This window comes from Oncorhynchus keta, chromosome 6, assembly GCF_023373465.1.
Source record: "Oncorhynchus keta strain PuntledgeMale-10-30-2019 chromosome 6, Oket_V2, whole genome shotgun sequence".
NCBI lineage: Eukaryota > Metazoa > Chordata > Actinopteri > Salmoniformes > Salmonidae > Oncorhynchus > Oncorhynchus keta.
In genome coordinates this window covers 19,025,386-19,169,564 of record NC_068426.1, presented here as the reverse complement: position 1 = coordinate 19,169,564, position 144,179 = coordinate 19,025,386, and the positions used below count along the sequence as shown (strand labels likewise).

At 43.2% G+C, this 144,179-nt stretch overlaps 6 protein-coding genes and 1 pseudogene across 12 annotated transcripts in view; 3 read left to right on the top strand and 4 right to left on the bottom strand.

Moving 5' to 3' along the window:
- LOC118385168 (neuroligin-2-like) overlaps positions 1-20,063 on the top strand; it is a 97,310-nt gene extending 77,247 nt beyond the window's left edge. For both annotated transcript variants that reach the window (XM_035772069.2, XM_052521066.1), the window contains 5 exons: positions 1,295-1,480; positions 7,349-7,614; positions 7,811-7,964; positions 15,211-15,577; positions 15,734-20,063. In XM_035772069.2, the coding sequence (XP_035627962.2) occupies positions 1,295-1,480; positions 7,349-7,614; positions 7,811-7,964; positions 15,211-15,577; positions 15,734-16,667 (1,907 nt within the window). In that variant the 3' untranslated portion in view covers positions 16,668-20,063. The remainder of the gene's footprint in view (positions 1-1,294; positions 1,481-7,348; positions 7,615-7,810; positions 7,965-15,210; positions 15,578-15,733) is intronic.
- A 665-nt stretch (positions 20,064-20,728) lies between these two features.
- On the bottom strand, positions 20,729-28,941 carry LOC118385652 (erythropoietin-like). Of its 3 annotated transcripts, none has more exons than XM_035772870.2 (5): positions 28,821-28,941; positions 25,649-25,779; positions 25,364-25,450; positions 23,306-23,470; positions 20,729-21,294 (listed from the first exon to the last, which is right to left on the bottom strand). In XM_035772870.2, the coding sequence occupies exons 1-5, from the start codon at positions 28,855-28,857 to the stop codon at positions 21,139-21,141; spliced, it is 576 nt and encodes a 191-aa protein (XP_035628763.1). In that variant the 5' UTR covers positions 28,858-28,941; the 3' UTR covers positions 20,729-21,138. The 3 variants fall into 3 exon arrangements, with proteins under 3 accessions (XP_035628763.1, XP_035628764.1, XP_052377024.1); XM_035772871.2 differs by lacking the exon at positions 28,821-28,941 and adding an exon at positions 28,507-28,728; XM_052521064.1 differs by lacking the exons at positions 25,364-25,450; positions 25,649-25,779; positions 28,821-28,941 and adding an exon at positions 24,573-25,356.
- A 2,382-nt stretch (positions 28,942-31,323) lies between these two features.
- On the bottom strand, positions 31,324-32,948 carry LOC118385651 (endonuclease domain-containing 1 protein-like). The gene is made up of 2 exons (XM_035772869.1): positions 32,448-32,948; positions 31,324-32,110 (listed from the first exon to the last, which is right to left on the bottom strand). The coding sequence occupies exons 1-2, from the start codon at positions 32,757-32,759 to the stop codon at positions 31,526-31,528; spliced, it is 897 nt and encodes a 298-aa protein (XP_035628762.1). The 5' UTR covers positions 32,760-32,948; the 3' UTR covers positions 31,324-31,525.
- Positions 32,949-33,907: 959 nt separating this feature from the next.
- On the bottom strand, positions 33,908-36,554 carry LOC118385649 (endonuclease domain-containing 1 protein-like). The gene is made up of 3 exons (XM_035772868.2): positions 36,356-36,554; positions 35,263-35,585; positions 33,908-35,029 (listed from the first exon to the last, which is right to left on the bottom strand). The coding sequence occupies exons 2-3, from the start codon at positions 35,566-35,568 to the stop codon at positions 34,421-34,423; spliced, it is 915 nt and encodes a 304-aa protein (XP_035628761.1). The 5' UTR covers positions 35,569-35,585; positions 36,356-36,554; the 3' UTR covers positions 33,908-34,420.
- Positions 36,555-39,515: 2,961 nt separating this feature from the next.
- On the bottom strand, positions 39,516-40,605 carry LOC118384840 (endonuclease domain-containing 1 protein-like; annotated as a pseudogene).
- A 965-nt stretch (positions 40,606-41,570) lies between these two features.
- On the top strand, positions 41,571-73,691 carry LOC118385167 (GRB10-interacting GYF protein 1-like). 2 transcript variants are annotated; one of them, XM_035772067.2, is made up of 25 exons: positions 41,571-41,902; positions 42,899-43,317; positions 43,517-43,581; positions 44,063-44,110; positions 44,236-44,365; positions 44,483-44,581; positions 44,776-44,884; positions 45,001-45,115; positions 45,209-45,420; positions 45,542-45,726; positions 45,827-45,959; positions 46,047-46,211; positions 54,535-54,692; positions 54,850-55,090; positions 56,041-56,207; positions 57,297-57,394; positions 57,476-57,567; positions 58,492-58,565; positions 58,662-59,015; positions 59,784-59,959; positions 60,091-60,251; positions 66,515-66,678; positions 70,096-70,143; positions 70,293-70,401; positions 71,183-73,691. In XM_035772067.2, the coding sequence occupies exons 3-25, from the start codon at positions 43,547-43,549 to the stop codon at positions 71,248-71,250; spliced, it is 3,141 nt and encodes a 1,046-aa protein (XP_035627960.1). In that variant the 5' UTR covers positions 41,571-41,902; positions 42,899-43,317; positions 43,517-43,546; the 3' UTR covers positions 71,251-73,691. The 2 variants fall into 2 exon arrangements, with proteins under 2 accessions (XP_035627960.1, XP_035627959.1); XM_035772066.2 differs by having other exon boundaries at positions 56,041-56,240.
- Positions 73,692-80,944: 7,253 nt separating this feature from the next.
- LOC118385166 (ephrin-B2-like) lies at positions 80,945-142,130 on the top strand. Of its 3 annotated transcripts, XM_035772065.2 has the most exons (6): positions 80,945-81,606; positions 81,778-81,919; positions 113,144-113,439; positions 136,528-136,620; positions 137,252-137,308; positions 137,424-142,130. In XM_035772065.2, exons 1-6 carry the CDS (start codon positions 81,531-81,533, stop codon positions 137,852-137,854), a joined length of 1,095 nt encoding a protein of 364 aa, XP_035627958.1. In that variant the 5' UTR covers positions 80,945-81,530; the 3' UTR covers positions 137,855-142,130. The 3 variants fall into 3 exon arrangements, 1 of the variants encoding a protein (XP_035627958.1); XR_004825967.2 differs by lacking the exons at positions 80,945-81,606; positions 113,144-113,439; positions 136,528-136,620; positions 137,252-137,308; positions 137,424-142,130 and adding exons at positions 87,401-87,645; positions 88,139-88,245; positions 90,748-92,386 and having other exon boundaries at positions 81,795-81,919; XR_004825966.2 differs by lacking the exons at positions 80,945-81,606; positions 81,778-81,919; positions 113,144-113,439; ... (1 more) ...; positions 137,252-137,308; positions 137,424-142,130 and adding exons at positions 86,356-86,834; positions 87,401-87,645; positions 88,139-88,245; positions 90,748-92,386.
- Positions 142,131-144,179: the final 2,049 nt, after the last annotated feature.

Genomic DNA, 144,179 nt, shown 5'->3' with positions numbered 1-144,179 from the left:
TTTCTAATTGGTTAATACTGGGTACTATATTATTATTGTTACTTCGTCAAACAGTCGGGTGTGTGTTTCAAATCAAATCAAATCAATCTCGACTTGTTTCCAATTGAGTTCTCGAACAAGCGAAGAAAGGCTGTTTGGAGAAATGTCAAGACTGCTGCTGTCCATAGAAATGTATAAAGGGCGCTCCTCTGATCTTTGCCATTGAACGCTTCTGTGATCGCAAAGCCTACAGAGGGCTTTCCCTTCTAGTGACAAGTGTGCCCTCTATACGTCTTTATGGGTCCGTGTACGTGCAGTACAGAACCGGAAATGGCGGTTCGAGAGAAAGATTTTGAATTAACAGATTTTTGCCTTACAGAATATACAGCTAATTAAGCAGCCCATATATAGCGCAGCACTTGTAGACCAGCACAGCAAAGCAGCGCCACAGATGAAAGGAGGAACTAGTGATCAAACCTGAATTAGTAAGTAGCCTATCTTATTTAGAGAGCGCATGGCTCGCCTTGCTCCCTCAGTCAGTCAAACAAACGGTAAGATTTTGAGATTGTTTTCATGAAAGTAACACAAAGTAATGTAACTAGTAATATGATGTGTGCTTTCCACACAAAGTAATACTGTAAGGTAACGAGTAATAGGTAATATATGGCCAGATTTATGTACATTTGAAAACACCAGCAACACCCATTAGCTGTTCAACACAGATAATGGCGTTATAACACATTTTAGATGGTTTTTATTTATTCTGTTTGTGCGTGTGTGTGTGCGTGCGTCTATGAGTGTGTTTACAGTGCCTCTCCTCTTTCCTAACGAGCTCTCTTTGCTGCGTTCATTTAACGACATAGGTGTTAAAAATGAGTGCCATTGCCTTTATCAGATAATACAGTGCTTGACTAATTTGCCAAAGTTTCTGTTAAAGCACTTGAGGCTGCTAACGAGCTTCAGCCTCGTAAACACCCAGGCCACTGTCACTTGATGCTGCAGCCATCTTTGCTTGTGGAGGACATAAAAAAGATTCAAAACATAATAATATTTTCTTCTCTCCCTCTTCTCTCCCTCTTCTTCAACCAACCCTTATCCGCTTTCTCTCCATGCCTTTTCATGTATTCCTCTTTCTCATTCTGGTCTCTTTCCTCTCATCAATTTTTCCTCTCTGTCATCTTATCATCCTTGTGTACCCCTCTCACTCCTCAAATCACTCTTCCCTTCTCTGTCTTTCCATTGTGCTGCCTCTCCACTCAAATACCATCCGTCTACCTTCAATCCCTCCCTCCATGCACCCCTCTCTGTCCTGCAGGGTTTCTGAGTACCGGGGACCAGTCAGCCAAGGGGAACTATGGTCTGTTGGACCAGATCCAGGCTCTGCGCTGGCTCAATGAGAACATTGGCCACTTTGGAGGAGACCCAGAGAGGATCACCATCTTTGGCTCCGGGGCTGGAGCCTCCTGTGTCAATCTGCTCATTCTCTCCCATCACTCCGAGGGTAAGGAGTACCGGTCGTCATATTCATAACCCAGCTAGTGTAGCCGGTGTGAAATGGCTTGCTAGTTAGCGGTGCGCGCTAGTGGGATTTCAATCGATGATGTCACTCACTCAGAGACCTTGAAGTAATTGTTTCCCTTGCACTGCAAGGACCGCGACTTTTGTGGAGCGATAGGTAACGATGCTTCGTGGGATGTAGTTGTTGGGTCCCTGGTTGGAGCCCACATTGGGGCGAGGAGAGGGACGGAAGCAACACCGTAACACGAGCACAGGGCTCTCTAACCCTGTTCACGAAGAGCTACCCTCCTCTATGTTTTCACTCCAACCCTGTTCACGAAGAGCTACCCTCTACGTTTTCACTCCACTCCAACCCTGTTCACGAAGAGCTACCCTCCTCTACGTTTTCACTCCCCTCCAACCCTGTTCACGAAGAGCTACCCTCCTCTACATTTTCACTCTACTCCAACCCTGTTCACGAAGAGCTACCCTCCTCTATGTTTTCACTCCAACCCTGTTCACGAAGAGCTACCCTCTATGTTTTCACTCCAACCCTGTTCACGAAGAGCTACCCTCCTCTACGTTTTCACTCCACTCCAACCCTGTTCAGAACAGTAGCTCTCCAGGAACAGGGTTGTAGAACCCTGCAATAGCACATAATGTTCTGAGAACCATATGTTTCTTAGAGCCTGGTGAGCGTGTTGTTGTCCTATGGTCATTTTGCATACAACCTTCCCACAACCTTTTGGGAATGGTGCAGAATAGTTGCTTGGCTTTGGAACATTCTCAGCACAATTAAGGAACTTGACAAAAAAATATAATTTTCTTCTTTCATTAATTTTACAGAATGTTTCCTAAAAGTTCAAACATGGTTACATTTCATTAACATTTTGGTAATGTTCTAGGAAGGTTATCCAACTGGTTTGACATTGGGAATGTTCTCAAATAGTTCAGAGAACGTTAAGAAACCTTCTGTGGGAATTTCAGTACTTCAGCATAACGTTTCCTACAGGTTTCCTCGTGGTTCTATTTATGGTCATGTTCTCAAATTGTTCCAAGAACATTAAGAAAATGTTTTTTTTTTTAACATGAAACTTTATTAGCGTTCTTAGAACATTCCAAGAGTATTATTTAAAAAGCATGTTAAGATAACGTTCCAAAAAAAACAAGAGAACTTTAGTAATGTTAATCTTAGGTCGACCCGACACGCAGGCGTCCCATCTAGACATCTGGAAATGCAAATGTGCTACGCTAAATGCTAATAGCACTCGTTAAAACTCAAACGTTCATTAAAACACACATGCAGGGTACTGAATTAAAGCTATACTCGTTGTGAATCCAGCCAACAAGTCAGATTTTTAAAATGCTTTTCGGCGAAAGCATGAGAAGCTATTATCTGATAGCATGCAACACCCCTAAAGACCCGCAGGGGACGTAAACAAAATAATTAGCATAGTCGGCGCTACACAAAATGCAGAAATAAAATATAAAACATTCATTACCTTTGACGATCTTCTTTGTTGGCACTCCTAGATGTCCCATAAACATCACTATTGGGTCTTTTTTTCGATTAAATCGGTCCATATAGAGCCTAGATATCGATCTATGAAGACTGTGTGATCAAGGAAAAAAACAGTGTTTTATAACGCAACGTCATTTTTTTAAATAAAAAAAGTTGACGATAAACTTTCACAAAACACTTCAAAATACTTTTGTAATGCAACTTTAGGTATTAGTAAACGTTAATAATCGATCAAATTGATCACGGGGCGATGTATATTCTATAGCTCTACGTCTTGAAATAATGACCGGATAAATCTCAACCAAAATATCCGGTCAGAGACCGGAAGAAATGGGCTGTCTCTTCTTCGTTTGACCAAGAAACAAAGCCTAGGCAATTGACAAGACTGGTGACATCGTGTGGAAGCTGTAGGAATTGCAATCTCGGCTCCAGGTAATGTGGTTTCCATTCAACAATACATTCAAGTGGCGCATTGATATATTTTCCAATTTTCAGTGATCATATTTTCCTGCACTTTTCGATGAAACGCACGTTCTGTTATAGTCACAGACGTGATTTAACCAGTTTTAGAAACGTCTGAGTGTTTTCTATCCACACATACTAATCATATGCATATACTATATTCCTGGCATGAGTAGCAGGATGCGGAAATGTTGCGCGATTTTTAACAGAATGTTCGAAAAAGTAGGGGGTAGGATCAACAGGTTAAAAACATTTACATTCCATACTCAGCATCAACAAAACTCTCTATCCTCGATCTTGTTAAATGTTCTCAGGTGTGTTGGCCATTCCCACGAATTGGCCTCACCCGATCTTAATGAGTGTTTGTTTCCTTTGAAATGGGGTCTGTTTGAATAGACTAAAATTAACCACCTGAATGAAAAACATTACATGATAGCTCCATCCTGGCGGCACAGTGGATTAATTCCATGAATAGAGAACAGATTATTATAGGGAATGAATTTCCGTGTGTCCTGGAGTTCAAAAAAGTGAACCCAAAATAAGCTAGCAGTGCTATTCAAAGTCTTATTGAAAACATGCAGTGAAAGTTAAGGAACTTATTAAAAACACATCAAATAACCTATCATTTCTGTTCTCAGAGCATTAATAAAAACTTTTAGGAAAACATTCTCAGAGCCTCCCTGCAACCCAAAACTGACACATTTTCACTTCTATTCTCAGAACTTTTTTTTTTATTACGTTTTTCGGGTCAGGAAGCATATAGGTTCGTTCCCACAACCAATGTGAAACCAAAAACATACGTTCTCACAACTTCCAAGGAACCAAATGTGCTATCTGGGAACAGTCATCATCATCTTAGTGATTATCATCAACAACATAAGAATCATCATCGCCAACATCATCAAATATGATAGTCAGGGGCCTCTCGAGTGGCACAGAGGTGCTAGCTGCGTCACTACAGATCCTGGTTTGATCCCAGGCAACCAGGAGACCCATGAGGCGACGCACAATTGGCCCAGCGTCGTCCGGGTTAGGGGAGGGTTTGGCTGGCAGGGATGTCCTTGTCCGGTCACGCTCTAGCGAATCTTGTAGTGGGCTGGGCGTAATGCACGCTGACACGGTCGCCAGGTGTATGGTGTTTCCTCCGACACATTGATGTGGCTGGCTTCCGGGTTAAGTAAGCATTGTGTCAAGAAGCAGTGCGGCTTGGCGGGGTTGTGTATCGGAGAACGCACAGCTCTCGACCTTTGCCTCTCCCTGCACTCAAGCATCAATACATTACTCATCCCCCAACACTGTCAACCAAGAGTCAAGACTAAACCAATTCACCTTGGTGGTGTGCAGACTGGTTGTATATTATTCTTAATTTCGCACAAACCAAACTATATATTCACAGTGTTATGAATGAACTGTGGTTTAGTTGGTAGCATTTCATAGTGTGACTGATTTGACTAATTTCATTATACTGTACAAAATTAGAGGTGCGCTATTTGATAGATTCCCCCGCTCCCCCTACCTCTGGCTTCCAGTGGGGAGACCTGAGGTTAACCTACCCCCGCCCCCTCCCCATCTCGTACTTCTGAGTGGGAGACCTTCCCAGGCAGTAGCCTGCCTCGCTCACAAACTAGAATCAGGGCGCCCACCCCGACAAGGTTAATTGACCTACAATCCCACACGGTGACATGATATCATTGACAAGAAGTGCAAATGAGCAATAGAAAACCGATCGTGCAAATGTCACCATTCCAACTTTTTTTGTGCGGGCTCCCCGTGCCGCCCTGGGCGGCTGCCCATGTCGCCTATACCTATATCCGCCACTGCGTACGGGAGTTGCAGCTATGGGACAAGACTGTAACTACCAACTGATTTCACAAAATTGGGGAGAAAAAAAATGTAAATATTATTTTTTTTATGTCATTTTGGGCTCCCGAGTGGCACAGCGATCTAAGGCACTGAATCTCAGTGCAAGAGGCTTCACTACAGTCCCTGGTTTGAATCCAGGCTGTATCACAATCCGGCCATGGTTTGGAGTCCTATAGGGCGGCACATAATTGGCCCAGCGTTTGGCCGGGGTGAGTAAGAATTTGTTCTTTAACTGACTTGTCTAGTTAAATAAAGGTTTTTTCTTTAACAAGTCAATAAATAAACAGTCATCTACAATAACAGCAATATCATCATCTACAAAAACAGCAATATCATCATCTACGACAACAATCCCCAGTATTCCTGCCATCATAATCACCATATTACCATTTCAATCATCAACACGATAGCAGTATCCAACATGTTTGAACTACTATTCAGGTATGTGTTAAAAATGGAAACCCAGAGAGGTGTATTTAAAGGCCCAATGCAGCCATTTTTTATATCGATATCATATCATTTCTGGGTAACAATGCAGTACCTTACTATAATAGTTTTCCTTTTAAATTGACAAAAAAAAGCTTTTGCAGAAAAAAATATTTTGTCTGGGAGTGGTCTGAGTGGGGAGGTTAACTTAAAACTAGCTGTTATTGGCAGTATGGTTTGGATCTCTCTTTGTTATTGGTCTATTAACCAATTTACCAACTGATGTCACGAGGCAAGCCGAAACTCTCGCCCATGCGAACAGGCTGACTAGAAGGTCCTATGTAGATTGTATTTTCAAACAGAAACTATTGGGAAATAACACTGCTCAATTTTCTTTACACTTATATGGTGTTAGTTTCATCAGCTGTTGTACAATGTGATACAAAACATAGGAAAACTGAATTTTGACTGCACTGGGCCTTTAAAGACAAATGTTCCTCTTGCCTCAGTTGCATAGTGTCTAACTGAGTAACAAGGTAGTATGTCATTGAACCCGAGGATAATGTATGAATATCAATGAGGTAGGTAGAGTATTATGGGATAGAACTTTAGGCCAATATGGATAGGACTATCTGAGATTGAGCCACATATAGAACAGGTTCGTTGAATCAGATCAATATGCAAATGACAACATCATTAATTTGACTTCGGTATAGGAAATCTGATTGTAGATTCTACGGTGTAGAATATGAATCACCGTTTGTGTATATGAGAAAGTGACTGGTGTATGAGTGAGCACTTTGGACTGAGTTAATATGGATGTGTGTGTGTCTGTCTGTGAGAGAGAGCACTATAACGAGGCCTGTCAATATGGATGTGTCTGTCTGTGAGTAGGAGAGAGCAGAGCTGAGCACAGAACTTGAGCTGCAGCTGAGACGAGTCTTAATTGATTTCACAGGGAGAGGAGCGGGGGAGGTGGCACATGCAGAGGATGGGGGATGGAATGGGGCGAAGGGGGTCTTAATTATTAATGACAGAATCTGCAGATGAAAACAGGGGGACAACAAGGCACTTTACATAACAGTGCAGCAGTACTCTCCTCTCTCTACCCGCGCTTTCGCTCTCCCTCCCTCTCCCTCTCCCTCTCCCTCTCCCTCTCCCTCTCCCTCTCCCTCTCCCTCTCTCCATTCAACACAGCCACCAGTCAGTGGAAACACCAACACAGCTGTGTGCCGGCCTGTCGCCATTTTGTGTGCCGGCCTGCCTCCGTATGTGATGTGAGAGAACCAGTGGATTTGGCAAGCCTAATGTTTACAGTGATTTAGTGGGGCTGGGGTGAGAGGCAGGATATCTGGACCAGTGCTCCCTCCATATGTAATACTTCACGGTGCCACGGCTCCTCCTCTGATGCAAGCATCATTAAAGCACTCTCTCTGTAGTGCCTTGAAGGCCTCGTGAGAAGCTAGTGAGTGTGTCAGAGGGATGAAAAGACAGCGTAAATGGAGAGAGTGATACTTTCTCTAGATACAGACAGTACAGTGCCCTGTATCTATTATACACTCAGGGATCTGAGTCCTCTGACCCTATTGTGACCCCCAGGTCTGTTCCAGAGAGCCATAGCCCAGAGTGGCTCAGCCATCTCCAGCTGGTCGGTCAACTACCGACCCCTCATGTACACCCAGATCCTGGCTAAGAAGGTAGGCTGCAGCTACGGGGACACAGGCGACCTGGTAGAGTGTCTGAGGAGGAAAACCTTCAGGGAGCTGGTGGACCAGGACATCCAGCCGGCCAGATATCATATCGCCTTCGGCCCAGTGGTGGATGGAGACGTGGTGCCCGACGACCCTGAGATTCTCATGCAACAGGTCGGACTCAGCCTCTAGCTCCAAAACAACATGTCTATTCTGTCTTTCAATTATTCTTAACTGTATTTCTATCTGTCTTTCTCACAATATTTTATGTATTTGGCATTTTTATGCAACGTCTGCTATTACTGTTTCTATCGCAGTGTCTTTTTCTACCTCCATGTTCTGTGATGCTGTGTGTGTGTGCTGCCACCAGGGGGAGTTCCTGAACTATGACATCCTGCTGGGGGTGAACCAGGGAGAAGGGCTGAAATTTGTGGATGACAGTGAGGGGGATGATGGCATCTCTGCAGCCTCTTTTGACTACACCATCTCCAACTTTGTGGACAACCTGTATGGATACCCTGAGGGTGAGAGTTTGTTATAAATGTTCTCATACAGACAAACATATTTGTCGCCCCCACAGGAGCAGAAGTAATGCTCCACTTACCCATATGCGTTAATAATAGATAAATATTTTATTTTGCAATGCTTTAGTATTTCATTGGTGGGTATTCAAGGACTCTCTGTTCCTTAACCTCCCCATCGTTTGTTACTCTCTAATCTATCTCTTGCTCTCATTCTGTCTGCCCCCTCTCACTCTCTCTCTCTCTCTCTCCCTAATCTATCTCTTGCTCTGATTCTATGTCTCCCCCCACTCACTCTCCCCCTCTCTCTGTCTCTCTCCCTCTCTCCGCCACCTCTCCCACCTCTCCCACCTCTCTCTCTCTCTCTCTCTCTCTATTCTATCTCTTCAATTTCAATTACATTTAAGGGGCTTTATTGGCATGGGAAACATATTGTTTACATTGCCAAAGCAAATTAAATAGATAATAAACAATACAAAATAAACAGTAACATTACACTCACAAAAGTTCCAAAATAATATATTATGTTGTAATGACATGCAAATAGTTGAAGTACAAAATGGAAAATAAATAAACATAAATATAGGTTGTATTTACAAAGGTGTTTGTTCTTCACTGGTTGCCCTTTTCTTGTGGCAACAGGTCACAAATCTTGCTGCTGTGATGGCACACTGTGGTATTTCACCCAATAGATATGGGAGTTTATGAAAATTGGATTTGTTTTCGATTCTTTGTGGGTCTGTGTAATCTGAGGGAAATATGTGTCTCTAGTATGGTCATACATTTGGCAGGAGGTTAGGAAGTGCTGTTCAGTTTCCACGTCATTTTGTGCACAGTGTGCACGGCAGCCTTTCTCAGTAGCAACACCATGCTCACTGAGTCTGTACATAGTCAAAGATTTCCTTCATTTTGGGTCAGTCACAGTGGTCAGGTATTCTTCCACTGTGTACTCTCTGTTTAGGGCCAAATAGCATTTTCGTTTGCTCAGTTTCTTTGTAAATTCTTTCCAATGTTTCAAGTAATTATCTTTTTTGTTTTCTCATGATTTAGTTGGATCTAATTGTGTTGCTGTCCTGGGGCTCTGTGGGGTCTGTTTGTGTTTGTGAACAGAGCCCCAGGACCAGCTTGCTTAGGGGTCTCTTCTCCAGGTCCATTTCTCTGTAGGTGACGGCTTTGTTTTGGAAGGTTTGGAAGTCGTAGTAGAATTTAACGGCTCCTTTCTCAATTTTGATAATTACTGAATATCGGCCTAATTATGCTCTGCATGCATTATTTGGTATTTTACGTTTTACTGGGGATATTTTTGCAGAATTTTACATGCAGTGTCTCAATTTGATGTTTTTCCCATTTTGTGAATTCTTGGTTGATGAGCAGAACCCAGCCTCACAACCATAATGGGCAATGGGTTCTATAACTGATTCAAGTATTTTTTTGCCAGATCCTAATTGGTATGTCGAATTTTATGTTCCTTTTGATGGCATAGGAGGCCCTTCTTGCCTTGTCTCTCAGATTGTTCACAGCTTTGTGGAAGTTACAGTGGGGCAAAAAAGTATTTAGTCAGCCACCAATTGTGACAGACAAAATGAGAAAAAAGAAAATCACATTGTAGGATTTTTAATGAATTTATTTGCAAATTATGGTGGAAAATAAGTATTTGGTCACCTACAAACAAGCAAGATTTCTGTCTCTCACAGACCTGTAACTTCATCTTTAAGAGGCTCCTCTGTCCTCCACTCGTTACCTGTATTAATGGCACCTGTTTGAACTTGTTATCAGTATAAAAGACACCTGTCCACAACCTCAAACAGTCACACTCCAAACTCCACTATGGCCAAGACCAAAGAGCTGTCAAAGGACACCAGAAACAAAATTCTAGACCTGCACCAGGCTGGGAAGACTGAATCTGCAATAGGTAAGCAGCTTGGTTTGAAGAAATCAACTGTGGGAGCAATTATTATGAAATGGAAGATATACAAGATCACTGATAATCTCCCTCGATCTGGGGCTCCACGCAAGATCTCACCCCGTGGGGTCAAAATGATCACAAGAACGGTGAGCAAAAATTCCAGAACCACACAGGGGGACCTAGTGAATGACCTGCAGAGAGCTGGGACCAAAGTAACAAAGCCTACTATCAGTAACACACTACGCCGCCAGGGACTCAAATCCTGCAGTGCCAGACGTGTCCCCCTGCTTAAGCCAGTACATGTCCAGGCCCGTCTGAAGTTTGCTAGAGAGCATTTGGATGATCCAGAAGAAGATTGGGAGAATGTCATATGGTCAGATGAAACCAAAATATAACTTTTTGGTAAAAACTCAACTCGTCATGTTTGGAGGACAAAGAATGCTGAGTTGCATCCAAAGAACACCAAACCTACTGTGAAGCATGGGGGTGGAAACATCATGCTTTGGGGCTGTTTTTCTGAAAAGGGACCAGGACGACTGATCCGTGTAAAGGAAAGAATGAATGGGGCCATGTATCGTGAGATTTTGAGTGAAAACCTCCTTCCATCAGCAAGGGCATTGAAGATGGAACGTGGCTGGGTCTTTCAGCATGACAATGATCCCAAACACACCGCCCGGGCAACGAAGGAGTGGCTTCGTAAGAAGCATTTCAAGGTCCTGGAATGGCCTAGCCAGTCTCCAGATCTCAACCCCATAGAAAATCTTTGGAGGGAGTTGGAAGTCCGTGTTGCCCAGCAACATCCCCAAAACATCACTGCTCTAGAGGAGATCTGCATGGAGGAATGGGCCAAAATACCAGAAACAGTGTGTGAAACCCTTTTGAAGAATTTGACATTGCCAACAAAGGGTATATAACAAAGTATTGAGAAACTTTTGTTATTGACCAAATTCTTATTTTTCACCATAATTTGCAAATAAATTCATTAAAAATCCTACAATGTGATTTTCTGGATATTTTCTTTTCATTTTGTCTGTCATAGTTGAAGTGTACCTTTGATGAAAATTACAGGCCTCTCTCATCTTTTTAAGTGGGAGAACTTGCACAATTGGTGGCTGACTAAATACTTTTTTGCCCCACTGTACCTGTGGCGCTGATGTTGAGGCTGAGGTATGTATTGTTTTTTTGTGTGCTCTAGGGCAATAGTGTCTAGGTGGAATTTGGATTTGTGGTCCTGGCAAATGGACCTTTTTGGAACACCATTATTTTTGTCTGACCGAATCTGTGCAGAAGATCTAGGTGCTGCTGTGGTTCCTCCTTGGTTGGGGACCGAAGCACCAGATCGTCAGCAAACAGTAGACATTTGATTTCAGATTCTAGTAGGGTGAGGCCGGGTGCTGCAGATTGTTCAAGTTCCCTCGCCAATTCATTTATATATATGTTAAAGAGGGTGGGGCTTAAGCTACATCCCTGTTTCACCCCCGGCCCTGTGGAAAGAAATGTGTATGTCCCCCCAATTTTAACTGCACGTTTGTTATTTGTGTACATGGATTTTATGTCATATGTTTTTCCCCCAACACCACATTCCATCAATTTGTATAGCAGACCCTCATGCCAAATTGAGTGGAAACCTTTTTTTAAATCAGCAAAGCATAAGACTTTGCCTTTGTTTAGAGTTTTTTGTTTGTCAATTAGGGTGTGCAGGGTAAATACGTGGTCTGTCGTACATTCATTTGGTGAAAAGCCAATTTGACATTTGTTGGGGTCAAATTTTTCTCCACTTTTGTGGATTGGGGTGATCAGTCCTTGGTTCCAAATATTGGGGAAGATGCCAGAGCTGAGGATAATGTTAAAGAGTTTAAGTACAGTCAATTTAAAATTGTGGTCTGTGTATTTTATCATTGCATACCATCAACCCCACAGGCCTTTTTGGGTTGGAGGGTTTGTATTTTGTCCTGTAGTGATTTATCCATACATATCCTTTTTGGATAGATTCATGTTGTTTGCTTAGTTTTCCAATTTTCCCATTGAGCTGATTTCTGACGTGCTGTTCCTTATTTTTCCGTAGTGTATTTCTGTATTGTTTTAGTGATTTGCCATAGTTCCCTAAAACACTTCTGCGAGCAGGCCTTTCTAATTCACCTGGCCCGCGTATCCTGGAAGGATATTGACCTCATCCCGTCAGTAGAGGATGCCTGGTTGTTCTTTTAAAGTGCTTTCCTCACCATCTTAAATAAGTATGCCCCTTTCAAAAAATGTAGAACCAAGAACAGATATAGCCCATGGTTCACTCCAGACTTGACTGCCCTTGACCAGTGTAAAAACACCCTGTGGCGTACTGCATGAGCATCGAATAGTCCCCACGGTATGCAACTTTTCAGGGAAGTCAGGAACCAAAACAAACAGTCAGTTAGGAAAGCAAAGGCTAGCTTTTTCAAACAGAAATGTGCATCCGGCAGCACTAATTCCAAAAAGTTTTGGGACACTCTAAAGTCCTTGGAGAATAACAGTACCTCCTCCCAGCTGCCTACTGCACTGAGACAAGGAACCACTGTCACCACTGATAAATCCACGATAATCGAGAATTTCAAAAAGCATTTCTCAACGCTGGCCATGCTTTCCACCTGGCTACCCCAACTACGGCCAACAGCTCTGCACCCCCCACAGCAACCGGCCCAAGCCCGTGAAGGTACCACGTTCATCTGTACAAACAATATTAGGCAAGTATAAACACCATGGGACCACACAGCCGTCATACCGCTCAGGAAGGAGACGCGTTCTGCCTCCGAGAGATGAACATACTTTGGTGTGAAAAGTGCAAATCAATCCCAGAACAACAGCAAAGGACCTTGTGAAGATGCTGGAGGAAACAGGTAAAACAGTATCTATATCCACAGAAAATGAGTCGTATATCGCCATAACCTGAAAGGCCGCTCAGCAAGGAAGAAGCCACTGCTCCAAAACTGCCATAAAAAAGCCAGACTACGGTTTGCAACTGCACATGGGGACAAAGATCATACTTTTTGGAGAAATGTCCTCTGGTCTGATGAAACAAAAAATATAATTGTTTGGCCATAATGACCATGGTTATGTTTTGAGGAAAAGCGGGAGGCTTGCAAGCTGAAGAACACTATTCCAACCATGAAGCACGGGGTGGCAGCATCATGTTGTGGGGGTGCTTTGCTGCAGGAGGGACTGGTGCACTTCACAAAATAGATGGCATCATGAGGCAGGAACATTTTGTGGATATATTGGATACATCTCGAAATCAGTCAGGAAGTTAAAGCTTGGTCGCAAACGGGTCTTCCAAATGGACAATGACCCCAAGCATACTTCCAAAGTTGTGGCAAAATGGCTTAAGGACAACAAAGTCAAGGTATTGGAGTGGCCATCACAAAGCCCTGACCTCAATCCTGTAGAGAATGTGTGGGCAGAACTGAAAAAGCGTGTGCAATGGTCTGATATGGGGAGGCCAATATAGGGTGTGGCCAGGGTCTGCTTGGGGTGGTCTTAGTTGGTTGGTGTGTGGCTGGTGATGCTGTGGTGTGGGTGTAGGTACTCTTGGCATAGGTTCCCTCGGTGCAGGTCCTTCGAGAGGGGGTCTTGCAGGTCTGGGAGGGTGTCTCGCTGGTCTGGGCGGGGTGTCCGTTGCTCTGTTGCTCCTGTGTGAGGTGTTGGGGCTACGGTTGAGGATGACGTCCTTCAGGGGCGAGCCGACGTCCTTCAGGGTCCTGGAAAAAGTTGGGATTGCTGCCTTGTGGAGGTGGACCGGGTAGTAAAGGCTGTTAAAGTCCCGGGTGGAGTGGTGGGCCAGGTAGAAATTTAGGTTTTGAGGCACAGTCTTACGAAATGCTTGCATTCACCCGCTGTATGGTGGCAGGGTGAAAGTCTTTTTGTGGTAGCAGGGTGGAGATAAACACTTGTGCGCTGGGTGAGTGGAAGAAGCTTTTTCAATCACTCCCAGCCTTGCTGGCTTGTCTGGGGGAGTGTCCTGCTCTCTGTCACACCTCAGCCTTCTGACCTGGTCCTTCAATGCCATCTGTGCCTCTTCAAGTTCTCTCACATCAGTCCGTAGAGCAGCCAGCTCTCTCAGACAGCCGTCCATCACCACATTCTGCCCTCCGGGTCTTGTTGTGCTTGTCTGTTTTGTGGGGGTTTTCTGTCTGGATTGTGTGGACTAGCTCTCTGATCTCCAACATGTCTCTCTCTCCAGCTCTATGAATTCATCCCTATCAATGATGGAGCAGTGCAGTTGTGGAACCTGGGTGTGTTCAGTGCTGGGGGGGGGTGACTATCCTCGTCTGCAGGACAGTTTGAAGAGGTGTGATCAGACTCACTCAGGATGGGGAGTCGTCACAGGGAGAGCTTTTCCTGCTGTGCTCGCTCTTTATCCCGTAAAGTCCTGCATGAGGATGCCCTGCACCATTCCTGTCCCAGACTTGTACATGTTGACAGATGTTGTTTCAATTTCCTCAATGTCTAGTATTCTGAGTTTCCGCCCTGGGCCAATACACTCTCTGTTGGGGTAGTGTGCTCTTACAGCACTGTGCCATGCCAGGGGAGGGTCTGTGTGGGAAATGAAGTTGCTTACGTTCCCCTCTTTGTAGCAGTCAGCAAATAATGTTTCTGGATTGTCCTTGAGGAGGTTTTTTATACTTCTTCCTTGCAGTGTTATTTTTATTATACATGGGGTACTGTATTGTAATGACCTCTGGACAGGGATAAGCCATTGGGGCTTCAAAGGTCTCTACATTTGGGTGGGGGGAGCTGTGAAACTCTAATGCCATTGTTGGGTACAAGAGCTTTCACACATCTGACTTCACACCTCAGTGCTAATTGAAGGTGCTGCCAGGTCTGTTCTGTCCTTGCATTTTGGTAGCTTAGTATACTTATTTACTTAACTTTATATAACAAAATTACCTAGAGTGTCTTTTTGGCTTCAGAAGTAGCTTCAGACTGAATATTACTCACTCAGTTTTGTGTTGGATGGTATTTCTAGGTTCTGCTGTGTTTCTTCTGCAGGTTTTGGTTTGTCAGAAGTTTTCTCTTGATAGTCCCTGCTCTCATTCTCTGCCCCCCCCACCTGTCTCTCTACCCTTTCTCTCGCTCTAATCTCTCTCTTGCTCGTTCTGTCTCTCCTCCCTCTCTTTGCATCTCCCTCCTCTCTCTGTCTCTCTCTCATCTCTTTGTCTCCCCCTCTCTGTCTCTCCACACTCTCTGTCTCCCTAATCTCTCTCTTGCTCTCATTCTGTCTCTCCCCTTTCTCTCTCTCTCGCTCTCTCGCACTCTCTCTCTCTCATCTCTCTATTGCTCTCTCTGTGTCTCACCCCATCTGTCTGTCTCCAGGTAAGGACATCCTGAGGGAGACCATAAAGTTCATGTACACAGACTGGGCCGACAGGGACAACATAGACATGAGGAGGAAGACCCTGCTGGCACTGTTCACAGATCACCAGTGGGTGGCGCCAGCTGTGGCCACAGCCAAGCTGCACGCGGAGTTCCAGTCTCCTGTCTACTTTTACACCTTCCACCACCACTGCCAGACGGAGGCCCGGCCAGAGTGGGCGGACGCGGCCCACGGGGATGAGCTGCCCTACGTGTTTGGGGTCCCCATGGTGGGAGCCACAGACCTGTTCCCCTGTAACTTCTCCAAGAATGACGTCATGCTCAGTGCTGTGGTCATGACCTACTGGACCAACTTTGCCAAGACCGGGTCAGTACTGAACCTAGACAGGACCTAGACACAGCACTGAGATATTAAATTAGAAACATGCTCTATCAGATGCATACAGTACATGCTCAATTATTTTGATCATCTTTCTTTCCTTCCTTTTTTACTTCCTTCCTTCTCTCTCTTTTTTTCCATCAGGGATCCCAACCTGCCTGTCCCTCAGGACACTAAGTTCATCCACACCAAGCCCAACCGCTTTGAGGAGGTCATCTGGACCAAGTTCAGCTCCAAGGACAAGCAGTACCTCCACATTGGCCTGAAGCCCCGCGTCAGGGACAACTACCGGGCCAACAAGGTGGCCTTCTGGCTGGAGCTGGTGCCTCACCTGCACTCCCTGCATGAGGATATCAACCCCATCACCACCCGGCTGCCACCTGGAGGAGGAGGTCCCCGTGTCCACCGGCCTGGCCCCCCTGGGGCACGCTCCACCCGCCACCCCGTCATCTCCACCAACCCCTCTGAACCCGAGCCAGACCCCTCCGAGCCGCCCCGCCGCAACCCGTTCCCAGACGAGATTAGGGACTACTCCACGGAGCTGAGTGTGACTGTGGCTGTGGGCGCCTCGCTGCTCTTCCTCAACGTGCTGGCCTTCGCAGCGCTCTACTACAAACGGGACAAGCGCCATGAGCTGCTGCAGAGACGCCACCGCCGCTTGTCCCCCCAGCGTGGCATGGGCACCGCCATGGGCTTGGGCATGGGAGGGGTGGGTGCCCCGTCCCACAATGACCTGGCACTGAGCCAGGAGGAGGAGCTCATGTCCCTGCAGATGAAGCAGCAGAGAGTAGAGATGGAGCATGGTATCGGCACGCCGCTCCCTTCCCGCGGTCTCCATGGCGACCTGGAGCCGCTGCGGGCGCAGGTGGGCCCGCCGGACTACACGCTGGCACTGCGGCGGGCACCGGAGGACGTGCCGCTGATGACGGCAAACACCATCACCATGATGCCCAGCACTATCAGCGGCATGCAGCCCCTCCACCCCTTCAACACCTACCCCCCCGCCCCGGCACCCTCCACCACCCCCGGCCACAGCAACAACGCCCTGCCACACCAACACTCCACCACCCGCGTATAGGACCGGGCATAACCTCTGGATCAGCAGAGATACAAATGAACACCACACAGACTGGTCCTCTCCTTCTTCTCTCTCTTACTGGGGTTATCCTCTCTTCTTTTTCTGTGTTGCTTTTTTTCTCTTTCTCCTTGTCATTCTTTTCTCTGTCAATCTCCCCCATGAGGCTGTGTTATCGCCCCCTACTGTTGGGATGCATGGCTCAGTCTGACTCAGGCTGTGGGCTGCTGGGACAAAGACTATCATTACCCAACTAACACATCTCTTATCACACATCTTCCAACCTGTTCATATGTCTGTACAATCTGGGTATTTCACTCTCTTTCTCTCTCTCACTCTCTATCTTCCTCTCTCTCTCAAACAATATTACTGTTCTTCTTCTCTCTGCCTCCCACTCACTTCTCTCCATGTCTGTTCCTATAGCTCTTGATCACAACGTTCACACAATCCTCCCAGTCTCATTTTCATCCTATTTCTCTCTTGCGCAAATCAATTCTCCTCTTTGGAGTCTTTTATACAAACACATACATGTAAATTATGTATTATTGATAAATTGTAAGGATATGAATGAAAAAGGTGAGATCCTGATATCTCGTTTTTACCAGCATTCTTGGTGCCAAGTACTGTGATAACGCTCTTCTTTCAATGGGGTCCAATGGACCACCTGGAGAGGCCCATCCTAACTTGATCTTACACAAGGAATTATCATAATCAAAAAAGTGCCAGACGTGTCATCTTTCTTTTTGATCTTTTGCAATTTATTTTTGTTTTTACTGCATTCAGTGTTGCACCTTGGCTGGGCTTTACTCAAGGGGGAAAATATTAAATATATCCATGTAAAAATATGAGAATATTAAGATTTATAACTGTTTTTTTGTCTGGGATCTTCTGCATGATTTTTATTTTCTAAATGGAGGATGGACATCAGAGTGGAAATCTTGAATTTTTCCTTTTTATTTCCAGGTTTGGCCTTGGTTTTATTCTTGTTTTTTTTCTTTTCTTAAAGTACTTTTCTTTTTTTTTTACGTCAGCTGAACTTCGTGCACAAGAAAACTATCTTCTATTCTGTAGATACTTCAAAAAGGCTTTCAAGAGATGAATATTGACTATGATTATAACAAGGACAACAAATATGTCCTTTATTTTTTTTTTCATTTCTTATCACTGAGGCTGTTCCACAAGCTTCTGCCACCCTGAAAGACTGATGGAAGCCCCCTCTCTCCCTCGTTTCATTTCTCTCATTACTTTAGCTGTGGAGTGTTGCACGGTCGACTGAAGGGAAAACATTGTTGGACTTTACCACTCCATCAGCTTGCAGTGTTTGTCCATGATAGACTAATACTTGTTTTTGAATGGTGAAAATGTCATACTTCACGTGGATTGCCTCAATGAAAAAAACTGATAGAATTCTACACATTTTCCCGGGAATAAAGGGTTGTCTCTGAACAATTATCTTCGTTTTAAGCACTCTCATCCTCGCATCCTCTCCTCAGTGGACTTTTAGCTACGTGCTTCAGGTTTTTGGAGACTGGGTATGACTCTGTCTTTTCAAATCTACTTCTGTTGTTCTGAGGGGAGAGGGTGCAGGGGGTATGAGGGGGGGCTCAGACAGACTGACTGACATACTGTAGGTCAAAGGTGAAAAGCCTTGTACGCACGTTTTAGATCTTTCAACCCGCACAACTGAACACAGGGACACAATGAACTCTGGACATTCATGAAAATAAACTGTTACAGAACAGATGTTGAGACAAAATACGAAAAACCTTGACATCAAAACCAACAGCGACGATGGAGAGATGACTCTTCAGAAGAAGCCTGATATGTCTCCGATGCACTGAGGATGCGTTCTAAATCTTGAGTAGAAAAAAAAACATTTGATAAACATTACTCACATATATACACAGAAAAAGAAAAAAAACCTGGCAGGACTGAGATCCCCATGTTTTTCCTGTTCTGTTTCCTGTCTTGTTTTGGGATGATGATGATCACACTGGGGTTAGACTGGCATCTGTCACAGGGGGCGGGGACTCAGAAAAAAGAACAAAACAAACACCATGGAAAACAAACTGTACATTTTTTTAAGTGTAAGAGAACAAACTGGTATTTGTAAATATTATGTTTATGGTTTGGTTTATGAGTGAACGGTGAAATCTTTCCTTTGTGACGACAGGTGCAAAGTTCAGACGGCTGATCCGTTGTTGTTGTTTGATTCTCTTTCATTTCTTAGATTTTCAAGGTCAAAGTGCAACAAGTTATGGGAACATGTAGACAGTTATTAACATACATGAATGATCTGTGAACTACATCTAAAGTCCTAGCATGATCGAGTTCAACATAATTAGCAGTAGGTAAGGGGAGATGGCTCAGGTTTCTCTAGGGTAGAAAGGACATACTGGATGTGTGGGGGGTTTTGGATGGAGGTGGGCATTACTTGCACAATTGTTAATTGCCACATCAATCATGAAGACAGATTTTGTTTGGATTAATTTAAGATGAGCCTTCTGCATCCGTTAAGTGGCCAAAGATAAGAGCTGCATAAATAGCAGATTTAGATAGAATAGGGATACAGAGAAAAAGAAAATAGGAGAATGACCAAGAGCGAGAGACAGAAGGAAAGAAAATCGGAATGCACTGATGGAGAGTGGTAGAGATAAAGCCATGGTTTGAAACTGTGCTCAACCCAAACCTACAGAACTAGGAAACTTGAATCTTGATGGTGGTGCTGTTGGTACTTGTTAGTGACACTCACTGTCCTGAGATATGACATACAGTATTACCCATAGCTTAGAACAGGTACAGTATGTTGTCAACTCCTTTGTACTCTTTAGTCTTGTTTCAGACTCTGATGGTTGTGGTTGCTTTGCTATCCTTTACTATTATGTCGGCCATGCACACTCTCTGTTTAAGTCATTTTCTGGGAATATCAGCCCACCTGTTTGCTGTCCATTTGAGAGGCCCGTGTTTCCAAAAAGGAAAAGTGAAAAAATACAGTATTTTTCTAAAAAAAAAAATATATATATATATATATATATGACTGAAATTTGGAAACCAGGGATATGGCAGCCAACAGGCTCTGGAAGCACACTCTCACCAAGTTTACACAGTGACACTAAAGTCTGACTTTGGCTCAATGTTACAAAGAAACATTACAAGGATGCAAATCTCTACTTTTCCAAGGTTCACGCTGGGTTGCCCAAAAAGGTTTGCACCTGTTTGTCTCTGTTTTCATTTAGTCTGAAATCAGCACTTACTGGAGGATTAAGACACTGTAAGGAAGCATAACGAACGGGTTTAAAGAATGAAGTTAATATTTCTATTTCATATAGAGGCTATTACAGACTGTATGTTGTGCACCTGAAATGGAGAACATTAAAAATACATTCTTAAAACAAATTATCACATTTGCCTCCCTGTTATTGTCTATGAACACACAACATCTAATTATTTAAATTGATAATCTGTGAGTGGTTGCTGATCTGATTAATAATTACCCATGTTGACATACTTTGGTTGGTGTTCTTTTGTGTGTTTTTTTGGTTTCGGGTGAGCATTTGGTCTATATGCACAAATATGAGATGATTTCCTGATGATGTCTTTTTCTTTTTATAGCCATAGAGCTGTTCTTTGTGTCTGCGGGGTCTAAGTAGGGCAATGATGTCACGGTCTATCCAGCAGAGGGCAACAGAGTGCAGAACTGTCTCCAGGAACTGAACTCATTCTCATCTTCAATTCTCCGCCTGCCAGGCCGGAAGAGCTGTATGTGCTGCCTGGTGGTGAAATACAATGTCTGCTCTGACCCCAAAGACAGGGTGAGCCAGAGGAAGGTAGAGAGAGGGGGAGTGGAGGGAGGGAGGGAGGGGTACAGACAGACAGAGTGCAGAGAGCACACAGTGAGAAGTGATCAATACATTGACTTGCAGCAAAGTGTACCTGTGGTCTGAATTATAACGGCACTGAGCAAGGATATTACATTAACACAAACACTGACTTCGGTATGTTAAACCTTAGCATCAAGGAGAAACCTATGGTTCAAAGACTAAAAGGGACACACTCATATATGAAAATAGAGGTTTATATGAAAACACGTTTAAGACAAGTTTAATGCAAACTGTATAAATAGAACATAATATACAATTGTTGGATTTAGGACTTTATATATGATCTTCTATGATGTGTTCCATCTGTAGCTTATTCCACTGCATGCATCAGAGCTCTTTGGCAGTACTGCTAGGTAGTACGAGGAACCGGTGAGGTCAATGAGCTGAAGAACTTCCGTTTTTTTTCTCTCTCACTCATTCATGTTCTCGCCAACTCCACCCACAGGGAACTTACTTATCCACCAGTTTCTGTCCGGTCAGCAATCACCTTGTCTACACATTCCATACTGGTAAGCCATTCAGAGACTTCAGCAAAAGTCCAATCACCTCATCCTCTCTCTAAAAAACGGTCCAATCACAGAGGAAAGCTCCAATCAAGTGCTGTTCTGTTGACAGGCAGGTGCGTTGGTGAGCAGCAGGCGAACCTTCCCTCGTAGGAAGTTGGTGTGGACATGGAGCAGCTCAGATAAGGACGACACCTTCCTAGTCACTAAGTCACCTACTGCTGGTGCTGGAGGAAGGGGCAGGTCCTGTTCAATGGATGGGAGGAAGAACAAGGTTTAGTACACAACCCCGGGGGAAAAAGCACCACTCATCTGTTCTGTGGAAGAGGGTCTATTCCAGGTTCTTCTTGGCCTGCTACTCCATACCAAACCGTATGCAGCCAAATAGAACCCCCATTCTGTCACCTTTCCACCTTTTCACAACTTCCACTGCCATACCCGGCCTGCTCAATGCCATCTCAGTCACTGAACTGCAGTACCCTTAAAAGGCACAAGTTTCTGAGAAGAGTGGCGCCTCTGACAGAAAAGCAAACAAAGCGTGGCAGGTAGGCAGTGGTACACTGAGGGGAGAGGGCAGAGAGGACAAGGGAATGTCTGACTGACTGTACCCATCACAGGCGGCTGATGGCACCTTAATTAGCTTCTCTAGGGTAGAGGGCAGCATTCGGAATTTTGGCATGCCCAAATTAAATGGCCTGCTACTCGGGCCCAGAAGATATGATATGCATATAACTGATAGATTTGGATAGAAAACACTCTAAAGTTTCCAGAACTGTTAATTAAAATAGTTTCTGTGAGTATAACAGAACTGATTTGGCAGGCGAACACCTGAGAAAAATCCATTCATTTTTTGGTTTTGTAGTTTTCTATTCAATGCCATTACAGTATCCATTGACTTAGGACTTTGCAGTTCCTATGCCTTCCACTAGATGGCATCAGTCTTTAGAAATTGTTTCAGGATTGTAATCTTATAAATGAGGGAGTACGACCAGTCTGAATGAGTGGACCCTGACGTGTCACAGAGCTTTTTCATGTGCAAGAGAGTGCATTTCTTGTTTACCTTTTATATTGATGACGTTATTGTCCGGTTGAAATATTATAGATCATTTAGGCTAAAAACAACCTTAGGATTGAATATAAACATTGTTTGACATGTTTCTATGAACTTTACGGATACAATTAGGATTTTTTGTCTGCCTGTTTTGACTGAGTTTGAGCCTGTGGATTACTGAAGAAAACGCGCAACAAAAAGATTTTTGGATATAAAGAGACTTTATCGAACAAAAGGAAAATTTATTGAGTAAATGAATGTCTTCTGAGTGCATCCATATGAAGATAATCAAAGGTAAGAGATTACTTTTATCTCTAGTTCTGAGTTTTGTAACACTTCTGCTTGGCTGGTTACTGTTTGTAATAATTTGTGGGCTATGTTCTCAAATAACCGTAAGGTATGCTTTTGCCGTAAAGCATTTTTAAAATCTGACACCGTGGTTGGATTCACAAGAAGTTAATCTTTAAACCGATGTAAAATATGTTTTGTTTTCTGAATTTTTATAATGAGTATTTCTGTATTTGAATTTGGCGCTCTGCAATCTCACTGTTTCACATCTTTGTGCTTGTCTCCACCCCCCTCCAGGTGTCGCCCATCTTTACCATTATCCCCTGTGTATTTATACTTGTGTTCTCTGTTTGTCTGTTGCCAGTTCACTTTGTTTGTAGAATCCCTACCAGCATTTTGTTTCCCTGGTCCCACCTGTTTCCTTGCTCCTGTTTTCTAGTTTCCCGGTTCTGACCGTTCTGTCTGCCTTGACCCTGAGCCTGCCTGTCATCCTGTACCTTTGCCCCACTACTCTGGATTACCAACCTCTGCCTGACCTGGCCCTGCGCCTGCTTGCTGTTTTGTACCTTACACCCTTTCTGGATTATTGACCCCTGCCTGCCTTGACCTGTCGTTTGCCTGTCCCTGTTTAAGGAATAAACTTGAGTTTTTTCAACAATGTCTGCACGGGATCATACCTTAAAACGTGATATATGGTAGAAACAGAGACACAAAACATATCTGATAAGTGGGATAGGAGTTTTTCCTGGTTAGGTCATGTGATCAGGAATAACTCTGGGCCTATTGGGCAAAGAGGTTTTCTTTACCATGTGATCAGACCAGGAACTCTCCTGGCCCTACATAACAAAAAGGTTCACACCACAGTCCCATCCACTGGCCATGCTGTAGACGAGACACTCACACTCCTCAGTGAGTCACCTGGATGTGGAGGCTGCGCAGCACCTGGCCCAGGCTGTGGATGTTGCTCTTGTTGTTGTCGATGAGGATCTGCACGGCAACACGGCTCACTGACTCCCTCACAGCACCCAGGGCCTGGCCGAACAGAGACATCCCCGACTGGACCTCCAAAGCCTGCTCCTCAGTCTGGGAATACACACATACACGCATTATATACATGCGTACGCTAAAACAAATCTCACAGAATGTCATAATACATTATCATTATATAGCTAAAGATGCATGCACATTAGGGTGAATCCTGTATTAATGGGTACACTGTACGGAAATACATGTATTGGCAGTTAGAGCTCAGTGGACTCAATGGACTCCATGTAAGTTCAAATCAAATCAAATGTTAACTTTGTAAACAATAGGTGTGGCCTAACAGTGAAGTGCTTACTTTACGGGCCCTTCCCAGCAATGCAGAGAAAGAAAATAGAAAAGTAAAACATAATAATAATAAACGTAATAATAAAATCATATATGTTGCTCAATGAATAATGATAACTTGGCAATATGCAAAGGGTACCAGTATCGAGACAATGTGCAGGGGTATGAGATAATTGAGTTAGATATGTACTGTGCATATAACTAGAAATAAAGTGACAGATAGTAAACAGCGGCGTATGTGATGAGTCAAAAAAGTTAGTGTAAAAAGGGTCAATGCAGATAGTCTACGTAGCTATTTGGTTGACTATTTCACTAACTCTTTTGCAGTCTTATGGCTTGGGGGTAGAAGCTGTTCAGAGTCCTGTTGGTTCAAGACTTGGTGCACCAGTCCCACTTGCTGTGCGGTAGCAGAGAGAACAGTCTATAACTTGGGTGGCTGGAGTTTTTGACAATTTTTACACCGCCTGGTATAGAGGTCCTGGATGGTGACAGATGTGATGTGGACACAGAGGAACTTGAAGCTCTCGACCCGCTCCGCTACAGCCCTGTCAATGTGAATGGGGGTGAGCTTGGCCCTTCATTTCCTGTAGTCCATGATCAGCTCCTTTGTCTTGCTGAGGTTGAGGGAGAGGTTCTTGTCCTGCCACTCTTCCAGATCTCTAAACTACACCCTATAGACTGTCTCATCATCGTCGGTGATCAGATCTACCACCGTTATGTCATCTGCAAACTTAATGATGGTGTTGGAGTCATCCGCGGCCATGCAGGTGAACAGGGAGTACAGGAGGGGACTAAGCACACACCCTTGAGGGGTTCCCGTGTTGAGGGTCAGCGTGGCGTCTCTGTTGTTGCTTACCCTCACCACCTGGGGGCGTCCCATCAGGAAGTCCATGATCCAGTTGCAGAGGGAGGTGTTCTGTCCCAGGGTCCTTAGCTTAGTGATGAGCATGGAGGGCACTATGATGTTGAACGCTGAGCTGTAGTCAATGAATAGCATTCTCACATAGGTAAAAAAAAAAAAAGGGGGAAAAAAGAAGAGGAAGGGAAGGGAAGCGCTGCTAAGTTACACAATAGTAGGTTTTGGGAGATAGAAGATGCTCTTTGGTAAAAGGGGTAAATTGGTCATCAAAAAGAAAGGAGGACCAAGGCACTCTTCATATAATTAATTCAAATGCCTTTATTTGTATGGCATGCTCAATGGAAACACATTTTTAAAACGTTTGGCTGCATGGCCTTCACCAGGGAGTACTCCATTGAACATGCCATTCAAATAAAGGCATTTTAATTAATTATATGAAGAGTTCCTTGGTCCTCCTTTCTTTTTGATTCTCATGTAGGTGTTCCTTTTGTCCGTGTGGGAAAGGGCAGTGTGGAATGCAATAGAGTTTGCGTCATCTGTGGATCTGTTGAGGCAGTATGTGAATTGGAGTGGGTCCAGGGTGTCTGGGATGATGGTGTTGATGTGAGCCATGATCAGCCTTTCAAAGCATTTCATGACTACAGATGTGAGTGCTACTGGGCGATAGTCATATAGACATCTTACCAATATTGGTGCACAATTTCTACTTAAAATATCAAAGGGCACTCATCAAAAAGCACTAATTTAGTGGAACAACTCAGGTATTGAACTGATAGACAGGTACTCACATCCTTTGTCTCCCAGACTACAAAGTCAACATTTGTCAGAGGAACCACAAATGTGCCTGTCACTCCACACCCTGCCTTGCAACCTCGCTGCAAGAGGGAAGGAAGGCAAGACATATTGACACAGTTAGGGTAAGATGAGACACACCGACAGATCAAACACACTAACAAAGCTGAATTGTCTATGCACATAATACACTCCGGTAGTATCATCATCCATCTTCTAATGTGACATTTTTCAAACATTTAAAAGTAGCTCAGGTCCATGATGGTTAGACCTCAGCTCACCAGAGCGGTCTCTGTGTCGCGGGCCTCCATGATGAAACGATCCAGGACGCGGGGGTCACAGATGGGCCTGACAGGAGAAGGGAGGCCTCGTCCTGCCCACTGGAGTACCGTCAGCAGTACCACCACCGGCCCTGGGACACACACACACACACATCATCAGGCTAATGCTAGAAATGGTGGCTGAGAGCAGTTCCAGACTGGCAGCAAATCTGACAATCACATAACAGGAAGTTATGTCAACCAGTTCCAGAGAATAGAAGGTCACTAGAGCAGGTACACTGTGAAGGATGTACAATATTAACTGACTGTTTTGACTGTTGGACTGGGAAAACCCATTTGAGCCAATACGTTGGCTTCTCTATGAGGTGGGTTATAAAATCTAATTCTGATTTACTTCTGCAGAGGATTTACACAGAAGAGACATCAACCCCCCCATGACAACTAACTCCCAGGTTTCCCGGATTTATTGACCAATAACTGCAGACAGGTTTGTGGCCATGCACATCATTCTAACCCTGAGAAGAACACATAAACACAAAGCCAGATAAATAATCATGAGGTTATTGTGCTTGTCACTCTTACTGTAATGCATTGTTTCAGAACATAATGATACCATACTGTATGTCATGGATTTCTGTAGAGGTACAGTTGAAGAAGTCGGAAGTTTACATACACTTAGGTTGGAGTTATTAAAACATGTTTTTCAACCACTCCACAAATTTCTTGTTTAACAAAATATAGTTTTGGCAAGTCGGCTAAGACATCTACTTTGTGCATGACACAAGTAATTTCTCCAACAATTGTTTACAGATGAAGTATAATTCAAGTATAATTCACTGTATCACAATTCCAGTGGGTCAGAAGTTACATACACTAAGTTGACTGTGCCTTTAAACAGCTTGGAAAATTCCTGAAAATTATGTAATGGATTTAGAAGCTTCTGATAGGCTAATTGACATAATTTGAGTCAATTGGATGTGTACCTGTGGATGTATTTCAAGGCCTACTGTCAAACTCAGTGCCTCTTTGCTTGACATCATGGGAAAATCAAAAGACCTCAAAAAAAAAATCTCCAGATGCCTAAAGGTACCACGTTCATCTGTACAAACAATAGTATGCAAGTATAAACACCATTTGACTATACAGCCGTCATACCGCTCAGGAAGGAGATACGTTCTGTCTCCTAGAGATGAACATATTTTGGTGCGAAAAGTGCAAATCAATCCCAGAACAACAGCAAAGGACCATGTGAAGATGCTGGAGAAAACAGGTACAAAAGTATATATATCCACAGTAAAATGAGTCCTATATAGCCATAACCTGAAAGGCCGCTCAGCAAGGAAGAAGCCACTACTCCAAAACCATCATAAAAAAGCCAGACTACGGTTTCCAACTGCACATGGGAACAAAGATCGTAGTTTTGGGAGAAATATCCTCTGGTCTGATGAAATAAAAATAGAACTGTTTGGCCATAATGACTATCATTATGTTTGGAGGAAAAAGGGGGAGGCTTGCAAGCCGAAGAACATTATCCCAACTGTGAAGCACGGGGTGGAAGCATCATGTTGTGGGGGTGCTTTGCTGCAGGAGGGACTGGTGCACTTCACAAAATAAATGGCATCATGAGGATGGAAAATGATGTGGATATATTGAAGCAACATCTTAAGACATCAGTCAGGAAGTTAAAAATGGCTTAAGGACAACAAAGTCAAGGTATTGGAGTGGCCATCACAAAGCCTGACCTCAATCCTATAGAACATTTGTGGGCAGAACTGAAAAAGCATGTGTGAGCAATGTCTACAAACCTGACTCAGTTACACCAGCTCTATCAGGAGGAATGGGAAAAATTCAGCCAATTTATTTTGGGAAGCTTGTGGAAAGCTACTCGGAATGTTTGACCCAAGTTAAACAATTTACAGGCAATGCTACCAAATACTAATTGAGTGTATGTAAACTTCTGACCCACTGGGAATGTGATGAAAGAAATAAAAGCTGAAATAAATCATTCTCTCTACTATTATACCTGACATTTCACATTCTTAAAATAAAGTGGTGATCCTAATGGACCGAACACAGGGAATTTTTACTAGGATTAAATGTCAGGAATTGTGAAAAACTGAGTATAAATGTATTTGGTTAAGGTGTATGTAAACCTCCGACTTCAACTGTATATAGGCCTAGTATATGTAAATGTATGCCTTGAACCCTTGTTGGTTAATCTAGTGAAGAAATTGAGGCCAAGTGGTTTCCTTTTTGCTTTCTAATGCAAAGTTTCATTGGAAAGGTAGATTGTCCTGCAAATATTGGAGTGACTGCTGTACACACCTTTTCTATTCATATACTGTCCACACACACCATATACACACCATTATATATCATTGTATTCAGGACTCTGATCTTGCTCTTTCTGTTATATATATATCTATGTGTGCATTATTATGTAATTCTAGATATTACTGCACTGTTGGAGCTAGAAAACACAAGCATTTCTTTACACCTGCAATAACGTCTGCAAATCTGTGTAAACACCCAATAAACTGCTTACTTTACGCACCAGAGAGATCGTTGCGGGCATAGTTCTATTCCTCACCCATTGACTAGATACAGCAACTCCTTTACGTTTAAATTCTGAAAACCTGGTGGTGGATGCCAATAATCATGCCATAACGATACAATTGAAGGCACCGTAGGCACGTCCATCTGAAAATATAATCTGGAAACTTTCAAACATGCGTTTGGAACTTTGCGCACAAAAGTTAATGGATATACCTAATCTCCTTAACATGTTTGCTTCAGTATTACCGTATATTACAAAAACAGTATTGTTATCAAATAATGGTGTGCAGTATATAATTTACCTGAAATGGAAGTCATTCGCAAAATGGTGCAACATGTTTAGAAGGCGCTGCTAAACAAAGTACATGTGCAATATACTCCGTAAAAAAATCACTTTCTACGCCGAATTGTCTAGTATTTAGGCATACACAATATGAAATTAGCTTGAAATAGGCTTTCTCCACTTGTGTCCTTGCCCCTTGTTCAGAGCGCAATGGAATGCCCCGTGCGCACCAGAGATGAAAGCTCGATGGTCTCTCCGGGCGCGGCTATTTTCATTCTAGGTTAACCTTGTAGTGTTTTGGCAAGCTGCCATGTACTTATTGATTTATCTTACCACACTGTATGCTGAACATACAAGTACAGGCTGTCATTCTTCAGCGGTCTGTTCTAAATTAGGAGAATGGATGGCATTGATGTACCCAGTAACCCATCCGGATTCCCACAGTGATTCGCCCATCTGATGACGTCATAAACGTTTTTGTGGTCGTTTCTAGTCTTTCGTAACTGATTTAAGAATGAGGAAATGCCATATTTTACTTTGCAATGGTTGCCATATGCTTTGAATGAACATTGATTCAAATGCATAATTGATTATTGTGCATAAATATATTTTTTGTGTTGTTTTATTTGTGTGGAAAATAATTTATCACAGATAGGCCTATAGAGTCTATAAATATACAGGTAAGTTGAGCCAAAGGGTTAGTTGGGCCACACCTTGTTTCTAGGACACCATCAATGGTGTAAAGTATGTATGTATTTTTGTGAGGAATGTGTACTTTTACTTTACGATAGATATTTTTTTTTTTAATACTTTTTCCTCCATACATTTTCCCTGACACCCAAAGTACTAAAAACATTTAGGTCAGGAAAAGGTATAAATTCACGCTCTTAACAAGAGAACATCCCTGATCATCCCCACTGCCTCTGATCTGGTGGACTCACTAAACACAAATGCTTAATTTGAAATGATGTCTAAATGTTGGAGTGTGCCCAAGGCAACAAAAAAAATAGGAACCTTGTGCCATCTTGGTTTGCTGAATGTAAGGAATTTGAAATAATTTGTACTTTTACCTTTGAAAGGGTAAGGGATATTGAACAGAGATATCTATATCTGAATGTAGGCATGTGACATAGGGTGGACTTTAGCGTTCCTATTTAACTGAATTTTCACAGATCTATGTTTGCTTTCACCAATGACTGACCTTAATAATTGCTGATTGCATGTGTGTCCTGTGACTCTGAGATTTGCAGTGCTTAATATAATAATTTGTTTTGTATGATCCTCCTGTGATTGGAGGATCCCTAAACTACTCTCTCTCTTTCATTGCAGTTCACGCCCTCTGCCTCCTTTTTAACCTTTGGTGCACCTGTGTTTGCGTCAAGTACGTCCGTGACGCCGGAGTGCAAGATACAAGTTGTCGTCCAAACTACAAAGGTCTGAACTACAGAGCTCTGGTTGGAGCTAGCACGTAGTGGCATCCGTCCTAAAAATAGTTCGCCCTGCGTTCAGGGTTGTCGGCTGTCGTTTTTATTTTGTAGTTCTTGCTCCAAGAGGGGTGTGTATCATCATCAGGGTATGTGTCATTGACTGTGGTTATTTATACTGGCAAAGTTGAAACACAATATGGCGAGTTGGTTTGGAATGTTGTAACTGAAAGATCTTTGTAATAAAAGGGTATTGTTGATATAGTTTTGCCTGGTCCATTGTATTGCTCATGATCCAATCCAAAAGGTGGCCTGTCATCCCAAACCTATGTGTCTTATGGTGCTTTCAAGACAACTGGGAACCCTGAAAAAAACAAAGGTCGAATCAGGATGTCAGTGATCTTCAGGTCGGAAAGTCAGAGCTCTAGAAAGAGGCCCGAGTTCCCGACTTGGAATTTTGAGTTGGATGTCCGTTAAAAACACATTTTCCCAGTCGGAGCTTGTTTTTTTTCTTCTTCAAGTTCCCAGTTGTCTTGAACACACTGAAGTCGGAAAGATTTCCCAGTTACAAGTTCCGAGTTCTCAGTTGTTTTGAATGCAGCATTTCACTGGTTGAAGTGTTCCCTGTATTAATCAGAAACTGGCATAGCCTGGTAATTGAGCCATTTTAGTCACAGCCCCTCCCTGCCAGGGTGGGACGCATACATATAAGATATACAATATACCACACCCCCATTCCATGAATTAAACTTTGACCTACCATCGCCCACTGTCACAGGACACCATCACCAACTTACCCCAATGTGGCTCAATTTACCCTGTCCCTATGCTTTTTTGGGGCACGGTATGTTTTCAAAACAGTTATGTTTACATGAATTCTGATTATTTCCAGGGATACTCATCCTGAAATATATGTAGATATATTTGTTAGAAATAATACTATATTTCCCTTGATGTAGTGATGCTGAATGTAAAAAAAAATGGCTCAATATACCACACTCCCCTAATCTAGGAGTGAAAATTGTCTATAGGTGTAGCATATGTCCATTTATTGTTTGGGGTTGACCAGCAGTTGTAAAAAATACAGATCTATTCATATAGCTTTAGGGATTTATTTAGACGCAAAAAGATTGCATGTGCCAATAAGGACAGAGGAACCAAATACGAACCACTTAGCAACTAAAAAAATGAGAAGCATCTAAAATCCTTTTGTCCGGTCAATGCTGCCAATGGGATGCATTTAAAACCCCTTCCTGTCCACTGACCTACATTTGTGGTTTGGGTCCTAAAGTGAATGAAGTTACATAGTTGTGTCAGTCCACTTGCATTTATTGACAGTAAAATATTGCTTCAAAGTAGACAAAATGCAGGTCAAGTTTTTTTTACCCCCCCCCCCCAAATAAACCCCACAGAAGTAATGGATGGCAGGTAGCCTAGTGGTTTTGAGCATTGGGCCAGTAACTAGAATGTAAATGTAGAAGTTTGACAGAAGCTCCCTCTGGTGTACGTATGAATAAATACATCCACACCATGTACCATTTGATCCCACAATACCAAAACCTTGCTTTTATGTCCGTCACCATTACAGCTATAGACAAAACTTTTCTAGTATGGCTACATGTCATCAGGCACACAGTCATTGTAGAAGATCTGGTAGTTCTTGTCCACGTCCAACCGTCCCTTCAGAAACGTCTCTAGTGTCTTGATAGGCACCTCCACCACAGCATTGTTGACCCTATTATTCAGACCATAGGCCCCAAACACAGGAAAGTGGTAGCGCTCTAGGTAGGGGGCATTGTGGTCGTAGTCTGGACAGCAGTAGGCCGTCCACATATACTCTGGGATGCCCACACGGTCCTGGTTGTCTCGCCGAATCATGTTCCCGGCCGAGGTAACTCCCGTGATGACATAGGCATTGCCGCGGCAGTAGTTGTTGAGGCGTCGTCTGATACGGTCCTGATGCTGGGCCCAGGGGCCAGTGTTGAACTCTCTGATCTGAGGCACCACGTTGGACAGGGTGTAGGTGGCTGCCTTGTCGAGGGGCTCCAACTGGTGCTGGTCTGGGTTCAGTTGGCCACGCACATACTGGGGCACGTCTGTAAAGTCCTCCAACACCGCCTGACTGTCCATGAGACGCATGTGCATCTGAGCCGACTGTGGGTAGACCTCCATATTACTGCTGGATTTACTGGAGGCCAGCTAGAAAGAGAGAGAGAGATTATCTTTCAATTCTAACCTACTTTTGTGATTAGGTGAAATTAAAGAGCTCTATATTTATTGCGATAATTCATGCTATTACTAAAGGAAGATAGAGGGTGTGTGTGAAAAACAAAGGCTCACTCATTCTCTGATCAAGACAGTGAGCTTTAGTTTTTGAATACCATTCAAGTCCATATCTAAGGTACCATAATAGTCTCCTTCATATGAGACAGTAATTGTAGTTACAGACATGGGAATTCTCACACTGGGAAAAAAACACAGTTGTTACAATGATTAACTACCCTTACCTTCCCTCTGTCCTCAAACCTCAACTCACCTGTGGTTCGTACATCCAGGGCTGGTCCATGCTCTTCTCCCCGTCAGACCGTTTGAAGGTGTATGCAGAGTAGAGGGGCATGTGCCTGCGGGGGTCATAGAGGGTGACGAATCGGGGGTTGTCCTCCAGGATCTGGCAGATCTTTTTCAGGTTGCTGCCCGCCAGGTAGCCCCGTGGTGGTATGCCCATGTAAATATAGTCCTTACAGTGCTCCACATGGTCAAAGTCCTCCACCACGCCACACCAGGCCCAGGGCACCCACAGGAACATACTCAGAACAGCATACCAAGACTGCTGCCAAGTAGACCTCATGCTCTAAAGAAATATACCCTGTATTTAATACTGCTCTGATACCTTCACACTCCTCTGTTACTGATTCTGTAGTCTGTCAGTCTCATCAGCATTTAGCAGTCTGTCAGTGTTAGCGTTACTTTCACTAAACTTATTAATGGCTCTTTCCCATGCAAAGCAATGTTATAGGATTGGCTGGACACACCTGTAAGCCTGATGCTCCCAGTTCTAACCATTCCCACATCCAGTGGGGAAACTTATACGAGTCACATGCTCAAAAGCACTGAGAACTGTAGGCGCCTAATAAGGAGAGGCCTTTTTCATCATCAAATTAAATCAAATTGTATTAGTCAAATACACAGTTTACAGCAGGTATAAAAGGTCCATAGAAATTATTATGTGCTAGCTCCCTCAACAATGCAGTACATTAATCAATAACAATAAAAGTCAAGTAAAGTAAAAAAGAACAAGTAATAAAAGTAATAGAAGATATGATCGGCTATAGTTTACGAGAAAGTTCATGTAAAAATGTCTATACAGCATCCGCTCAGACACCATTCATTCAAATTCACCCATGCGCACAAACACTTAGTTTAATGACCACACAGCTCAACATGTTCTGAGAGGATGGTCGGGCTGAGCTATGGTCACATTTTGGAGGACGATTTTTAACGTGTCAATCAGAATAATCTGAGAGGTAAATTATGAGGCATAAATTAGAGCCATGTCACATGGTAAGGAAAAAAAACTGTCCTAAAAGTGTGCAGGACCTTCTCTTTGGAAACAGGGGTTTTGGATTAGTTCATAGAGAGAACATAGGGAGAACATACGACCTGATACATAATGTTCCTGTACTCTAACGCTAACTATCACTAACCTGATCAGGTTATACATAATAACACAGTAATAACCATCATTAAAGCTACTATGATTGGAGAATGGGGACCTTAAACCCAAAACATGTATGAAAAGATGTGTTCATAACTGTAATAATACAGTTTTTCATAATTGTGACCCGAAGTGTTGGTTTTATACCGTAGCATTCTGTGTGACTGGTTGAAACAGTAAAACATTTTTTTATTTTTTTTATTTCACCTTTATTTAACCAGGTAGGCTAGTTGAGAACAAGTTCTCATTTGCAACTGCGACCTGGAACTGACACCTGGAAGTCAGAGAACTCATTTGTTTTATTCAAAGAAGATACACTCTTTACAGCCTTTGATGGTATAGTCCATTTTACAACCACTTTCCAACTATGCGCAGATAACACCTTTCCATGAATGGTTGACACACTACACCATTGTATTTGAATGCCACTGAGTGTTTTATAAGGGGACAGATAGCGGCAAAGCCAATTACAGTTAAAAAGAGTGCTAGAAATACAGAAAATAGAGGGACAATTACCCTACACTACAACAGAAGTCATTTGGAAGGACAATTAGCCTACACTACAACAGAAGTCATTTGGAAGGACAATTACCCTACACTACAACAGAATTCTTTTGGAAGGACAATTAGCCTACGCTACAACAGAAGTCATTTGGAAGGACAATTACCCTACACTACAACTGCCAGTGTACATCATATTTAATCATTATAAAAACTACTAGCGCACTGAGCATACACATTTGAGATACACAGAGCACACAGAGTAGGTGTGTATAGTAGCTGCTGGGGAGCGTTTAGATGGTGTGGTGGAGGTACAGAGGGAGAGGAGAGGGGGAGATGCAGTTGTCATAGAAGAGCTGCAGGTTCTGGTCCACGTCCATCCGGGTCTTCAGGAAGTTCTCCAAGTCTTGGACAGTTATCTCGTGGACCGTGTTGCCCTCCTTGGCGTTCTTGGCCAGGGCAGCCTGGGAAGGGAAGCGGATGCGGACATCGTGGGGGGCGTTGCGGTCGTAGTCAGTGCAGCAGTAGGCAGTCCACACGTCCTCAGGGATGGCCACGCGGTCCTGGTTGTTCCGGCGAATCATGTGACCTGTAGTGGTCACCCCTGTGACAATGAAGGCGGTGCCACGGCAGTAGTTGTTGAGGCGGACACGGATACGCTCCTCGTGCTCACGCCACGGCCCAATGTTGAACTCTCTGATCTCTGGCACCACGTTGGTCAGGGTGTAAGTGGAGGCACGGTCATGAGGGTCAGACTGGTGCTGGTCTGGGTTCAGGTGGCCACGTTCATACAGTACTACGTCAGAGTAGTCATCCAGCACTGCTTGGCTGTCCTCAAACTTCATGTGCAGGTAGCCGGTAGGGAAGGGTAGCATGTTTCCATTGCCATCAACCTCTGCCAGCTGGAGAGAGAGGGGAGAAGGATTAGCATATCAATCACACGATTGTAGACTACATAGTAACAAAGGGAAAGAAGCTATACACTGTTCAATGAAGGGTTATGGTAAATCTGTTAACAGCTATAACATTTCAACTCCTGTCACTGCAAAATAGGGACTTTTTCAGATAGAAAACACATATAACATAACATTTAAGGAGTAGACTCACAACAACAGCAAAAATGCATTTGACTGACCTGTGGCTCATACATCCAGGGGTAGTCCACGCGCCGGTCTCCCTCTGTCTTCTTGAAGGAGTAGGCTGAGTAGACAGGGATTCGTTTCTGAGGGTCGTACAGGGTCACGAAGCGTGGCTTGTCTGCATAGCGCTGACAGATCTTCTTCAGTTTGGCATCAATGATTCCCCGTGGTGGGGTTCCCATGTATAAGGAATCCTTGCATCGTTCTACATGGTTGAAGTCCTCAACCACAGTGGCCGGAGCTCTAGGTGCACTATGGAAAAGGGAGAACAGCAACACCAAACAGCCCGGAGAGAATTGCATGGCTCTTACCAGAATAACTGCAGGAGAGTGAAGTGAAAGACAAGGTGTAGAGTTAGAATTTAAACACCACAGACCAGATATGCAAAGTGAGTAAAATAATGTGACAGAGGGTTCTGCTATCCAACCAATTTGTGTTGTGAGTGAATAACAAGAACAGGCTGTTCCATATTGTCCAATCAGCAAAGCCTTATGTGAATTTACTGTAACTTTTACAGCTGAAAATATAAGAACATACGTGGTGAAGGAATAATAGAATATCGCAGTAGTATCCTAACATACAAGGAGGCCAGGTCACTTTAACCTCTAGCAGAGAAGCAACCCACGCACAAAGCCCAACGCAGACAAGGACACAGTAATATATGTCAGCCTGAGTGACTATCCCCACTGCTACCATCAATCTAGCAATTTAGGTGGAACTTTAAGAGGAACAGCCTCAGCAGGACTTGACCAAGCATAAAGGCCATAAAGACCTTGTTAAATAAAATAAAATAAAATTGTATTTGTCACATGCTTCATCAACAACAGGTGAAGACTAACAGTGAAACGCTTACTTACGGGCCCTTCTCAACAATGCAGAGAGAAAGAAAAATAAATACACAATGAGTAATGATAACCTGGCTATGTACACGGGGTACCAGTAGCGAGTAGATGTGCAGGGATATGAGGTAATTGAGGTAGATATGTACATATAGGTAGGGATAAAGTGAGTAGGCAACAGGATAGGTAATAAACAATAGCAGCAGCATATTTGATGAGTCAAAAGAGTTAAAGCAAAAAGGTTACTGACCTCCTCCCTATAGGCTATCTCATCGTCGTCAGTAAACAGGTCCACCACCGTCGTGTCGTCTGCAAACTTAATGATGGCGTTGGAGTTGTGAGCGGCCACCCAGTTGTGGGTGAACAGGGAGTACACGAGGGGACTATTTTGGGCCCCCCATTTTGAGGGTCAGCGTGGCAGATGTGTTGTTGCCTACCCTCAGCACCTCTGGTGGCAGCCTGTTCAGTCCCAGCTTAGTGAGCTCAGTGTTGTCTTAGCAGAGGAGGTAGTACACTCACTGGGGAGGCTATAGAGCCCCACAGTGGATGCCAGTGGAGGCTCCTCAGAAAAAGAAGGGGAGGATCATCCTCAGTGAATTTCATAACAATAGTGAAACATTCAAAAAGTTAAAACTATACTCAATATATTCACGCCACCAAATAGTGTATTGAAACACATTGTTTTGCAATGAAGGTCTACAGTAGTCTCAACAGCACTCTGTAGGGTAGCACCATGGTGTAGCCAGAGGACAGCTAGTTTCCATCCTCCTCTGGGTACATCGAACTTCAATGCAAAAGATAGGAGGCTCATGGTTGTCACCACTTCCATAGACTTACACAGTATTATGACAACTTCGGGAGGACATCCTCAAACCTATCAGAGCTCTTGCAGCCTGAACTGACATGTTGTGCACCCAATCAAATGATCAGAGTAATGAATCTAGTAATTAAAGCATAAGCTACAGATAGTTAACACTGCAGTGCATAAAAGTGGTGAGTATTTGACTGAAAGAGGGAGAAAGAGAATAATTGAACAGTTTTGAACAAATTGATTTCTTCAAAAATGAAGGTGAAGCAAGAGAGAGAGAGCTAGCTATATTTATATAGGCTGTGTGCAGCAGTTAGCAGATATGATATGAAGGTTTCACTTGGAAAGGTTTTTTTCAACTGGTCACAAACAGTACTGAAGTCCACAACCGAAGGGAAAAGTTGAGAGGAGGAGAGTGTGTAGATGCGAGAAGGAAATATAGCTACAACAATCAAAGTGATCATGCTGTTTGTATGTGGCTGCAACGAAAGTGAACTGTATTTGCATTGGATCCAGGGTGTATTATTCCGCCTATTCTGTTGAGAAACGTTCTAAACGGAAGCAAACGGGACAGAACGGGGATAAACATATCTGAATATGTCCAACAGAAACCCTCGTTTGCAACTATTAAACTAATGATTAAAACCTAGATTAGCTAGATGCAGGCAATAGTGTGAAAGGTGGTATTGAATGTGACGCTCACTGTCTGTCACCTTGATTACTCAAATTGCTCTCGACCTGTGCACCTATATTGTAAACTTTCATTCACAGGCTAGGTTGTAGCAACCTAATGATGGCTATAGGGAAAATTTGAGTATCATGTAGTAGCCTAAACCTATCGATGTGACATTGAAGTGGGTGAATCGAGTATGAATTACAGTCATCCAATATGCTGTAATAAAAACAAGGCCATCCTCATGAAATAAAATCTTAAACAGCACCGACCGCCACTGGTGGACATGTCATAATACACATAAAACCTAGCGGTCAAACGCTGAAATAGTTCCAATCGTTTTTTCCCCCTAAAATTTTCCCATAGGGGATTTTAGAACCACTTCAATCAAGGCCTGTGTTTCATGTTGACTTTCCCTGGTGTGACATTTTGTTAACCATGTAAATCTCTCTCGGACAAGATTACTTTTATCAATATAATTCAGCTCTATTTGCTCTCAAATTCTAAAATTCTAGACATCATGCAGGACTACAAATCCCTGCAAACTCCTGCACGTCATCTCTAGCTGACACCTATGCTAACAGGTATTGTGTAAATGTAAAACTTGCCGAAGACAGTTCACATTTAGTGTGTTGTGAAATCTGTTATGAATGTATTGTAATGCTTTAAAAATAGTATAAATGCCTTAATTTTACCGGACCCCAGGAAGAGTATTTAGAGTATGGCTAATGGGGATCCATAATAAATACAAATACAAAATGATCAATTTAAACAAATTTAGACAATTATTCATTACTAAAGTTAGCTAGTTAATCCAGAGATTATTACCTTTGCCTCGATTCGGCAGTCCAGATCATCACGGCATTTGTCATTCTGTGTGATAGCCAGATTAACAGCTAATTAGCATTTCTATTTGGGGGGGATAAATACAAGCAAACATATTGATAAAAATAATCTTGTCCGAGAGGGATATACACTGTTATCAAAATGTCACACCAGGGTAAACCGACACGAAACACACCCTTATTTTAAGTGTTTCGAAAATCCCATATGGAAAACATTAATGATGTAAGTTATTGGAATCATTTCCGTGTTTGACCGCTAAGTTTTATGGGTATTATGACTCATACTGTGGTACTTTATAAACTACAGGATTACGTCACGTTCTAGGCAGTATGTCACATTTTCACATATTCTTCAATGCTGCCTTTCATTCAATTCCTTGGATTGTCTAATCAGAGTATGACAGGCCTTGAATTGGCTGTCACCTATCATAAGACCACTCTCATGGAACACTACAATCTACTGAGACGACCAATTACAGTGAGCTGTGTGGAACCCTCCTGTGCAAAGCATTCTGCCATCAACCCTCTTTTTTGTCTTGTCATCTCAGTCTTTCCTCTCTCCACTTACGCTTAAAATGCTGTAAAATGTAAAACCTGCTCTCTAATCTCTCTTTGTGGAGAACAAATGGCCTTCAGCATCAGGTGAGTTTCAGTGGCAAGGCAGTGGTAATAGTAGGTTAGCACAAAACCACAGACAGATAACGCACACAAGAACTTCCATGGTATAGACTGGTATCAGAGACAAAGGAGAATGAGTGAGTGAGTGAGTGAGTGAGTGAGTGAGTGAGTGAGTGAGTGAGTGAGTGAGTGAGTGAGTGAGTGAGTGAGTGAGTGAGTGAGTGAGTGAGTGAGTGAGTGAGTGAGTGAGGCTATACATTCGATATATGAGGTGAGAGATCATGATATACTGTACGAGTTCTGAGAGAAAATAAATGGAGGAAGCGAACCGCAAGCGTCTGCTAAATGACTTAAATGTAATGTAAATGTAAGTATTTAGGAAAGACAACATCAGATTTACCTCCTTTTTCATTACATTACATTACAGGTCAAGTAAATCACACAACACATAATTCTAAGTATAGTGTCAAGGCATGTGCAGGCCATTATCAGGTGGCACACAGTTATCATAGAAGATCTGAAAGGTATTGTCAACAAAGCTGACACTCTTGAGGAAGTTATCCAGCTGCTGAACAGATATCTCCACCACCTCAGGCCTCTCTTTCTCATTGAGTCCGTGGGCCACATAGGCTGGGAACTTGGAGCGCTCCTCAAAGGGCGCGTTGCGGTCGTAGTTGATGCAGCAGTAGGCCTGAACACAAGTAGATGGGGACAGTCACGTGGTCAATGTTGTGGCGACTGATCATGTTCCCGGAGGTGGTGACACCAGTTACCATGAAGGCGGTGCGGCGGCAGTAGTTGTTGAGGCGGTGGCGGATGGTGTGCTCGTGGGTCTTCCAGGGGCCGATGTTGAACTCCCGGACCTGAGGCACCACGTTGGTCAAGGTTTAAGTGGCTGCCTTGTCGTTGGGGTCAGACTGGTGCTCGCCTGGGTTCAGGTGGCCACGCTCAAAGTTCACAGTGTTGGAGTAGTCTTCCAGCACCACCTGAGCATCCTCAAAACTGCGATGGAGGTCGCCTTGAGGAAAGGGCTGCATCTCCCCAAAATCAGACACTGTTTAGAGCTGATAGAGAGCTGAGGATTAGTAAGGAAAGCAGAATAGTTGTACTCAAGGAATCACAGCCAGTGGAACCTCATGGAATCTCTCTTTGAATGCACATTCTTAACACAACAGTATATTTCTCACTATTCATTCTATTTGCACAAAGGCCATAGAGTTGTTACTTTAGCCAATGACAGTGAAACTGATTCATTCATCTGTAGGCACGACCACAAGGCAAAGTTGCAGAGATCCTGTTAGATACAGGAGTCTGTAAAAATACCTGTGGCTCATACATCTAGGGCACATTAACCTTTTTGGTGCCGTCAGAGTGCTTAAAGGTGTAGGCTGAGTAGACGGGAATGTGGCCAAGGGTATCATACAGGGTGGCTTGCCGTTGTAGCGTTGGCAAATCTTCTTCAGACATTTATCCTTAAGTCCCAGTGGTGTTGTGCCCATGTACATGCACTCACGACACTCAGGTGAGTAGTTCTCCTGTACCTCTGCCTCCACCATCACCACAACTAGCACCCAGGGCAGCGGCTGAGCTCGCTCAGGGACGCAAGAAACCACGGAGAAAAGTGCTCAAGAAGAGGTGCAGTGGAAGCTGTCAGTTTACTTGTCTTTGAAATTGAAAGTCTCTCTCTCTGTTTATTTGATTTATTTCACCTTTATTTAACCAGGTAGGCCAGTTGAGATCAAGTTCTCATTTACAATACAAAAAATCTATATACAGTGTGTGCAAATGAGGTAAGATTAGGGAGGTAAGGCAATAAATAGGCCGTAGTGGCGAAGTAATTACAATTTAGCAATTAAACACCGGAGTGATAAATGTGCAGAAGATGAATGTGCAAGTAGAGATACTGTGGGTGCAAAGGAGCAAAAAAAGAAATAACAATATGGGGATGAGGTAGTTGGATGGGCTATTACAAATGGGCTATGTACAGGTGCAATGATCTATGAGCTGCTCTGACAGCTGATTCTTAAAGTTAGTGAGGGAGATATATTGATATATTTATTGTTTATTTCACTTTTGTATATTATCTACCTCACTTGCTTTGGCAATGTTAACACATGTTTCCCATGCCAATAAAGCTCCTTGAATTGAATTGATATGTCTCCAGCTTCAGTGATTTTTGCAGTCATTGGCAGCTGAGAACTGGAAGGAAAGGCGGCCAAATAGGAATTGGCTTCGGGGGTGACCAGTGAAATATAACTGCTGGAGCGTGTGCTACCGGTGGGTGCTGCTATGGTGACCAGTGAGCTGAGTTAAGGTGAGGCTTTACTTAGCAACGACTTATAGATGACCTGGAGCCAGTGGCGAGGGCCTTTGTGTAGGAATGCATACAGGCCCAACATAATAAGGTGTCAAAGAAAGAGTGAGGGGGGGGGGGCGTGTTTGTCCCACTCCAGTCAGAGAGGTGGCGGTAAAGCACCAACAACTAGTTCGCCTGAATTCTCGATAGAGGTATAAAAAAAATAACAGCTGTCAAATAATGCAAGGAGAGAGGCCATTTTTCTAAAACACAAACAAGACGAGAAAGCGAGTTATGAAAATATTCGCAGCGAACGTTGGTCAGTTGAAATTATAATTAAACGTGGTTCAAGCAAATATTCAAAATATAGTTGCAAGGAAGAAACCTGGAGATATACAGGTCATTGCGAAATACACGCATATGTTGTTAAAAAGAGGACTTAACTAACGTTAGCTACATTCCAATTTCGCAAAATTTGCAGCTACCAGCTAGCTAAGTTGTAGCTGGCTAGCTGGCAACTTAGCTGGCTAGCTAGTGCGACCAGCTTTCAACAAAAGGTAAGTAAAAATTGGCACGATTATTTAGGCAAACATTATACTGCAATATAATAAATTGCACTGCTTACGATTAATATCATGCTAATTTCTCATGGATTGTGTCAAGATGGTTAGCTAACTAGCTTGTTAATTAGCAAGCTAGTAACATTATCCGCGCAATGTGCAACCATATTAGCTACGTTTAGCTAGCAGAAGTGCAGGCCAAAGCAGCAGCCTAAAGTTGAGATGTGCGTTGCGAGTCGGAGGGGGTAGAGGGCTGCTCACTGCTTTTCATGGTTACTCATCTAACGTTAGGTATTTACCTCCGTTGTTCAGCTAGGTTAGTTAGCTGGCTGCAAATACGTTAGTTAATTTTAGCAAACTGGTTCAATTAGGTAAATGTTCTTGTGCAACTTCAAATGAAAGTCAAGTTTTCTTCACTTTTGTTTGAAGTGATTCGTTCGAATGTGCAAATGGCTAATTCAATGTTCCAAGCTGACTTCAGCAGATACTAACTACGAATTGTTTGCCATTTGTGGTTAATCGAAAACACCACAGTTACATTGAGTGCATTTTAAATTTGCCACTTTCTATTTTAACTTAATTGTAACATGTTTTGTATCGAAACCAGTTGGCTACGACGTGTTATGTAATTGCAAAGTTAGCTAGGTAACGTAGTTAGCGAAGGGGGGCGTGTTGCTCAAACACTTAACCCAGAATGGTGACGCATCTCTTCCTTCTCTAACTCATTCATTCTTCTAGCTAGCTAACGTTATTGTTCAGTTGGCACAGTTAACTAGTTGCTACTTAGTCGGCTGTGAATAGTTTAGCTATGAACAGAGCTCGGAAATTAAGCTGGCCTTCAGCTTAGATAGACGAAATATACGAACTGTCAATGCACAACTAAAGTGAAAACACTTATAACAACAGTTACACTTATAACAACAGTTATAACAACTTTAGTGTGGTAAATATTATTTGCATGTGAAAACTAAATTGAATGTCTCATTTCCCCAGGTGTTTACAAGGAGGAACAATAGATCCGATGGAAATACTCAAGCAGGAGTAAGAAGACAGAAGTGGAGAGAATAATAAATGCATGTGAAGAAGATACACATATCGCTCCCTGTGATCTCCTGTTCTTCACAATTTTGCTTCATGGTCAATTATTATGATCAACTCCCATGTTGTAATTCCTGGTGCTATTTGTCTGTAAACATTTTGTTTTCATTTGTTGATTGGTGAGCTTGCTGTCACATTTGGTCACTCCGTCACCTCACCTAACCCCTTTCCCAGAGCCCTGCAGCTATTTGCTCAGTGTAACAGATTTGTTTGGCCCAAGTACACCCACTCTAAACCACTGCACAGAGAAGAACCAAATAGCCTTTAACCCCCTCGTCGTATCTGGACCGAACTGGTTCAATCCTCTGGACAAGGTTAGAGCTCCACTCACTCTGTAATGTTGCCCTGGCATATTGTTGTGTCCTATATGTGGATGTGTGTTATTGAGTACAAGTGTTTGAGCTGTGTGGTAGGAGATAGTATTTAATTCATTACTTCCCAAAGAGGACATTTGATTGGTTGATTATGTGGTGCCATGTCATGATTTGACTGTTGTCCTTGTTGTGCCAACAGAAGCCTTGAGCTCCAGTTGAAGAGAGGAGTATGACTGCTGAAACACTTAACTTCGGCCCAGAATGGTGACGCATCTCTTCCTTCTCTAACTCGTTCATTCTTCTTTCCTCCCTGCTTACATTCCTGGCCCATAACAAACTCTTCTGTTTCCTCATTGGCCCATTCCCAGCACACTGCATTCAATCCTTCTCCATTTTCTCTTTCCCCATTGGCTTGTTTTCAGAGTGAGTGCATGACCTTGGTCATTTCAGTTTTAGAATGTAAAGAAAAGAGAACCACATTGTGTTTATTGATGATTCTTCAACTTGTATGTAGCTATCTTAAAATAATGGAATGTCGCAAGTTGTCCTTCAAAATGCGTCAATCAGCAGGTGTTTACACTTAGTTGGGCCTGTCCTTATCCCTACTCCAATCATTCAATAAGAGCACCCGCACACATAAATTCTTGCTACATTGCCAATAATTCATCTCAAAATTGTACTAAAAGATAATCATTGGCGTTGTATTGTGTACTGTTTTTATTCTGCTCCTGCTTGTTGCCCTTAGTTGTCTAGGGGAAGATAATGGGCGATGCATATCCAACTTAAACTTGAGGTGAAGATAATAGATGGATATAGTCTTACACATGGCCCAGTACTATTATGTCAGTAATAATGATTGCATTTGAAGTGTTATTTATGCATGCATGGATTGTGCTGATGGTGATTTCTTCTCCCCAGGCTCCGTGCACTATCCAGAGGGCGGAGTGTGACGTCCCCCCCTCCCTCCCCAGCATTGCCAAAGTCCAAGCTGGCCGATTACCGCTATGGTCGTGAGGAGATGCTAGCACTTTATATCAAAGATGACAAAGTAAGCTTATGTATAGAGTGATTCACTCTAATGAGGATTCCAATACAGCTGTTTGTGTTAAAGGTGTCTGGCCGGTTATGACTAGTGGGTTTGAAGTAAACCAAACTGTGTTCCCAGCCCCCAGAGGATATCACGCAGGATAAGGAGTTTGGTGCTATCCTGCAGGATGAGCCTGTGCAGCCTTTGGCACTGGAGCCTCTAACTGAGGAGGAGCAGGTGAGACTGCAGGAGATATAGGAGTGGTTATTGAGTTAGAGGTTTGCTGCTCTGATCCCTGAGAAGTATTTGGCCAGGATTAACTCTCAGATCTTAGTTGCTACTTTCACCCATGATGTGCTGATCCTGTTTCAGTGTATGTTGACAAAATGTCTTTCTGTGTCAACGTCATTTTCCTTCCTTCTGTCCTGCAGAGAAACTTCTCCATGTCTGTGAACAGTGTGGCTGTGCTGAGGTTGATGGGAAAAGGAGGCGGGGCCGCCCCTGCAGGTGTGGCCAAGGGTCGTGGAGGAGGCATCAGAGGTAGCGGTGCAGTTAGTTACCACCTGGAGTGATCAGGACGGTGCAACTATACATATGGAAATGTATTAACCGGCTGACTAGGCCCCTGAAGGAATTTCTAATGTTTGTTTGGGCAGGGAGAGGAAGAGGTGAAGGTGCATTCTACCAAAGAGCTCCTGGAGGTCCTGATGATGGAGAGGTGGGCTTCGGTCGTGGCCGAGAAATGCTCCGCAGCCAAAGCTGGGATGACCGGTAGGCTCACTGTCCTATACTATGCTGCCCTCGCCCCCAGATGGTTATCATTCGATCATATTGATGGTTGTTTATCGTCTTTCCTTCTGTCAGAGCTGAGAGGCCCAAGTTTGAGAAGCCAATCAGGCGTGCTGAGGTAGTGCGTCCAGGGTTTGAGGAGGCGGGACCTCTTGGCAGGAAGGACTCCTGGCGTGCCGACAGTGGTAACTGGCGTACCCTTCGGGAGGAGGAGGAAGAGGCAGCAGCAGCAGGAGGAGGAGGGGGAGAGCAGCCAGCCTGGAGAGTTGCAGGAACCCGCCGTGACGGTACACACTGACACACACCTAACCACTCACACACCCTCTACTTAAGACTAATGTTGTGTATACTTTGCATGTTTTCCATGTCTGATGGACACTCCTTCTCAAATCAAAATCACACAAACAGATGGGGGTCCCCGGTCTGCAGGCTGGCGTGATCATGGCGGCCGGAGGAAGTTTGAGTTTGACTTCCGTGACAGCGAGGGCCCCCGCAGGGAGGACGACAGGGACGGCCTTCCTGAGTGGTGCACTGATGAAGAGGATGGAGAGATGGGCACCTTTGACTCCTCGGGGGCCTTCATGTGCATCAAGGTGTGTGTTGGCTGGCAGGCATTATTTCTGTCTGTTTGTCTACGTGTGTGTGTTTGCATGTTACTTATGTCTATTCTGAACCTTATGCTTGTCCGAGCAGAAAGGCTCCAAGGGCACCATCACTGAAGAGGATCTGGAGTTTGAAGCTCTAGAGGAAGATGAGAACGGTCAGGAAGTCAAGGACAACGGTCAGGAAGGCAAGGACAACTTTAAGGATAACTACACTGACGGAGGTGAGACACTTTCCCTGGCTATAGTAAACAACTAACAGAATAACTTTCTGCTTTCGTAGAATGCACATTCACCCTCTTTCTCTCCAGATGAGTGTGAAGCAGCATGTGAGGGGGTGGTCAAGTACAGGACTCCATCTCCTCCTGCTGTCTCGGCCCCTCCCTCCTCAGACCCTCTCCCTGCCCCCTGTGCCCCAGAGGCTCCCTTGGCACCCATCTCCCACCCCTCCAAAACCAACCACGTGCCCACTCAAGGTAAAAAAAAATATATATATTTCACCTTTATTTAACCAGGTAGGCAAGTTGAGAACAAGTTCTCATTTACAATTGCGACCTGGCCAAGATAAAGCAAAGCAGTTCGACAGACACAACGACACAGAGTTACACATGGAGTAAAACAAACATACAGTCAACAATACAGTATAAACAAGTCTATATACAATGTGAGCAAATTAGGTGAGAAGGGAGGTAAAGGCAAAAAAGGCCATGGTGGCAAAGTAAATACAATATAGCAAGTAAAACACTGGAATGGTAGTTTTGCAATGGAAGAATGTGCAAAGTAGAAATAACAATAATGGGGTGCAAAGGAGCAAAAATAAATAAATAAATTAAATACAGTTGGGAAAGAGGTAGTTGTTTGGGCTAAATTATAGGTGGGCTATGTACAGGTGCAGTAATCTGTAAGATGCTCTGACAGTTGGTGCTTAAAGCTAGTGAGGGAGATAAGTGTTTCCAGTTTCAGAGATTTTTGTAGTTCGTTCCAGTCATTGGCAGCAGAGAACTGGAAGGAGAGGCGGCCAAAGAAAGAATTGGTTTTGGGGGTGACTAGAGAGATATACCTGCTGGAGCGTGTGCTACAGGTGGGAGATGCTATGGTGACCAGCGAGCTGAGATAAGGGGGGACTTTTCCTAGCAGGGTCTTGTAGATGACATGGAGCCTGTGGGTTTGGCGACGAGTATGAAGCGAGGGCCAGCCAACGAGAGCGTACAGGTCGCAATGGTGGGTAGTATATGGGGCTAAATATTGAATTCAGGGCTCTAAATTGAAAAAATATTGTTAGTGTGTTCCCAACTTAAAGGTTAGGAGCAGCACATAATATTTAGTAGCACCAGAAAATAAGATTTTTTTTTTATTGAGATACAGCCTATATTCATTCTAGCTACTTTTGAAGCACATGTTGTGCCCTAAACTAACATGTAAAGACATGTATTTATTATAAAAGCTCAAATGTTTAAACAAATACCTTTCTTTGAAATTACGAAGTCGTTTGTGGTATATTAGTTTTCTATATTGTGTAAAAGCACTATTTTTCTATTGATACATGTACACTGTGTCTTTAGATGTCAGGTTTGCCATGATGACATGCAAGAGATCTAAAAGTAACACCTGCCAAATGTGGGTAGATTTTGGCATTGATGGGTAAAATGTCTTTCACCATCCACATTGGTGGGTTGTCAGGGCTCCGCAATGCAAGCATTTCATTCGCATTTGCGAATAAAAATAGAAGTTAAGTAGGAGCACATTTATAGCAAAATAGATGCTGCAGTAGCTGTTTTCAACGTGTTTGTCATTTTGTTTCTTAGCTGGTAGCTAATTAGACAACGAACTACGAATTCTATAATTTATAAACAAAAAAAATGTTTGTGAGAATATGCATTAGTCTGAAGCCGAAAAATAAAGGAAATTCACATGAGCATCACAATGCCTATTCCACCCATGCTCTACCAAGATTTTCCACCACTCAGCTTTGACTTACTACAGTAGCTGTGTTGGTGTTGTGCTTCAAACTATGTGTAGGCAGTTTTGTTAGGGTTCAAACCTTCTCAAACAGCCTCATTCATACTCTTAGAGGAGGTGCTTCCACAATAATGTGATTTGTACCGCATACAAGGTAGAGTTTTGGATTCTTCACACACCACAGTAAGAAATCTCATTACGCTACCTTTTTTTATGCTTTGTAAAAGAATCAATGAATGCAAGCTTTGCTTTTATACTTGCAAGACCATCAGGCTTGATTGACCTCTTTTGTTTGTAGTAATGTGGTGCATGCCTGTATTTCCTTAAACCTTTATTTTAGCAAAACATGTCATTGAGTTTTTAAAAAATCATAACATCCTATTTTGATCAGTAGGTAGCCAACATAACTGCAGGTGGTGTGTTGTACACACTAGCTCAGAGCCTGTCTGCATTCCTGGTTTCTTTACCTAATGTAATATTGAATTAAGCTCAGAACCACTTGTCTTTCAAACATGTCCCTGTTTTATCAATTGCAGTGCTAATCAATAGAGGTCGACCGATGAACACTTATTTTAACTTAATATAATACATCAATAAAATCAATTTAGCCTCAAATAAATAATGAAACATGTTCAATTTGGTTTAAGTAATGCAAAAACAGTGTTGGAGAAAGTAAAAGTGCAATATGTGCCATGTAAAAAAAGCTAACGTTTAAGTTCCTTGCTCGGAACATGAGAACATGTGAAAGCTGGTGGTTCCTTTTAACATGAGTCTTCAATATTCCCAGGTAAGATGTTTTAGGTTGTAGTTATTATAGAAATTATAGGACTATTTCTCTCTCTACCATTTGTATTTCATATAACTTTGACTATTGGATTTTCTTATAGGCACTTTAGTATTGCCAGTGTAACAGTAGCTTCCGTCCCTCTCCTCGCCCCTACCTGGGCTCGAACCGGGAACACATCGACAACAGCCACCCTCGAAGCATCGTTACCATCGCTCCACAAAAGCCGCGGCCCTTGCAGAGCAATTGGAACAACTACTCCAAGTCTCAGAACGAGTGACGTCACCGATTGAAAAGCTATTAGCTCGCCATTTCACATCGGTTACACCAGCCTAATCTCGGGAGTTGATAGGCTTGAAGTCATAAACTAACGGGTGGCATCCCTAAGTCTAAATATTGCTGTTACATTGCACAACCTTCAATGTTATGTCATAATTACGTGCAATGAACGTAAGAGAAGTGGCACAATTTCACCTGGTTAATATTGCCTGCTAATCTGGATTTCATTTAGCTAAATATGCAAGTTTAAAGATATATACTTATGTGTATTGATTTTAAGAAAGGCATTGATGTTTATGGTTAGGTACAGTAGTGCAATGATTGTGCTTTTTTCGCAAATGTGCATTTGTTAAATCATCCCCCGTTTGGAAAATTTGTCTGTCTTTGTTAGGAAGAAATAGTTTTCACAGTTCGCAACGAGCCAGGCGGCCCAAACTGCTGCATATACCCTGACTCCGATGCAAGAGAAGTGACACAATTTCCCTAGTTAAAATAAATTCATGTTAGCAGGCAATATTAACTAAATATGCAGGTTTAAAAATATACTCGTGTATTGATTTTAATAAAGGCATTGATGTTTATGGTTAGGTACACGTTGGAGCAACGACAGTCCTTTTTCGCGAATGCGCACCCCATCAATTATATGCAACGCAGATAAACTAGTAATATCATCAACCATGTGTAGTTAACTAGTGATTATGATTGTTTTTTATAAGATAAGTTTAATGCTAGCTAGCAATTTACCTTGGCTTCTTAATGCATTCGCGTAACAGGCAGGCTCCTTGTGGAGTGCAATGTAAGGCAGGTGGTTGGACTAGTTAGCCATAAGTTTGCAAGATTAAGTCCCGAGCTGAAAAGGTACAAATCTGTCGTTCTGCCCCAGAACAAGGCAGTTATCCCACCGTTACTAGGCAGTCATTGAAAATAAGAATGTTTTCTTAACTGACTTGCCTAGTCAACCTTTCTAGCGCAGGGGTTCCTTGCAGGTTTACAGCGAAAGCACCACATGATTGTTCGGTCATAGCCAAGTCGAAAAAACACAGCCATTTTTCCAGGCAAAGATAGGAGTCACAAAAAGCAGAAATATAGATCAAATGAATCACTAACCTTTGATCATAATCAGATGACACTCATAGGACATGTTACACAATACATGCATGTTTTGTTCGATAATGTCCATATTTATATCCAAAAATCTGTTTACATTGGCGCCTTACGTGCAGTAATATTTTGATTCCAAAACATCTGGTGATTTTGCAGAAATACTCATAATAAACATTGATAAAAGATACAAGTGTTATTCACAGAATTAAAGATAATTATCCTTAATGCAACAGCTGTGTCAGATTTCAAAACAACTTTACGGAAAAAGCATAATCTGAGAACGGCGCTCAGAACCCAAAACAGCCAGAGGAATATCCGCCATTTTGGAATCAACAAAGTTAGAAACAACACCATAAATACTCACTTACCTTTGATCTTCATCAGAAGGCACTCCCAGGAATCCCAGGTCGACAATAAATGACTGATTTGTTCCATAAAGTTAATATTTTATGTCCAGATAGCCACTTGTTAGCGTGTTCAGGTGGTCCTGTAGCTCAGTTGGTAGAGCATGGCGCTTGTAACGCCAGGTTAGTGGGTTCGATCCCCGGGACCACCCATACCTAGAATGTATGCACACATGACTGTAAGTCGCTTTGGATAAAAGCGTCTGCTAAATGGCATATATATTATATATTATATATATATATATATATATATATATATATATATATATATATATATTATTATATTATATATATTAGTAATCAATCTTCATGAGGCGCAGGCACTTCATCCAGACAAAAACTCGAAAAGTTCTGTTACAGTCCTTTAGAAACATGTCAAACGATGTATGGAATCAATCGTTAGGATGTTTTTAACATAAAACATCAATGTTCCAACCAGAGAATTAATTTGTCTTCAAAAAAGCATTGGAACTAGAGGTAACTTTGTCGGGAGCGTGCGTCATGAGACCACGGCTCTCTGCCAGACCACTCACTAAAAGAGTTCTTATGAGCCTCTCCTTTTTAGTAGAATCCTCAAACCAGTTTCTAAAGACTGTTGCCTTCCAGTGGAAGCCCTAGGAAGTGCAACCTCATCCATATCTCAATGTGTATTCGGTAGGCCAAGCTTTGAAAAACTACAAACCTCAGATGTCCCACTTCCTGGTTGGATTTTTCTCAGGTTTTCGCCTGCCATATGAGTTCTGTTAATACTCAGACATCATTCAAACCGTTTTAGAAACTTCAATGTTTTCTATCAAATAATAATAATAATATGCATATATTAGCATCTGGGACAGAGTAGGAGGCAGTTCACTGAGCACGCTATTCATCCGCAAGTGAAAAGTCTGCCCCCTATCCCAAAAAGGTTAAATAATGGTGTAAAAAAATATATTTTTGTCCTGATCGGCGTCCAAAAATACCGATTTCCGATTGTTATGAACACTTGAAATCGACCCTAATTAATCGGCCATTCCGATTAGTAGGTCGACCTCTACTAATCAATAGACAGTTCATTGCCTCTGTTAAAATAATAGGCAGCTTAATGTTCTTTGCGCTTATATTTCTTTGTGCAATAAAGATGGCGGCACAACAATAATACACATTTACAATAGGCCTATATCTAAAAATACATACATCCAAATCTATATATATATATATATATATATATAAATAAATATAGTACCAGTCAAAAGTTTACACCTAATCATTCAAGGATTTTTCTTTTGACTATTTTCTACATGGTTGAATAATAGTGAAGACATAACTATGAAATAACACATATGGAATCATGTAGTAACCAAAAAAGTATTAAACAAATCTAAATATTTTAAATTTGAGATTCTTCATAGTAGTCATGGTTTGCCTTGATGACAGCTTTGCAAACTCTTGGCATTCTCTAAACCAGCTTCACCTGAAATGATTTTCCAACCTGTCTGTTCCCACATATGCGGAACACTTGGCTTGCTTTTCCTGTTGAGAAACAAATGATAGTCCCACCAAGCGCAAACCAGATAGCATGGCGTATCGCTGCAGAATGCTGTGGTAGTCATGCTGGTTAAATGTGCCTTGAATTTTAAATAAATCAAGACGGTGACACCGGCAAAGCACCATCACACCACCTCCATGCTTCATGGTGGGAGCCACACATGCAGAGATCATCCGTCCACCTATTCTGCATCTCTCAAAGTCACTGTTGGAACTAAAAATCTCAAATTAGAACTCATCACACTAAAGGACAGATTTCCACTGGTCTCATGTCCACATTTTTGCTCATTACTTAAAAATAAACAGATCATATTTACATAAGTTTTCAGACCCTTTACTCAGTACTTTGTTGAAGCATCTTTGCCTTTTGTCAAACTCCAGACTGGCTGTCGTGCCTTTTACTGAGGAGTGGCCTCCTTCTAACCACTCTACCATAAAGGCTTGATTTGGTGGAGTGCAGCAGAGATGGTTGTCCTTCTGGAAGGTTCTCCCATCTCCACAGAGGAACTCAAGAACTCTGGCAGAGTGACTATTGGGTTCTTGGTCACCTCCCTGACCAAGGCCCTTCTCCCCCGATTGCTCAGTTTGGCCATGCAGCCAGCTCTAGGAAGAGTGGTTGTGTTTCCAAACTTACATTTACTACACAGTGTTCTTGTGGACCTTCAATGCTGCAGACATTGTTTTGGTACCCTTCCACAGATCTGTGCTTCAACACAATTCTGACTCTGATCTCTACAGACAATTCCTTTGACCTCATGGATTGGTTTTTGCTCAGAAAACTGTGGGACCTTTATATAGACAGGTGTGTGTGTGTGTGTGGCTTTCCAAATCATGTCCAATCAATTGAATTTGCCACATTTGGACTCCAAGTTGTAGAAACATCTCAAGGATGATCAATAGAAACAGGATGCACCTGAACTCAATTTCAAGTCTCATAGCAAAGGGTGTGAATACTTATGTTGATAAGATGTTTCTGTTTTTTATTTAAAAAATTGCAACAATTTCTTAACCTGTTTTTGCTTTGTCATTATGGGGTATTGTGTGTTAGATTGCAGAGTTTTATTTAATCCATTTTAGAATAAAGTTGAAGTCGGAAGTTTACATACACTTAGGTTGGAGTCATTAACTCGTTTTTCAACCACTCCAACTTTCTTGTTAACAAACTATAGTTTTGGCAAGTCGGTTAGAACATCTACTTTGTGCATGACACAAGCCATTTTTCCAACATGTTTACAGACTGATTATTCCACTTATCTGTATCACAATTCCAATGGGTCAAAAAGTTTAGATGCACTAAGTTGACTGTGCCTTTAAACAGCTTTGAAAATTCCCCACAATTCTGGTTCATCCTTGGGCGCAATTTCCAAACGCATGAGGGGGGGGGGTGCAGCATCATGTTGTTTGGTGCTTTGCTGCAGGAGGGACTTGTGCACTTAACAAAATAGGCGTCACGAGGCAGGAAAATTATGTGGATATATTGAAGCAACATCTCAAGATATCAGTCAGCCACTGGGAATGTGATGAAAGAAATAAAAGCTGAAGTCATTCTCTGCTATTATTCTGACATTTCACATTCTTAAAATAAAGTGGTGATCCTAACTGACCTAAGACATGGAATTTTTACTAGGATTAATTGTCAGAATATTCTCCTTTAAGTCAGGGGTTCTAAAACTTTTTCTCTCAGGCCCCCCTTCCAGCATTGGGGAACATGCCACGCTCCCCTTCGCGCGCACTACGCACAAGCACTGTTCATTAATTGTTCACTCCCATCTTGTTGGCAGAAATAACATTTTGCTGGTTTAAAGCTTATTTCCTGCAGTTCTACACATTTGTCATGCTGTGCAGAGAAACTGTTGCTGTTAAAGCTAATTTTCTTGCAAGTCAAAACATTTTGCCACCTGCTAATGTATATTCATGTGACATGAGTGACTCAAACAAACTTGTCTGTGTCATATTTTTTTTTCTAAATAGCTCTCTAAAATATGCAATGACTGACATGACAAGGGAAACTGATGACACATTACTCAATTTAGAAATTGCACCTTGTGCATTCTACTATTAGAACTTTAAAGAGGAAGTTGAAAGCTGGACTGAGTCTCCATCTCCCTCCAAAAAGAAAAATAATGTGGTGTGCCTCACAGTTTGGGGAACCACATACTAATTTCAGTATCCCGGGTTTACATTTACTAAGTTATGTCTATTTTGAGACCAGGCTGGCACACAGCAAGTCATGTACGCAAGCGATGAATCTGTTTTAACCTGGTGCAGTGTGTGGAACCCCCTCACTACGTTTTACTTGTCAATGGAGATTTCAGACTTTCTGTGAAATACACTGAAAAGTGATTTTAACACAGTGTTGATCAGTCAGCACACATTTAGATGATGAATGTCGATGGCAGGAGAGGGAGTTTAGTCCGGAGACGGAATGTATTCAACACGTGTTTGACAGCATCGCTGTTTCAATCTGGTTCTGTTTACATGTGCGTTTGGGATTCAACCATTTACTGTAGTCGGTTCAACATAGCTAACTTACTGTTTCTTAATGTTTAATGCTTAATGTAAATGTTTCCTAATTTGTCATTTGCTTTCTCATGTATGGTTTGTGTTGTGGTCTTGGTTCTTTGTGTGGGCATCAGTTTGTATCTGCTCCAGAGAATGTTTCACCTGTATGCTCAGTAGTGGCCCTAGTACAGTAGTTGTACACGTCTCATCCCCTCTCCCCCTGTTCTCTCTGTGGTCTCACAGGCAGCTCACCTCCGGGGAGTGGTGCTCAGCTCAGTCCAGACCCTTCCTCCTCTACCACCACTTTCTCCAGCCTGATGCCTCCTCACTCCTTTGGATCTCTCCTCCCATCAACAGGGGGAGAAGTGGAGGAGGACGAGGGCATGAAGCACTTGCAACAGGTAGGGTTGCATTATCATGTAAATTAGACATGCATTAATTTTACATCCAAGTACTGGATTTATTGTCAGGATTACGACTACAATTGATATACTGGCTGAATGTGATGTAGTGTTATGTAAATGTTCATATTTCTTTAATCCTCTCCCACCCTTGTAGGAGGCTGAAAAGATGGTGGCATCTCTGCAGGACACATCCCTTGAGGAGGAGTGTTTCACTCAAGCACTGCAGGAGAGCCACAACATTACCTCCCAATCTCTCACACACCCAGCCCCACACTCACACACACACACCGCTGGACACACACACTCCCACTCTGCCCATAGGGACTGTGCCCTGCCCCTCTCCCACGAGGCAGCCATGAAGTGGTTCTACAAGGACCCCCAGGCAGAGATCCAAGGTAGACACACACATTCACCATTTTTAGACATTTGGAAAGTATTCAGAAGCCTTGACCATTTCAACATTTTGTTACATTACAGCCTTATTCTAAAATGGATTAAATGTTTTTTTTTCTCATCAATCTACACGGAATACCCCATAATGACGAAGCAAGAAAACGTTATTATTTTTGAAAATTTATTAAAAATGAACTGGAGTCAAATTTAAGCATTCAGACCCTTTACGCAGTACTTTGTTGAAGCACCTTTGTCAGCGATTACAGCCTCGTGTCTTCTTGGGTTTGATGCTACAAGATTGGCGCACCTGTATTTGGGGAGTTTTTAGGTCTTTCCAGAGACGTTCGATCGGGTTCAAGCCACTCCTGCATTGTCTTGGCTGTGTGCTTAGGGTCGTTGTCCTGTTGGAAGGTGAACCTTCGCTCCAGTCTTGAGTTCCTAAGCGTTCTGGAGCAGGTTTCCATCAAGGATCTCTTTGTACTTTGCCCTTTTCAGCCTTCCCTTGATCCTGACTAGTCTCCCAAATGCTGCTGAAAAACATCCCCACAGCATGATGCTGCCACCACCATACTTTACCGTAGGGATGGTGCAAGGTTTCCTCCAGACATGAAGCTTGGAACTCAGGCCAAAGAGTTCAATCTTGGTTTCATCAGACCAGAGAATCTTGTTTTTTAAGTAAGAATGGGAGTAAACGCTGAGGTACAAATGCTGATAGACATGCCAAAGACGACTCAAAGCTTTAATCGCTGCCAAAGGTCCTACTACAAAGTATTGATTCTGGCATGTGAATACTTACGTAAATGAGGTATTTCTGTATTTTATTCTCAATAAATTTGCAGTAATGTCTAACAACATGTGTTGAGATGATGAGGATCTAAAAATGAATTTAATACATTTTGAATTCAGGCTTTTTCATATTTTTTCATATTGTTTTGTCATGACCCTGGTCCAGGTCCCTTCTCCACTGTGGAGATGTGTGAGTGGTTCCAGGCAGGCTACTTCTCCATGACACTGCTGGTAAAGAGGGGTTGTGATGAGGGCTTCCAGCCCCTGGGTGACGTCATCAAGATGTGGGGGCGCGTGCCCTTCTCCCCCGGCCCCTCCCCCCCACCCCTGCTGGTGAGACAGCCTCCACCACCTCGGGGGTCCTCTGTGAGTCAGCGAGCACACGTCTGTCTGGGTGTTTCTGTTTACTGGTGGTTTGTTTAGTGGTGTGCGTGTGTGGGGTTAGTTTGTCAGTTAACCCAGGTACAGCAAAGGCACAGAGATACTTGACTGTGGTGAACAACTTTTATTTGAATAAGTAAAGTATCAAAGTATATATTGTCTCTTGTAGCTGTATCGTGTATCTATCCAGGACAGATACTCAGTAGTGTATCTGGTAGGGATGCACCGATATGCCATTTTTTTCCTTGACAAAAAAAACTACCGATTTGATTACATTTTTTTAGCGGCCTTTTTAAGCATTCTAGTACAGTTAAATAGTTGAAACACACACACTGACCAAAAAGTTATTTTGTTGGCATTTACGTATGTCCCCATTACCAGTAAAACATAATCAAAACCTATTTATTTCATTTACTTGCTGTGCTGTTTTGTTGTTCAGTCTCAACCAGGATTTCATCATACGTGTCAAGCAATGAAGTTTCAGCTGTGTCTGTCCGTGACCTCTCTTCCTTGTTGCACACTGTCACTGTGTCCGTTTCCATCTTGTCCAGCTGTCTAACATTTCACATAAACCCTGTTTCTTGTCTGCATCAAAGTAGCGCTCCTTGTAGCAAGCATCGAGCATGGTGGCGACACAGTAAAGAGGCTCCGAGAGTATGCCACTGAATCGCTTGTTCACAGCCACTTGTAGAGTACTTTTGCAAGTTTGAACCCCTCTAAAATGTTCTTCCTCTTTCAAATGACCGCTCGACTTGAACTTGTTTAGTTGTTGGAACTGTGTGCTTAGAATTTTTCTGCTTTTCTTCTGTGTAGCGCTGTACTTTTGTAGCGTCATCTACCTACGTTATATAGGTATGCACGACAGCTTTGACATCGGTTTTGCGCTAGACATCTGGCCGATGTTGCCATTTTTAGGTAATATCTGCCGATTCCGATATGCTTACCAATTTATATTGTATATCCCTAGTATTTGGTGTGCTTGGTGGTTTTCTAAAGCAGTGGCATAGTTGGTACGGTAACTCTGTAGGTCTTGTTCCGCAGGGCAATATGGACCAGGAGCTGCTGAAGAAACAGTTAGAACAAGCAGCCACTACAGCTTTATACCAGCAATTGCAGATAAGGTTTCAGCACATGAACAGGTAGGCGCAAACACACACACACACACACACTGGATGTATATGAGGGTATTTGTGAGTGTACTAATGTGTTTCTGTTTTCAGGAGTGGGGAATCTAGCATGATTAACAGGTCCATGTCAGTACCAGATAATGGGTCTATGTGGGACATGCGTACCTCAGCCTCCCAGCAGTCAGGTACTGAAAAGGAACCCGCTGCATCATTATCTGCTTCACATACACCTTTTATATAAGCACACTTTATACAGATGCGGTCAAATATATTGTTTCACGTTCTTCAAAAATAATTTATAATTTAAAACTGTTGGTGTTAACATGTATTTGTTTGATTTACAACTGCACACAAAAAATCTCTGGAAAATTATGATTTTTCATTTCAAAGGCAAAAATGGCCTGGACTAAATTGTTAAGATTTCGAATGAATTTGGTTGGAGGCAAGGTCATTCTCAGCAAATGTAATTTATCCTACAGCTGGTAAGTTGCTGGTGCCTACAGGGTAAAAATAGCCATTCAACCAGTTTTGAAGAGGACATTCTGCTCCATTGCACTCCATTTTCAAGTGCAAGGGTGCTAATATAGTTTACCATATTTGTATAAGGAAAGGGGGAAACCTAGTCAGTTGTACAACTGAATGGCTTTAACTAAAATGTGTCTTCCGCATTTAATCCAATCTCTGAATCAGAGAGGTGTGGGTGGCTGCCTTGCTCGGGGGCAGAATGACAGATTTTTACTTTGTCAGCTTGGGGATTCGATCTAGCAACCTTTCGGTTACTGGCCCAACACTCTAACCACCAAGCACACACTCTTGCATATCCTCCAAGACTGATAGACCTCAGCTATACATCTTTTCATTCACCCAGATGTCCTTCTACATGGGGTGGCAGGGTAGCCTAGTGGTTAGAACGTTGGACTAGTAACCGGAAGGTTGCAAGTTCAAACCCCTGAGCTGACATGGTACAAATCTGTCATTCTGCCCCTGAACTGCCCCTAGGTCATCATTGAAAATAAGGATTTGTCCTTAACTGACTTGCCTAGTTAAATAAAGGTAAAATAAAAAATAAAATGTTGCTGTATGTCAGTAATGTGTTTGGCCTGTTCCAGGAGGTGAGGCCAACCTATGGGACTTAACCATGAGTCATTCCACTCAGGGGCCATCTCTGGAGCAGCTACAGAAGGTACTGTCTTTATTGACTTTGTCCCCCCTCTCTCACCCTCTCTCTCCTCTCTTTCTCTTGCTGACTCTCTCTCTCTGTTCATCTCTTGTACCTCAGCTCCAGGACCGGCGTGAGGCTGAACTCAGGGCCAAGCGAGAGGAGGAGGAGAGGAAGCGGCGGGAGGAGAAGAGGAGGCAGCAGGAGGAGCAGAAGAGGCGTGAGGAGGAGGAGCTGTACAGGCGTAAGCAGCAGTGTCGGCAGCAGCAGGAGCTGATCCTGAAGCTGCTGCAACAGGCCCAGCCCGGGGGCCCAGGGTGTATCTCTGGGTCAGGGTCAGGGACTGTGTGGAGTGGCCCCCAGGTCTCAGCGCTCTCCAAGCAAGGCAAGAGCCTCAGCCTGCTGGAGCTGGAGACCGAGAGGCTGCTCAAACAGCAGGCCCAGCACCAGAGGGCCCAGCAGCAGAGGGACAGGGTGAGGAACCCCCCCCCTTCACACGGGCGTCCTGCTATGTCTACAGGGAGGTTTTAAAAGTGCAGTAGTTTCCTGAGAAGAAATGTGTGTTCTGAGGATATTTATTACAATGCCCATAAGTGTAACCAGCAGGACCTAAAATTACCACCTGCCAAATGCCGGTATTGGCATGTAATGTCTATTTCAACAGCCACGTTGGCAGGTGATCAGGACTCCACAATGCAAACATTTCTCTCGCATTTCTGTTGTTCTGCCCCTGAACAAGACAGTGAACCCACTGTTCCTAGGCCGTCATTGTAAATAAGAATTTGTTCTTAGCGGACTTGCCTAGTTAAATAAAGGTAAAAAACACGAAAATATATATGTTTGGGTTACTGTACCACCAACTGAATTTTGCTTTGCCCGGAGTACCCCTAAAGTACCCCCTCGTGCATTTTACCAGTAACCCCATAGACTCATGAGTCTTCTCAAGTACCCCCTGTGAATAGGCTAAGTAGCCCTAGTGACCCTAGTACCCCTGGTTGGGAATCACTGGTCTAATTGACTCTGAAGTATACTAAAGTGCGACTTTGTCCATCTGATTCTTGGCTATTTACATCGAAAAACTTGTTTATGAACAAAACAATGTTTGGGGTTTGCTTCAACTCCTAGCGAAGACACACTACGGGGGGTGTAATTATGGCAAAAATATATTTGGGCTGGTGGACCAGGCCCTGGTAACCAGTAGTGTGACCCATGTCCCTCTGTTCTTTCTCTGTCTTCCTCCAGCATGGAGGCCTGTCTATGGGTCAGTGGGGTGAGGGGTCTGTGGGCATGTGGTCTGGTGGGGGCATGGAGCCCAAAGGCAGCTCTGGAGGTATGGGTGTCTGGGAGGAGGCTGTGAAGAACCAGAACAGCCTCCGCAACATGGGCATGAAGAACAGCCGCAGCAGCCCCTCTCTTAGGTACACCTCACTGTGTGTGTGTGGTGCATTGTGTTTACCTCTGTTTAAAGCTGTGTGTTAACGTTTTGTGTGTATGTAAACTGTTTCAAGGCCTGTGTGTGTGTAAACATTGTTTCCGTGTCCACCTGCAGCGAGCAGTACATGTTAAGGAAGAAGCGTACAGAGGAGGAGGACAAATTGCTGAAGCTGCTGCAGGGCATGAAACCCCAGGACGGCTTCACCACCTGGTGTGAACAGATGCTGCACGCGCTCAACACCTCCGCTAACAACTCCCCCTCCTCGTCCCTGGATGGTAACGAATGCTCCACCTCTTTCACTTCATCACCCATGAATATACTCAAATATAATGTCATCACTCATTCAGACTATCTGGGTGTGCACCAGCTCATGCTTTTTATCCCTCTAATCACTCTGACATCAATGCAAATATATTCAAAACGATTTCCTTTCCGCCCCCCAAAAAATATGAAAAGCCGATCAATTTTGCTCCGGCTAATTGTCTGGGAGAAGAAAAAAAGCCCTATTGCAAAAAATAATAGTTGTTAGCCTATTAATAAATGGGAAATACCAGTCGATGGAAATACATTTGACCGGTCATGCTTATCTGTCTATAGGTTAGTTAGCATAATTAACCTATTTTCATTAGTCCAGCATCTTATCACATGCTCACAGCATACAGATAGAGCCTAGTTTCAGCTGAAACCCTGCCAGACAGCACGAGAGCAACTGCTACAGCTCCTCAAACAGCATGTTCATTGCTGCTGTAGTGAAACGTGCTTTTATAAGTCCAATCATTGCATAGCAATTCTAAATATTTTTCAACTGATAATTGAAGTGCACTTCCCATTCGTCATTCAAGTGCATAGGCAACGGTAGGCAGGCATCAGAACCACTTTGCAATGAGCTGGAGGCAGTAGCCTATGCATATTATGAGGCATGTCTTGCCTTGCTTCAAAAGCTAAAAATCAGACCATATCGTCGAAGCAATTATTTTATAAAGACTTCCATATGCCATTGCAACCTGATGCCTATTTCTCTCATGTTCTATTTGTTTTCAAATCAACTTTCAATGTCCAGCAGCCAAAGGCACAGTTCTAGTCATATTAGCAACCCATGCTAGTTGTTGCATCTTTAGATCTCCCCTCTTTCAAAATTTTGAATGGATATTGTCATCTGTCAAATGAAACCGGTTGCGTGTGCGATGCGCTTTTGACAACGTTGTGGAATGAACATTCTCGTGTAACCTACTGTCTTGTGCACGTTGCTGCGCTTATGATGTGAAGAAACATTTTGCATCAGCCTTAGGGCTGTATTACCGCCACACTGCCGGTCACGAGTCATGAAGTCAGTCAAATTCCACATGACCGCTTAGTCACGGTAATTAGGCTTCTCCAACCTCTGATGCTGCTGCTGGTCATTTGTAGCCTACCAAACTTGTAGCCTACCAAACTTGTAGCCTACCAAAATTGCCTGCTACTCAGCACTATTGTCCCTCTAATCACTCTATGCTATAAAAAGAAGGCACTTTGATGCCAAAAAGTTGGTTGTTTTTTACCCAATGAATTACTGGGAGGTTATACATGTAGAGTGTGCGACTCTTTTGTTTTTATAGCTTACAGTTTATTCACTGTTATTCAGCATCTCTACACTGAATTATTTTCTTGGGTGTGCGCAAGCTCATGCTTTTTATCACTCTGACATCAATGTAGATTTTTAGATTTTCTAATACATTTAACACTTCATGAGAGCCTATGAGCTCATGTTGTGCAACATTTCTGAAGGCTATGCAATTGTAGGAGAACACTTTCCTAATACACTGTGTGTGTATATATATTTGCGGCAATCTCAGAACTATTCCATTGCGGAGCCTCCAGTGGCATACAGAGGCCAAATTCAGGTCCAATGTAACAATGCAGTGGGCTCTGTATAACTCCGCATTGACATGATTGGTTGAAGGCGGTATATCCTGTAGAAAGAGAACAAACTCACTTCCTTGACAACAGCTCTACACTGCTCCACAAAGCGCAAGTAAACTCAGCAAGAAAAGAAATGTCCCATTTTCAGGACCCTGTCTTTCAAAGATAATTTGTAAAAATCCAAATAACTTCACAGATCTTCATTGTAAAGGGTTTAAACACTGTTTCCCATGCTTGTTCAATGAACCATAAACAATAATTAATGAACATGCACCTGTGGAACAGTCGTTAACCTCTCTAGGGTATGTGGGACGCTAGCGTCCCACCTGGCCATCATCCAGTGAGATTGCAGAGCGCCAAATTCAAATACAGAAATACTCATAATAATTCAGAAAAGATTAACTGAATCCAACCATGGTGTCAGATTTAAAAAAATGCTTTATGGTGAAAGCATACCATACAATTATTTGAGAATATAGCCCAGCAGACAAATCATTACAAACAGTAACCAGCCAAGTAGAAGAGTTACACAAGTCAGAAATAGAGAGAAAATGATTCCCTTACCTTTGATCTTCATATGGTTGCACTCAGAAGACATTAATTTATTCAATAAATGTTCCTTTTGTTCGATAGTCTCTTTATATCCAAAAACCTCAGTTTTGTTCGCTCGTTTTCTTCAGTAATCTACAGGCTCAAACGCAGTCACCACAGACAGACAGAAAATCCTAATTGTATCCGTAAAGTTCGTAGAAACATTTCAAACGATGTTCATAATCAATCTTCAGGTTGTTTTTAGCCTAAATAATCAATTATATTTCAACCGGACAATAACATCGTCAATATAAAAGGTAAACAAGAAAGGCACTCTCTCGGTCTCGCGCATGAAAAAGCCCTGTGACACGGCAGGGTCCACTCATTCAGACTCCTCTTACTCCCTCATTTTTCAGAATACAAGCCTGAAACAATTTCTAAAGACTGTTGGCATCTAGTGGAAGGCATAGGAACTGCAATTTGAGTCCTAAGTCAAAGGATACTGTAATGGCATTGAATAGAAAAATCCTACTTCCTGAATGGATTTTTCTCAGGTTTTTGCCTGCCAAATCAGTTCTGTTATACTCACACTATTTTAACAGTTTTGAAAACTTTAGTGTTTTATATCCACATCTACCAATTATATGCATATCCTATCTTCTGGGCCTGAGTAGAAGGCTGTTTAATTTGGGCACGCTTTTCATCCAAATTTCCAAATGCTGTCCCCTACCCTAGAGAAGTTAAGACACTAACTGCTTACAAACGGTAGGCAATTAAGGTCACAGTTATGCAAACTTAGGACACTAAAGAAGACTTTCTACTGACTCTGAAAAACACCAAAAGAAAGATGGCCAGTATCCCTGCTCATCTGTGTGAACATGCCTTAGGCATGCTACAAGGAGGCATGAGGACTGCAGATATGGCCAGGGCAATAAATTGCAATGTCCGTACTGTGAGACGCCTAAGAGAGCTACAAAGGGACAGGACGGAAAGCTGATAGTCCTCACAGTGGCAGACCACGTGTAACAACACCTGCCCAGGAGCGGTACATCCGAACATCACACCTGTGGGACAGGTACAGGGTGGCAACAACTGCCCGAGTTACACCAGGAACGCACAATCCCTCCATCAGTGCTCAGACTGTCTGCAATAGGCCTAGAGAGGCTGGACTGAGGGCTTGTACGTCTGTTGTATGGCAGGTCCTCACCAGACATCACCGGCAACAACGTCGCCTATGGGCACAAATCCCACCGTCGCTGGACCAGACAGGACTGGCAAAAAGTGACGAGTTGCGGGTTTGTTTCACCAGGGGGATGGTCGGATTCACATTTATCGACGATGGAACGCTCAACGCTGTGCGTTACAAGGAAGACATCCTCCTCCCTCATGTAGTATGCTTCCTGCAGGCTCATCCTGACATGACCCTCCAGCATGGCAATGCCACCAGCCATACTGCTTGTTCTGTGTGTGATTTCCTGCAAGACAGGAATGTCAATGTTCTGCCATGGCCAGCGAAGAGCCCGGCTCTCAATCCCATTGAGCACGTCTGGGACCTGCTGGATCGGAGGGTGAGCCCCCCCCCCCCCAGAAATGTCCGGGAACTTGCAGGTGTCTTGGTGGAAGAGTGGGGTAACATCTCACAGCCAGAACTGGCAAGTCTGGTGCAGTCCATGAGGAGGAGATGCACTGCATTACTTAATGAAGCTGGTGGCCACACCAGATACTGACTGTTACTTTTTGATTTTGACCCGCAGTTTGTTCAGGGACACATTCCATTTCTGTTAGTCACATGTCTGTGGAACTTGTTCAGTTTATGTCTCAGTTGTTGAATCTTATGCTCATACAATTATTTACACATGTTAAGTTTGCTGAAAAGAAATGCAGTTGACAGTGAGAGGACTTTCTTTTTTTGCTGAGTTTAGTATGAATTCCCTGACTGCTGCTGAGGCCGTATCACCGTAAATGCTGCATGGCCTATGCAGACATTGGATTGATCATGCTCCCAGATGCACAATGCACTTGTCTCTCCAGAATGCGCGTTCTCTCGCCAATTTGTGCACATTCATTGTTTCATAATTGAATTGTGTGAATTGCTTGACTGTTAGTGTATATTAATTCCCAATTACATAAATCACCAGTACAGTACATTTACCCTTCATTCCTATAATTTCTAAACTATTTACCCTTCATTCCTATCATATTTAAACTACGATGTTTGTTACTTTGGTGACTGTAATTTCTGTCAATGCATTCAATATTATTATTTCAGCCTTCCCATTCTCATTGTCGGAGTGCACAACCTATGCTAAATTTGTGAGAAACGAGTTTTGGTTTATTTCATTCCATTTACAAGTTTTGTAAATTTAGTCAGCGTCTTATGTCTGGAGCGCTCCTGTCAATGTTAGGATGCGCACACATAGAAGTAGACCTATAGGCTACCTGGCCTGCATATAAATGTGCCCATTTGGGGATCTGAGAGTTTCTGATTGGCTTAACGCACCACCGCTAATGTCCTGTGGAGCTTCTCAAAATAAGGTTTTCTTCACCTCAAACAGCAAGCAAACAGTCTGTTTTTACATCCATTAAGAATTACAGTGGTTCCTCGATCAAAAAATCTTTCCACCTCTCTTTCGATAACCACTCGGACTGAAAGGGAAAAATGTCATGCTCTGATCAAGTAGGAACGTCATAAAATAGGTCTTCCTGATTACTTCAGTGCTTGACTTGGACTGAAATAGTTTCCGGTTTCATTTTGGGTGCTGTTTATTGTTTATATACTGTTTATATCCAGGATGTATAACATCCTGCCCTGTTTCGGAGTCCCATAGGGCAGCGCACAATTGGCTCAGCATCGTTCAGATTTGGCCGGAGTAGGCCGTCATTTTAAACAAGAATTTGCTCTTAACTGACTTGCCTAGTTAAATTAAAGAAAAAATATTTAGGTGCAAGAGCTCCACAATACCTTTGAGCTAATATTCTATAAGAGGAACAGGAGCTCAAGCAGTTGAACATTTGAGGTGCCTGTACTCAGCTCCGGTGAGCTCCTATCCAAGTCAAGAACTGCTTCTTATCCCATGCACAAATAGCCTACAGCTGTGTCTGTCCTGAGCTCACTGGCACGTTGTAACTCTGAGCGCCCAGAATATTTTATATAATGTTGCAAGTTCGCTAGCACATTCGGGCTGGACCCAAGTTACTAGTTGAGCCAATGTTTAAAGTTTGTTGCAGACAGGCCGTGTGTAGCCGTTGTGATTTATAGGATATTTATTTTCATCAACAGATTTTCTACCTGCAGGAAGCAATGTTTTTATTTGTTGGCTTTGTCGGCTATTTTTTACGTAGTTGGCAATGACAATAGCAGTTACTTTTTAGGTTTGTATAATTTTCATTTAGATAGAATTTTGATTAACCACATGACAATGATTTTTATTTATTTTTTACCTTTATTTAACTAGGCAAGACAGTGCAGAACAAATTCTTATTTTCAATGGTGGCCTAGGAACAGTGGGTTAACTGCCTGTTCAGGGGCAGAACGACAGATTTGTATATTGTCAGCTCAGGGGTTTGAACTTGAAACCTTCCGGTTACTAGTCCAACACTCTAACCACTAGGCTACGTTATAAAATGGTTTAATGAAAATGTGCATATGAAAACCATAACTGGCACACAGATCGGTAGAAATGGTAAGATAAATTGGCATTCCACATGAGAAAGGTTGTAGACTTTTTTCCTCATGGTTATCTAGCTCTCCTGTGCCCTCTTGAGGCATTTGTCTTATTTCATCAAACCGTAAGCTAAATGCATAGTTGATTTTATTAAAACGCATAAGGTATGTCTATCTATGGAAATATGCACATTTGAAATTTTAGACCAATGAATTGGTCGAAAGAACAGACTGCTTTCGGTCGACCAAGATCCATTTTAGTCGGGGGCATCCCTAATTTAAAATTTTGCTGCCCGGCACCCCATTTTTCTAAAAGAAACTTGGCTTCACACCTACACAAACATCTCCTCCGTTGCCAGACTCCCTGGCTCCAGAATTTCCTCTCTTGCTCAACCTTTTCCCCTGGTTTTAAGTGTAAATGTCTGTGTGTCTTCCTGTGAGCAGTAGCCACCATCGTGGCCTATCTGAAGGAGGTGGAGTCTCCCTACGAAGTCCTTGACTTTATCCGCTCCTACCTGGGCGACACTGTGGAAGCCAAAGAGTTTGCCAAGCAGTTCCTGGAGCGGCGTGCCAAACAGAAAGCCAACCACCAGAGGCAGCAACAGCAGGTGTGTGTTATATGTATATAAACGCAACATGCAACAATTTCAAATATTTTAGCGTTACAGTTCATGTAAGGAAATTAGTCAGTTGAAATGAATTCTTTAGGTCCTAATCTATGGATTTCAAGATGGGAATACATATATGCATCTATTAATCACATGTACCTTAAAAAAAAGAAGTAGGGGCATGGATCAGAAAACCAGTCCAGTATCTGGTGTGACCACCATTTGCCTCATGCAGCGTGACACATAATATAATAATAATATATGCCATTTAGCAGACGCTTTTATCCAAAGCGACTTACAGTCATGTGTGCATACATTCTACGTATGGGTGGTCCTTCACATTGAGTTGATCAGGCTGTTGATTGTGGGCTGTGGAATGTTGTCACACCCATTCCACTTCAATGGCTGTGCGAAGTTGCTGGATATTGGCGGGAAGTGGAACATTGTCGTACAAGTCGATCCAGAGCATCCCAAACATGCTCAATGGGTGACATGTCTGAGTATGCAGGCCATTAAGGAACTGAGATTTTCAGCTTCCAGGAATTGTGTACAGATCCTTGCGACATGGGGCCGTGCATTATCATTCTGAAACATGAGGTAATGACGGCGGATGAATGGCATGACAATGAGCCTCAGGATGACGTCACGGTATCTCTGTGCATTCAAATTGCCATAGATAAAATGCAATTGTGTTCGTTGTCTGACGCTTATGCCCGTCCATACCATAACCCCACCACCACCATGGGGCACTCTGTTCACAACGTTGACATAAGCATACGACGCCATACATGTCTGGCATCGGCCCGGTACAGTTGAAACCCGGGACTCATCTGTGAAGAGCACTCTTCACCAGTGGTCATTGAAGGTGAGAATTTGCCCACTGAAGTTGGTTACAACGCCAAACTGCAGTCAGGTCAAGACCCTGGTGAGGATGACGAGCACGTAGATGAGCATCCCTGAGACAGTTTCTGACAGTTTATGTAGAAATTCTAGAGTTGTACGAACCCACAGTTTCATCAGCTGTCTGGTCTCAAACGATCCTGCAGGTGAAGAAGCCGGATGTGGAGGTCCTGGGCTGGCTTGGTTACATGTGGTCTGGGGTTGCGAGGACGGTTGGACGTACTGCCAACTTCAAGTTATGGTATCGAAATTAACATTAAATTCTCTGGCAACAGCTCTGGTGAAGATTCCTGCGGTCAGTTGCACGCTCCCTCAAAACGTGAGACATCTGTGGCTTTGTGTTGTGACAAAACTACACTTTTAAGAGTAACCTTTTGTCCCCAGCACAAGGTTCACATGTGTAATGATCATGCTGTTAAATCAGCTTCTTGATATACCATAAATGGCAGGTGCATGGATTATCTTGGGAAAGGAGAAATGCTCACTAACAGTGATGTAAACACATTTTTGCACAAAATCTGAGAAATAGGCCTTTTGTATATGGAATATTTCTGGTATCTTTTGTTTCACCTCACGAAACACAGGACCAACACTTTACATGTTGTGTTTATATTTTTGTCCAGTATAATAATAAATATACACTGCTCAAAAAAATAAAGGCAACACTAAAATAACACATCCTAGATATGAATGAAATATTCTTATTAAATACTTTAACTTTACATAGTTGAATGTGCTGACGACAAAATCACACACAATTCATCAACCCATGGAGGTCTGGATTTGCAGTCACACTCAAAATTAAAGTGGAAAACCACACTACAGGCTGATCTAACTTTGATGTAATGTCCTTCAAACAAGTCAAAATGAGCCTGAGTAGTGTGTGTGGCCTCCACGTGCCTGTATGATCTCCCTACAACGCCTGGGCATGCTCCTGATGAGGTGGCGGATGGTCTTCTGAGGGATCTCCTCCCAGACCTGGACTAAAGCATCCGCCAACTCCTGGACAGTCTGTGGTTGGTGGATGGAGCGAGACATGATGTCCTAGATGTGCTCAATTGGATTCAGGTCTGGGGAACGGGCGGTCCATAGCATCAATGCCTTCCTCTTGCAGGAACTGCTGACACTCCAGCCACATGAGGTCAAGCATTGTCTTATAATAATAATAATAATATATGCCTTTTAGCCAAAGCGAATTGCATTAGGAGGAACCCAGGGCCAACCGCACCAGCATATGGTCTCACAAGGGGTCTGAGGATCTCATCTCGGTACCTAATGGCAGTCAGGCTAACTCTGGCGAGCACATGGACGGCTGTGCGGCCCCCCCAAAGAAATGCCACCCCACACCATGACTGACCCACTGCCAAACCAGTCATGCTGGAGGATGTTGCAGGCAGCAGAACGTTCTCCACGGCGTCTCCAGACTGTCACGTGCTCAGTGTGAACCTGCTTTTATCTGTGAAGAGCACAGGGCGCCATTGGCGAATTTGCCAATCTTGGTGTTCTCTGGCAAATGCCAAACGTCCTGCACGGTGTTGGGCTGTAAGCACAACCCCCACCTGTGGACGTCGGGCCCTCTACCACCCTCATGGAGTCTGTTTCTGACCTTTTGAGCAGACACGTGCACATTTGTGGCCTGCTGGAGGTCATTTTGCAGGGCTCTGGCAGAGCTCCTCCTGCTCCTCCTTGCAAAAAGGCAGCGGTCCTGCTGCTGGGTTGTTGCCCTCCTACGGCCTCCTCCACGTCTCCTGATGACTGGCCTGTCTCCTGGTAGCGCCTCCATGCTCTGGACACTACGCTGACAGACACAGCAAACCTTCTTGCCACAGCTTGCATTGATGTGCCATCCTGGATGAGCTGCACTACTTGAGCCACTTGTGTGGGTTGTAGACTCCGTCTCACGCTACCACTAGAGTGAAAGCACCACCAGCATTCAAAAGTGACCAAAACATCAGCCAGGAAGCATAGGAACTGAGAAGTGGTCTGTGGTTATCACCTGCAGAACCACTCCTTTATTGGGGGTGTCTTGCTAATTGCCTATAATTTCCACCTGTTGTCTATTCCATTTGCACAACAGCATGTGAAATTAATTGTCAATCAGTGTTGCTTCCTAAGTGGACAATTTGATTTCACAGAAGTGTGATTGACTTGGAGTTACATTGTGTTTAAGTGTTCCCTTTTATTTTTTGGAGCAGTGTATATTCTGTTTAGCAGACTCTTTTATTCAAAGCAGTTTAGTCGTGTGTGCATTCATTTATATGTGTAGGTGGTACCTGGAATCAAACTACCCTCACCACTACCCACTACCCTGGCATTACAAGCGCCATGCTCCACCAACAGAGCTACAAAGGACATTAGCGTATTTTGTGTATTTCGTTGACCAAAAAATTACAATTAAATCATTTTCAATCCCATTTTGTAACACAATAAAATGTGAATTAGTCCAACGGGGATGTTTGTGGTGTGGATGTGTGGATGTGTAAGAGATAAGTAACCAACATCCCTCTCCCCCACCAGTTATCAAAAGAAGTTCCAGGACTGTCTGTGAACAACTTTCCTCTACAGGTAGGCTCCACCTCAAGTCATGACCAACACTCTTTTTATAATATCAATCTATACTTTTCTAATGTTTGAGCACCTATTGGAATTTGCAAATACCCAATACATTGTCGGTAACCACATTTTTCTCTCTCCCCCCTCTCTCATCTGTGTAGTCCATGTTCCAGGCAGCCCAGATGGGGAAGGGAGGAATGTATGACAGCCAAGCTGCAAAGATGAAGAAGAAACAGACCATGATGCTTCACTCTGATCCCAGCATCTTAGGTATGCGGACACTCAGTCAATAATACATACAGTATATTTATTAAATGTCTCGCAGCACAGTGAAAATTAAACTAAATGGAGTGAAGTATTGAGTAGTGGATGTTTTTATATGCAGGTGTTAGTCTTATCAAAGAGTAATAACTGGAAGAAGGACAGTTTATTCATCCCATTGGGTCGTATAGCTGCAAAGACAAGATATGACGATACATATCTTGTATCGTTATATCTACACATCTAGACAGCCTATACATGTCTGTTGCTAGGCAGGAACTTAATTGGTTCCTCTCACTGGTGTAGTCATGGTCCTGCCTGAAGCTAGAACCTTCATGTATACGTGTAAAATAGGACTGTAGTAGCAGGGTCGCTAGGGTGTGCCCCTCTGGCCCGCCTCGAAGGTTTCTTCTCACTTCTGTTGACTTGACCTCGAGCCGAATTCCTTGCTCCTCCGTAGTTCTGCAGTTGGCCTGCCTTATCAAAAACTGTTGCCCTTCGCCTCCCTCAGTAGCTTTCCATACTCATTCCATATTCACCCTTCATTGACACAGAACATAAATAGTTATCATACATGTAATCAGTAAGTTCATCCTCAACTAGCCTACATGGTTAAATAAAGGTTAAATAAATGTTAAAATATATAGTGATATTTATGTATTAAGTTACTCCCATTTTGGGTTCTATCTACAGAATACTGTAAACTTCTGAAATGTACTTTCCAGATGTGAAAAGTAGTGGAATCCATGCTGGATGTGAATAGAAGTGAACCATGGTGTTTCTCCTGCAGGATATTCATTCCTGGGCGCAGGGGACAGGATGAGCCTGGGCGAGATGGAAACAGTGGAAGATTATTGATCCACAGCATCTACCTGAATCCACCTGAGGCCTTATACCTGGCATACGAGACACACACACACACACATTCACAGACCGACACACACACACACACATTCACAGACCGACATACGCACACACACTGACGAATGTGCACTGCTGAGCTACTTTGCCCCCTCTTGGATGAGGACCTTGTAAAGTACTGTTTTCTCCCTCGTCTCAGTGAGAGGGGCCGGAAGGGGTGTGCAGAGAGGAGTACCCTTCCGCACTTCTTACAGTTAAGCACCTTAAACTAAACTAATGCACTTTATTACATGGGGTTTCAATATTTGAAATGAAGTTTTGCCTGTTTTTTGTTTTTGTTGGTTTTAGGATGCAACATTTGCATATATTATGTCTATGATATGAATATACACAAGTGGATGTGTGTGTGCAAACATACCCAAGTAAGGAACTGGAGGTTACATCTCTGATAATAATGGTGAGGGGTTGGGGGAGTGATGAGCATTTGGTTTAGAAAGTATATTCTTTTTTGAAAAGAGACACTGTTGTTTTTTAAACATTTTATATAAAATGTAAAGCTATAGCAAATTTGCATTTTAAGAAAAACTTGAATGTTTGCACTTACAAAAACAAACAAAAGTTGTTATGGATAAGTAGTGGAAGAAAAATATGTTTCTGAATGCTGGTGTCTTTGTGGTAGACTCAAAGCCTGCACACTTTTTATTGCTTACAGAGATGCATAAAAAGGCCATGTTTTTACTTTGTGAAGGATGTATGCAATTTGTGCCCATGTTAGATGTATGAGTGATGAGTAGCCAATGAATGTGTGCATGTTATTTTTGTACATGGGTTCTTTAAGCGAGAGTGGGAGTGAATAAGGCTCTTTTCATCCAATCTTTCACCAGCTCCTCATCCCCTAAATGACTTCATGATGGTCTGCGTTTCTGTCCAGTTACCTGAATGGCCGCTCGTGTTCTGGCATTGGTGCTTCGCTGCCCTCATGCTCTTCTCTCGCGACGAGTCACGGGTATACAGGCTCTGATTCGCTGATTGAACTGTGAAAGCAAATGTCTTGTTTCAAGGCAGATTTCCGAGGTATAATTTACTGCAGTACAGGCCCTGTCTCTCAATCTCACTCTTGTTAAGAGAACCATAAATAGTTATGTTTAATAATTATCTTCCTTGTGGTTATGAAAGTTGGTAAGACCAGAGAAGTTCCTTGCATTTTTCAAGGGGATCTATTGCCTTTAACGACATGCCAGTGTTGAGGTCTTGCTTTCCTGTTTCCAGGTTGTTTTGCAAGCTATTGCCACTGCTTGTGTGAACCCTGGTTTTTATAGCTAGAGTCCTCTTTTTTTGTTGCTTTTTGAATATGTTTGTCTGTTTTAAAACAGTGGAAAAGTATTTGGACTTGATGATATGGAGCACTTTTGAGGCTGCTAAGCTTTTGTATTTTTATATTGTTTTTTTTTGCTTCTTGTAATTTCTTATATATCAAAAAAAAAAAAATATGTAAATGAATGTATTCCAAAAACAACAGTGCAGTGAGATGAAGCCAGACTTTAAACAAATGGTAATGCGGAGAGTTGTGGGGATAAAGTATTAGTCCCTGAAGATGAGATACTGTAAATTAAACTGAGGTGGACACCGCTGAACACACTGCCTACTGCTCTCTGAAGAACTTCTCGTAATAAGATGAAGACATCTGTCCATCACCAAGCAATGTTGTCGTCCTCGATAGTCTCTGGATACAGCGGCAAATCCTTTCAAACATGATGGACTCATTACAAACCTAGATACCGAGGAAATGGCATGGAAAATGTAGCAGTAGTTTTTCAAAAGATGAATCTGTCTCCTTTTGATCTTTGAATGTCTGGGTCGCAACTTTATTAATTGTCTTCTTTCTCTAATTGCCTACAACTTGTGAAAATGGAGAGTTTGAAGATGTGGCCGGAGGAATGATCGGTACTTCATCTGCAAACTGAAACGGTCTTCGCTTTAACCATTTTCTTTTTATTCATACAAGTCTGGATTATATTTTTTATTTAAAAAAAAAAAATCAAGAGAAAAAGGAGAATGGACAATTTGTTTTAGACTGGTGACAACTAATATGTGGTTATCATTTCAATCCATGTGTTTCTCAAGAAGAGATCCGGAGATTACGTGAGGAGATGGATAAAAAAAATCTATTATGACTCCTTTCACGCTTGTTCCTCAGGCCAGCCTCCTTGCCATAGCTGATCCCCCTCTGTACAACATACTGTGTAACATGTCTCATGGGGTTTGGTGGGCTGGGACCATGTGACTATAGGTTGCCAGTTTTAAATTATGGACATTTTAGAGATTAAACAAATGTTCAAAGAAATTAAAATATACTGGAGAGAACATATTTTTATAACACAGGCCTCCAATTGGAACCTTTTGAAACCCAAAACTACTGGACAATGGACTGACGGGAGGGGGGTTAAAATTTGTTCATCTTGTGCTTTTGTTGGTTTTAGTCACAGAACAGAGTGTAGGGAGATGCCCCTGTCTCCTTGTATTTACTCTTCTACTGGACACGGATTGCCTTTCCCTGGACATTCTCCACAAGAAAGGACAGCAGGATGAGGATGACCTTGACACAGATTCTTCGGTGTATCAGAACAATACTGCACTGACCTTCAGAGAGCCACAGAAGGCAAGTTGATGTGACCATCTGCTTTTAGGAAGGGGCTCACTGGGGGAAATGTATATTCTTTGTTAGATGTACTTTTGCTGAATTTCTAGGTTACTGGCTACCTGAAGTTGCATGTAGGACAGGTAGAGGCACAGGGGAACGAGAAATGATTTGACTAAAGATTCTATTTAATAGCTTGCTGTACCAACAATGATAGTTATTCAGAGGAGAGTTGGGTAATTAATAGGTTCTTCAAGATGTGTCCGTTTAATGAGATTGGACATCTAGATATATCCTGGTGTCTGGACAAGCCGCTCTGTTCCTCATGCTATACCCAGGGGGGTCTGGGATTTAATATTAGTCTGATATTAATCTATTATGATCCCGGTTATAGCGTTTAATCATCCTTGTCTTAATAGTGCTGTCTTGTTTCTGCAGGCCAGGAGGATACCTCATGGACACTTGCCACCATCTCCTTGCTTGGTCCATGTAGTGGCCCTTCTGCTGGATGACCAGCTGCAAATAGAGGTGTATCGTGGGCTAAGATGCGTGGGCTCTCATACCCTGAATGACTGGGCAGTTCTGGACCACAGCTGGACATGGGATTGTCTCTGAGAGGAGCAGACCGTAAAGGAGAGAGACTCCCAGACACAAGCTTTGTCCTGGACTAGACAGAGGAAGACTGAACCCAGCTGATCGAGGTCTCAACCAGGAGTTAAGACTCATGCACACATGCACCCACACACACACATCTGGTTGGCAAGTTTCAACTCCTGGATGTAAATAGTGAATGTTTCACTTGACTTTACTGGTTGTTGTGTAAGATGTTTTGATTCATTTGGTTTTACTTGCCTTAACTGGACAGAATAAAATTGCCCATGAGTGATATCCCCTCCCCACCACCCCTACGTAGTAATAGGTTTGACCTGGTGGAGTGTATGGAATGATGACTGGGTTGGTTTGGGACATCCAAAATGAGTGAAGTAATGGATATTTGTGAGAATGCTGTAAAAAGAGAATGCTAAAACTATTAGAGTAATGTTTGTAAAATTGGTTTAAAGAGGTTTTGGGGAAATGTTATGGTTATTGCCTTTTCTTGCTACTCAAACACAGCACAGCAGAATTTTAGATGGGGCTGGGCATTGTAAATAGTTTTTACTTTGAAGAGAAGTGTAACAGAATAAATAAACTAATGTGTGAAATGCAATATTAATGTGTCACATTCTCTACATATTGTTTTAAAGGGAAGACCGATCAACACATGTTGACCTTGCGCAGCGAGTTGCCGTCATATTGCATCTGACCACAGAAAATGTTCTGTTCCTTTCCGGATGATTCCACATGTTGAATTGCCACCTTTTGTCAACACCCAGCAGGAGATCTACTGTGCAAGACGGATGTTCTTTGTTGGTCTGTCTTTCCTTTTTAACACTAAATCATGTATATCTGCCTGCAGTGTTACATGTTGCCCACATGGGGGCATGGTATGTTCAGCTTTATTGTCCTGTACTCCACACTCCTTTCTGCTTTCCCAATCATCAAACCACTGGAAATGAGCTGCTGAATTGTTACATTGTAAAGGAAAAGCATCTGATACAGCAGTGGTCACCAAACTGTGGGGCGCTACCTTTTTGTGTGTGTGTGTGTTTCATCAGTTCCTCTTGGCATGCCAGTCATTGCATACCATAGAGCTATAACTTGTCAGAAATGTCCAGATCAACTAGCCCATGCCAGCAGGCAAGTTTGAAAAAATTGCCCATAGATATTGCTGTAATTTTTTAGTCACTCGTATCACATGAATACATGTTAGACATGGTAAAATGTCCAAGACAATGTGCTTTAAAACTGCAGTTTTCTTTGCACCCCATTACAAAATGTGTAGAATTGCAGGAAATAAGCTTTAAACCTGTAAAATTCTCTCCACCAAGAGGGGTGTGAACAGTGCTTGTGCTCTTAGAAATAGATGTAGCTCGTGTATGCAAATGGGGGTGGCTGGATGTTTGCCAATACTTGAAGGGTGGCGCCAAGTGAAAAAGTTTGGGAACCCCTTGTCGTGATGTGTGTTTTTGTCCTATATTTGTAATCCCAGCCCCCATCCCCGCAGGGGGTCTTTTGCCTTTTGGTAGGCCGTCATTGTAAATAAAAAATTGTTCTTAACTGACTTGCCTCGTGAAAATAAGACCGAATAACTGGTGGGGGAACTAAAAGCTTGTTACTGCACATTGGTAATTTCATATGTAATCTCTTTTAGATCTACGTAAACATAACTAGTACTGTGGAACCTGTTGCAGGAATTTGATGTGGGGGATAACTAGCAGTAGTTCTGTTTTTTTTGTCATTGGTTATTTGGACAAATCACATTTTCTTAGGTGTTAGCATCTTTTGGAAGGGAAGGGACATTCGGCCCGGCCCGTAACTTGCAAAGAAAGATGGAGCTCCTTGTGCCAATCTTTGTTCTAGAATTTCGTAATCGGTTCTCTTAACACATATGTTCCCAGAACTTAATCATTTTACATTTAAGTCATTTAGCAGACGCTCTTATCCAGAGCGACTTACAAATTGGTGCATTCACCTTATGACATCCAGTGGAACAGCCACTTTACAATAGTGCATCTAAATCTTTTAGGGGGGGGTGAGAAGGATTACTTATCCTATCCTAGGTATTCCTTAAAGAGGTGGGGTTTCAGGTGTCTCCGGAAGGTGGTGATTGACTCCGCTGTCCTGGCGTCGTGAGGGAGTTTGTTCCACCATTGGGGGGCCAGAGCAGCGAACAGTTTTGACTGGGCTGAGCGGGAACTGTACTTCCTCAGTGGTAGGGAGGCGAGCAGGCCAGAGGTGGATGAACGCAGTGCCCTTGTTTGGGTGTCGGGCCTGATCAGAGCCTGGAGGTACTGAGGTGCCGTTCCCCTCACAGCTCCGTAGGCAAGCACCATGGTCTTGTAGCGGATGCGAGCTTCAACTGGAAGCCAGTGGAGAGAGCGGAGGAGCGGGGTGACGTGAGAGAACTTGGGAAGGTTGAACACCAGACGGGCTGCGGCGTTCTGGATGAGTTGTAGGGGTTTAATGGCACAGGCAGGGAGCCCAGCCAACAGCGAGTTGCAGTAATCCAGACGGGAGATGACAAGTGCCTGGATTAGGACCTGCGCCGCTTCCTGTGTGAGGCAGGGTCGTACTCTGTGGATGTTGTAGAGCATGAACCTACAGGAACGGGCCACCGCCTTGATGTTAGTTGAGAACGACAAGGTGTTGTCCAGGATCACGCCAAGGTTCTTAGCGCTCTGGGAGGAGGACGCAATGGAGTTGTCAACCGTGATGGCGAGATCATGGAACGGGCAGTCCTTCCCCGGGAGGAAGAGGAGCTCCGTCTTGCCGAGGTTCAGCTTGAGGTGGTGATCCGTCATCCACACTGATATGTCTGCCAGACATGCAGAGATGCGATTCGCCACCTGGTCATCAGAAGGGGGAAAGGACAAGATTAATTGTGTGTCGTCTGCATAGCAATGATAGGAGAGACCATGTGAGGTTATGACAGAGCCAAGTGACTTGGTGTATAGCGAGAATAGGAGAGGGCCTAGAACAGAGCCCTGGGGGACACCAGTGGTGAGAGCGCGTGGTGAGGAGACAGATTCTCGCCACGCCACCTGGTAGGAGCGACCTGTCAGGTAGGACGCAATCCAAGCGTGGGCCGCGCCGGAGATGCCCAACTCGGAGAGGGTGGAGAGGAGGATCTGATGGTTCACAGTATCGAATCAAGCAGCTGACCAATTACGTGAGACCTTAGTTCTGGGTTAACCGAGATTAGCCATACTGCATCTGCCACAATATTTGGGACAAAATCTGTGACACATTTTCAGAAAGTTATGGTCAACATAACTGACCTATAAGGTACATATCAGAGATGGCTGTATGAAATGCTTTTAAAATGGAAACCTTGATGAATGTTTAACTTTTTGACAAGTGGTTCTGAAGTGTCATGAAATTGTTTCAAATTATAAACTCAGCAAAAAAAGAAATGTCCCTTTATCAGGATCCTTTCTAAGAGAATTTGTAAAAATCAAAATAACTTCATTGTAAAGGGTTTAAACACTGTTTCCCATGCTTGTTCAATAAACAATTAATGAACATGCACCTGTGGAACAGTCATTAAGACACTAACTGCTTACAGACGGTAGGCAATTAAGGTCACAGTTATGCAAACTTAGGACACTAAAGAGGCCTTTCTACTGACACTGGAAAAACACCAAAAGAAAGATGCCCAGGGTCCCTGCTCATCTGCGTGAATGTGCCTTAGGCATGCTGCAAGGAGGCATGAGGACTGCAGATGTGGCCAGGGCAATAAATTGCAATGTCTGTACTGTGAGACACCTAAGACGGCGCTGCAGGGAGACAGGACGGAAAGCTGATTGTCCTCGCAGTGGCAGACCACGTGTAACAACACCTGCATAGGATCGGTACCCCTAAACATCACACCTGGGGGACAGGTACAGGATGGCAACAACAACTGCCCGAGTTACACCAGGAATGCACAATCCCTCCATCAGTGCTCAGACTGTCTGCAATAGGCTGGAGAGGGCTTCTATGCCTGTTGTAAGGCAGGTCCTCACCAGACATCACCGAAAAAAACGTCGCCTATGGGCACAAACCCACCGTCGCTGGACCAGACAGGACTGACAAAAGTGCTCTTCACTGACGAGTTGTGGTTTTGTCTCAGATTCGCGTTTATTGTCGAAGGAATGAGCGTTACACCGAGGCCTGTACTCTGGAGCGGGATTGATTTGGAGGTGGAGGGTCCGTCATGGTCTGGGGCGGTGTGTCACAGCATCATCGGACTGAGCTTGTTGTCATTGCAGGAAATCTCAACGCTGTGCGTTACAGGGAAGACATCCTCCTCCCTCGTGGTATCCTTCCTGCAGACCCATCCTGACGTGACCCTCCAGCATGACAATGCCACCAGCCATACTGCTCATTCTGTGTGTGATTTCCTGCAAGACAGGAATGTCAGTGTTCTGACATGGCCAGCGAAGAGCCCAGATCTCAATCCCATTGAGCACGTCTGGGACCTGTTGGATTGGAGGGTGAGGGCAGGGCAGGGCCGTTCCCTCCCCAGAAATGTCCAGGAACTTTCGGGTGCCTTGGTGGAAGAGTGGGGTAACATCTCACAGCCAGAACTGGAAAATCGGGTGCAGTCCATGAGGAGGAGATGCATTGCAGTACTTAATCCAGCTGGTGGCCACACCAGATACTGACTGTTACTTTTTGATTTTGACCCCCACTTTGTTCAAGGACACATTATTCCATTATTCCATTGTTCTTTTTATGTCTCAGTTGTTTAAACTTATGTTCATACAAATATTTACACATGTTAAGTTTGCTGAAAATAAACGAAAAGTATATATAATCTAACCACCAGCTACAACTATTGTTTAAAAACCGCCCGTATTGTGCCATTCCATTTACTGGGGCAGCTATGTTTTTTTCATTTGTAACTTCGTGGATATAGGCACCAAATTGCACACACACACTGCTAGAGTTTAAAAAAGATTTGTAGATTCAGGTCCGTCACACAGAATTCACTCATTAACCCCACAGAAATATTTTTCCAATAAGGCTGCCAAACAACTCAATGTGGTCTTATTGGCCAATTTCGCATGACCATACCTGTATGAAACATAATTGTAGTATGCCCAAAAATATCTTAATGTTAAGTGATGTAGAGTATGCAACCCCATGAGCCAGGTGTGCCAGTTATAGAAGATTGCCACAATTCTGTGAATAATTGAATAATGTGCCCAAAGATCTGTCTGCATTTTTGAAGATGTTACCTCAATTTTGTGAATAATTTGACATCTTTATATCTGGTTCATGTGGTTGTGTATTCAACATCACTAGAAACATTAAGATGTTTTTGGGCATAAAACAATTATAATTCAAATGGGTAAGACCACGTTTAATTGTATGTTGGCCATATTAGAGAAAAAATGCTTCACAGTTACCCACCAGAGACATTTTTGGAACGCTGAGGTCAACATAATTGACCTTTGAACTCTTTCCAATGATATTATTAAAGGGTTGAAGTGAGCAATAACTTGTTGTATACCGACCATTGTTTGTCATAGGGTAAAATCCCTATTGGAAAAATGTATGGGCTGGAGGGATGAGAATGATAACACATAGAAAGCTACCATAGCAGTGCAGCAATCACACATTTTAGGGACATAGCCCACTTACTCTAGGGACTATGATAGCCCTTCAAAAATCACTGGGACATGGTTAGCCCAAATGAGTCCTCCACCCTTGTCATAATGGTGAAAGGAGGATAGAAATTGTAAATGATGGAAGTTCAGACTACTGTTTCCTATATATTAGAGGGCATTTTTAATCTAGAAATGTGTGAAGATAATGGTCAATAGCTGCAACCTGGTCTCAGAGCATTGCGTATTATTATGTACTTAAATCTGAGACCAAGTATGAAATGTTAAAATTCATATGTATTCAATTGTGGATGTCCAGAATCTATTTCGTTTTTGTTACACATTACAATTAATTTGTTACGAATTTGCAAAACGTATATGTTACAAATTCTGGTTAGGTGCCAAACATTAACTATCTTGCAATGTTAGCTAGGCTAGGGGTTAAGTTTAGGATTTAGGTTAAAGTGTTAGCTAACATGCTATGAAGTTGCGAAGTAGTAAGTGGTTGAAAAGGTTAAGTAGCAAAAATTACAAAGTTGTCTGTGATGAGATTCAAACTTGTAACCTTTGGGTTGCTAGACTTTGTTATATGCAGCCCGACCAACCACCCTACTTTTGTTTTTCCTTAAGTAACCATCTCTCCTACATAACGTAACATATATCTTACTAAATTAAGGATATTGGATGTACGTACATAATAATACGAAATAGTGTGAGACCAGGTTGACTATAGAGCTACACTGGAACACACACATATAGGTTGGCATAGACCACTCCAGTCCATCCCTCCCCCTTCTCCTAGCTGCTCTCTATCAGTGTGAACAATAGTACGATATTTTGAGTGCAGAGCGTTGGAGAAGGATGCAATGAACGCAAAGTGGTATTGTGAACAGGAGAAGAGACCAGAATAAGTTAACCGGGATGCATTATTTTTGAATGCGCCAATTTTCACACCGACACTTCGCCTGTCATTCAAGTTTGCTAGAAGAAGTTTAACCAATATTGTGCCATAAAAGATAACGGACGGATGGAAGGGGCTATTTTTGTCCGCTGAGACTCAAAGGGATAAAATAATGGAGAGAACTCTGAAAGCAATAACGCGTTAATAAGCATTCAAGTGATGCAGTGTTTATAAGAGCACAGAGGACAGCCCATTATCAATTTGGGTCAGTGAATGCTCGCTTATATACCATAGTCCAATGTTGTATGCGCGCAGAGGGAAATTGGAGCGAGCACGCCTGTGCATCTGGATGGCAAGGTAGTTTATGGCACTTTGCAAAAATAATAGATAAACGCCCACTATCCAAAATTATCCTTTCAAGGTAGCCTATTGGTAGGATTTTCCACTGATAATCTGGACAATCGGTGCATATTAATTTGGAGAGTGGGTGGCCTTATCATCATGCAATGTCCCGTATTGCTGGACACGTTTCAAACCAGAAACCTACATGTGGCCGCTGATACACTTTAAACGCAAGACTAGAGAGGCCGACACATTGTATCCCCTCACACATTCCAACTACTGTGAGTGTTGTCTCTGGTTGATTGTTTTTGTTGTTGAAGTTTTTCCTTAGGTGTTTGCCCAAGTCACGCTATAGCTGTGCACTAGTGAACTTCGTGATTTAGTGAACTTCGTTCGCACTCTTTGTCTAACTCGATTCCCCGTGCCTTCTTTTTTCGGGGGTAAAACGACAGTGGAGAGCCAAAGAGCAGGAATGGCTTTCGCGTTTTGGGACGGCTGTAATGGTTTGGGATTTATTTGGATTTTTCTTGTGGATTTACTGGGAATAACTGCAAGTAACATGGAACCTATTTATTGGAATACATTGAACAAGAGGTAAGTGGTTCAACTTTAATTTCATATAGGCTTGCATACCGTACTTTAGATTTGTCATACATTTTCCCCCAAAACACATTGCTGTCCGATTATGACTGACTGAAGAGATCATGCAAAGGACACCGTTCCTTGACTGCCGATCAGAGCATGAAGAACTGTAGGTTATATTGGTGACATTGCATGCAGTCCGGCAGAGTGGCATTTGAAGACAGATATTAAACGCTTTACAATTACCACCTCATGGGGACCATACCTTTACGACACTGAATGATTATTTTGTGAGCTTCGATTTCAGGTCTCGAATTACATGGGTTCACTCAATATCCAACTGTAGACTAGGCTAGCCTAGGCCTAGTTGTTGCTGGTGGAGATGAGTGCTGGTGTGGATACTGACTTCGTTGGAGAGGATTACGGTCGAGGAAGACTGTGCCTGGAGTTTACTGGCAACCGGTCCTATTCAACAGATCGGTGTTAAATATAGACCAGTGTAAAACCACAGCATACCCTTTCTGTCCATGGAGAGCAATGAGATGGCAATGGGGTTGTTATGCGAGGGAATGCCTGTTTTTGGCAGACTGCTATTATGTCAGGGTTGCGTGAGAGAGGGGGTGGTCTTCACGCATGATTGCACCCTCATAAAAGGTCGCGTGCGTGTAGTCCGCTCGTTCGTTCCTCGATCCCCTCCCGCCTGTGCAAACTCATGCTAAGGTTGGAATCCACCCGAAATGGACACTATGAAAGCCAGTGAGAACCTGGCCTGGATTTGTCCCACACTGATCAAGCAAGTTCCTCTTTTATCAAAGCTCAGACTCTCACATATTCTGGTAAGCATGCGGTAATTCTGCATCAATTCATTTTAAGGTGTTGGGGGTTTAGCCCAATGCAAGTAGGGGTGTCCAGGTCATTCTCAATTTGGAACAAAATAGGAATTTCAACAGCTTAAATGCATGGATTTGGTGAACATTGAGATATGAGAGAAAATATTTTTCAGGTAACTTGCACCTTCACACCTGCCACAGCAGACACTTCCAGTACTCAATTACAATAGCTACTCTGTGGGTCTCTCTACAATAGAGCACATACATCTACAGTGTATTGCCAAAAACTACCATACCACTCAACTTCAACAACACACACACACACACACACACACACACACACACACACACACACACACACACACACACACACACACACACACACACACACACACACACACACACACACACACACACACAGAGACACTTAACAGTAATTATAATCCATAGAGCAACTTTATGTGGTAGTCTACTTTCTCTGTGTTGTCTGTTGCTGTCTCTTTTGTCTGGCCTCCATTCTCATCCTGTCCTGGTTGTTAAGTGTAAAAGTTTTGTTTTATTAGTAATTTCACAGGCTTTTTCACCTCACCTGATAATTCTTTGTTAACCATGTTTAACCTTTTCACTGTTTGTATTTCACCTGTTATAATCTGTGCAAGTAAATACAACTAATTAGAATGTATAGATCAGCGAGAAGGGAATACAGTCTCTGTGCTCAACCCACCTCTGTTCTCTTTCCATCTGTCCTCTGTTACTGTCTCATGTAGGGTTGGGCGGTTATTTTATATATATACTGAACAAAAATGTAAACGTAACATGCATCAATTTCAACGATTTTATGGAGGTACAGTTCATAAGGAACTCAGTCAATTGAAATAAATTCATTAGGCCCTAATCTATGGATTTCACATGACTGGCAGGAGGCCAGCCATGGCTGGGCCTGGGAGGGCATCGGCGCACCCACTTGGGAGCCAGGACCAACCAATCAGAATGAGTTTTTCCCCACAAAAGGTCTTTATTACTGACAGAAATACCCCTTAGTTTCATCAGCTGTCCGGGTGGCTGGTCTCAGATGATCCCGCAGGTGGAGAAGTCGGGTGTGGAGTTCCTAGGCTGGTGTCGTTACACGTGGGCTGCGGTTGTGAGGCCGGTTGGACCTACTGCCAAATTCTGTAAAATGACGTTGGAGGCGGCTTATGGTAGAGAAATTAACATTCAATTCTGTGGCAACAGCTCTGGTGGACATTCCTGCAGTCAGCATGCCAATTGCGCACTCCCTCAACATTGAGACATCTGTGGCATTGTGTTGTGTGACCAAATTGCACTCTTAAATGTGCAAATTGCACAATTTAAGGGTGGCCTTTTATTGTCCCTAGCACCTGTGTAATGATCATGCTGTTTAATAAGCTTCTTGATATGCCGCACATGTCAGGTGGATGGATTATCTTGGAAAAGGAGAAATGCTCACTAACAAAGATGTTAACAAATTTGTGCACAAAATTTGAGAGAAATAAGCTTTTTGTGCGAATGGCACATTTCTGAGATCTTTTATTTCAGCTCAGGAAACATTGGGACCAAGAATTTACATATTGTGTTTATATTTTTTATTCAGTGTGTATACTATTTCTGAAAGCATTTTTTTTTAATGCACAAAACCATTTAGGCAACATGGATCTTGATCCAGGAGGGTATTGAATGTCTCTAATATGGGTACCAGTCTTTTTTTAGCTAACATGCCTCTCGATGTCACTGCCAAAGAGACTGGCCTTAAGGCAATCTCAATGTTCAATATGCAGCTGGTTTTACGGCGGAGTTGCTCATTGGTTGTTGGAAATAACATTTATTTTCCATGACAACATGTGGAACCTCAAATAGAATTATAAGGTCAAAAACAAATATTTAGCTTTTAGATAGACAAGTTGTTTTATTTTTAGAAAATCTTTTTGGAGGTTGGAATTACAGGATCTATTTAGTTTGAGAATTTAGTGAGTTAGCAACTTTTGCTGTCTTGTCTGGTGTCCCTCCATCATATCCTACTCTCCTGTTGCTGTCTGTCTTGTCTGGTGTCCCTCCATCATATCCTACTCTCCTGTTGCTGTCTCTGTCTTGTCTGGTGTCCCTCCATCATATCCTACTCTCCTGTTGCTGTCTCTGTCTTGTCTGGTGTCCCTCCATCATATCCTACTCTCCTGTTGCTGTCTCTGTCTTGTCTGGTGTCCCTCCATCATATCCTACTCTCCTGTTGCTGTCTCTGTCTTGTCTGTGTGGTGGGTGGGTGTGAGTGAGTGTGTGTGTGTGGGGGGTTAGGGATTGCAGGGGTCTTCTGACATCTAAAGCCGAGTCGTGTATGCTTGGTAAATGACTGTAAACAGTTCTGAGTGCAGTCTGTCATCGCTCCAGGGGAAGTAGTTGTACAACTCTCCCCCTCAAATGGGCATTAAAAATTCATCCTTCACAGGCTGCTCAATATTTAATGAATCGTCTGCTAATTGGCTGAGGATAAAAGCCTGCTTAACTGGGCTAAGCGTTTCAGATTAAAACATTTTAAAGATTGGGAAAAGAAAGGAAATACCGATACAGTGTCAGGAGACTGAGCTCTCTGCATCTTCACATATGTTCATTCTTATTACCCCCTTACACTGCCTTATATAGCCAGAGTGTTACATCCCCAGGTTAGGAGTGCGTGTGATTTGTGTATGAGAAAGGAGTAGGTGTGTGTTTATTTGCTTGTGTATTTTTTGTGTTTGTGCATGTGGTTCCCAGGGGTGTGGGTATCGTTGTTGTTGGTCTGTGTGCGTGTGTGTATTCCCAATCAGTCACTCAGCATCTGACTCAGTTGGGCTGTTCAGGGGCGAGCAAGATGAAAGATCATTGTGTGAGCAAACACTTGAGTTGAGAGAGAATGGATGTGGTCGAGCGAGCAGAGGATGGGTCCCGCAAGCGCAGGCCAGCGTGGTGCACGCAAATTAAACTTGAGAGCTTGCGAGTATGACTTTGAGCGAACAGAACTACATTGTTGCACGCAATAAATTAATTGGAGAGCAGGGATTTTTATTCCACTGACTACATGTCAAGACTCAAATGACTGCACTCACAAATACGCTGTATCCCCACACGGATGTCTCCTCCCCATTTAACCCCAATTTTCCAGTTTGCTGTCCAAAATCCACCTTGCGCTCGGAACTTCATTCTATCGTTTTATAACAGGAAAATTCTACCCAATGAACATAGCGTGTAGCAGTCTACTGAAACACAATTGGTCATGTTTTTAGATCAATCACGAATGCTCTAACTGGATTTTTGAGTTTCCATAAGGTTAGGGTTAAATGTGCTACACATAGAATTTATTTTAATTTTTGCATTGTAATTTCAGAAAATGTGCATAATATATCTGCAGTTATAATGGAGTGATAGTATCACTTACCCACCAGTGTTGTGATTTGCTGATATTTGCCTATTGATTTCTCCCCCCTGAGCAGCATCAAAATGGGTTCTGACTTTGTGGACTTTTGTTATCTAATGGAAATTGCTTTGTCATTTCCAAAACCGCTTTTTGAAGCTGGTGGACCCAAACCAAAACTTTTGGTTTTGGTCCACCAGCTTTAAACAGCTGTAAAAATGATTATTGAAAAAAAACTTTACAACGATTTAGATGATACAATAATTCCCTACAATATTCAGTGCTTGATCTCTCACAAAATCTGACTTTGAGCAAACAGTGTAGAGTTTTTGCAACCAGGAAATGACAGAGCGATTCCACTAGATAACACAGCCATAAAGTCAAAACAGCTTTCCCATTCTGACAACAGATGCCACTCCGGTGGGAGAAATCAATAGGCAAATATCACAGCCAATCACAACACTGGCAGATAAGTTATATTGTTAAACACTACAGTTCCAATATTACTGCAGATATATTATTGAAATTTTGGGAAATTAAAATGCACAAATTAATTTAAAAAAATTGTAACACCTTTATGTTTAGGTTTAAAATCAGATAAAATAGGCAGGGTTAATGACTTTGGCTGTGGTAACTAGTGACCACCTATTTTTGAGCACAGAAGAGGAAAGGGTGAACGATGGCTGTCAATAAAGAGGTAAGTTTGATCGTTTTTCAGTAGAGAAACTAAAAAATAAACTAGCTTAGCTAATCAACTATCATTTCAAAATTGAAGTAGGTAGTTATTTGGTATTCTGTTTTAAAAGCAGGTTATTAGGTTAACGATAGTAGGTAGGAAGCTAACTAGATAACCACCTAGCTAACGTTTAACTCTGTGGTTTAACCAAAGATGGTTTTGTTTTCTATACCGTCTCTGGTTTAACTAAGAGCATTGTAAGTCAACGAGGGGTTTAGTAGAGGAAGAGGACTTGGGAAAATAGTATGACTGGGAAGGAGTGGCAGAAGAGTGGGGAGAGGCATGGTGTGAACAGACCACTGAAGTATAAGGACAGTGAGGACTCACGGTGGAAGAGGGCTATGATTGAGGAGGGGAAGTCGAGAGGTCAGGCCCCGAACCAAATAATAGCTAATATTGTCAAACGCTAAGCGCATATTTTAAAATGATTGAATAGATTTGATCACTTTTAATCTGTCCGTTTTTGTGCAGTTACAATAAATGGAAATGTCAAAAACAATTCTCGCTCCATACCTCTTTCCATGCAGGTCCACTGTCACTAATATGTGGTGGTGAAGTCCCAATGGGCACAGACGTCAATTCAATGTCTATTCCACGTTGGTTCAGCGTAATTTAATTGAAATGATGTGGAAACAACGTTGATTAAACCAGTGTGTGCCAAGTGGGGTTGTTCTTTGCTCAGCTGACAGACCAGAGATACAGGAGCCCATTCGGTTCCAAGTTGCTTACCTTGGCTCTCCTCTACATACAGCACTCTGGGGACTTCCAGCAGGTAACTATGACATCCACTAATCACTCCCGTAACTTAATCATTAATGGTACTGAGACTTCCTCGAATTTCTTTGAAACTGTATGAAGGCATTGTGCATAGGACATTTGTCACATAGATAGGATGATGACCAGATGGTTCTATTCGGAGGATGGGTATACTGAATGTATGTGATAGTCACTGCTAAATAATATATGTAGTGTAGATAAGGGATAAAGTGAACCTATAGGAGGATAGCTCTCTACGAGGGAGGAAGGTTGGGAATGAAATGACAGCAGGCTGTTCAATACTGAGCCATACTGACTGACGTGTCGTGGATTGGTACAGTTTGGCCCAATCCAGTCCCAAATAACTTATTTGGCAAAATTATTATCCATAGTTGCCTCTTTTGATACAGCCACAGCAGTCATAAAATGGACTGTTGCCTTGAGCTCCAATTGAACTCTTGTCTATGACATTTCCCAACCTCTTATTTTATTTTTCTCTCTCACTCCAGTTGTTCTCAGGAGATGGGTCAGTGTGCGTAGAGAGAACATGTTTGACCAGGTGGAGTCAGGCTTCTACTTCATCACCCACGAGGCAGAGGACATCAACTTTGGACCAGTGAGTCACCAACTCATCTTATGCCTTACACAACATTAGGAACACCTGCTCTTTCCATGACAAACAGTTGAAGTCAGAAGTTTACATACACTTAGGTTGGAGTCATTAAAACTCGTTTTTCAACCACTCCACAAATGTCTTGTTGACAAACTATAGTTTTGGCAAGTCGGTTAGGACATCTACTTTGTGCATGACACAAGTCATTTTTCCAACAATTGTTTACAGACAGATTATTCCACTTATAATAACGGTATCATAATTCCAGTTGGTCAGAAGTTTACATACACTAAGTTGACTGTGCCTTTAAACAGCTTGGACAATTCTAGAAAATGATGTCATGGCTGTAGAAGCTTCTGATTGGCTAATTGACATCATTTGAGTCAATTGGAGGTGTACCTGTGGATGTATTTCAAGGCTTACCTTCAAACTCGGTGCCTCTTTGCTTGACATCATGGGAAAATCAAAAGAAATTAGCCAAGACCTCAGAAAGAAATTGTAGACCTCCACGAGTCTGGTTCATCCTTGGGAGCAATTTCCAAAAGACTGAAGGTACCACGTTCATCTGTACAAAGAATAGTATGCAAGTATAAACGCCATGGGACCGCGCAGCCGTCAAACCATTCAGGACGGAGACGCGTTCAGTCTCCTAAATATGAACGTATTTTGGTGCGAAAAGTGCAAATCAATCCCAGAACAACAGCAAAGGACCTTGTGAAGATGCTGGAGGAAATGGGTACAAAAGTATCTATATCCACAGTAAAACAAGTGCTATATCGCCATAACCTGAAAGGCTGCTCAGCAAGGAAGAAGCCACTGCTCGAAAACCGCCATAAAAAAGGCAGACTACGGTTTGCAACTGCACATGGGGACAAAGATCGTACTTTTCTGGAGAAATGTCCTCTGGTCTGATGAAACAAAAATAGAACTAGTTGGTCATAATGAGCATCGTTGTGTTTGGAGGGAAAAGGGTGAGGTTTGCAAGCCGAAGAACACCATCCTAACCGTGAAGCACGAGGATGGCTGCATCATGTTGTTGGGGTGCTTTGCTGCAGGAGGGACTGGTGCATTTCACAAAATAGATGCCATCATGAGGTAGGAAAATTGTGGATATATTGGTTGCTTGGTTCTTCCAAATGGACAATGACCCCAAGCATACTTCCAAAGTTGTGGCAAAATGGCTTAAGTACAACAAAGTCAAGGTATTGGAGTGGCCATCAGAAAGCCCTGACCTCAATCCTGTAGAAAATTTGTTTGCAGAACTGAAAAACGTGTGTGAGCAAGGAGGCCTACAAACCTGACTCAGTTATACCAGCTCTGTCAGGAGGAATGGGCCAAAATTCCCCCAACTTATTGTGGGAAGGCTACCCAAAACGTTTGACAATACTACCAAATGCAATGCTACCAAATGAGTGGTTGTAAACTTCTGACCCACTGGGAATGTGATGAAAGAAATAAAAGCTGAAATAAATCATTCTCTCTACTATTATTCTGACATTTCACATTCTTAAAATAAAGTGGTGATCCTAACTGACCTAAGACAGGGAATTTCTACTCGGATTAAATGTCAGGAATTGTGAAAAACTGAGTTTCAATGTATTTGGCTAAGGTGTATGTAAACTTCAGACTTCAACTGTATACTGACCAGGTGAAAGCTATGATCCCTTGTTGATGTCGCTTATTAAATCCACTTCAATCAGTGTAGATGAAGAGGAGACAGGTTAAAGAAGGATTTTTAAGCCTTGAGACAATTGTGACATTTTATTTTATTTTTAGTTCACCTTTTATTTAACCAGGTAGGCCAGTTGAGAACATGTTCCCATTTACACCTTTGACCTGGCTAAGATAAAGCAAAGCAGTGCAACAAAAACAACACAGAGTTACACATGGGATAAACACATTTACAGTCAATAAGCACAATAGAAAAGTTTGTGTACGGTGTGTGCAAACTTCCGAGAACTTCAGAGACATGGATTGTGTATGTGTGCCATTGAGGGTGAATGGGCAAGACTACATATTTTAATGGGGTATGGTAGTAGGTGCCAGGTGCACCATTTTTAGTGTAAGAACTGCAACGCTGCTGGGTTTTTCACACTCAACAGCTTCCTGTGTGTATCAAGAATTGTCCACCACCCAAAAAACATCCAGCCAACTGTGTGAAGCATTGGATTAAACATGAGCCAGCATCCCTGCGGAACACTTCGACACCTTGTAGAGTCCATGTCTCGATGAATTGAGGCTCTTCTGAGGGCAAAAGGAGGTGCAACTCAATATTAGGAAGGTTTTCCTAATGTTCTAAAACCCCCATTGGAAGAGACGACCCAAAGGTTCCTCGCCTCAGATCTCCAATGGCTCTTCAGAAGGATGCGAGTAGAGAGGAAGTGAGGAGTTGAGCGGGGATGGATGAGGACAGAGGTCATGTCATTGTTTTAGGTAGAATCTTATGTTGAATGATACATTTATTATCTGTTTGCACTTATCTTTGTTCTTGTGCTCTTTTCACAGATGGCTCTGGCTTGCTGATAACATCTGATCTGATGAGCCTCCCGATGCGATTTGACTCCTGTATTACTGACTGGATTCAATAAAACTTCATTTGAGATTCTGTAATTGATAGACAATGGTAGTTCGCAATCAGACAATTACTATAAAACAAATCTGTTTTCCTCAGTTCAATGTTTGGTGAATGCATGGCATTGTTTTGTTCTCAGTCCTCCTTTTGAATGCTGTGTGTACTGGTTCAGTTCTAAATGACCTTTGAGTCCATCCTCGCCTCTTCCATTACTGCAATGGATTGTCCGGTCTGCTGAGAGGGTCATTGGCTACCACCTGCTCTCCATCGCGGTACTGCATAACTCCAAGGCATGGAAGCATGCAGGGAAGATCATCGCTGACCTCTTCCACCCCCTCTGGCAAACGGTTCAGGTCAATCACGATCAAAATCTCCCACCACCTGAACCATTTCTTCCCCTGCGCACCGACTATGCACCCTGCACTATTCATCCCAGACCTGCACGACTCTTACATGCATAATTTAGGATGTAGCTTATAGTTCAGTCTAGTTTTTTAGCTTATTGTTCAAACTGTGGATCTGTGGAAATTCTGTGTGTATAATCTCTTCATATTATGTTTATCATCTGTCTCTATTCTGTTTATTGTGGTAGCACCATTTCACAGTTTGAGGAAGCACATATTCACCATAAAAATGCACATTTATAATAAAGCATTCTGTGCATCTAGCATTGCATTTGCAGACGGATGTAAGAAAGCCTACTAATCCTAATGTGATGAGTAGATAATCATAATTTTCACCCATCTTCACACAATACCCAATGACAAAGTGGAAACATGTTTTTTTTTTAAAACATCTTTTCACATTAATTGAAAATTAAATACAGAAATATCTCATTCACACCCCTGAGTCAAAACATGTTAGAATCACCTTTGTCAGCGATTACAGCTGTGAGTCTATCTGGGTAAATCTTTAAGAGCTTTGCACACCTGGATTGTACAATATTTACACATTCTTTTTAGAATTCTTCATGCTCTGCCAAGTTAGTTGTTGATCATTGCTAGACAGCCATTTTCAAATCTTGCCATAGGTTTTCAAGACGATTTAAGTCAAACTGTATCTAATCCACTCGGGAACATTCAACGTCGTCTTGGTAAGCAACTCCAGTGTAGATTTAGTCTTGTGTTTTAGGTTGTTGTTCCCTGCTGAAGGGGAATTTGTCACCCAGTGTATGTTGGAAAGCAGACTGGACCAGGTTTCCTCTAGGATTTTGCCTGTGCTTAGCTATATTCCATTCATTTGTATCCTAAAAAAAACTCCCTAGTCCTTGCCGATGACAAGAATACCCTTAACGTGATGCAGCCAACACCATGCTTGAAAATATGAAGAGTGATACTCAAACGTAACATTTTGTATTTCTGGATATAAAGTTAATTTATTTCCCACATTTTTTACAGTTTTACTTTAGTGCCTTATTGCAAACAGGATGCATGTTTTGTAATACTTTTATTCTGTACAAGCTTGCTTCTTTTCACATTTCGGGTAGTATCGTGGAGTAACTACAATGTTGTTGATCCATTCTTAGTTTTTTCCTATCACAGCCATTAAACTCTGCAACTGTTTTAAAGTCAACATTGGTCTCATGGTGACATCCCTGAGCAGTTTCCTTCCTCTCTGGCAACTGAGTTAGGAAAGATGCCTGTGTCTTTGTAGTGACTGGGTGTATTGATACACCATACAACGTGTAATTAATAACTTCACCATGCTCAAAGTGATATTCAATGTCTGCTATTTTTTTTAAACCCATCTACCAATAGGTTCCCCTTTTTGCGAGGCATTGGAAAACGCCAATGGTCTTTGTTTTAATCTGTGTTTGAAATTCACTGCTTGACGCAGGGAACTTACATACAGTATACAGTTGAAGTCTGAAGTTTATATACACCTTAGCCAAATACATTGAAACTCCGTTTTTCACAATTCCTGACATTTAATCCTAGTAGAAATTCCCTGTCTTAGGTCAGTTAGGATCACCACTTTATTTTAAGAATGTGAAATGTCAGAATAATAGTAGAAAGAATTATTTATTTCAGCTTTTATTTCTTTCATCACATTCCCAGTGGGTCAAAAGTTTAAATACATGTGTACTCAATTAGTATTAGCTAGCGATGCCTTTAAATTGTTTAACTTGGGACAAACGTTTCGGGTAGCCTTCCGCAAGCTTCCCACAATAAGTTGGGTGAATTTTGGCCCATTCCGCCTGACAGAACTGGTATAACTGAGTCAGGTTTGTAGACCTCCTTGCTCGCACACGCTTTTTCAGTTCTGCCCACAAATCTTCTATTGGATTGAGGTCAGGACTTTGTGATGGCCACTCCAATACCTTGACATTGCCATTTTGCCACAACTTTGGAAGTATGCTTGTCCATTTGGAAGACCCATTTGCGACCAAGCTTTAACTGATGTCTTGAGATGTTGCTTCAATATATCTACATAATAGTTTTACTCCCTTCCTCCGTCATCTATTTTGTGAAGTGCACCAATCCCTCCTTCAGCAAAGCACCCCCACAACAAGCTGCTGCCACCCCCGTGCTTCACGGTTGGGATGGTGTTCTTCAGCTTGCAAGCCTCCCCATTTTTCCTCCAAACATAACGATGCTCATTATGGCCAAACAGTTCTATTTTTGTTTCATCAGACCAGAGGACATTTCTACAAAAAATACAATCTTTGTCCCGATGTGCAGTTGCAAACCGTGGCTTTTTTATGGCAGTTTTCGAGCAGTGGCTTCTTCCTTGCTGAGCGGCCTTTCAGGTTTTGTCGATTTAGGATTCATTTTACTGTGGATATAGATACTTTTGTACCTGAGCCACATGGGGTGGGTGCCGGAGCTAGTGGTCGAGCAGCGGAGAGGGCCAGAGCCTGTGTGGGAGTCGATAGAGGAAAGTAATGAGAGATACCGGAAAGAGGTTTTGGCAAGGAGTATGCTGCAGCGCAGGCGCGCTGAAGAGCGCCTTCTCAGCCTGGCACCATCTGTGCCAGCTCTACACACCAAGTCTCCAGTGCGCCTCCACAGCCCAGTACGTCCTGTGCTAGCTCCCCGCATTCACCGTGCGGTGGTTGTCATCTGTTCGGTACCACCTGTGCCGGCTCCACGCACTAGGCCTCCAGTGTGCCTTCCCAGTCCAGTACGACGGTCCCCAGTCCAGAACTTCCGGCGACGGCTCACAGTCCGGAGCTTCCGGCGACGGTTCACAGTCCGGAACCTCCGGCGACGTCTCACAGTCCGGAGCTTCCGGCGACGGTTCACAGTCCGGAACCTCCTACGACGGTCCACGGTCCAGAACCTCCTGCGACGGTCCACGGTCCGGAACCTCCTGCGACGGTCCAGAACCTCCAGCTCCAGGGCAGGAGCCTCCCTCTACGCCGGTGCCCAGTCCAGGCATGGCGTCCAGTCCCGCTCCATGGCAGGAGTCTTCCTCTGCGCCGGTGTCCAGTCCCGGCACGGCGTCCAGTCCCGCTCCAAGGCCGGAACCTTCCTCTGCACTGGTGCTCAGTCCAGACACGGCGGCCAACTCAGCTCCATGGCCGGAGCCCTCCTCTTTGCCAAGGCCCAGGGCGGGCACGGCGTTCTACCAGGCTCCATGGCCGGACCCGTGGGAGGGGAGGGGGGGGTACTGTCACGGCCCTGACCATAGAGAGCATTTATATTCTCTATGTTGGGTTAGGTCGGGGTGTGACTAGGGGGGTGTTCCTATCTAGTTTGTTGATTTCTATGTTGGCCTGGTATGGTTCCCTATCAGAGGCAGCTGTTTATCGTTGTCTCTGATTGGGGGATCATATTTAGGCAGCCATTTCCCCACTGTGTTTTGTGGGATCTTGTTTTTTGTATTGTTGCATTTCATTTACATCACATTTCGCTGTTTCTTTATTTTGTCTGGTTTAAAGTTTCACATCAATAAATATGTGGAACCCAGATCACGATGCGCTTTGGTCTGAGTATGCTTCTAACGACGATCGTGACACCAACTCAAACCTCTTCCTGCGTCTATGGATCTGTGATTCTGCAGTTCTGCAGTTCTGCTCGCTCAAAGTCACAATTGCAAGCTCTCAAGTTGAACTTGTGCTCTCAACTAGCCTGTGCATCCGCTGGACCCATCCCCTGCTCCCCCATCCCCTACTCCCTCGACCACATTGTTCTCTCTTAACACAGTGTTTGCTCATGCAATATGATGTTTCATCTTGCTCGTGTGCACCATCTCGCGGCAGTTCAACTTTGGAATTGGATTTAAGTTTACGTTTTATGTCTCTATATAAAAATAGCCAAATGAAAATGATTGAACGACAGTATCGCCACTGCGCTGTATCAGCACTATAGACAGAGCGCACGGCGGAGTGTGTGTTTGTGTGTTGGGGACTATGGAAAGCCACTGGGTGGTTACGTATCTCCTTTGTTTTTCCATAAAAAGCGTGGGAAAACGCTGCTTATCTGTGGTAGGCTACATGAATAGCGTTGTAGGCTACGTGAATAGCATTGTAGGCCACATGAATAACGTTGAAGGCTATGTGAATAACGTTGTAGGCTACGTGAATAACGTTGTAGGCTACGTGAATAACTAGATATATGCCGCTGCCTGTAATATTGGATTTGGATTTATAAGGATGGGGTCAAGTCAAGTTTAGCCTGCAGTTCACTCACACCCCACCACTACAAAGTTTAGTTAGCTGTAAAAGGCTTTAGTGTTATTAGCGCTAACCAGCTAATATGCCACTGCCACGATGCGCCGCCAGGATAATGGCTCAACAGCCCAATCCACCCCGACTATCCTTGACAATCTTTGAACAGAGGAGCCAGCCCAGGTTTGTACCCTAGTCACAGGTTTTCTGTCTAAAAAGTTAATTTAATAGCAACCAGTTTATAGGAAGAGAGTGGCTAGAATACTCAGTTACTGCAGATGCTGCATTTTAGTTCCCATGTGGAAAGTTCTCTGTTGGGTCTAGTGCTAACACAGACCAGGCCTTCACCCAAGCTGGGTATTCTAACTGGAGGCATGCTATTGATAAAAGCGAAGGATTCGCTAGGCGCTCATGAAGCAAGGAGCTTGTGAAATGCACTGCACTGTGGAACGAAAAATAAGTTGTATTCGGCTGCATTCACATATGTAACAGGAAAGCTTCCGTCCCTCTCCTCGCCCCAACCTGGGCTTGAACCAGGGACCCTCTGAACTCATCCCAACTGACACCCATGAAGCATCGTTACCCATCACTCCACAAAAGCCGTGGCCCTTGCAGACCAAGGGGAACCACTACTTCAAGGTCTCAAAGCGAGTGACATCACTGATTGAAACGCTCTTCGCGCGCACCACCACTAACTAGCTAGCCATTTCACATCGGTTACACATAGGCAGTTTGTAATAGGGGAATTACCCTATCTATCTTGTAGCCTATAATCATGACCAAAATGGCCTTGCTTTAGTGTGTAGTGTGCTGTCCATTGAGCTGACACAGTGCAGTGGAGATGGGTTGCAGATTTCGACGCCAACTTGTCACTTCCAAAACACTCAGCATTTTAACTTTATGTTTATTATGGTATATAATTCCAATGCAAGAACCCCCCAAAAGTGAGCCCCCTCACCGATTTCAACTGTCCCATTAGTCACTTTATCCTGGCGCCAGGTTTGGTGACACCTCCCTCTCTGACAGCTGTGTGTGTGTGTGTGTGTGTGTGTGTGTGTGTGTGTGTGTGTGTGTGTGTGTGTGTGTGTGTGTGTGTGTGTGTGTGTGTGTGTGTGCGTGGTTTACTATGAGTGTCTGTGTTAGGCCTGTGTGTTTTCCAGTCTAAATATTTAACAGATAAATAGTTTAGATTGGGGAGATTAAACAGTGTCAAATGAAGATGGGCAATGGAAAGTGCAGTAGGTATGTTGTGTATGTGTGTGAATGGGTGCGCTGTCTGTATATGGGCAAACTTGCAGTGAACTGCTTGTGAGACAAAACTAAAGTTTTCCAGTCTTGTGAAAGTGACTTTGGAAAAAGCACCAAATGGGCTGTACCACTTGACCTCGGATTAGGGGTGTGCGAGTAAGGGAGGATAATCCTACACAACACAACACACACCCAGCTCTCTCGTGGAGTGCTCCACTGTCAGTCAGACAACAAAGCAGTCTGTGAGGGGATTACTCTCTCTCTTTCGCTCTCCTCTCTCTCCTTCCCTCTGTCATCCCTTCATTGGTGGATTCACCCTTTCATCACTTACTCAGTAGCTCGATCTCTCCATGTATCCTCTTTTTTCCCTATCAACCAACCTATCTCGTCCTTCATCACGTTCCGTTGAAATGTGAGCAAATATGTGGGGAATGTTACCACTGTTGGTACCTGAGATCAGGGACAGCGCTATCTGGAACTGATTTATGAATAACACATGACCAGTGAGAATGTTACCAGTCAGAAAAGGGACTAGTGGTGGAAGCTGCATTTGGAGTGTTGATTGGGATTCTTGGCAGAAGACTAATCTGCTGAAATCTCTTCAGTAATCCAATGGTTTCATTAAATCTTGCCTAAGGATATGGACAGGAATCAGTTAAAGGGTGCATGGCATAAAGGACTTTTCTCCCTTTCACATGTTTTGTACGGGTATGGCTGACCTCCACACACTAACGTTTGCTTTCTTCATTTTACACACCCTCGTAGCTACCTGCCAGTATTAGTTTCAAATCCCAATTCACCGTCCTTCTCATTTTTAATTTTCTGTTTCAAAGGTGCTTCCCTGGCAGGCCTTCAAAGCCTTGGCAGAGCATGAGAGCGTGCTGTGGAGAATGGAGTAATTGCAGTCTTACGATTGCACTGATGATGGTTTCACTGTGAGGTGGTGGGGGGTGTCTGACCACATTCCCTCCAATATGAAATTAATTCTCAAAACAGTGCATCACTATAGTAAAAACACGTGCTTGGCTTTAACCTTGTTTTTTGTGCTTGTTTGATCTGAATTCTCTTCCAAACCTTTTCGCTCATTTCCCCTCCCATCTCTCCATGTGCCTCTCTCCCTCATAAGTCCCTGTTTTTCTCTATCCCTGCCTTCTCTCTCCGTCTCTGCCTGCACCTCCCTTTCTTTCGTAAAGGTTAAGTGGGATAAATAATATTTTCTGTATGCCTCGCAGAGCTTTATGGGTAATTGGGGGACCATTAAATGGAGAACAAGGTCCAAGAGCCATGTCAGCAATAAGAAACAACATAAACAAACTAATCTGGCAAATGACATGTAGTTGTTTTAACAAACCAGACAGATTTCCCTTTCAAAATCCACCTAATTGAAACCAACCAACTTGCTCTCTAGCTCTGTCTCTTTCTTTGTCTCTGACTTTGGATATTCAATATCTCCATCTTTCTGCTTCAAATACACACACTTCTCTCTTATGAAACTTTTTAATAAAAAAATATGACAAAGAATAGAAACCTAGATGTTCCCTTGCGTGCTGGTATGTGTGAGGGAGACAGGAATGAAGAAAGCAAAGTGAAAAGAAGGAGGGGGAGAAGGGAGTTGAGGAAGGCGAGAAGGGTCTAGGGAGTTCTCTCTCTCCTCGGGACTCTCCGACTTTCTTCTTGCACTCATCCGCCAAACAAAGAGAAGGGGTATTTGTAGTCTACTCATCTCTAATCAACCATGTGATTTGGGATTGATGAGCCTTTTCATGTGTGGTTAGAGTCCGGGGCCTCAGTGTGCATGTCTACCTCTCACAGGCTGATACAGCTGAGAGTCAGACAAACGCAGCTCCACTCCACAACGTTTAGAAAATGTCAACTTTCTGACCTCAGTGGCCTCAACCTCAGTTGTAAGAAACCAACCTTAGAGTGAAATGCTGTTGTTGTGTCTGAGCTCCGGTTGTGTCATGGTTGGTCTATGTTAAGAGCATCGTCTGATGGGGACTGAGTCATGAGGTAGGATTGTGGGTACTATATCTCAGTCCTTAACTCATTAAATAACACTGATAAAGGTTCAAACAACACTCACAAAATACTTCAGATAAAGCAGCACTCACTTATCAGGTCTGGGGGAAGGCTCCTGGAAGGGCACGCTAGTAGCACTTCACCAAACGGCTGTTTTAGGGGACTGACGCCACAAAGTTCACATTTATACACCTTTCTAGACCTGAAAATGATGTGTTAACCAACAGTCTTCCCAGCTCCGATTGCACTCAATTACGGTGTTTGTACAGTCGTTTTTACACTGCTGCTATACTCGCTGTTTATTATCTATGCAGTCACTTTACCCCTACCTACATGTACAAATTACCTTGACTAACCTGTTCCCCGCACATTGACTAGGTACCGGTAACCCCTGTATATAGCCTCATTATTGTTATTTTGTGTTCATTTCTATTTATTTTACTTTAGTTTATTTAGGAAATATTTTCTGAACTATATTTTCTTAAAACTGCGTTCTTGGTTAAGGGCTTGTAAGTAAGCATTTCATTGTTGTATTTGGTGCATGTGACAAATTACATTTACATTTAAGTCATTTAGCAGACGCTCTTATCCAGAGCGACTTACAAATACTATTTGATTTGATTTGATTTATTGGCATGTAATTAACTATGGTGTGAAACCCTAAGAACTGTGTATAAAATGCTTTTCAAGTTTCAATTTTTGTTGGTTTTGCAGCAAAGGAGCATAAAAAACAGTGATCACATCAAATGGATCACAGTGACAGTGAATACAATGAGCTGGCCCATCAAGTCATAGGGGCTGACAGCTGTCAATACACATGTATACAGCAGGCACACTAGTGATCATCATACAACTGTATAACAAGCCACAGCCGCTTAATTATTATATTTTTTTACTAGGCAAGTCAGTTAAGAACAAATTCTTATTTACCCCAGCCAAACCCGGACGACACTGGGCCAATTGTGCGCCACCCTACGGCACTCCCAATCACTGCAGGATGTGATACAGCCTGGATTTGAACCAGGGACTGTAGTGACGAGTCTTGCACTGAGATGCAGTGCCTTATAACACTGTGCCACTCAGGAGCCCATAAGTAAATGCTCTGTGCATTCTTAGATCATCTCGCCAACAACATATCAACAATGTGCTGACAAAAACATAAAAAACATTGTTAACATCATCCTTCATCATCCTCATCAACAACATATTACCATTGTCTTCCTCAACATCCTCATCCCTAGCCTTCCCTGTGTTGAAAAGGGAAATGGCTATAGGGGTGAAGGAGTGCTTGTACCTCAGTGGCGGTCAGTAAGATGAGGGAGGACGCTATTTTATTTATGAGCATGGCCTTGTTTCTATTACAGCATATTGGATGACTGTCATTCATATTCCATTCACTCAGCTCAATGTAACATTGATAGGTTTAGGCTAATACATGATATTCAAACGTTCCCTATACCCATCATGAGGTTGCTACAACCTAGCCTATGAATGAACGTTTACAGCGTACACTACTGTTCAAAAGTTTGGGGTCACTTAGAAATGTCCTTCTTTTTGAAATAAAAGTTTTTAAAAAGTGTCCATTAAAATAACATCAAATGAATAAGAAATACTGTGTAGACATGGTTAATGTTGTAAATGACTATTGTAGCTGGAAACGGCAGATGTTTTATGGAATATCTACATAGACGTACAGAGGCCCATTATCAGGAACCATCCCTCCTGTGTTCCAATGGCACGTTGTGTTAGCTAATCCAAGTTTATCATTTTAAAAGGCTAATTGATCATTAGAAAAACCCCATGCAATTATATTAGCACAGCTGAAAACTGTTGTCCTGATTAAAGAAGCAATAGAACTGTCCTTCTTTAGACTAGTTGAGTATCTGGAGCATCAGCATTTGTGGGTTCGATTACAGGCTCAAAATAGCCAGAAACCAAGACCTTTCTTCTGAAACTTGTCAGTCTATTCTTGTTCTGAGAAACGGCTATTCCAGTCGAGAAATTGCCAAGAAACTAAAGAGCTCGTACAACGATGTGTACTACTCCCTTCACAGAACAGTGCAAACTGGCGCTAACCAGAATATAAAGAGGAGTGGGAGACCCCGGTGCACAACTGAGCAAGAGGACAAATATATTAGAGTGTCTAGTTTGAAAAACAGGCGCATCTCAAGTCGTCAACTGGCAGCTTCATTAAATAGTACCCGCAAAACACCAGTCTCAACGTCAACAGTGAAGAGGCGACTCCGGGATGCTGGTTTTCTAGGCAGAGTTGCAAAGAAAAAGCCATATCTCAGACTGGTCAATAAAAAGAAAATATTAAGATTGGCAAAAGAACACAGACACTGGACAGAGGAAATCTGCCTAGAAGGCCAGCATCCCGGAGTCCAAACCTTTGAACGGTAGTGTTATCAGGAATCAAGGTAAGACCCAAGTGCAGACTGTGTTGAAGTAACAATGTTTATTAAACCAACAGGGGCAGGGAAACGATAGGTCAAGGCAGGCAGGGGTCGAATATCCAGAGTAGTAGGCCCAAGGTAACGGACGGCAGGCAGGCTCAGGGACAGGCACCGTGGTCAGACAGGCGGGTATGGGGTCAGGACAGGCAAGGGTCAAAACCAGGAGGATGAGGAAAAAAAGAGACTAGAGAAAAATAGAAGCTGAGACAAAACACTGATTGACTTGAACAAACAAGACAAACTGGCACAGACAGACAGAAAACACAGGTGTAAATACCCAGGGGATAAGTGGGTAATATGGGCAAACACCTGGAGGGGGTGGAGACAAGCATAAGGACAGGTGAAACAGATCAGGGCGTGACTATTTGAACTGTACAGGTCGAGAGAAATTTGAGTAATTAAGGTGACAGACATTGACACATTCAATACCGCCTTGCACAATCTTGCCTGCATCTAGTTGATCGAGGGTGTAATTATTAGTTGCAATTTAGAGTTTGTATTGGACACATTCAGGTATGTATATCCCCGTTTCGTTCAATTTGCTTCCATTTAAGAAACGTTTTTCAACAGAATCGTCAGAATGAATACACCCCTGATCACATGCAAACACAGTTCACTTTCGTAGCAGCCACATGTAAACAGCACGATCCCTTTGATCGTTGGATAATTCCTTCTCGCATCAACGTGCTCTCCTCCTCTCACCTTTTCCCTTTGCCAAAAAACATTTCCAAGCCAAACCTTCATATCATAACCACTAACTGCTACACACAGCCTACATCGTTGTCACCATATTAGCTAACATCAAGTCAACATAGTTCTAGTAGCTAACGCATTAGTAAACCCACTACAATCATGCAGTACAATGTACAGTTAGCAAACAGTTTAGCATTTACACCGGCCAGCCCCAGTGGCAATAAATGTATAAAACCAAAAGCTTACCTTGACTTGGAAGCTAGCTAGCTAACATAGCATCCATCTCTGTTTGAGCCAGATGTTTGAGTAGGCTAAACTAGGTAGCTGCATTCGCTTGGTAAGAAACTGAAAGTGAATAAAATATTAAATATAGCTAGCTCACTCTCTTTCTCTCTCTTGCTTATCCTTCATTTTTAATCAATTATTTTGTTCAAAACTGTTCAACTATTGTCTTCTATTTGAGCCAGCTACTCACCACATTTTATGCACTGCACTGCTAGCTAGCTGTAGCTTATGCTTTCAGTACTACATTAATTCTCTGATCCTTTGATTGGGTGGACAACATGTCAGTTCATGCTGCAAGAGCTCTGATAGTTTGGAGGATGTCCTCCGGAAGTTGTCATTATTTCTGTGTACATCTATGGAAAGGGGTGAGAACCACGAGCCTCCTAGGTTTTGTATTGAAGGAGGGAAACTAGCTCCGGCTACACCATGGCGCTATCCTACAGAATGCTGTTGAAACTACTGCAGACCTTCATTACAAAACAGTATGTTTTAATAGATGATTTGGTGACGTGAATATATTTAGTATAGTTTTATCTAAAAATGACAACTTGAAAAAAAAAAGCACTATTTTTATGAAACTCACTTAGGAGGATGTTTCTCCCCTTCCTCTGAGGAGGAGCCTCCACTGTTGTACCTGTTAGTCTTAACTAAACCAGGAGCCAGAGGGTAGGACCTGAAACTAATAGTGACCTGGAACTCACCACTTGTCTACTGTACAGATCAGACAGACTACTCTGCTGGACTTCTGTGATCTGACTGCCCACTTTCACTATTCTAGCTTGTTTTGTTTAATGGCTGGCCTGTAAACCATTCAAATGCTAAACCATGTTCCACCTCATGCCAGTGAAAACCGTGGTCTAATGAACCACGCCACCTACCAACGTGTTCACACTGGGTGGGCAGATGGGCTGAGGCTGGTTGAGTGGGCTGCAGGCCCTGGTGCCTCCTGGTACGGACCTTCTCTATACAGGACCTCCAGACCGGGACAGGGGAAGTAGCATGGAGCTCCAAGGGAGATTCCAGGGGAAGTTTGCCTGAAAACATCTCCAACAGAGCAGTGAGGCAGGATATTGTGGGCAAACATGGAGCTTGAAGTGTATTCACGAGGTGGGGTTACAGCTGGAACTACAGCTAGTGAGTGCAGTGGGTGTGAAATAAGATGAGAAGGGTGCAGGCAGGCAATTAAGCAAACACCCTCATTCCCATAAACACTGGGCCATGAAGACGGCCGGAGGCCATTACAATCTGCCCACAGGGGTAATAAGGCCGTGGGAGCAACACACTGAATCCTCTGTAGCATCACATATACCACAAGTAGAGGCTGTAATGTAAACACATGGTAAACACAATCTAGCAGATATGCACTCACACGCATAGATTAAAGTGTCAAGTAAGCTATGGTTGCCCTTCCTTTGACCTGTGTGTTGTCATAACAACGACTGACTGATTCATACTGACCCGTTTTCATTTGATATTAATAGTTCAGATTATGCATGCAATCCTGATGCATCATTTATGGCGCGATTTTAAAACTCTACCATGAATGTGGCATCAGAATGTGTTTCATCATCAGCTCTGTTGTTTTAGAAAGAGAAGTTGAAAGAGAAAATTCAACATTCATGTAGTTCGGGTTCAGCGTCAATGTAAGATCAGATGAATGGAAGTTCCCCCAGATGAGCATCAAGCCGAAGTTTAAAGGAGCCCACTGTTCTCTATAAGGCCCACAACTATGTTGAATATGGCCACGGTCCATGCTTCGTAGCTATGTTCAACCATGCTTTCCATCTAATCCCACTAATACTTGGAGGACCTTCAACAGTCACCGAGGTCCATTTGCAGGCTCCAATCCTAGCCTTCAACAGTGTGCTGTAACTTTGAATCGACTTAACAAGGTCAATGGCGTGTAGATGTGAATGGCGTCAGGCCTCTAGTGCCTGGATGTGACCTCAGGCTAAAGTTATGACAGGAGGTTGACAGTGTGGGACCTGTTGTAATCACTGATGTCACGTGTGTAGAAATGTCACAGACACTCTTGATTGGCTACTTGCTACACAGCAGTGTATGATGGGGATGTTGAAATTAGGAGGACAGATATAAACACTGATTGGAATGTCTCAGTAAGGAGACTTAAATAGCTCTGTAGCAAACCAATACTGTAAGCCACAATATAATGCACGTGAAGTGCAGAAGTGAAAAGATAAACAGTAACCAGGTTTTCATACAACCTTTTTATGCGAGTAAAGAGTACATGTCGGTGCATGTACATGTCGGAAAATGTTGGGAATTATTTTTCACTACAGGCCTGATGGAAACAGCAAATTTGCCGGTAAATGTTCCAATTGTCGACAAACAAAATACGCTAGACAAGGTGGGATCTTTATGTGTTTATATAATTAATTATGCAAGAAATGCCGCAAATATTGATATAATAATCATCATAGCGAAGTAAACTTGGAGTCACGCGATGACATGTTATGTGGTTCTCCCTCTACGTCTCGAGATGCAATGGAAACCCATTTAACTTGTATTGTTGTTATTAGTTCATTGGGAATTTAACTGCAAAAGTATTTTTTGCGTGCACTATTTCATCACTTTTATCCGCAACTAGTCAATTTGATGTGAATACATCTCTGGTGGGGCATTTTTTTAATATTTGCATAAAAATCTGTCGGCAATTGGATGGAAAGCTAGCCAGTAACCACGTCTCTGTCCACAGTTTTATGTGAGTAAAGACATACCGTATAAAAAAAATCACAACAGCTGTGATAGAAACAGGAAGTTTCAGTACAATTTTATGAATGTTGACAGATAATTTGATCGTTGGACATCTTATAGTGTCTGTAAAATGTATTATGCGCGAAATAGCAGTGGAAATGCCATTATGTGCAAATATTGATATAATAACCATCATATCGAAGTAAACGTGGATTCACGCAATGATGTGGTGTGTGGTCCTCCCAATAGGACTTGGGAAACCATGCAGTTTAATTGCTCTATGATCTTGATGCACCTTTCCAATAAATATTCATGTCTTCAGTCTTATTTTGGTGACATGATGATCGATGCTTGACTGCCGTTTGACAAATACAAATATTTTCACTGTTATCCATATTCTCATCCTATGACACATCAATGGTACGTTTTGTTGTTCCTCAAGGTTCCATTTTAGGACCACTATTGTTTTCACTATATATTCTACCTTTGGTGATGTCATTCGGAAACACATTGTTAATTTCACTGCTATGCGGACGACACACAGCTGTACATTTCGTTGAAACATGGTGAAGCCCCAAAATTGCTTACCCTGGAAGCCTGTGTTTCAGACATAAGGAAGTGGATGGTAACAAATGTTTTAACTCGGACAAAACAGAGATGCTTGTTCTAGGTCTCAAGAAGCAAAGAGATCTGCTGTTTGATCTGACAATTAATTAGCCTTAATGGTTGTACAGTCGTCTCAAGTAAAACAGTGAAGGACCTCTGCATTACTCTCGACCCTGATCTCTCTTGACAAAAGATACAGTGCCTTCGGAAAGTATTGACTTGGCTCAACCTTTTTCACATTTTGTTACGCACAGCCTCATTCTAAAACATATAAAAAATAAATATCCCAATCTACACAATACCCCATAATGGCAAAGCAAAAACAGATTGAGACATTTTTGCTAATGTATTAAAAATAAAACACTGAAATATCACATTTGCATTCAAGTATTCAGACCCTTTACACAGTACTTTGTTGAAGCACCTTTGGCAGTGATTACAGCCCTGAGCCTTCTTGTGTATGACGCTACAAGCTTGGCACACCTGTATTTGGGGAGTTTCTCCCATTTTTCTCTGCCGATCCTCTCAAACTCTGTCACGTTGGATGGGGAGCATCGCTGCACAGCTATTTTCAGGTCTCTCCAGAGATGTTCGATCGGGTTCAAGCCCGGGCTCTGGCTGAGTCACTCAAGGACATTCAGAGACTTGTTCTGAAGCCACTTCTGTATTGTCTTGGCTGTGTGCTTAGGGTGTTGTCCTGTTGGAAGGTGAAGCGTTGCCCCAGTCTGAGGTCCTGAGTGCTCCTGAGCAGGTTTTCATCAAGGATCTCTCTGTACTTTACTACGTTCATCTTTCCCTTGATCCTAACTAGTCTCCCAGTCCCTGCAAATGAAAAACATCCCCATCACCATGCTTCACCATAGGGATGGTGCCAGGTTTCCTCCAGATATGATGCTTGGCATTCAGGCCACAGAGTTCGATCTTGCTTTCATGTGCCTTTTGGCAAACTCCAAGTGGGCTGTCATGTGCCTTTTACTGAGCAGTGGCTTCCGTCTCGCCACTCTACCATAAAGGCCTGATTGGTGGAGTGATACAGAGATGGTTGTAATCCTGGAAGGTTCTCCCATCTCCACAGATTGCTCAGTTTGGCCGGGACGGCCAGCTCTAGGAAGAGTATTGTCTGTTCCAAACATCTTACTTTTAAGAATGATGGAGGATGCTGTGTTCTTGAGGACCTTCAATGCTGCAGAATTTGGTACCCTTCCCCAGATTTGTGCCTCGACACAATCTTGTCTCTGAGTTCTACGGATATTTACTTCGACCTCATGGCTTGGTTTTTGCTCTGACATGCACTGTCAACTGGGACCTTATATAGACAGGTGTGTGCCTTTCGAAATAATGTCCAATCAATTGAATTTACCACAGGTGGACTCCAATCAAGTTGTAGAAACATCTCAAGGATGATCAATGGAAACAGGATGCACCTGAGCTCAATTTCGAGTCTCATAGCAAAGGAGCTGAATACTTATGTAAATAAGGTATTTCTGTTGATAAATCAGAAAATATTTATAAAAACCTGTGTGTAGATTGCTGAGGATTTTTTTTTTCAACTAATTTTAGAGTAAGGCTGCAACATAACACAATTCGGAAAATGTCAAGGGGTCTTTCTGAAGGCACTGTATCAAGAATGTTTCAAGGGAAGCTTTTGTCCATCTTCATAAAAATCTGAAACATTTTGTAAAGAAATTATGCAGAAAAGCTAATCCATGCTTTTGTCACTTATTGATTAGACTACTGCAATGCAATACTCTCCGGCTATCCGGATAAAGCACTAAATAAACTTCAGTTAGTGCTAAATACAGCTGCTAGAATCTTGACTAGAACCCCAAAAATGTTTAATATTACTTCAGTGCTAGCCTTTCTGGCTTCCTGTTAAGGTTGTGGCTGATTTCAAGGTTTTACTGTTAATCTACAAAGCATTACATGGACTTGCTCCGACCATATTTTCGATTTGGTCCTCCCTTACATACCTACACGTACGCTATGGTCACACGACACAGGCCTCTTTATTGTCCCTAGAATTTATAAGAAAACAGCTGGAGGCACTGCTTTCTCCTATAGAGCTCCATTTTTATGGAACGGTCTGCCTACCCCGTGAGAGATGCAGACTCAGTCTCGAACTTTGAGTCTCTACAGAAGACTCATCTCTTCAGTAGGTCCTATGATTGAGTGTAGTCTGTTTCAGGGGTGTAGTGGAGTGACAAACTGCCCTTGCTGTCTCTGCCTGGCTCCCCTCTCTGCACTGGGATTCTCTGCCTGGCTCCCCTCTCTGCACTGGGATTCTCTGCCTGGCTCCCCTCTCTGCACTGGGATTCTCTGCCTGGCTCCCCTCTCTGCACTGGGATTCTCTGCCTGGCTCCCCTCTCTGCACTGGGATTCTCTGCCTGGCTCCCCTCTCTGCACTGGGATTCTCTGCCTCTTCACCTATTATGGGAGCTCAGTCACTGGCTTACTAGTGCTCTTCCGTGCCGTTCCTAGGAGGGGTGCGTCACGTCGTGCCAGGCTTTTTCCGCTATACTTGACTTGAGTGGGTTGAGGCACTGACGTGATTTGCGCTCCCTCGGGCTTGGGCGGTGGAGGAGATTGTAGTGGGCTGTACTCAGCCTTGCCTCAGTGTAGTAAGTTGGTGGTCTGTTGATATCCGTCTAGTGGTGTGGGGGCTGTGCCTTGGCAAAGTGGGTGGGGTCATATCCTGCCTGGTTGGCCCTATGCTGCAATACTCTATGTGCCATGGGCCGAGGGTCAGTCTGTCCTATCTGGTGAAATTATCTTATCTGGTGTCCTTTGTGATCTTAAGTATGCTCCCTCTAATTCTCCCATCTCTCTTTCTCGCTCTCCCCTCGCGGAGTACCTGAGCCCTAGGACCATGCCTCAGGACTACCTGGCCTGATTACTCCTGGCTTTCCCTATCCCCAGTCCACCTGGTTGTGCTGTTGATCCAGTTTCAACTGTTCTGCCTGCATATCTCTCTCTCTCTCTCTCTCTCTCTCTCTCTCATCTGCTGTCTTGACCTCTGAATGCTCGGTTATGAAAAGCCAACTGACATTTACTCCTGAGGTGCTGACCTGTTGCAACCACTGTGATTATTATTTGACCCTGGTGGTCATCTATGAACATCTTGGAGAACGATCTGGCCTTAATGGCCATGCACTCTTATAATCTCCACTCGGCACAGCCAGAAGAGCCTGGTTCCTCTCTAGGTTTCTTCCTATGTTCCTGCCTTTCTTGGGATGTTTTCCTAGCCACCATGCTTCTACATCTGCATTGCTTGCTGTTTGGGGTTTTAGGCTGTGTTTCTGTATAAGAACTTAATAAATAAATTTGATTTGAAGTAGACTAGCCTATCCACACAGCCTACCAGCACTGTATCTGTGAACTGTTGGCTAGAGCACACACGCACAACTATCGGTAGTTGAAAATGCCATGGAAATGCATGAAACTTTCGAGTATATGAATACTTTAGTGAAAAATACATTTGTGTGCACAATGTCATCACGCCCTGACTTTTATTTGCTAGAAGTGAGTTTGGTGGAAACGGCACTGGTGGGAAAATTCGCATATCGTCTTTATGCAGATTTTAGAATATTTGCATGAAAATCTGTCGCCAAATGGATGGAAACCTAGCTAGTTATAGACATTATTTGATTACTCAACATAGGGAGCAGCTGGCTCAAAACTCAAAGGCCTGCACAGTAATTATCTACTTACATTGTAGAATAACTAGTGTAGGATCCCATGTGATAGCATGGATGTGATGTGTGTGCTGAGTGGAAGATGTCTCTGTGAGATGTGTCCTGACAAATGAAAAGGTCAGTTTCTCTCATTATCTGTTCTATCTGTGCAGATCAGTTCACTGTGAAGCTCAGGCCTGTGTAACTGCGATCATGCAGGACCAGGATCTAGTTTTAGTTGTCCATTATGGTCCAGGTCAAAGCCACTACATGGTACATACTGTATCCTTCATAGTGTTTCCTACTGTAGCCTATGTCACAGGAAAACCTCAAAGTGATTATCATGCTCTGTCAAACGCCCCAAACCCTTGTTTCCCTCTCTATCAAAACGCCGTGATCCGAGAGAAGGAGAGAGAGATGAAGAGAAGGAGATAGAAAAGGAGCCTGTAGGACCATGTTTTATTTGTCTGCTTATCCCTCCCTGTGCTGAAATGTCACCAGGCTCGCAGGGAACTAAGAGCTTAATGGAGAGCCAGGTATTTGAGGCTCTCTGCGCCTTCATCTGCTTAAGGGTTCTTCTACACAGAGCTCTAGTCATTAGGTAGTGTAATATACTCTAATGTTAGACGCAAGGGTTCTTCTACACAGAGCTCTAGTCATCAGGTGGTGAAATATAGTCTAATGTTAGACGCAAGGGTTCTTCTACACAGAGCTCTAGTTATCAGGTGTTGTAATATTCTCTGATGTTAGACTCAAGGTGGGGAGTTTAGAATGGTTTCACCGTGAAATGACCATGAATTCACAGTGAATGAAATGTGTCATCTAGAGTCTAGAGACTGTCAGCTGGCGTTGTTGGATTTCGCAGGACTTTTGGGGAATTTACTTTGGAATGCCCAACAGACTACAACGACCACCGCGAAGTCCCACAAGTCTAAGAAGCTGTATTAAAAATAAAAAGCGGAAACCATGGCAGCATAATTGACTTTAGGATTATCAGGGAGACAATTGGAGAGTTTAGTTGTCCATGAATTTAAATTAAAAAACATTTTACTCCAGCTTGCTGGCAAACATTGTGAAAGAATGCAGAATTACTCAGACAAAGGACACATCCAAGTTTGTGGTCTTCATTCCTTCACTGATTTTTTTATATTTTTGATTTATTTCACCTTTATTTAACCAGGTAGGCAAGTTGAGAACAAGTTACAATTGCGACCTGGCCAAGATAAAGCAAAGCAGTTCGACAGATACAACGACAGAGTTACACATGGGATAAACAAACATACAGTCAATAATACAGTATAAATAAGTCTATATACAATGTGAGAAAATGAGGTGAGATAAGGGAGGTAAAGGCAAAAAAAGGCCATGGTGGTAAAGTAAATACAATATAGTAAGTAAAACACTGGAATGGTAGATTTGCAGTGGAAGAATGTGCAAAGTAGAAATACAAATAATGGGGTGCAAAGGAGCAAAATAAATAAAATAAATACTGTGGGGAAAGAGGTAGTTGTTTGGGCAAAATTATAGGTGGGCTATGTACAGCTGCAGTAATCTGTGAGCTGCTCTGACAGCTGGTGCTTAAAGCTAGTGAGGGAGATAAGTGTTTCCAGTTTCAGAGATTTTTGTAGTTTGTTCCAGTCATTGGCAGCAGAGAACTGGAAGGAGAGGCAGCCAAAGAAAGAATTGGTTTTGGGGGTGACCAGAGAGATATACCTGCTGGAGCGAGTGCTACAGGTGGGTGATGCTATGGTGACAAGCGAGCTGAGATAAGGGGGGACTTTACTTAGCAGGGTCTTGTAGATGACATGGAGCCAGTGGGTTTGGCGACGAGTATGAAGCGAGGGCCAGCCAACGAGAGCGTACAGGTCGCAATGATGGGTAGTATATGGGGCTTTGGTGACAAAACGGATTGCACTGTGATAGACTGCATCCAATTTGTTGAGTAGGGTATTGGAGGCTATTTTGTAAATGACATCGCCGAAGTTGAGGATTGGTAGGATGGTCAGTTTTACAAGGGTATGTTTGGCAGCATGAGTGAAAGATGCTTTGTTGCGAAATAGGAAGCCAATTCTAGATTTAACTTTGGATTGGAGATGTTTGATGTGGGTCTAGAACGAGAGTTTACAGTCTAACCAGACACCTAGGTATTTGTAGTTGTCCACGTATTCTAAGTCAGATCCGGCCAGAGTAGTGATGTTGGACAGGCGGGCAGGTGCAGGCAGCGATCGGTTGAAGAGCATGCATTTAGTTTTACTTGTATTTAAGAGTAATTGGAGGCCACGGAAGGAGAGTTGTATGGCATTGAAGCTTGCCTGGACGGTTGTTAAACTGTTGCGTCGAGCAATCCCGTATCCGGGAGCGTAATTATGTTCAAAATATGCTTTTCAACCATAGCTACACAAGCATTTGTGTAAGAGTATTGATAGCTAGCATAGCATTAAGCCTAGCATTCAGCAGGCAACATTTTCACAAAAACAAGAAAAGCATTCAAATAAAATCATTTACCTTTGAAGAACTTTGGATGTTTTCAATGAGGAGACTCTCAGTTAGATAGCAAATGTTCAGTTTTTCCAAAAATATTATTTGTGTAGGAGAAATCGCTCCGTTTTGTTCATCACGTTTGGCTAAGAAAAAAAACAGAAAATTCAGTCATTACAACGCCAAACTTTTTTCCAAATTAACTCCATAATATCGACAGAAACATGGCAAACGTTGTTTAGAATCAATCCTCAAGGTGTTTTTCACATATCTATTCGATGATAAGTAATTCGTGGCAGTTTGGTTTCTCCTCTGAACCACATGGTAAAATGCACGCAGCTGGAGATTGTGCAATAATTGCAACAGAGGACACCAAGCGGGGCACCTGGTAAATGTAGTCTCTTATGGTCAATCTTCCAATGATATGCCTACAAATACGTCACAATGCTGCAGACACCTTGGGGAAAAGACAGAAAGTGTAGGCTCATTCCTTGCGCATTCACAGCCATATAAGGAGACATTGGAACAAAGTGCATTCAAAATCTGGGGCATTTCCTGTTTGAAATTTCATCTTGGTTTCGCCTGTAGCATCATTTCTTTGGCACTCACAGATAATATCTTTGCAGATTTGGAAACGTCAGACTCACCAGCAGCAAGAGCGACCATTGATGTATACAGAGAAGAGAGTCGGTCCAAGAATTGAACCCTGTCGCACCCCCATAGAGACTGCCAGAGGTCCGGACAGCAGACCCTCCGATTTGACACACTGAACTCTATCAGAGAAGTAGTTAGTGAACCAGGCGAGGCAATCATTTGAGAAACCAAGGCTGACAGAGTCGAAAGCCTTGGCCAGATCAATGAATACGGCTGCATAGTAATGTTTCTTATCGATGGCGGTTAAGATATCGTTTCGGACCAAATCTGGCTGAGGTGCACCCATGACCAGCTCTGAAACCAGATTGCATAGCAGAGAATGTATGGTGAGATTCGAAATGGTCGGTAATCTGTTTGTTGACTTGGCTTTCGAAGACCTTAGAAAGGCAGGGTAGGATAGATATAGGTCTGTAGCAGTTTGGGTCAAGAGTGTGAGAATCTGCTCTGTATTGCAGAGTTGACTCTGTCTGTCTAATGGTCTGCTACAAATTGCAGTCTTGTTAAACGTCTTGTTAATGGTGTTGATGCGGTGCTGATATTAGGCTGTGATTTGATTTGTATTCACTGGGAAATTATTTCCATAAGGGCATCCTCTAAATGACAGGGTAATGTGTGTTGCGATTGAAGTGGTCCCTGGGGATCGGCCATGCAACACAACACACACATTCATCTACAGAAAGAAACACACATACATGCACCACTCTCACAGGCATGCATGTACCCTCACACCCAGTGCTCCCACAGGCACCTGTCTGTGCCTCAAAAATGTGCCATGAATAGATGAGAGGCCTCCTCTCCAAACACAAGCTGTCAGACACAGAGATGGGTAAATATCACACTGCCAATCACTGGTTGCCATGGATACCATCTCTGTCTCCCTCTCTCTCTGCAGGTTTCAGGATGACAGGGGGTATGTGTTGTACCCCCAGATAGGGGATCGTCTAGATCTGATCTGCCCAGCCTCCAACCCCCAAGGCCCCCGCTCCCCCAGTGAGTATGAGTACTACAAGCTGTACCTGGTGTCCACACGCGAGCAGGCTGACCGCTGTGAGGTGATGGGTGCGCCAAACCTGCTGCTCACCTGTGACAAGCCCAACAGTGACATGCGCTTCACCATCAAGTTCCAGGAGTTCTCCCCCAACCTGTGGGGACATGAGTTCAAGACCCTGCAGGACTACTACATCATTGGTGAGGGGATGTGTGTGCGTGTGTATGTGTGCATGTGAGAGAGAGGATGGGATGTGTGTGTGTGTGTGTGTGTGTGTGTGTGTGTGTGTGTGTGTGTGTGTGTGTGTGTGTGTGTGTGTGTGTGTGTGTGTGTGTGTGTGTGTGTGTGTGTGTGTGTGTGTGTGTGTGTGTGTGTGTGTGTGTGTGTGTGTGTGTGTGTGTGTGTGTGTGTGAAAAGGCACACGTTTTAGAAATGTCTGGTATGCACAATGGAAGCACTATCATTACAGAACATCATGGAAACGCTATCGTTACTGAACACCACAGAAACACTAGCATTACAGAACACCATGGAAACACTATTGTTATGAACACCATGGAAACGCTATCGTTACAGAACACAATGGAAATAATATTGTTACAGAACACCATGGAAACATTATCGTTACAGAACACCATGGAAACATTATCGTTACAGAACACAATGGAAACACTATCGTTACAGAACACAATGGAAACACTATCGTTACAGAACACAATGGAAACACTATCTTTGCAGAGCACAAAGGAAACACTATCGTTACAGAACACAATGGAAACACTATCTTTGCAGAACACCTTGAAAACACTATCATTTACAGAACACCATGGAAACACTATCTTTACAGAACACCTTGGAAACACTATCATTACAGAACACAATGGAAACACTATCGTTACAGAACACAATGGAAACACTATCGTTACAGAACACAATGGAAACACTATCGTTACCGAACACAATGGAAACACTATCATTAAAGAACATCATGGAAACGCTACCAATACAAAACACCATGGAAACGCTATCGTTACAGAACACCATGGAAACACTACCGATACAAAACACCATGGAAACACTATAGTTACAGAACACCATTGAAACACTATGGTTAAAGAACACCGTGGAAACACTATGGTTACAGAACACCATGGAAATGCTATCATTTCAGAACACCATGGAAGAGCTATCGTTACAGAACACCATGGAAACACTACCGATACAAAACAGTATGGAAACACTATTGTTATGAACACCATGGAAACGCTATCGTTACAGAACACAATGGAAATAGTATTGTTACAGAATACCATGGAAACGCTACCATTTCAGAACACCATGGAAACGCTATCGTTACAGAACACAATGGAAATAGTATTGTTACAGAATACCATGGAAACGCTACCATTTCAGAACACCATGGAAACGCTATCGTTACAGCACAAAATGGAAACACTATTGTTACAGAACACCATGTAAATGCTATCGTTACAGAACATCATGGATAAACTATTATTACAGAACACCATGGAAACACTATCATTGCAGAACACCATGGAAAAACTATAGTTACAGAACATCATGGAAATGCTATCATTACAGAACACCATGGAAACACTATGGTTACAGAACACCATGGAAATGCTATCGTTACAGAACACCATGGAAACACTACCGATACAAAACACCATGGCAACACTATCGTTACAGAACACCATGGAAACACTACCGATACAAAACACCATGGAAACACTATAGTTACAGAACACCATGGAAACACAATCGTTACAGAACACCATGGAAGAGCTATCATTACAGAACACCATGGAAACACAATCGTTACAGAACACCATGGAAACACTACCCATACAAAACACCATGGAAACACTATAGTTACAGAACACCATGGAAACACTACCCATACAAAACACCATGGCAACACTATCATTACAGAACACCATGGAAACACTAATCATACAAAACACCATGGAAACACTATAGTTACAGAACACCATGGAAACACTATCTTTGCAGAACACCATGGAAAAACTATAGTTACAGAACACCATTGAAACACTACCCATACAAAACACCATGGAAAAACTATAGTTACAGAACACCATGGAAATACTACCCATACAAAACACCATGGAAACACTATAGTTACAGAACACAATGGAAACACTATCGTTACAGAACACAATGGAAACACTATCGTTACCGAACACAATGGAAACACTATCATTAAAGAACATCATGGAAACGCTACCAATACAAAACACCATGGAAACGCTATCGTTACAGAACACCATGGAAACACTACCGATACAAAACACCATGGAAACACTATAGTTACAGAACACCATTGAAACACTATGGTTAAAGAACACCGTGGAAACACTATGGTTACAGAACACCATGGAAATGCTATCATTTCAGAACACCATGGAAGAGCTATCGTTACAGAACACCATGGAAACACTACCGATACAAAACAGTATGGAAACACTATTGTTATGAACACCATGGAAACGCTATCGTTACAGAACACAATGGAAATAGTATTGTTACAGAATACCATGGAAACGCTACCATTTCAGAACACCATGGAAACGCTATCGTTACAGAACACAATGGAAATAGTATTGTTACAGAATACCATGGAAACGCTACCATTTCAGAACACCATGGAAACGCTATCGTTACAGCACAAAATGGAAACACTATTGTTACAGAACACCATGTAAATGCTATCGTTACAGAACATCATGGATAAACTATTATTACAGAACACCATGGAAACACTATCATTGCAGAACACCATGGAAAAACTATAGTTACAGAACATCATGGAAATGCTATCATTACAGAACACCATGGAAACACTATGGTTACAGAACACCATGGAAATGCTATCGTTACAGAACACCATGGAAACACTACCGATACAAAACACCATGGCAACACTATCGTTACAGAACACCATGGAAACACTATGGATAAAGAACACAGTGGAAACACTATGGTTACAGAATACCATGGAAGAGCTATCATTACAGAACACCATGGAAACACAATCGTTACAGAACACCATGGAAACACTACCCATACAAAACACCATGGAAACACTATAGTTACAGAACACCATGGAAACACTACCCATACAAAACACCATGGCAACACTATCATTACAGAACACCATGGAAACACTAATCATACAAAACACCATGGAAACACTATAGTTACAGAACACCATGGAAACACTATCTTTGCAGAACACCATGGAAAAACTATAGTTACAGAACACCATTGAAACACTACCCATACAAAACACCATGGAAAAACTATAGTTACAGAACACCATGGAAATACTACCCATACAAAACACCATGGAAACACTATAGTTACAGAACACCATTGAAACACTATCATTGCAGAACACCATGGAAAAACTATAGTTACAGAACACCATGGAAGAGCTATCATTACAGAACACCATGGAAACACTATGGTTACAGAACACCATGGAAATGCTATCATTACAGAACACCATGGAAACACTATGGTTACAGAACACCATGGAAATGCTATCGTTACAGAACACCATGGAAAACGACCGATACAAAACACCATGGAAACACTATCGTTACAGAACACAATGGAAACACTATCATTAAAGAACATCATGGAAACGCTACCAATACAAAACACCATGGAAACGCTATCGTTACAGAACACCATGGAAACACTATCTTTGCAGAACACAATGGAAACACTATCGTTACAGAACACCATGGAAATGCTATCATTTCAGAACACCATGGAAACACTATCTTTGCAGAACACAATGGAAACACTATCGTTACAGAACACCTTGGAAACACTATCGTTACAGAACACCATGGAAACACTATCATTACAGAACACAATGGAAACGCTATCATTTCAGAACACCATGGAAACGCTATCGTTACAGCACAAAATGGAAACACTATTGTTACAGAACACCATGAAAGAGCTATCATTACAGAACACAATGGAAACACTGTTGTTACAGAACACCATGTAAATGCTATCGTTACAGAACATCATGGATAAACTATTATTACATAACACCATGGAAACACTATCATTGCAGAACACCATGGAAAAACTATAGTTACAGAACACCATGGAAACACTATCATTACAGAACACCATGGAAACACTATGGTTACAGAACACCATGGAAATGCTATCATTTCAGAACACCATGGAAGAGCTATCGTTACAGAACATCATGGAAACACTATCATTACAGAACACCATGGAAACACTATGGTTACAGAACACCATGGAAATGCTATCATTACAGAACACCATGGAAATGCTATAATTTCAGAACACCATGGAAGAGCTATCGTTACAGAACATCATGGAAACACTACTGATACAAAACACCATGGAAACACTATCGTTACAGAACATCATGGAAACGCTATGGATAAAGAACACCGTGGAAACACTATGGTTACAGAACACCATGGAAGAGCTATCATTACAGAACACCATGGAAACACAATCGTTACAGAACACCATGGAAATGCTATAATTTCAGAACACCATGGAAGAGCTATCGTTACAGAACATCATGGAAACGCTATCGTTACAGGACACCATGGAAACACTATCGTTACAGAACATCATGGAAACGCTATCGTTACAGGACACCATGGAAACACTACCGATACAAAACACCATGGAAACACTACCGATACAAAACACCATGGAAACACTACCGATACAAAACACCATGGAAACACTATCGTTACAGAACATCATGGAAACGCTATTGTTACAGAACACCATGGAAACACTACCGATACAAAACACCATGGAAAAGCTATCGTTACAGAACACCATGGAAACACTACCGATACAAAACACCATGGAAACACTATCGTTACAGAAGACAATGGAAACACTACCGATACAAAACACCATGGAAACACTATAGTTACAGAACACCATGGAAACACAATCGTTACAGAACACCATGGAAACACAATTGTTACAGAACACCATGGAAACACAATCATTACAGAACACCATGGAAACACAATTGTTACAGAACACCATGGAAACACTATAGTTACAGAACACCATGGAAACACAATCGTTACAGAACACCATGGAAACACAATTGTTACAGAACACCATGGAAACACTATAGTTACAGAACACAATGCAAACATTATTGTTACAGAACAACATGGAAACATTGTTGGTACAGAACACCATGGAAACATTGTTGGTACAGAACACCATGGAAACACTATTGTTATTAATCACTATGGAAACACTATTGTTACAGAACACCATGGAAACCCAATCATTAAAGAACACCATGGAAAAACTATAATTACAGAACACCATGGAAAGACTATCGTTACAGAACACCATGGAAACACTATGGTTACAGAACACCATGTAAATGCTATCGTTACAGAACATCATGGATAAACTATTATTACAGAACACCATGGAAACACTATCATTGCAGAACACCATGGAAACACTATGGTTACAGAACACCATGGAAATGCTATCATTTCAGAACACCATGGAAGAGCTATCATTACAGAACACAATGGAAACACTATTGTTACAGAACAACATGGAAATATTATCGTTACAGAACACCATGGAAGAGCTATCGTTACAGAACACCATGGAAACGCTATAGTTACAGAACACCATGGAAACACTATGGTTACAGAACACCATGGAAATGCTATCGTTACAGAACACCATGGAAACACTATCGTTACAGAACACCATGGAAATGCTATCGTTACAGAACACCATGGAAATGCTATCGTTACAGAACACCATGGAAATGCTATCGTTACAGAACACCATGGAAACACTATGGTTACAGAACACCATGGAAGCACTATCGTTACAGAACACCATGGAAACACAATCGCTACAGAACACCATGGAAACACAATCGTTACAGAACACAATGGAAACATTATTGTTACAGAACAACATGGAAACATTGTTGGTACAGAACACCATGGAAACATTGTTGGTACAGAACAACATGGAAACATTGTTGGTACAGAACACCATGGAAACACTATTGTTATTAATCACTATGGAAACACTATCGTTACAGAACACCATGGAAACCCAATCATTAAAGAACACCATGGAAACACTATCGTTACAGAACACCATGGAAACACTATGGTTACAGAACACCATGTAAATGCTATCGTTACAGAACATCATGGATAAACTATTATTACAGAACACCATGGAAACACTATCATTGCAGAACACCATGGAAACACTATGGTTACAGAACACCATGGAAATGCTATCATTTCAGAACACCATGGAAGAGCTATCATTACAGAACACAATGGAAACACTATTGTTACAGAACAACATGGAAATATTATCGTTACAGAACACCATGGAAGAGCTATCATTACAGAACACCATGGAAACGCTATAGTTACAGAACACCATGGAAACACTATGGTTACAGAACACCATGGAAATGCTATCGTTACAGAACACCATGGAAACACTATCGTTACAGAACACCATGGAAACACTATGGTTACAGAACACCATGGAAGCACTATCGTTACAGAACACCATGGAAGCACTATGGTTACAGAACACCATGGAAGCACTATCGTTACAGAACATTTCAAGAAAATGTAATGCTGTACATTTATTTTTCTGCTCCTTAACATTCCAGTTTGTCATGCATTTCTGTGTCTCTATGAGAAAGAATTTCCATAGGTCTCTCACAACAGTAGTGACAACAGATCAGCCCCTCAGGGGTGGCAGAATGTGTGTGTGTGCACGTGTGTGTGCACGTGTATGTGTGTGTAACAGTATCATTTTAAACCGTCCCCTCGCCCATACCCGGGCGCGAACCAGGGACCTTCTGCACACAACGACAACAGTCACCCTCGAAGCATCGTTACCCATCACTCCACAAAAGCCGCGGCCCTTGCAGAGCAAGGGGAATTACTACTTCAAGGTCTCAGAGCAAGTGACGTAACCGATTGAAACGCTATTTAGCGCACACCGCTAACTAAGCTAGCTGTTTCACATCCGTTACACTCACCCCCCTTTTGACCTTCCTCCTTTTTCCACAGCAACCAGTAATCCGGGTCAACAGCATCAATGTAACAGTATAACTTTAAACTGTCCCCTCGCCCATACCCGGGCGCGAACCAGGGACCTTCTGCACACAACGACAACAGTCACCCTCGAAGCATCGTTACCCATCACTCCACAAAAGCCGCGGCCCTTGCAGAGCAAGGGGAATTACTACTTCAAGGTCTCAGAGCAAGTGACGTAACCGATTGAAACGCTATTTAGCGCACACCGCTAACTAAGCTAGCCGTTTCACATCCGTTACATGTGTACACGTGTATGTGTGCACGTGTGTGTGTGTGCGCACTTGTTTGTGTGTGTGCGTGTGTGTGTGTGTGTGTGTGTGTGTGTGTGTGTGTGTGTGTGTGTGTGTGTGTGTGTGTGTGTGTGTGTGTGTGTGTGTGTGTGTGTGTGTGTGTGTGTGTGTGTGTGTGTGTGTGTGTGTGTGTGTGTGTGTGTGTGTGTGTGATGTCTGGGGCTCAGGAGTGTGTGTACTCCCCTGCATGACAGGAGCATGTCAGCAGATCTCTACATGGGCATGCTCTGATCCAGTCATGACAGACAGCGACGAGACACTATGTCACTCACATCACATTCGCTCCCCACACTGGGGAAATATGGAAAGGCATGATGATACACTCTTGTATTGCAAATCCAAACAAGAGTGTTTGGAAAATATGTCTCAGCTCACTGCATGTAGACCAGATGCATTTTTTTCTTCAATTGAATCTTTACAAAGGTTATGAAATGTTTGTATATTCTGATGTGAGCATTCTGGCATAGTTTTGTCTTCTACCTTTATGACAGATGCTAGATGGACAGATGCTAGTATGTGGGTGTGTTCATGCGTGTGGCGTGTGTGTGTGTTAGTGTGTGTGTGTACGTGTGTATGTGTGTGAACCTAACCATGGGGAAATCACAATTAATTAACCTATCTTGGCATTTGTTAATTTTTCCAATATGGCAGTAATGAGTTGGAGCACTGAGAGACAGAAAGCTGGGCGAGGAGAGGGAATTCACTCACCGGCCTGCTGTTTTACATATTTGCATAAACATGTTGAGGTCATTTGTGCACTGGTGTTTAATTGACCGTAATACACCATGGAGAGCTCAAGGACACAGTGGGGGAATGACCCAGTCGACTGGGACTCCAGCCCACAGCTCAGAGTCAGGCAGCTAGCCATACCACAGCCACACTAGACCAGCAAACATGGCACTCAGGGCCAAAGCTGCAGGTGTGTGTGTGTGTGTGTGTGTGTGTGTGTGTGTGTGTGTGTGTGTGTGTGTGTGTGTGTGTGTGTGTGTGTGTGTGTGTGTGTGTGTGTGTGTGTGTGTGTGTGTGTGTGTGTGTGTGTGTGTGTGTGTGTGTGTGTGTGTGTGTGTGTGTGTGATGTCAGCTTGGTAGGACGTCATTGTAAATAAGAATTTGTTCTTAAATTACTTGTCTAGTTAAATAAAGGTAAAATATATATTGTAAGAGTGGTAGACACAGTCATGTTTTAGTGTCGGATTAGCGTATTCAGTGAGCGGTTCTCCTGCACTGCGGTTATAATAGCTCTGACAACTTGGTTTGATCGCTCTGCAGTCATATGGCTCTTCTCACTTCAGCCAAGACAACATGAGTAATGAAAGTGGCAGTCAAACAACGCAACGCATCAGAGGAGGAAAGGGGATACCTACTCAGTTGTACAACTGAATGCATTCAACTGAAATGTGTCTTCCGCATATAACCCAACCTTTCCTAATCAGAGACCTTTGGGCAGCTGCCTGAATCCACATCCATGCCAACAGTGCTTTGATCGGGGATTCGATCCAGCAACTTTTCAGTTTCTGGCCCAACACTCTAACCACAAGGCTACCTGCCACACCAGGATTGCTGTGTGTTTGGACGTTTCTCATTCTGATGTTCCTGTGTGTGTGTGTGTGTGTGTGTGTGTGTGTGTGTGTGTGTGTGTGTGTGTGTGTGTGTGTGTGTGTGTGTGTGTGTGTGTGTGTGTGTGTGTGTGTGTGTGTGTGTGTGTGTGTGTGTGTGTGTGTGTGTGCGTGTTTGCATGCCTGCGTGGGTGTGGGTGTGTGTGTGTGTGTGTGTGTGTGTGTGTGTGTGTGTGTGTTTGCATGCCTGCGTGGGTGTGGGTGTGTGTGTGTGTGTGTGTGTTTTACCCGACTGTGCATTTTTCTATGTGTGCATATATGAGTGTGTTGGCTGTTGGTAGGTTGGCCTGTGACCGTTTGTGTTTCATGGTGTCATGGTGCATCAGCCTGTACGGTTTAGAGAGGTTAATAATTGAGGAGCTTGTTGTATTATTTATCAGTGTTAAACTGAAATAACAAAAAGGAGTAGACAGTTTGCTCGCTCAGTGCGTGTGTGTGTGTGTGTGTGTGTGTGTGTGTGTGTGTGTGTGTGTGTGTGTGTGTGTGTGTGTGTGTGTGTGTGTGTGTGTGTGTGTGTGTGTGTGTGTGTGTGTGTGTGTTTAAATGTGAGTGTCTGTGTATGTTGTAAATATGTTTTGGCATGGATTGTTTTGGGGTGATGAACTCAAAGACACAGACAGAGAGAGAGTGACAGAGAAAGCGAGAGGGTTGAGAGATGCAGATTGGGCAGAGACTGTGAGAGAACATGGGCCACTCGCTAGTGACAGTCCAGTCACTGTACCCAGTGTGTGTGTGTGTGTGTGTGTGTGTGTGTGTGTGTGTGTGTGTGTGTGTGTGTGTGTGTGTGTGTGTGTGTGTGTGTGTGTGTGTGTGTGTGTGTGTGTGTGTGTGTGTGTGTGTGTGTGTGTGTGTGTGTGTGTGTGAAGGTGGAGGGGGGGCCTGTGTGATTACTGTGAATAACACAAAGTGACATGTGGCCTCCCCGATCTAGGTCAACAATCGAAACCGCACCACACTGTGTGTGTGTGTGTGTGTGTGTGTGTGTGTGTGTGTGTGTGTGTGTGTGTGTGTGTGTGTGTGTGTGTGTGTGTGTGTGTGTGTGTGTGTGTGTGTGTGTGTGTGTGTGTGTGTGTGTGTGTAAAGAATGAGCGCAACAGAGATCAGAGATGACCTTTGTATCTGCTTGTTCATACTTCTGTAGTATGTTTCTGCACGTTTTTTGCATGTGCTTAACCTAACAGTGTGTGTGTGTGTGTGTGTGTGTGTGTGTGTGTGTGTGTGTGTGTGTGTGTGTGTGTGTGTGTGTGTGTGTGTGTGTGTGTGTGTGTGTGTGTGTGTGTGTGTGTGTGTGTGTGTGTGTGTGTGTGTGTGTGTGTGTGTGTGAGAGAGTGAGAGAGTGTGTGTGTGTGTGAGTGTCCGTGTGTGTTTTCTTCACTGATAAAGGTCGTGCTGTAAGGCTCCCACACTAATTGGATTGAGGAAGTTTAACACAGTGATTCATTAACCTTCTGGCTCTGGCAGCAACTCATATTAACACACACTCTCCCACACAAACACTCTGTCTCACACACCCACACACATACAACAGAAGCATATTGCTGAGCATTCTGGATCTCTTCGCTGAAAGAAGTTTCTTTTTTACATGAAGGCAGGAATTCTGCAGGGAATTTCTGTCTCTCTTTCTCTCTCTCGCTATCTGTCTCTATCTCCCTCTCTCTCATACACACACACACACACTTCCACATGCAGTGAAGAAAGGCTCTTTTTACAGACAGCTGTGTGAGCAGAGAGAGATTACAGTGGTCAGGGGATTGGGGAATTTCTCTCCACCAGCTGTTAACTAGAGACTAGGACAGAGGGGGATGGAGGGATGGAGGATGGAGGGAGAGAAATAGAGAGGGATGGTGAAAGACAGACAGGCAGACAGATTGAGGGAGGAGAGAGAGGATACCAGCATAATATAGAGTTGATCTCTGTAACTGCGGTATTCACTATAACATAACATGCACTTGTAGAGCTAAATACTGTACTCATAGTCTGCCATACACTCTTTCACAAATGATCACACACACACACACACACACACACACACACACACACACACACACACACACACACACACACACACACACACACACACACACACACACACACACACACACACACACACACACACACACACACATTCTCCTACCACCCCTGAGGCTTTGGCACTGTTGTCTCTATGGGATTTGATGTTATGCCAGAGGCTTAATTTACAGTATGGTCCTCAGTCCCAAAGCAGCTAAGTCTGTAATAGACGTAAAAATGCCCAACAATCTGCCCGTGTGGAGCATGGAGCGTGATGGTGATGATGCAATGGCTTCAGGAAGAGGATCTTTGTACTCATCACCATCACTATAATCTGACTGTGTCTCCTCTCTTCAGGTACTAGAGACAGACTGGCAGACTGTGTGACTTGTACAAGGCAAGCAGGTACGAGGTCTGCAAATCCATTAGGGGCACAAAAAGACAATACAAACTCAAACTTGAATTGATGTTCGACAACTCAGACTCGTGACACATGGCAAGGACAACAAGCTATCACGGACTACAAAGGCAAATCCAGCTGTGTGGTGCCCACCGAAGCCTCCCTCCCAGACGAGCTTAACACATTCCATGCTCGCTTCGAGGCAGACAATACCGAGCCATCCAGGAACGCTGTCTCGCTGCTCCGGATGACCAGGTGCAAACTCTCAAAAGAGTGAATACAAAAATAAAAATAAAATATCTAGGCTTGTAGGCTTGCGTCTGGTAGACAGCCACAAGCTGTCCATTAACGCAAGCCTACCAAACGAGCTAAATACCTTCTATGTGCGCTTCGAGGCTAGCAACACTGAATTATGCATGAGAGCACCAGCTGTTCTGGATGACTGTGTGATCACACTCTCAGTAGCCGATGTAAGAACTTTAAACACAACACAACAATGCCTCTTGTCCCACAGGAGACTGAAAAGATTGGGCATCTGCCCTCAGATAAAAAGTTCTACATCTGCACCATTGAGAGAATCTTGTCTGGCTGCATCACCGCTTGGTATGGCAATTACTTGGCATCTGACCACAAGGCACTACAGAGGGTTGTGCGTACTGCCCAGAACATAACTTGAGCCCTGCTCCCTGCAGTCCAGGACCTCTATACTAGGCGGTGTCAGAGGAAGACAATAAAAATGGTCAAAGACTCCAGCCTCCACTCTTCTGGAAAAGGCTTTCCACTAGATGTTGTAACATTGCTGCAGGGACTTGCTTCCATTCAGCCACGAGAGCTGTTTGGTGATTAGGCCTGGCTCGCAATCGGCGTTCCACTTCATCCCAAAGGTGTTCGCTGTGGTTGAGGTCAGGGGTCTGTACAGGCACAGAAATGTCTAGAATGTAATTGTATGCTGTAGCATTAAGATCTTCCTTCAAACTTCCTTCAAACTTTTTGGCTCGAGGGCCACATCGGGATTTTGAAATTCAAAGGAGGGCCACATTTCTTGGGGGACCAATTGTTTGTTAAAATCAATTTGCAAGTGCCACAGCAGTCTAAGGCACTGCAGTGCTTGAAGTGTCACTACAGACCCGGGTTCGATCCCAGACTGTGTCACAGCTGGCCGTGACTGGGAGACCCATTGGCCCAGCGTCATCCAGGTTAGGAGAGAGTTTGGCAGGCCGAGATTTCCTTGTCCCATCGCGCTCTAGTGACTCCTGTGAAGGGTCGGGCGCATGCACGCTGACACGGTCACCAGGTGTATGGTGTTTCCTCCGACACATTAGTGTGACTGGCTTCCGGGTTAAGCGGGCATTGTGTCAAGAAGCAGTGCAGCTCTCGACCTTCGCCTCTCCTGAGTCCGTACAGGAGATGCAGCGATGGGACAAGATTGTAACTACCACTTGGATACCACAAAATTGGGGAGGGAAAAAAGGGTACTTTTTTATGTCTCGTGGGCCGGATTGAAGTGCCCGACAGGCCGGATACGGCCCACGGGCCGTACTTTGCCCCCCCTTGGCCTAGCCCAAATCTTTGCCACTATGCATTGGGGCAGGTAGCATTCTCCTGGCATCTGCCAAACCCAGATTTGTCCATCGGACAGCCAGAGGGTAAAGCGTGATTCATCACTCCAGAGAATGCGTTTCCACTGCTCCAGAGTTCAATGGCGGCGAGCTTTACACCACTCCAGCCGACGCTTGGCATTGCTCATGGGGATCTTAGGCTTGTGTGCGGCTGCTCGGCCATGGAAACCCATTTCATGAAGCTCGACGAACAGTTATTTTGATGACGTTGCTTCCAGTGGCAGTTTGGAGTGTTGCAACAGAGGACAAACGATTTTTACACACTAAACGCATTAGCACTCGGCAGTCCCGTTCTGTGAGCTTGTGTGGCCTACCACTTCGCGGCTGAGCCGCTGTTGCTCCTAGACGTTTCCACTTCACAAAAACAACATTTACAGCAGAAATTTGCCAAAGAGCCTACTTTTTCTTGAGCGAATGGTCAGGGGGCCGTAACACAATTACAAATAATTTATATATGGCAAATTGACCGCAAGAAGACCAAACAGATATAACATTTGACGAAAACATAATAATTTCAAACCTTGCTTACATTTATTTGTGTACAATCACATATATCTCTCTATTATGTGTGGGAATACTTTTGAACAGATTTCCAAATTAAAATCACTGAGCTGATATGCTGGTGTTTTTACAGTCATTTATGTCCCAAAATAAAATAAACATTTTCTTTTTGTTTTTTGCTCAGAAAACTTGGAGGGCCAGATACAATTACCTGGGTGCCAAATTCTGCCAGCGAGCCAGCAGTTGGGGAAGTCTGGTGTACAGCATGTGCATCCTGTACATATGACTAATAAAACTTGAGACCTGTCAGATGCCAGTCAGACTGGCTCCTCTCTTCAGATACTAGAGATGGACTGAGACCTGTCAGATGCCAGTCAGACTGGCTCCTCTCTTCAGATACTAGAGATGGACTGAGACCTGTAAGATGCCAGTCAGACTATCTCCTCTCTTCAGGTACTAGAGATGGACTGAGACCTGTCAGATGCCAGTCAGACTATCTCCTCTCTTCAGGTACTAGAGATGAACCGAGCCCTGTCAGGTGCCAGTCAGACTATCTCCTCTCTTCAGGTACTAGAGATGGACTGAGACCTGTCAGATGCCAGTCAGACTATCTCCTCTCTTCAGGTACTAGAGATGGACTGAGACCTGTCATATGCCAGTCAGACTGGCTCCTCTCTTCAGGTACTAGAGATGGACTGAGACCTGTCATATGCCAGTCAGACTGGCTCCTCTCTTCAGGTACTAGAGATGGACTGAGACCTGTCAGATGCCAGTCAGACTACCTCCTCTCTTCAGATACTAGAGATGGACTGAGACCTGTCAGATGCCAGTCAGACTATCTCCTCTCTTCAGGTACTAGAGATGGACTGAGACCTGTCAGATGCCAGTCAGACTACCTCCTCTCTTCAGATACTAGAGATGGACTGAGACCTGTCAGATGCCAGTCAGACTATCTCCTCTCTTCAGGTACTAGAGATGGACTGAGACCTGTCAGATGCCAGTCAGACTACCTCCTCTCTTCAGATACTAGAGATGGACTGAGACCTGTCAGATGCCAGTCAGACTGGCTCCTCTCTTCAGGTACTAGAGATGGACTGAGACCTGTCAGATGCCAGTCAGACTATCTCCTCTCTTCAGGTACTAGAGATGAACCGAGCCCTGTCAGGTGCCAGTCAACCTGCTGTGTTGGCATCTAAGGCCTGACAGAGGGTGGTGCTTAGTTTATGTGGTCTGTGAGCAAATGTGTTATAACATGTCTCCAACCATAAAATGTTAGCTTTTATGCGTGTCTGAAGTGTTTTTAGGTGTTGGCCTTTATACTCATATCTGATATTTGAAACGTATAGAAGATATAGGACATATTTGTTTTTGTACAGATACTGTAGATACAGTATATCCATTCGTTTCTTTTCTCCCATCTGTCCTGCTACCCTCCTCCAACCAGTGACATACTTTTAATGTATGCCATTAAGAAACTAATTAGGATAATGAACAGAGAGAGGGGGAGGCCCATCTTCTTTTCCCAGGTTTTGTAACGTAACAGGCCGTATCCTCTCGCCTCACACACACACAAAAGACACCCACCATCACACTGTGATGATACTGTAGAGCTTCACACAACACAGAGAGAAAACACACACACAGCTAACACATGGAATGCTGCTGCCACACACACAGTCACACAGCTAACACATGTAATGCTGCTGCCACAAACACAGTCACACAGGGGCCTATCATTGACATAAGTAACACAAACAGAAATAGCACAGCTAACATGTCTACACTCTCTCTCTCTCACTCCCTCCCTCTCTCCCCCCCCCCCCTCTCTCTCTCTCTCTCTCTCTCTCTCTCTCTCTCTCTCTCTCTCTCTCTCTCTCTCTCTCTCTCTCTCTCTCTGTCTCTCTCTGTCTTTCTCCCTCCCTCTCTCTCCCCCTCTCACTTGCTCGGTCTTTCCATCACTCACTCCCTCACTCTCTCTCTCTCTCTGTCTCTCTCTCTTTCTCCCTCCCTCTCTCTCCCCCTCTCACTTGCTCGCTCTTTCCATCACTCACTCCCTCACTCTCTCTCTCTCTTTCTCTCTCTCTGTCTTTCTCCCTCCCTCTCTCTCCCCCTCTCACTTGCTCGCTCTTTCCATCACTCACTCCCTCACTCTCTCTCTCTCTTGTTGTCCCCTTGGCTGTTTTCTGACTCGGTTGTCAGACTGGGTTAGTTTGGCTGGATAGCTCTCTATAATGTCTCTTGATTTGTTCTCTTCTTTGTGAAAGGGGGTTGCAGTGTGGGGGTGGGCTCTGGCTTTTTGATTGTACTCTAGGGGAAATAGCCTTAATTGATGTAGAGCTATCTCAGATCTCCAATCCCCTTTCCATGTTCAACATTTCACCCCGCTCTCCTGTCAATAACACACCTATGCCGGGCTGGAACAACGATTCGCCTCACATAATGAACAGACATGATTAACTTTACACATGCTTAATTCGATGGAACATGGATGATAAGAGACACTTAAGTAGGCATTGGAGAATGTGTGTGAGCACTTGTGCCAGTGAGTGTAGGTGGCTATGATTCTGTTTGTCTTCATATCATAGGTTTTGGAGAATGTGCGTGTGCATCCTTGTGTGTTCGACAGTTGGATAATAATAAATGGCGTTTAGGAATGTTTGGTAATCTGTCCCAGGTAGTGTGTATCTGTCAGAGTGATCCAGGTAGAGCATAAGCAGCCATTACCGAGCTGATGGAGCCCACAGTTTTCTCTTTCAACTGTCTGCCTGTCTGACAATGTGCCTGTGTGTGTTTCCTCATCCTGTGTGTTATCTCTCTCCTCCTCCACGCCTTATCTCTCACTATCTCCTCACTGGGGCTGACAGGAACATGACCCAGAAAACCCTTTCTGATTTCAGACTCCGATAGGGCCTCTACATCACCTCACTCTCTCTCTCTCTCTCTCTCTCTCTCTCTCTCTCTCTCTCTCTCTCTCTCTCTCTCTCTCTCTCTCTCTCTCTCTCTCTCTCTCTCTCTCTCTCTCTCTCTCTCTCTCTCTCTCTCTCTCTCTCTCTCTCTCTTTCTCCTCCATTCTTTTTCCTCTTCTCTTCCAGCCCTCTGCTCCCGCTTCATCTTTCCTCGCGTTACATATTCCTTGTTTCTTAATGTATCTCTCCCTCCCTCTCTCCTCTTCTTTCTCCGTTTCCCATTCTCTCTAACTTATATCTTATTTCGGCCATCGTTTCACCATTTTCTAACCCATCCTCCCTGCACTCTTTTGGTCTGTCCTTATTTTACTGTGTTGGAAATCTCTGTGGTTCGGCCTTCAGCATCATGCCATATCTATAGAACTAGTCTATGTGGAGAGAGGTACTCTGCATTGTGATTATGTACATGAAGTACCTGAAGTATTATGCTAATGAGGGGGACATTTCTGTGCTGATGATGTAGACACAGGCACAGATGGTTGCAGAGACAGAAAGTGTGTTGACCAGAGCAGAACAGTGAGAGAGAAAAGACAAGGAAGGACATGAATGTTAAGTCACAGATGTGCATCTGACTATTCAACTAAAGTGAACCCTAACCCTAAGTCTGAGTACCCGCTTCAACTGCCAAGCCTTCTATTGGTTAATAACCACAGGTAGTATTCAGGACTGGGATCAGAATTCGGCTCTGGCATTTCTGACATTTTTGGCCCCCACACCTGGCCACTTTGTTTATTGGAGCTGCCATTATTAGCCAGAAAATGGTCATTTTGTGCAAGAAACCCAAGTTAGACAGGCCCACTAGGTTAAACATGTACCAGCCCGAAATGCCAAAGGGCCAGTCTGCCCCTGCCCTCATCCAATCAAAGAGAGGTGAAGCATCATCTGTTTCAATTGGTGTCCAATCAGTCGGTGTCCTCAGTGACTCCACCAATTACAGATTAGTGCACTGAGGCAGGGCCACTCCTATTGGCTCTGGAGACACTGCTGCCCACACAGATTGTGGAAAATTGTTTAAGCACAATTTACCACTCAAATTGGATTTGAGAGAGGAAATATAGTGTGTGTTAGCCTGTCAACAAATGATTTGAAGCATGCATGGAAAGAGATAGAACGGAGAATAGAGAGGGAAGAACCGGAGTGTTTGAGTAGCGATACAAGGAACCAATCCAACCCAGTTACCAGATTCTTGCCTAGCTAGAAAGCAGGTTTAAATCAATATGCAGTGGAACGTCTTGCAGTGGACATGGGATTGGTGAGTGTGAATGTAAATATGAATTATTGTAGCACAATAAAAAATGTGTTTTAGACCATATATCTGGTTACTGAGTTTAGATAGAATAGGAAAAGTCTTTTACCATCAATACATCATTGCAATGGGTTTATTGTCCATCCTAAATGTATACATTTGAACATCTTTCCACCTACTGTAACAGCCAGCCAAGTGTAAAGCTGCATCTCTGTGAGATGAGCAGATTTTGCATTCGGGGAAGTTGAAGCCTGGCACTTTTTAAAGTGCCCCTCATCTGGGTCAGAGGTCAGAGTCCAACCCTACTACACCGACCACTGATTGAGCAGCATAGTACTACATGGAGCTCCGCTGAGTCCCATTTAGAACGTAGGTTACACACGTCTGCCAACCACACCCTCACACATTTACAGCAACAGATAACGTGCTACCTGTCTCAGACCTGCAGACCTGTGTTCAACTCTCTAGAGACAGCAGGAGCGGTAGAGATACTCTAAATGTTCGACTATAAAAATCCAACTGACATTTACTCCTGAGGTGCTGACCTGTTGCACCCTCTACAACCACTGTTATTATTATTATTTGACCTTGCTGGCCATGTTCTGTTATAATCTCCACCTGGCACAGCCAGAAGAGGACTGGCCACCCCTCATAGTTTTTCCTAGCCACCGTGCTTCTACACCTGCATTGCTTGCTGTTTGGGATTTTAGTTTAACAACTTACAGACAGTCTGCAGTCTAGATTTACAGCCATGTCTAGCCATACCTGTCCACTTCCCATACAGTTGGCATTATTGACGTCCTTTCTGTTAAAAAAAAGGTTCAGATATGGCGCTACGTTCCCTGCACGTTGCAAGGCGCATGCTGGCAAACGAGTGCAGCAGAGTGTTTGAGTTCAGTGACCTCCCATTGGACAGTGTCCCCGTTTTAACACCCTGCCGGACAGAGTGGGCTGAGAGTACCCCAGCAGTGTAGCTGCTCTGTGTGTCTGTATGTGCTGCTAATGCTGATGGAGCCCGGCCCATAAGACAGAGTGACAGCTGACTTGGGCTCGACTACAGCCTGAATCCGCTCAACTGAATTAGTATGTTGGGAGGGGGTTTTATGCAAGACTCACAGATGTATTTAATTTAAAATGGGATGGGTTAAACGGTTCATTAGATTTAGCCCCGTTAGAGGCGCGGTAAACCCATCTTTGGGAGTTTCGCTGATTCCTCTTTCCTTGGTCAAGATGGGTCAATCCCTTAGCTGCTCTCTCACTTAGGAGAGAGGGGAGGTTTGGTGAGGGGAGGGGTAGGGGTTAGGGCTAAGTGGGTCACTTGCTGGGTCAATTTAGGATGTGCCAGAGACGAAAACAGCCCTCCCCTCCTCCTGTCTCTTGTTTGTGTGTAAATCCCCTGTACAACAGAATGGGTGTGCTCATGTGTTAATGGGTCAGTCTCCTTGTAGTTAAATGAATGAACAGTTTTTCCCTTTTGTCTTCTGTTGGGGGTTTTCGGGGCAGACTTCCGCCTGTTTCTGTCCTTGTCTGTGCATCCCGCTCTCTCTCTTTCTCTCCTTCACCACAGATCATCATCTCAATTACTCATTCCTTTTTTTCTCTCTTTCTCCTTTGCTCTTTCTCTCCATTCTTCTTCTCTGCCTCTCTCCAAAGTTGGTTATCATCTCGATTACATCTCGATTGTGCATGCATGCATGTATATATTTGTGTCTATGTACTCCTGCCTGTGTGTGTGTGTGTGTGTGTGTCTGTCACATACACAATCATGTCATTAGCACTTTGTCATATCTGTTCAGTAAACCAGGAACCTTTAAACTGAGACATGTGAGAGAGTCTGCTCAACTCAAATACCATACACCATGAAAGCCACCCTCCTTCCCTCCTCCCCCTACCTCTCCCACTCTAATAAACCTCTCTATTTCATTCTTTATATCTCATTCTCACCCTCTCTATCTCTCATTCTTTATCGCTTTTCTGTTTATATATGGCTCTTACACCTCTCCTTCTCTCCCTTTTTGCACCTTTGCTTCCAATAGAGAGATAGAGAGAGAGAGAGATCCACATGAAAAAATACTATGGTATGAATACTATAGTATTCACTGTAGTGTTTTTGCGGACTAATACTGTCACGGATTCTAAATACTGTTGTAGAATACTTAGTTACTGTAGTGTTGCTGACATGAATGCAGTATACTGTAGAATTAACAATTTACTATAGTATACAGTAAATACTGTAGTATAAAAAACGATAGTAAACTATAGTAATTAATGTTGTGATATTGCAGACGTCAGAATTTACTGTAGTGCTTTTGTAGATTGTAGTATACTGTAGTATTTACCAGAGGTGTGGACTCAAGTCACATGACTTGGACTCGAGTCACATGACTTGGACTCGAGTCACATGACTTGGACTCGAGTCTGACTCGAGTCACAAATATGATGATTTGCAACTCGACTTTGACTTTAACACCAATGACTTGTGATTTAACTTGGACTTGAGCCTTTTGTCCCGATTGATACCCTAACCAAGCCCAAATATAAAAAAATATGCTAATATTAAAAATGATTTTAAAGTGTCCAGCGCTTCAACTCTTCGTTTAACGGATTACAGTTTGAATCGGACAGCAGCCAATCGAGTTGTGCCAGCTGAGAAAAAGTTACGTGTGGCAGTGCAGAGGAATGTCGGCAAGTGAATTCAGATGGAGCCTTTCTCATGGCTACCCATGTATTTCCATGGAAATATAAAGTTTATTTGGAAAGTAATACATATATAGATATTTTTTTAAAGCATTCATGATTTGCATAAATGTAATATACTAACTATTACTCTTGTTAAAAATATGAAATGGTATTACATTTGGTGAAGAGCACATTGTGACTTGTTTAGGACTCGAAACTCAAAGTTGAGGACTTGAGACTTGACTTGATACTTGTCGGTCTTGACTTGAGACTTGACTCTGACTTGCCTGTCTTGGCTTGGGACTTGACTTGGGACTTGAGTGCTAAGACTTGAGACTTACTTGTGACTTGTAAAACAATGAATTGGTCCCACCTCTGGTATTTACTGTAGTGTTGCTGACATGACTGCAGTATACTTTAGTATTAACAATTTACTATAATATACAGTAAATAATGTAGTAAAAAGAACTATAGTAGTAAAAATAACTATAATTAATGTAGTGATTTTGCAGACTGCAGTATTTACTGTAGTGTTTTTGTGGTCTGTAGTACACAGTAGTATTTACTACAGTGTTTTTTTGCAGATAATACAATAATATTTAATAACTATAGTATTGTACGGTATACTACGAAATTCTATAGTAAGTACTACACATGATCGAGGGATACTACAGTGCGTAATACAGTATTCTACAGTATAATACAGTTTACTGCAGTATACTACAGTAAACTGGTTCAAGTCTGCAAAATCACTACATTGAATACTGTAGAATACTGTAGTATTTACTGTAGAGTTGCAAACATGACTGTAGTATACTGTAGTATTACCTATAGTGATTTTGCAGACTGTAGTATACTGTCATATTTACTATAGTATTCTACAGTATACTACAAAATTATATAGTAAGTACTACACATGTTTGAGGGATTCTACAGTGGGTAGTATAGTATTCCAAATCAAATCAAACTTTATTGGCCACATGTGCCCCGAATACAATAATTGTAGACTTTACCGTGAAAGTCTTACTTACAAGCCCTTAACCAACAGTGCAGTTCAAGAAGAAGAAAATATTTACTAAGTAGGCTCAAATAAAAAGTAGCACAATAAGAATAAAAATAACGAGGCTCTATACAGGGGGCACCGGTACCGAGTCAGTGTGCAGGGGTGCAGGCTAGTTGAGGTAATCTGTACATGTAGGTTGGGGTGAAGTGACTATGCATAGGTAACAAACAAACAGCAGTGTACGGGGGGGGGGTCAATGTAAATTGTCCGGTTGAGATTTTTATGAATTTTTCAGCAGTCTAATGGCTTGGGGGTAGAAGCTGTTGAGGAGCTTTTTTGTCCTAGACTTGGCGCTCCAGTACCGCTTGCCATGCGGTAGCAGAGAGAACAGTCTATAACTTTGGTGACTGGAGTCTCTGACAATTTTTTGGGCTTTTCTCTGACACCGCCTATTATATAAGTCCTGGATTGCAGGAAACTTGGCCCCATTTACACTACCCTCTGTAGCGCCTTACTGTCAGATGCCGAGCAGTTGCCATACCAGGCGGTGATGAAACTGGTCATGATGCTCTCGATGGTGCAGCTGTAGAACCTTTTGAGGATCTGGGGGCCTATGCAAAATCTTTCCAGTCTCCCGAGGGGGAAAAGGTTTTGTCGTGCCCTCTTCACGACTGTCTTGGTATGTTTGGACCATGATAGTTCGTTGGTGATGTGGACACCAAGGAACTTGAAACTCTCGACCCCTCGACTACAGCCCCGTCAATGTTAATGTGGGGCCTGTTCGGCCCGCCTTTTCCTGTAGTCCACTGTCAGATCCTTTGTCTTGCTCACATTCAGGGAGAGGTTGTTGTCCTGGCACTACACTGCCAGTTCTCTGACCTCCTCCCTATAGGCGGTCTCATCATTGTCGGTGATCAGGCCTACCACTGTTGTGGTTTTCTACAGTATACTACCACTTACTACAGAATTCTATAGTAAACTGTAGTATTTTGTGGGGATATGCAATACCTTTCCTTACACCTTACCCGCTGGTGTTATGTAATCTATAGCCTCAAGCGATAAATAGAAGTGGTGGTTGATACTGTAGGAGGGTGTGGTCATGTGGTCATGTGATGTGATTATGAGTGATGTGGCATTAAATGGCCACTAGTCTTGGTTTGGATTAATATGACTGGGTTGGTATTTAAACGGTCAGGGGATGTGGCTGGCTTGTTATTCTGACTGTGTCTGGGGAATTGTGTGGGCGATATGGGTCATGTCATAGGCATGGTTGTGGGATTGAGTTCAGTGTTTCTGACAGGGCAATACTTCTGGCTCCCTGCTCTGACCTAGTTCCCCTGGCCAGAAGGCCCCACTTGTTTTAGTTTTTTTTTTAAAACTCAGTCGGGGTCTCAACTTACTGTTGCAAGTTAGAATAGTAGAATACACAAGGTGTAATTTTGACATGTGATTATGCATCAGCAGTTTTTCTCGTTATGTCAGTTACACTCAATTAGCCCGCCAGCTATCTAAACTTCTTATTCATGGTCAAATTCTCAACCGGGTGACCCCCATTGATTTTGTTAGTCAGTCTCACTTAGATATCATATTAAAAACTGCAAACATTTCTCTCCAACCTATGGCAAAATTTGTAGAATTGCACAAAATTAACTGTTATAATGTTTTGTTCGCAATGTTGTAGCTCCCAACCACTTCAAAGTAGCCCATCCCTGATGTAAGGTATCTCTCTAACTGTAGTCTTCCTCCCCTCCTCTTCGTCTCTTAGCTACCTCAGATGGGACGAGGCAGGGACTGGACAGCATGAGAGGAGGAGTGTGCGTGACACGAGGGATGAAGGTGATTCTCAAAGTGGGACAGAGTGAGTATTTTCATCAGATAGATTGTCCTTGATTTGGTTTCATATCAGTCATTCAATAGTTATCATCCTCATATAGATGAATGCGCCTGGGGCTCTTCAATATTCTTGTAAAGGCCTTATATTCATAATAGTCATGAAACTGCCATATGCCAAATCAAATCACAATTTATTTTAAGTGCATTTAAAGAACAAGTTCACTTTTTTGGAACAAACTTACCCCACCAGCAATATACTTACTCATGCTCGTTCTGCAGTTGCAGGGTCACAGATAAAACATGAACAAAAGCACACAACAACAAAAAAAACTTTTGAAACAGCATCTTTGCTGTTCTTAACTGACTTGCTTAGTTAAATAAAGGTAAAATAAATACATTAAAAATAAAAACACATGAAAATATGTCATTGCAAAATGTTATCCCCAACGTTATATTCCATTTTGTTGGACTCTCAATATTTTCTGTGTGCACTTTCTGAGTCCAACAACATGGAATATAACATTGTTATATACAGATTTGCTTAAGAGAATAGTGAATTGTCCTTTAACAAAAGCCTCAATTGTCAATACACTTTACAGAAAAGCAAATTCATAAAAATGTTTACAACCCTAAACCAACTGTATGATTTCCCATAGCTGCTTATGGCCTCCCACCCAAACCCAAACCAGACCCAAACCGCTTCCACCCCAAAGGTAAGTCAGTCTACAGTACAGTATCCAGAGGGAGAGGAAACTCACTTCACTGGTTTAATGATACAGTATCTACAGTATTAGTAAGTCATTGATCCTGATCTCTCTACCCTTACAGGGAATGGGACGATACCCAAGGCAGGTGGCGAGGGCGAGGGGAACAACGGGAACAACGGGAACAACCCTCCAACCTCCTCTAGCGTGGCGGTGATCGCTGGAGCGGTAGGGGGCGGAGCCTTCCTCCTCATCGTGACTGCAGTCATCTGTGTGGTGTGTTACCGCTGGCGACAGAACAAGCACTCTGAGACTCACCACCCCACCCTGACCCTGACCACCCTCACCCCCAAGAGGGGCAGCACCAGCGGGGCCGGCTGCTCCACCGGAGGCAACAACGGCTCAGAGCCCAGTGACATCATCATCCCGCTGCGGACTTCAGACTCTGCCTACTGCCCGCACTATGAGAAGGTGAGCGGGGACTACGGCCACCCCGTCTATATCGTCCAGGAGATGCCCCCCCAGAGCCCAGCCAACATCTACTACAAAGTATGAGAGAGGGACAGCCACACAGCCCGGCTGACATAGACATACAGGTGTACCAACACATAGACTGCTGTTTTCAACATAGAAATACAACTGTCCCTCTAGCTCCCTCTACTCCCTCACTCACCCCAACTCCCTCTCTATGGCTGACTGTTTGGGATGGCTATCCTCAACCTCCTGCCCCATGGACTGTGCTGTACAGTGCTCTGACACTGTGGATGGATGGATGGATGGAGGGGTGGTTGTGTCTGGGTGGGGGTATTGATCTGTTCCCTGCTGTGAACCCAATGATGGAGGTTGTGAGTCCTGGACATGTGGGCCATTATGCTGACGGACTGTGGCAGCGACTCAGTCCCCACCTCTCACTCAAAGGGAGGACAGTGGATATGAAATGTCAAACCTTTTCAAAGTGTTAGTGTGTGTGTTTGTGTGTGTGTGTGTGTGTGTGACGGAATGTGTGTGCGTGCGTGCGTGCCTACGCATAACCTGTAAGTCTGCTTGTGTTTGGTGTGTAAAACCAGTACCACAAGAACAAATATCAAAGCAAGATTCTGATTTCTACCCACTGTTATCATTTACAGATGATATAAAATCATTATTTCATAACTCATTTGTAGATTTTTATATTTCCATTCAGATTTCTGTTAGACACAGTTTTCCTTGTATGTAATTGTACTGTATGTTCTCCGTTTTAGAGTCTGGATGAGATCTAGGTACTTATTTATTTCAGTGTTTGTGTTTGTCTTCTCTTCTGTTAATCCCATTCTCTCGCTCACTCTACAATGCCTTAGCATTGAAATAGTTCACTTTTCTGTATATAAAGTTTGACAGAGGAAGGAGGAAAATACAACGGTACAAAGAGGCGTACTCAATAAGAGGAAGAGAATGACAGTATTGGGAAAGAGGGGCACTCAATAAGAGGAAGAGAATGACAGTATTGGGAAAGAGGGGTACTCAATAAGAGGAAGAGAATGACAGTATTGGGAAAGTGTTTGAACAGATGATGCCACAAACACTGTGATTCTCCCATACTGTGCCTCCAGCTGCACATCCATAGCAACAGAACTGAAACCTTAACACACTGCATTGTTCATGTTGCTTCTCTACGCCCGCTGAAAGTGTTTTTTTTAGAGGTGAATTATATATGTTTGGTTTTGTTTCCCACACTGCACTGGTAACTGATGACCTGTGGTTGGCCGCAGGAATTAGTAAAGGTGAAAAGGTCGGAGTTCATTGTTGAAATGACACAGGCGATAGTCAACATATACAGTTGAAGTCAGAAGTTTACATACACTCAGGTTGGAGTCATTAAAACTCGTTATTCAACCACTCCACACATTTCTTGTTAACAAACTATAGTTTTGACAAGTCGGTTAGGACATCAACTTTGTGAATGACACAAGTCATTTTTCCAACAATTGTTAACAAATAGATTATTTCACTTATAAATTCACTGTATCATAAATCCAGTGGGTCAGAAGTTTACATACACTAAGTTGACTGTGCCTTTAAACAGCTTGGAAAATTCCAAAAAATGAGGTCATGGCTTCAGAAACTTCCAATAGGCATAATTTGAGTCAATTGGAAGTGTACCTGTGGATGTCTTTCAAGGTCTACCTTCAAACTCAGTGCCTCTTTGCTTGACATCATGGGAAAATCAAAAGAAATAAGCCAAGACCTCCACAAAAATATTGTAGACCTCCACAAATCTGGTTCATCCTTGGGAGCAATTTCCAAATGCCTGAAGGTACCACGTTCATCTGTACAAACAATAGTACGCAAGTATAAACACCATGGGACCACGCTGCCGTCATACCGCTCAGGAAGGAGACGTGTTCTGTCTCCTAGAGATGAACGTACTTTGGTGCAAAAAGTGCACATCGATCCCAGAACAACAGCAAAGGACCTTGTGAAGACGCTGGAGGAAACAGGCACAAAAGTATCTATATCCACAGTTAAACTTGTCCTATATCGACATAACTTGAAAGGCCGCTCAGCAAGGAAGAAGCCACTGATCCAAAACCATCCATAAAAAAAGCCAGACTATGTTTTGCAACTGCACATGGGGACAAAGATCGTACTTTTTGGAGAAATGGACTCTTGTCTGATGAAACAAAATAGAACTGTTTGGCCATAATGACCATCATTATGTTTGGAGGAAAAAGGGGGAGGCTTGCAAGCAGAAGAACACCATCCTAATCGTGAAGCACGGGGGTGGCAGCATCATGTTGTGAGGGTGCTTTGCTGCAGGAGGGACTGGTGCACTTCACAAAATAGATGGCGTAATAAGGAAGGAAAATTAAGTGGATCTATTGAAGCAACATCTCAAGACATCTGTCAGGAAGTTAAAGCTTGGTCGCAAATGGTTCTTCCAAATGAACAATGACCCCAAGCATACTTCCAAAGTTGTGGCAAAATGGCAATTAAGGACAACAAAGTCAAGGTATTGGAGTGGCCATCACAAAGCCCTGACCTCAATCCTATAGAAAATGTGTGGGCAGAACTGAACAACGTGTGTGAGCAAGGAGGCCTACAAACCTGACTCAGTTACACCAGCTCTGTCAGGAGGAATGGGCCAAAATGTACCCAACTTATTGTGGGAAGCTTGTGGAATGCTACCCGAAACGTTTGACCCAAGTTAAACAATTTAAAGGCAATGCTACCAAATACTAATTGAGTGTTTGTAAACTTTTGACACACCTGGAATGTGATGAAAGAAATAAAAGCTGAAATAAATCATTATCTCTACTATTATTCTGACATTTCACATTCTTAAAATAAAGTGGTGATCCTAACTGACCGAAGACAGGGAATTTTTATGAGGATTTATGTCAGGAATTGTGAAAAACTGAGTTTAAATGTATTTGTCAAAGGCGTATGTAATCTTCCGACTTCAACTGTATAGTACCATGTTGAAGTCCACCTGTCAATGTGATTTAGAGCTTCCTTTTTCTGCTGGACCCTTTCAACACTTATGTGCACATACTGACTGCTATAGGTGAAACATCTCTTTCATTCTCTTGAAAGATCTCTGTGGCTTTTAAACTCAGTCCTCAGGTCCCAGGACCACACCTCATACACAGACATAGATGTATTGTCTCATAAATGTTTTCATACAAAGTAACTGATTTCCACTGGAGTTGTTTTTATGTTGCATGATGGTTTCTATGATGTTGAGGTTCATAGTCAGAGCGTTGAAGGTAGTGACAGAGTGATGGGAAACATCCCAGATCAGCTCCCGCTGGGTCTGATGTCATCCCTCTGTGACATTTCATCATCACTCTGGGACATTCTGGACCTCATATTGACATCACAACCCTTCAATAATATTGGACTCTGATTGGACTACAAGCAACAGCACACTACCTGAGACATGGCGGACAGACGCCTCTCACAAGAGAGGAAAATATAGATTTCTTTGATTGCTTGAATACTCACGTCATGTCCTTGTGTTCCTTCCAAGACATTCAGCGTTGACAGGGACCAGCTGGACTCAGTAAGGCGAGTGTAATTCTGCCGTCCATTTTACCATACCCTGTGTACCATTTTCCATATACTGTAGTGTTTCATTTGGTTTCAACATCTTTCTCGCCTGCTGTTTTCCACTCAGTTATTTTGTGGCAATAACCTAATCCAGAGAAGGAGGCGCTCTGGTTTTCACTTCAGAACTGAGGACAGACAGATCAGACGTTGGTGAGACGAGGGATACTGACATGAGACATTGGTGAGACGTGGGATAATGTTATGACACAAGGGATACTGTCACGAGACGAGAGATACTGTCATGAGACAGTGGTGAGACGAGGGATACTGTCATGAGACAATGGTGAGACGAGGGATACTGTCATGAGACGTGGGATACTGTCATGAGACATTGGTGAGAAGAGGGATACTGTCATGAGACGTGGGATACTGTCATGAGACGTTGGTGAGACGAGGGATACTGACATGAGACATTGGTGAGACGTGGGATACTGTCATGAGACGTTGGTGAGAAGAGGGATACTGTCATGAGACGTGGGATACTGTCATGAGACGTTGGTGAGAAGAGGGATACTGTCATGAGACGAGGGATACTGTCATGAGACTAGATGTGCTAGGTAGATTGTAAAGACCTTTTTGAGATTGATAAAGCTGACTGTTGAGAGATTGCCAGGAGTGTTGTGAGATGATTAAGTGCAGACTTTGTAGGACACTGTAAGATGGTTTATGTTACCTCCCTGGCCTCCTCTCTCCTGTACATTCCAGTTTTTTTGGGGGGGGATACATAAAAACCTAAGTATGTTATAAAATTCTTGTCTCAAGTGTGTTTCTTTTTGAGCGTTCATGTTGACACAAATTGATGTTCTTCTGGGGCTCATGTTCTCCCCTCTCACACATTGCATCTCTGTCTCAGTATGCCACCCTCACACACACACACACACACACACACACACACACACACACACACACACACACACACACACACACACACACACACACACACACACACACACACACACACACACACACACACACACGGTCTTTGTTCTCACAGTTTGTTTGATCTGCAGTCTCATTTGGTTGGATGCTGCTAGGCAATAAGAAGGGTGACATCATTGGTATTCGAATTGTCCAATGTCTCATTATTTTTCTGTCCCCTGTCCGTGTGTGGGCGTGCGTGAGTGTATGCATCCTTTCTCTCGCACACACACACACACACACACACACACACACACACACACACACACACACACACACACACACACACACACACACACACACACACACACACACACACACACACACACACACACACACACACACACACATCACATGCTAGCCTGCCTCAACAGTTGGTGTCTAGCACCCTGTCAAGTCTAAATACTAAATCAAGTGGGCATGTTGACAGGGGATAGTTAAAATCAGTGCTAACAAAACTAGGATGACCTGAAACAATGCATCCGCACCACTCTCAGTCTTTGCTGTCTTCTTCCATAATCAGCAGCACAGAGGCTTGTGGATAGGCAACATCTGACGGGCAGTGCTGTGATTGAGCTGTCTGTCAGACTATTAATAACATCTCAGAACAGAACAGCATCTCTACAACAACACAACAGTCTGAGACACCAGAAGGAACTCCATCAAACACTCCCAAACACTTGTCATGTAGCGTCTCTCATGAGGCTGCTGATGACAACAGATGTTTGTTTACCCAGCAGGAGGTAATTGTTCTATTTTGGTTGTCATTAGATTTCCTTCTCTTAGCATACGCATCATGTTCAAGAATATAGATACACAGTAACATTGATGCTTTACCATCGTTGTTATCTAGATACAACATGAGAGAGATAGATCAGGTCTAAACTGCCCAGCTGTAATGACCAGTGGTGGTGGGTAGATACCAGCTAAGTGATATGGCTGACTATAGTGGTGGTGGTGGTGGTGGGTAGATACTGACTATAGTGGTGGGGGTTGATACTGACTATAGTGGTGGTGGGTAGATACTGACTATAGTGGTGGTTGGTAGATAGTGGCTGTAGTGGTGGTGGGTAGATACTGACTATAGTGGTGGGGGTTGATACTGACTATAGTGGTGGTGGGTAGATACTGACTATAGTGGTGGTGGGTAGATACTGACTATAGTGGTGGTGGGGTGGTGGGTAGATACTGTGGTGGGGTAGATAGTCTGTCTGTCCGGATGTCGTAGATAGTGGCTGTAGTGGTGGTGGGTAGATACTGACTATAGTGGTGGGGGGTTGATACTGACTATAGTGGTGGTGGGTAGATACTGACTATAGTGGTGGTTGGTAGATAGTGGCTGTAGTGGTGGTGGGTAGATAGTGACTGTAGTGGTGATGGTAGATAGTGACAGTAGTGGTGATGGTAGATAGTGACAGTAGTGGTGGTGGGTTAGATAGTGGCTGTGGTGGTGGTGGTGGGTAGATACTGACTGTTGTGGTGGGGGTAGATAGTGGCTGTAGTGGTGGGGGGTAGATTCTGGCTGTAGTGGTGGTGGGTACACAGTGACTGTGGTGGTGGTGGGTAGATTATGGCTGTATTGGTGGTGGGTAGATAGTGGTTGTTGTGGTGGGGGTATATAGCGACTGTAGTGGTGGTGGGTAGATACTGACTGTGGTGATGAGGGGTTCGATACCGACTATAGTGGTGGGGGGTAGATAGTGACTGTAGTGGGGGGTAGATAGTTGCTGTAGTGGTGGCGGTTAGATAGTGGCTGTATTGGTGGGAGGTAGATAATGGCTGTGTGGAGGTGGGGAGACAGTGGCTGTAGGGGTGTTGGGTAGATAGTGACTGTGGTGGTGGTGGGTAGAGAGTGACTGTAGTGGTGGTGGGT

What these genes read in the sequence shown, in the direction of transcription:
- LOC118385652 (XM_035772870.2), bottom strand. Translation starts at nt 28,857, where the DNA reads ATGACAGCCTGTACTTGTATGTTCAGCATACAGTGTG. An exon ending in GCGACACAGAGACCGCTCTG is followed by an intron (nt 25,451 to 25,648) that starts GTGAGCTGAGGT and finishes TCCCTCTTGCAG; the next exon opens with CGAGGTTGCAAGGCAGGGTG. An exon ending in TGCGCAGCCTCCACATCCAG is followed by an intron (nt 21,295 to 23,305) that starts GTGACTCACTGA and finishes TCCATTGAACAG; the next exon opens with GACCTGCCCCTTCCTCCAGC.
- LOC118385651 (XM_035772869.1), bottom strand. Translation starts at nt 32,759, where the DNA reads ATGAGGTCTACTTGGCAGCAGTCTTGGTATGCTGTTCTGAGTATGTTC. An exon ending in CCTGGATGTACGAACCACAG is followed by an intron (nt 32,111 to 32,447) that starts GTGAGTTGAGGT and finishes CTCTCTTTCTAG; the next exon opens with CTGGCCTCCAGTAAATCCAG.
- LOC118385649 (XM_035772868.2), bottom strand. Translation starts at nt 35,568, where the DNA reads ATGCAATTCTCTCCGGGCTGTTTGGTGTTGCTGTTCTCCCTTTTCCAT. An exon ending in CCTGGATGTATGAGCCACAG is followed by an intron (nt 35,030 to 35,262) that starts GTCAGTCAAATG and finishes CTCTCTCTCCAG; the next exon opens with CTGGCAGAGGTTGATGGCAA.
- LOC118385167 (XM_035772066.2), top strand. Translation starts at nt 43,547, where the DNA reads ATGACTGCTGAAACACTTAACTTCGGCCCAGAATG. An exon ending in TCGTGGAGGAGGCATCAGAG is followed by an intron (nt 44,885 to 45,000) that starts GTAGCGGTGCAG and finishes TTGTTTGGGCAG; the next exon opens with GGAGAGGAAGAGGTGAAGGT. An exon ending in CAACCACGTGCCCACTCAAG is followed by an intron (nt 46,212 to 54,534) that starts GTAAAAAAAAAT and finishes GTGGTCTCACAG; the next exon opens with GCAGCTCACCTCCGGGGAGT.
- LOC118385166 (XM_035772065.2), top strand. Translation starts at nt 81,531, where the DNA reads ATGTGGCCGCTGATACACTTTAAACGCAAGACTAGAGAGGCCGACACA. An exon ending in TGGAATACATTGAACAAGAG is followed by an intron (nt 81,920 to 113,143) that starts GTAAGTGGTTCA and finishes CTCTCTCTGCAG; the next exon opens with GTTTCAGGATGACAGGGGGT. An exon ending in GATTCTCAAAGTGGGACAGA is followed by an intron (nt 136,621 to 137,251) that starts GTGAGTATTTTC and finishes GATTTCCCATAG; the next exon opens with CTGCTTATGGCCTCCCACCC.